General features: G+C 32.0%; 3 protein-coding genes and 2 long non-coding RNA genes across 6 annotated transcripts; 2 read left to right on the forward strand and 3 right to left on the reverse strand.

The window, feature by feature from the left end:
• Positions 1–50,319: 50,319 nt before the first annotated feature.
• LOC127719560 (ubiquitin carboxyl-terminal hydrolase 5-like) lies at positions 50,320–83,542 on the reverse strand. The gene is made up of 21 exons (XM_052225778.1): positions 83,428–83,542; positions 77,564–77,667; positions 76,745–76,870; positions 72,608–72,659; positions 71,732–71,850; positions 71,355–71,461; positions 70,537–70,772; positions 69,682–69,776; positions 64,227–64,420; positions 63,109–63,180; positions 61,672–61,747; positions 59,950–60,072; positions 59,381–59,534; positions 57,708–57,765; positions 56,930–57,052; positions 56,368–56,456; positions 55,381–55,482; positions 54,055–54,198; positions 53,239–53,375; positions 51,814–51,931; positions 50,320–50,924 (listed from the first exon to the last, which is right to left on the reverse strand). The coding sequence occupies exons 2-21, from the start codon at positions 77,660–77,662 to the stop codon at positions 50,752–50,754; spliced, it is 2,397 nt and encodes a 798-aa protein (XP_052081738.1). The 5' UTR covers positions 77,663–77,667; positions 83,428–83,542; the 3' UTR covers positions 50,320–50,751.
• LOC127719577 (uncharacterized) lies at positions 66,771–69,388 on the reverse strand. Its single transcript, XR_007990381.1, has 2 exons — positions 67,464–69,388; positions 66,771–67,066 (listed from the first exon to the last, which is right to left on the reverse strand). It is a non-coding gene; the product is annotated as an uncharacterized LOC127719577 (long non-coding RNA).
• Positions 83,543–83,645: 103 nt separating the features above from the next.
• On the forward strand, positions 83,646–90,785 carry LOC127719580 (cell division cycle-associated protein 3-like). Of its 2 annotated transcripts, none has more exons than XM_052225799.1 (4): positions 83,646–83,680; positions 85,914–86,133; positions 88,474–88,686; positions 89,470–90,785. In XM_052225799.1, exons 2-4 carry the CDS (start codon positions 85,920–85,922, stop codon positions 89,718–89,720), a joined length of 678 nt encoding a protein of 225 aa, XP_052081759.1. In that variant the 5' UTR covers positions 83,646–83,680; positions 85,914–85,919; the 3' UTR covers positions 89,721–90,785. The 2 variants fall into 2 exon arrangements, with proteins under 2 accessions (XP_052081759.1, XP_052081760.1); XM_052225800.1 differs by lacking the exon at positions 83,646–83,680 and adding an exon at positions 83,683–83,744.
• Positions 90,786–93,905: 3,120 nt separating this feature from the next.
• Positions 93,906–104,535, reverse strand: LOC127719579 (N-methyl-L-tryptophan oxidase-like). Its single transcript, XM_052225798.1, has 6 exons — positions 104,205–104,535; positions 102,754–102,898; positions 100,180–100,660; positions 99,606–99,724; positions 98,285–98,431; positions 93,906–95,181 (listed from the first exon to the last, which is right to left on the reverse strand). Exons 1-6 carry the CDS (start codon positions 104,319–104,321, stop codon positions 94,940–94,942), a joined length of 1,251 nt encoding a protein of 416 aa, XP_052081758.1. The 5' UTR covers positions 104,322–104,535; the 3' UTR covers positions 93,906–94,939.
• A 7,239-nt stretch (positions 104,536–111,774) lies between these two features.
• Positions 111,775–116,015, forward strand: LOC127719583 (uncharacterized). The gene is made up of 3 exons (XR_007990384.1): positions 111,775–111,882; positions 112,634–112,702; positions 115,913–116,015. It is a non-coding gene; the product is annotated as an uncharacterized LOC127719583 (long non-coding RNA).
• Positions 116,016–130,869: the final 14,854 nt, after the last annotated feature.

Consider the following 130,869-nt stretch of genomic DNA (forward strand, 5'->3'; position numbering starts at 1 on the left):
CGGCAAATAATTTGCCTACCATTAAATTAAAAGGATCCGTGCCAAGACAGGGATATTTGAAATTTGTTAAAGATATTTTACAGTTTCGTTCTCCAATTTTAAGAGAGAGACGGAAGATACCAAAGGATTATTCAAACTCGTTAGTCGATTACAAACTATCAACGCCATGGCAAAAAAAAGACGATGAAAATACAATAAAGTAAACTTAAGACTGAGCAACACGAACCTCAACAAAAACTGGGGGTGATCGCAATGCTCCAGAAGATAAGCTGTTCTTACTGCACATGTCGCAGCCGTCGTGTCGCTCGTGTAAGTACATATTTTATGAGAAGTTTCAATCGGTTATTTCAGATTCCATGAAAAGAGGACGGGATGTAGAATGGTAACATATCCGTCATTGTGTATCGATTTTTTATGCATCACATAATTTTCCTACATTTGCATTTTATATTTCGTTGAAAGCCAGTTAAGCAAATGTGTTAAAATCAATATGAAGCCATGCACTTCTCATCCTATTAATTTACCGTGTTTTAGGAAGTGGCAGTGTTTATAACTTGTACACTGACGACAGTTCATCCGTTCAGGTACAGACAACCCAAAGAGTCGCCGTTTCCTCATCGACAGCCAAACTACATTACAAGTCAGATCTCATCAACAACTGGGAACATCTCAATATTGAAAAGGTAACGTGACAACTATTGTTTAAGATATCAGTTCATAATCACATCCAGGCATCTGCAAATTTTGCTGAAAACTTTCGTGGCAGTGCATCATTTGTAGGTGTTTTGAGTACTGCTGTTCGTCTTTTGATAGTTTATCGTATTTTACCATGGTATTGTCAGTTTGCTATTCGACTTATGAGTTTGAATATTCCTTTACTTAGTAGAGAGACGAAGGATACCAAAGGAATATTCAAAATCATAAGTCGAAAACAAACTGACAATACCATGGTAAAAAACGAAAAACGATCAAAAGACGAACAACAGTACACAAAACACAACATAGAAAACCAAAACCGGGGGTGCCCTCTAATGCTCTGCAAGGGTAAGCAGATCATGCACCTAATGCGACACACACCATGTTGCTCATGTAACAACAAACCCGGCGGTAAGTCTAATTCGATAGGTCACATTCAAGGAAAAGAGGACAAAATTGTGGTTACGACAATTTGAACCTATGCGTTGTCATCTGTGAAACCAGCCCGTGATGCCGTCCGTAAATTTTTAGAAGAAGAAACCAGACATTAACCATCAATATTTTTTGATCAATAAGTTTTATAAAATCATGTCCGATAATTCATTTATTTTTTATATTAAGTTTCATTATTTGTTTGCTTTTGATTAACGAAATAAGAAGATGCAGACATAGAGTTTAAAGACTGCATATGTTCTCTTTCAAATAACGCGTATAAACCTGAAAATTTGTACCATTACATCTTATTTAAGTAGAAAAATAATAAGTATACGGTTTCCAATGGCAAACTTTTTTTCCTTTTCTGTGAAGGAGGCTAATTACTTACAAAATTGTTTCATCTTTTCATTTGTAAAATGTAAAATGCTCAAAACACCTTTGATAGAAGGTTATACTCCTGGATTTCTTAAAGTAAGTTTTATTTTGATATCAATAGGATATGTTGAATTGTATTATATGGCTTGAACATATCTGATATACCAAACATAACATCTTTCACATCTATCATGTCTTCATATTAACAGGTTAAAGTGTCTATTAATAAAAATAGTACTGAAAGAGAATATATTATATTTAATGGGACCAAGAGTACCAAAACAAACTGGTTTTCTCAAAATAGACTACTGAACACTAGTTACAAGGATTTGAATTCGAAAATGATAACCAATTATTTTCAAATCAAGGGGTAAGTAAATTTACCTTACGATTACAGTTTGGAGGAAGGGTGTTATTTTTTTTTATCATAAAAGTCACTTTCAAAGTATTAGTAAGTCGTTCCATAAAATAATTAGCAGTTATTTAAATTAACACATTAGCGTAGACGTATTAATGTATAATGACATCGTAACTATAGATATACACCAAAAACATTTCTGATATATTAATTTTGCAAAATAAGTAAGTTTACCTAGCCAGTATGTTTGACACATTCCCCTGCCGGCCATACGTTTCTCTTTCCGAAATTTTTTTATTAGGTTTTCAATCTTTAGTAAGCAATTTATTCTTTGCTACAGGTATTAGCTGGGAGGTTTATCAAAAGAAACAAAATTATCCAGCACTTTGCTTTTCATCTTTAGAATTTTAAAGTTTATCACGTATATGATGATTAATTAAAACGCTAAACGTTATTTCAAATTAAAGGGAAACTTCGCAATAAAATGTAAAATATTATATTATGTTATTCCATAAACATATGCATACATTCATTAATATTATCGTTTTATTCTCCTAAATAAGTGATAAATTAGATTTTTTAATTCGACTATCAATTTTCGACATGACACAACTTGACAGCTTCTCGATACAAATGACCACGTGATATCTAAATACCACAAAGTCCCAAAAACAAGCATTGTATACCAAAGTTTCATTCAGTGTCAAAATGATATATTTAAGTTTATGGTAAAACGACGTTTATTCATTATGGGTTCATCCCTAATTTGATAATCAGCATGGCTTAATTAACTTTTGCTTGAGGTCGTGTGAAAATGGCACATTCGGTTATTTTTTAACGACTTACTGACAACCTTACGAACTCAACATAACGCAATGCGGGTATCCACGCATCGCTTCCCTGCTGGTTGAACCAACTGTGCACAGGTAAGAAGTATGCCATACCAAATGCTGTCAGTTGTAATATACACATCCTGTTGACAACTTTCTGTCCCGACTGATAGTAATATACAAGACATGAAACCATACCTATTTCTAATTGATGGGTATACAAATTAAATAACACACTTTTTATGAATGACATGTATGAAGAAAACAACTATTATTATGAATTGACCCATTGAAGATTAAAGTGGAAAAAAATATATTTATAAACTTTTGTACGGTAAAAATTTGGGAAACAAATAATTATAACCTCGATATAAAAAAAAATGGACATTTAGTCCCAGGTAAGGGGGAGGGGTTGCGCGCCTTCAACCTAGTTTAACCCCGCCACATTCTGTATGTGCCGGTTCCAAGTCAGGAGCCTGTTATTCAGTGGTTGTCGTTTGTTGCTGTATGTCATATTTATTTTTCGTTCATTATTTTGTACATAAATCAGGCCGTTAGTTTTCTCGTTTGAATTGTTTTTCATTTGTCATTTTGGGGCCTTTTATAGCTGACTATGCGATATGGGTTTTACTCATTGTTGAAGGCCGTACGGTGACCTATTGTTATTAATTTGGTAAACGGACAGAAAGTCACAAATTTGATAGGACTAAAAGTCACAGGACAAAAAGTCACAAATGATTTTTTGACAATTGTTAAAGTATATAAGAGAACGATTTTGAAATATTTTCTTTTTATTACACATATCCATTTTATAGTTTAGGAAATTGTTCTTTTGCCTTGATAAATGAAAATTTGTTAAATTTTAATCATGCAAAGGATCTATTTCTTGGCGCAATGAAGTCGTTTAAGTACCAAGCCACTTTGACATTTTGTTTTCTTAACAATTATTTGATTATTATTGATATCTATTAGATAAATTTTAATTACAAAGTTGCTTTGTATATAATAGTTTAAGAAAAATACAAACACTTTTTTTTTAGAGAAGTATTTTCTTATTCAAAGAAAAATAATCTCAAAACTGAATAGTGACTTTTTGTCCTGTGACTTTCTGTCCTACATTCGTTAATTTCTGTGTCATTTTGGTCTCTTGTGGAGAGTTTTCTCATTGGCAATCATACCACATCTTTTTTTTTATATTTTGAAAATTTAATGGTAAATTTCGGCCAATTTGATGTATCGATATTGATATTTGACACAAGAGCATAGAAACACATTTTTAATGCAAGCAAATGTCAGAAAGTCGACATTTGGTAAACGGACAGAGAGTCACTGATCAAAACTTCAAAACTAAAAATTATATTGCTTGCAAATATAATAGAAACTTCTTGCAATTTTTAAAAGTATTAACTTTTGCCGTTCATTACCATTCTTCAATGAAGATTTATCAAATTTTAATCGTACGAAGGCACCAGGAAGCCAATTTGACAGCTTGTTTTCTTTGCAATTATCTAAGTTTAACAATTGTTTTTACAAATAAAATTTATTTTTAAAGTGTGATAGTTTGAAATTTACAAACTTGATTCACATTTTTTTGTCAATCACTATCATTACACTAGCTGTATCTCTTGTCAAAACCTTCTTCACTTGAGATACTGGAAACCCTCATTACTTTCACTCTTTGAACTAGATATTTTTAGCTATGACAGTATAAGACAATTCTAGCGACCTTACACAAAACTTCTTATAAAAAATACGCTCTATTTATATGAAACCAAAAAGTGAGTTAATCGGAAGAGTAAAATTGGCACCATTTGATCACGAATTGATTTTGTAAACATTTAGCTATAAATGAAATCTTTATTATCAAATAAGGTTGTATTTATAATCTACTCAATCATTGAGATAACCAACGGCATTCCGTTAAAAAGTAGTTTTTGGGTGACCTATAAAAGACGGACGCGTCACAAGGTCAATACACAAAGAGTCGAAATAATATTTTATATTTGTCTTTTGTTTTCGGTTCCATTTCAATCAGGCAAAGATGACCTTAGACAGCTTCTGAAATTTTTTAACAACCTTAGGTCATATAATTCAATTATTTATACTTGGTGAGATTTTAAACAATTGGATTAGAGCGTTCCCAATGAAGTGAAAAGCTCTTCGGATGCAACAAATTATTAAAATGCTATTTTTTTTTTTAATTTTCTAGACTTTTTAATTTAATACTATGTTCCCGAGATTAATTTAAGTTATTCGATTCATAATGTGTACACGTAACTATTTCATTTTATTTTTAAATTAATCAATCATTTTGATTTAACCATTTCTTATCATTATTATAATTACATTTTTATTCATCGTTCAGGTATGCAACAAACATGTTCAATGTCAATATAAATTGTAACGTAGCCTACTAAAAAATAATGAAATAGTCCACGGCGATCTATGCCACCACCCCTTTCCCCCCAAAAAAGGAGAAAATATTAAAATATTCATGTTATCTTTGTGTAATTAGCTAGCACTTCTGTCTTATAAACCATCCGAGATGTTATTCACACCTGGAACGGTGAACGCTTGAAGGTAAAATTCACTCAGATGAAGATCAAAAGAATAGGTTTACTGACAGTCGATCTTTTAATTACCGCTAATTAACCACGCCTTCACGAGATCTTGTCGGAGAATAATACACATACTGTATTGATTTACTCAATTCAAGATGGGAAATGGTTGTTAGAATTAAAATGTCAGAAAAGGTACATTTATCGTCACCCGAGTATTAGTTATATATGTTTTTTTTCAATAATCCCTTTGAAAAGAATATTTCACAAAAAATATTATTATACGATCCACTTTTAGGACTACTAACTATAATATCAGAAATTTACATCTGCCTTTACCATAGGAATTTTCACTAATAAATGAAAAAAGTTGCATGTCTGTTCGTTCTATTTTCTTATTTTAAGTTGGTTATAAGCTTTGCAAAACGGTTATCGACGCGCTTTAAATTACGTTAAACAATGATAAGAGAACAAAACTTTAAATGAAATGTATTTCACTCCCGACATGCCCCAGTCTAAAAACACGTCACAATAGACTGGTAAATTCCAATCAAAGAAATTAATAATTTTCAATTTTCTTCTTTATTAGTGTTCATATAAAGATAAAACTTGGTGAATATGTTTTTAATGTTATCATAAACATATTAAAATGAGAAGTCAAAAATCGCAAAGTTTTTCCTTTTGAAAAAAAGACCGAAATGATTTTTTAAAATATTACAAACAAAAAGAATTTTAAAAATATTTTATCTTCTATTCTATGCTGGAAAAAAGCTTCATTGAATAAAACAAAAACCATGTCTAGTCTATCATGATAAAACATATTTCTGATTAAAATGTGTAGAAATGTTTGTTCAAATAAAGACCGACATCACAGTTTAATTGAGTTGATATTATTTGTCAAAATGCGTTTCTAGTGCAGTAAAAAGGTATAACATAACAAAAATACCGAACTCCAAGGCAAAGTCAAAAAGGGAAAGTCCATGAAAGCTGACAAAATCAATCGCTATCAATCAACAGAACAAGTGAAAAAAAAACATACACATTAATCTAATGAAGACGCCAACAAAAAAAGTGTAGTAGATAGTAATAAACTCATTATAGATGCAAGGATTACAATTTGGTACGCCAGACGCGCGTTTCGTCTACAAAACACTCATCAGTGACGTAAATTTTACAATTACGTCAACATAAAAAATGCTGTAGTTGAAAGCACATACCGTATATAGTATACACTTTCTCGATAAAGTAAAGATTAAGTAAATATGAATACAAAGTAAACAAAATAGAAACAACACTCTTTCAAAACCCTTTGTGTCCGAATCACCCGTCATGACCCACCTGCACCAGGAATGTCCAAAATTAAATAGTAAAAACCCCGATGGCAGGATGCATAAATACCGATTGGTATCTACAACGCACATGGTCCTCGTGTTTTGTTAGACTTAGAACTGTATCTACTTTTCAAAGGGACCTAAGAGTGTAATATTACAAAAGTGTACGACGATTTCTGCTACCTGATAGATTAACAGTTTGCAGTGGTGCCCCCACATTATGCATGAATCTAAAAACAATAAATTTGGTCGTCTTGCTTGATTTCGATTCTGCATCGCTGGTATTTTATGGAGTTTCGCACATGACGAATGTGCAATGTTTGATGGCCATTTCTTTATTATCCTTACATTGAACTTAAATGTTATGAGAGCCATCAATAAAAAAGGGAAAAAGGTAAAACATAAACTCCAAGATGAATTCAAAAAGGGAAAGTCCATAAAAACTAACAAATTCAAACATTATCAACCAACGGAAAGAGTGAAAACAGGAACATAGAGTTTTGAAAAGATCTTTATGGTAACCTAAAGCAACTTCAGATTGCCCAGCCCTTATTCTTATAATGTGAAAAGTACTCGAATAATTATTCAGATAAGGATACGTTATAAACCAAGGCCAAGGATACGAAAAGATAACAAGGAGAAAACGTTCAGTTACAAATAATCGGTTGTTTACCAGACATTATCGAATTGATATTTCGAATCTTAACAAGTCATTTAACAAGCCTTTCAAACAATACACTGCATTAAGAACTAGACAACAATGATTCAGTTTCATGTACATAAATTGATTGAAATTTTTGCATCAATTGACTGTCAACTACGTAGAAGAAAATAATTATCTATAAGTTACGTACGGCCTAGTGCTTTTCTGGATTTACTTTTATCAGGAACGCTCAAATCTAAACATTTGAAAGCCAGGGAGGAAAACTAATTAGTATACCAAACTGACATTTGCATAAATACAGAGACACAATTTATCAGAAAAGAGTATCTACCTTAAATCTATGACGACAAAAAATGTACTAGTATACGGTATGCAAATTATCACTATCGAACCTAGTTAAACGATAGTTTCAGTTAAACAAAAGCTTATCTTTGTAACAACATAAAACCTATATAAATATAGCTACAAAATATTAAGGAATAGAACTGGGACGACATGTATTGAAATTGTTACAAGACAAACGATGAAAAGAAATAATTCCTTTTAACCCCTGGAAGACAGGTACACAACAAATGTCTACTAAATAATTGGTAGATAGATTTACATAAATCGAACAAAATATGGTATGTCTAGTGTTTCGTAGTGAATGTAGATCATAATCTACGAACATAAAGACGAACATCAATATTAAATGTAATGTCGGTTGATGCATGTATTTTGTAACTTTAAACCAAGGCATGATAAAATCTATGAACAGATCACTTAACATATTTGACAGTTGGAAGATCGTAATATATTCAGCCGTGCTATTAAACATACCAAATAGCTAAGGGGAAGAATTCGAAGATGCCAACAGGAAGATCTAAAAAAAAAAAATCAATCAAAGAAGTGAAAAATATATTGTCAAGAAATTGACCGAAATGCTTCAAAATTTTTTAAAGGACCTAAAGATCAAAGGAAATTCGAGGAGACACTGAGTTGAAATAAGTTTGCAACGAAAAGAAAACCGTAGCCTTAGCACCAATACTGTTATATATTTCTAATAAAACGTACTAATACTTGCTGTAGTCATATGTATAAAGAGAACGGAAACAAACCCTTAAGGATGGCTCTAACTTCGAGATACCTACGACTGGAGTTCGACGAACCCTGATAAGCAATCTATATCATATACACTACTGGAACAATGCCCCGTAGATTGGCCGTGAAAATGTCCGTAAAAATGCTGGTGATTTTTACAGTGTTTGTCACGGTTAATTTACGGTGGGCCGTGAAACTTATCCGTGACAATGCCGTGGAATGACTGTCGTGAAAAGGCTGTGAAAAGTTCATGAAAAGGCCGTGAAGAGGTGCCACCTGAAAACTTGGGTGAAAAGACCGTAGAAACCCTGTGAAAAAAAAAATGTACACCGTGAAAAAGTCGTGATAATGCATTATGTGCCCATTGTGAAAAGACCGTGAAATGTAGATGTAGTACAGTATATGCCATTATTTGTCGTGAAAAGGCCGTGAAAAGGTGCCAACAGAAAACTTGGGTAAAGAGACCGTAGAAACCCTGTGAAAAACAAAAATGTACACCGTGAAAAAGTCGTGATAAATTATGTGCCCATTGTGAAAAGACTGTGAAATATACATGTACTACTGTGATAAACAGCCATTCACTGATTGTGAAAATTCCTGAAAAATGTTAAATGTATTTTTCAGGCCATAATTCAACAAAAAATTTAAATGCTGTTTCAATCAAGTGAAGTGAAATGCCTGAAACCTAGTGTAAACATCTACAGACAACTTATTTAAGTACAATGCAAGTGAGACTATGAAAAACCATATTAAAATGCTGTATTTTTTTAGTAATAATTGTGACAAAGAATAAAAATATTAATTTTAATAGAACTGTAGTAATTATATAAAGAAAACATAAAAGCACACAAATGTCAATGTGATTAAGTGTAAAGCAAAATTATATCCGGGTGAAATTTGATCCGGAGGAAAAAATGTCACAGCAGTTGTTATTTTTTTATCCGGAGGAAAATATTTCCCTGGGATATTTTTTCCTTTGCTGTGAAATTCTATCTGGGTAGTTAACTTATTGAATAGTTATTAGAAAAAAACTTAACCTTTACAAATACTATGAAATAATAATAGTGTATTTGAATTAAAACTAAATTGTTAAAAAATTGAAAAATAATTTTGCAAATTATCATTGAAAAAATTTCCTGAAATATTCAAGTAAATATCATTCTTTTAAAAAGAAAATAATCATGAAACATAAGAAAGAAAACCAGAAGTAATTTCAAATATCGTAATTGTGAAATAATATCATGATTAAATAAGGTAAGTGAAATACATGTAATAGTGAGTTGTTTTCAGATCTCAATACACATATAAATTAAAAAGTAAAGGTCGAAATATAGTTGCATTACTACTGTTAACAGTAATGAGGGGGCAGTAATGGAAGAATTTGAGTATGATGATATTTTTAAGTATATAAATAGTTTTGTCTGGGGACAAAGATGTAGTTGTTGATTATATGGAAATCAGAAAAATCATAGCATAACAATATATTGGAACAAAAGCAATTTCAACAGCTGGATAGTATTTATCTGTGAAATGTTATCTTTCTTATTAAATCATGTTTTCAATCATCTTTTTATATAAATGAATATATTAAAAATAAGATTCAAGGAAAAAATTCACTATGAAACAGATTCAGGAATATATTATATTAATATCTTTAAAATATAAATTGCTCGTAATTACCTCCCTTTGATTGATAAATTATGCATATTTGTTCTACCTTTGTGAAACCTTTTATAATTATAGTCAGATATATATTGATTGCGAGTAACTTATATAGTAGTTAATGGGACTCTATTTCACAAGGTTCTGTGAAATATGGTACGGAAAATATATACATACTATCCGCATAACACAGATAGATTTTCACTCCTCTGGAAAAAATCTACCTGTGAAATACCATGTCTGGAAAAAAATTACTGTGACAAATTATCCCCAGGATAAAATATCACAGAGGAAGAAATAAACCGTTACATAAGTAGCTAAAGTCAGCTGTAACATGTATTGTAGAAATTTTGTACATCTCTTGGGTCTGATTTCACCACTTCAGCAATATTTGTCTAATGTAATCCTTCACTTCACTGCCCTTTTGAATAACTATTCCAGAAAAACATTTATAGAAGTTCCTGTTAATTCCCAGGAAATACTTTTAACTGAAAATCTCTTCTTTCCATCTGGATTCCTGAACTATTTTATATAAAGATTGCTATATCCTTTTGCTCTTCATTCCTAGAATAAATAAAGAAATATTACATATATTATACATGTATATAAAAAAACTATTTATATGTTAAAATTAATTTTTGGCATTTATGTACATATATGTACTTAAAACAGCTACAATATTAGTCCATGCAATACAGGACTTCGCGGTTAATGACCCCATATTGAATAGGGGGCAGATTTGTATACTGGAGGTGAAAATGGTATGAAAAATACTAAAAAAACATCATTGAAACAGAACAGCCACTTGGAAACATGCATAGGTTTTCCCATATTTTCATACCATTTTCCAGAAAATCTGCCCCCTATCCAATATATATGGCATCATAAGTTAACAAAGTTCTGTATTGTCAACTTATATTATTTATTTTAGATTTTTTTAAAGACTAAAGACACTTTTAAGACAGACTTAAATTTAAATGTTTCTTTGAAGTAATAATATGTATGGCTAAAACCAAACTTGTCTAGACTAAGTGGCCGTAATGAGTCACAGCTATTTATATTACAGGGGGCCAGGGGCATAGCAACTTTTACTGCAGGCACATTCGCCATACCAATTATTTTTTAAACACCTCATTGCCATACCAATTATTCTTATGATATGGCACAAACCCTTCTAGAAAGGACATTTTGCCATACAAATATTAAATACTTTCCCTACTACGCCTCTTATTAATCCCTTTTGAACTCTGTGTCCCGACGGCCAAGTCGGAAAATACTTAAATAGCTCCCGACACATTCAAAGGGGGTTACGCCTCTGATTATCAGAGTGAACTCCATTTCAGAGATACTTATTGCTATTATAATCATTTCAAATTATCTATGTCTATGTCTACGTAGTGTACTGTACATAAATGTTACAATTACTCGAACTCGAACCTTACATGTGAAAAAACAGTTAAATTATTAGGCATTGAAATTGACTATCAGTTAAATTTTGATGTTCATATCAGCTCAATCTGTAGGAGGGCATCACATCAATTAAATGTTTTAAAACGTTTGGGCTCAGTTTTGGATAGACTTAGTAAACTTACTATTTTTCATACCTTTATTCTTAGTAATTTTAATTTTTGTCCTTTGGCATGGCATTTTTGCACTGAGAAAAATTCCAAAAAATTAGAAAAGGTGCAGGAAAGAGCACTCCGTTTTGTATATGAGGATTTTACCAGCCCCTACGAGGACCTCTTACTTAAAGCTAAGGTGCCCTCCTTGCAGATTAGACGGATTAGAACAATGGCTCTAGAAACTTTTAAGATTATAAATAATATAGCTCCTGTGTGCTTACAAAATTTGGTGAGTGTCAAAAAATCTAAGTATTCTTTCCGGTATGTAAATATTCTAGATGTTCCACAGGTAAAGTCAACCCGTTACGGTAAAATATCTTTCAAATTTGCTGCTGCTACTTTATGGAACAGCCTTCCAAACCATTTCAGGACTGAAAATAGTTTTTCACATTTTAAAAGTCTTGTTCAGTCCTGGAATGGTTTGGAATGTCGATGTTCTGCTTGCAGATAATTCTTGAGATGTTTATTATTTATGTTGCTTTTGTTTGCTCTGGTCTAGCATGTTTTATTTCATTTTAAATTTGTTGCTAAATTTTTATTGCATGCTATGTAAGTGAGATTTAACTTCGTATAACAGGTTGTTTTATATGTCAAATTAGACTGTTTTTATGTTATGTATATGTTTTTATATTCGGTCAAAAGCTCCTTAGAGCTTGTGTTGTGTCTTTTAACTTATGCCGAATCAAAATAAAGTTTTCTTATATCTTATCTTATTATAAATGTCTTTTTTTTATGTGGCAAGTGTGGGGAAAAGGACCCCCCTTTTTTCCCCAAATACATAAACAAAACAAAACCGTAATCGTATTTAAAGGATCCGGTAAGTCTTAGAAAAACATTAAACCGAAATGATTAAAGGAATCAAGTGCAACAGACTCAAATATAAGTGAATATATCACATGCATGTTTGCGCGGTTTCTGCAAATTCAGTGAAAATCAGTTCAATGGAAATGCTCACAAACGTCATCAACATTTTGGTGATATGATGCATAAAAGAATAAAATATTAATAACTCAAATTACCTCAAACTTGCTGTCACTCGTCTTGCATCTATAAAGTAAATATTAATCGACCTTCGGCGTCTGAAATGTTACAATTACTCTAAAAGAAACACGAATCCGGTTACGGTCTGATATTCCGGGAAGTTCTCGTTTTTACATGTTTCGGTTCCAATTAAAATTAATGTTTACATTGTTTATAATAATGTACAGACGAGAAGCAAAATACTTTTCTTTAAATACAAAATATTTATTGGCACAAAGTCATTAATTATAACAATGAATGATTCCATTTAAAAGTCAGTCCTGTACAGTAGTATTGCATATAATAATATTTAAACAGACATATATTTATAATGAAAAGTTTATAGGATATTTAGAAAAATGTGAGTGGAAATAATTGGACCATATTACAATAATCACATGGGATGTTTTAAATCTGAATTAGGATAAGAAAAAATTGACATGAAAAAATATCACGGACCTTTTCACTGGTTTCAACAACCAGTGAAAAGGCCGTTAACATTTTTATTAAGCATGAAAGGACAAATTATCACGGCCTTTTCACGGGATATTGAAATTTCACGGTCTTTTTCTAACATCAAATATTTTTCACGGCCTTTAGAAATATTTTTTTTACAAAAGTCATGGGGTATTTTCACGGGGTTTTCACGGCCCTGTGATATTTCACAGACATTTCACGGCCTTTTCATGGGCTGTTGTTACAGTAGTGTATAACAAACGGACAAAAAATATAAAATTCAAGCAGTATCCATAAACTTATATTCCGATATGTTCTTTCACATAATAATTCTATGTTTTGTAAGTAACATGCTGATTCACAAATTCATAAAACCAAAATGATTTGAAATAAAGAATACCGTGGATACAAGTTGGTCTGATTTATATTTTTGATTCGATATGATAGTCTGTTGATAACTTAATTTTACGACGAATTTTACAATTTTGATCATACTATTTCTATTAGTTTCTTCGTTGTGTAATGCGTAAACAAATTAATGAATTATACCTGTAATTCTCAATGTCATTGGCATGCATTTTCTGATTAAAAATGTATGTATTTTCTAGAGCCCAAGGAAGCAAAAGACGTTTCTTCATCAACAAATGTTATGGTGGTTGCCAGTCTGACATTGGTTGGCTATTGGTATTGGATATAGAGGCTAGGCGTTCATGTGATTGGGAAAAACATAAGCAACTTGGACCACTCGTGTTGTACTCTCCCTCTCATGTCGCTAGTACTTATAACAAATGTGAGTATCCGTGTTATACAAAAAACTCGATATCAAATGGAAGAAAGGGGAAACTATTGGTAAGGTCAAATAAGTTGAAGTAAGAATTTCGACAATGGCCATTTGAATATATAAAAAAGAACAATAGCATAGCTAAGACATCATTGTGGCAAATTCTGTGCTAAACCGACCGTCACAATACATTCGCAGATGTTCTTCAAAATTTTCAGTTTATAATTTTGAATAGAATACCCAAAAACATCTTGATATTCTTAAAAATATACTTTTACGGCATAAACGTTTGATTGTCGTTCTTTACACCTTGTGTTGACAACATAAACAATAGGTAGATATATGATATAGAAGAGTTTTAGCGTGTGCTTATATTCAAGTTGTTTTGGATTTAATCTCTGAAACGTCTGATACTTTTAGCTTTCCAAACATTTGATCTAAAGTATATTTAAGTTTTTTTCTTCAGTTACACGCGTTATGATCTCATGAGTCAAATGCCCATTTCCTCCTTCAAGTAAGCAAAAACAAAATATGGAAAACCAATTCCCAAAATTTTTTTTTAGAAAATCAAGACCCAAAAGTGCGTAAAATGGATAAAATAAATTCGTCGTAGATAAAATTTGTACCTTTTTTTTTTAGATTTTCAATTTAAAAAGAATGTAAGTTAAATTAAAATTGTCTTAAGGCTTATAATATTGTACGCTAAATGCGCGTTTTACTAACATAAGAGTCCACACTTGTTCTCGAATTGAAATTGTTCAAAAACAAAATCCATTACGAGGTAGAATATCAGATCCAAAAAAGATTAGTGCTTTTTTATTGGCATTATCTACATTATTAATTTTGTCTGTGAATTTTCTGTGCAAACCATTATCTAATTAAGTAAAAATGCTATGGTTGCTTCACCATCTGGCAAAGTTGTCCTAAAACTTGTGTGGTTGTTTAGTGTTTCTTTTTTTTTGTTTTGGTCCTTTTTGGCCTTCTAAACTTTTGCTTTTGTTATCCAAGAAACACGTAGTTTTCGCCCTCATATAAAATCTACGTGTATTATGTCTTCATCTTTGATACTTGTACATGTTATTACAGGTATTCTTTTTTATTCCATTTTGTATCCAAATATATAAAATATCAGAGATCATTTTCTTTCGATGCATATTCAACAGTCTTTTCAAAATATGTGTTATGTAATATGAAAACCCATTTTTGTCTCGCCTTGACGGAGTCAAAAAGCGAAACATAGGTATGCTGTTTCCGGCGTCGGCATCGGCGGCGGCGTCAACAATGTATTAGTTTGTGATTAGGTCTAGTTTATGGTGACCCACCAGTGGTAGGTCAATGATATTTGGTATGCAGTTGTTTTAGCATTGGCACATCTCATTACCATGGAGATTATTTGGCCCCACCCCTTCAGTCATGGTCTATTGATTTTGAAATTTTGCTTAGTTTACATGTATATTAACTCATCAAAGATACAAGGATTGAAATTTTGTATTTTCGCTAGACGCGCGTTTCGTCTACAAAAGACTCATCAGTGACGCTCGAATCAAAAAAGTTAAAAAGGCCAAATAAAGTACGAAGTTGAAGAGCATTGAGGACCAAACATTCCTAAAAGTTTTGCCAAATACAACTAAGGTAATCTATTCCTGAGGTAGAAAAGCCTTAGTATTCCAAAAATACAAAGTTTTGTAAACAGTTAATTTATAATTATGACCTTATCAATGATAATTCATGTCAACACAGAAGTGCTGACTACTGGGCTGGTGATACCCTCGGGGAATAAAAGCTCCACCAGCAGTGGTTTCGGCCCAGTGGTTGTAAATTAACTCATCATAGATACAAGGATTGAAATTTTGTATTTGCTTCAGACGCGCGTGTTGTCTACAAAAGACTCATCAGTGACGCTCGAATAAAAAAAGTATTAGTTTGTGATTAGGTCAGTTTCAGGGAAACCACTAGTGGTAGGTCAATGATATTTAGTATGTAGTTGTATAAGCATCGGCACATCTCATTTCCAAGGAGATTATTAGGCCCCACCCCCTCATTCATGGTCTATTGACTTTGAAACTTTTACTTAGTTTACATGAATTAGTTTGTGATTAGGTCAGTTTCTGGGGAACCACTAGTGGTAGGTCAATGATATTTGGCATGCAGTTGTATAAGCATTGGCACGTTTCATTTCCATAGAAATTATTTGGCCCCGCCCCCTCAGTCATGGTTCATTGACTTTGAATATTTTTCATAACTTACATGTTAAAGTATTGCTATTTTAATTTCAACACTTGCATTTTACTATCAGAATAATAAAAAGGCGAGACATATCTCTGTGTTAACAGTTTATGAAATTATTTTAGCTTTTACTGAATGATCTAAAAAAAAAGACCTTCCAATAAAAGAATGTATGAAATTATAGAAAAGCTGTTTGACAACTCTGATTAAATTATATATAAAATAAGACTCTCCACCAGATAATTAATGATATAGAAGTTAACACCTATATGTCTTCAACAATGGACAAAGCTCATACCGCATAGTCAGCTATGAAAGGCACCGAAATGACAAATGTAAAACAATTCAAAACAAAAACAAAAAACGAGAAAACTAACGGCCTCATTCACAATAAATGAAAAACAAATATGATATAGAACTCAGATGCACATTATAAATTACACTCAATGTTAGAGTAGAGGCAATAAATTTTTCCCGGTATTGAAATGATGCTAGTTTTACTTACAACAATTGATTGTATTTTATAATGTAGTATTAAAGTTTTGTAAATATGGTCAGTTGCAAGTACAGATGAGATGCTGGCTGATAATTTAAAAATATATATCAAATGTAAGTATTAAGCAATAAAACAAAAGTCATGAAAATGACGTTATTTGTATTGTGATGTTCAAACAATGACATTACCCAAAATTAATTGTATTAGACAACAATGACAATAAAATCTGATTTAAATAAGCTCAAAGAAGAAAACGTTTAATATGTAACTTGTATTGCCATAAATATCCTGTCTAGTTATCAGTCAGTGCTTAGGTTCTTACAATATTTATAACATATATGTATTAAATTCTATTCAAAAAATATTTTTTTCATTCTCCGAAATGCATCAGATTTTAAAAATCACGAATTCAGGAATGTGTTACATGAGCTACATTTCTACGTTGCCTGGACTCTGGCATTACAACGTGATCGACTTTAAATCCTTATCAAATCCACACTATCCATTTGCCAAACAAAACTATTTAACATGATCAAGTTCCTGATTTCCATTAATAATCCTTGATCTATATACATGACGCTGTGTATACTAATAGTGGATATTCCGCAAGTACCATAATTATAAATGTTTACATTGAATAAACCTGAGTGCAATAAGAATGTAGGGAAAAGAATTAAATTGGGGGCGAAACGACCCGAGTACGTACGAATTAGATAACAATATATCTTTTTTGGATGAATTCGGATATGAATAAAAGGAGATGTGAGGCGAATGTCAATGAAACAGCATTCTAACGAAAACATAGAAATCAACTTATCTTAAACAATAGACAGGGCTATACATTATTTACTTTATTGAAATATTTAAAACAAACAAAAAAATATTGTCAGTATCATGGTAAGTGTTAGCTACAATTTCTCTTTTTTTTGGGTTATTTGAACTCTTCAATATTTGTAAGTAGATTTTCAAATCTTTTGGGTTACAGCATTGTATTGGTGAGACATGAATTGTGGAATTGCGCATCTGGTGCAGTAAATATGTAATTACTAAAACTTAACTTGAAGGAACGCTGTCAAAAAGGGAGTAAATCATAAAGGAATGACGGCAATCAATATTCGACACGCATTTATAACATATCAACTAGTTTTCTTTTTATTTATCAGCGGCAATCGTATGAAAAGCAATACAACCATAGCATGTCAGGGCATTTATCTCAATAACTAATAATTTAAAATAACAGCATCATGAATTTAAGAATTATTCGTTTTATACGTTTATAACTATTGGCATCACAATATTTCATGAAGATATAATAACATCTAGTGTGACAATTATAACTATATAAAATTAATTTTGTTAAGCAACCCCGATCTTGTGTCCTCTGACGCCACCTACATTTGTACTGACGTCATTAGTTGCCACAATAGAAATATTACAAACTGCACATTCTTGCATGGCAAAATCGTGTTTTAAAATTATAAGTTAAATTCAATACTTCTAAATATAATTTTCTGACATATAGACTGTTGATCGTGGATCTACAGTAAATCTCATTAACGTTCTTTTCTTAAAAATAAAAAACAAAACGGTTAAAAATTATTGGTATGAAAAAAACCCTTGATCGTTTTTTTGATTAATAGCATGTCTCACTTTATCAAACACACTCTTATCATATGTTTAGTTCATTCACTTACGTGTGATTGTCTGTAAAACGGAGTTCACAAAACAGCCGTTCCAATAACGACAGATTCTTCAAAAACAACAATAATACCTCCTTCCTCCTCAGGAGAAATGAAGGATGTCCGAATTAAGATACAAGAACTAAAGAAAGTTTTATACGTCAATCCTAAGTTAACATCGAGTAAGTATAATTTAACAATTAACGATTCTTAAAGACTTAGATTATCACTGGATAAATGAGTACACATGTTTTTGAAGTTACCAAGACAAACTCTTTGTCATGATAAGATGATTTTGTTAAAGCGAATGAGGATTTTCTTAATGCGAAACCTTATATGAAAGGCTTAAATCAAGATCTTTGAATTTTTTTCGACTTGGATCGAAAACATTTATCCAAGTATGTTCAACCTTTTTTAAAAAAGAGTATTCAATGGCAATAGTCCAATTCGGAAAATTGTAGAAAAGAAAGCACAAAAACAATTATTTTTAGCGGTAACAAGACTGCCATTTCAACTTGCATATGTAAGACGACATTGTCAAACCAGATTATTTATAAGAAGTCGTAATATTTCGTGAAGCACGTAAAATGTTTTTCAATAATTTCTGCTGAAGATTTCTTTGCGGAGTTATTTTTGGAAATAGTGTAACACATTTTTTGTCGTTTTCCTTTTAAGTTCAGCTCAGCCTTAAAATGCAATATATCTGCGTTGACCGTTTAAACAAGCTGCTTAGATGAAGTTCTCTGACAATGTTTTCATACAAAAATATGAATCATTACCATATAAGAAAACAATTTTTCGCAATATCAAACCCAGCGTATCTCTTTGGAATCTTTCCTTTTCCTTTGCCTCTTTTTCGTTGTTGATTTTGTGTACTTTGATATTAGACTGGTTCTCCTGTCTAGACAAATGTGCATATTACATACTTATAGAACAAGGTTATTATACATAGCGGGATCCCAGTCTACTTTGATATGGTATAAGAGCATTTAAGGCACAACTAAGAACAACAGCTACCAAATAACACAAAATTCTTAAATACATTTCGAGGTAACATAATTGGCTTACAGTAGTATTAGACAAGTGTGCACACAATATGTAATACACTAAATTGTCCCAAACTTTATAGCTGATTAATCTACTTATCACAGACCATCATTATAATAGCTATTATATATAACTAGAGAATATCAAAGAATAACCATTTTCAACAAATCAAAAAAAAAACATAACTATTGAAATAGAATTATCTCTATGTTCGTATTCACCTCCCCCAAATAAATGTTTCATATTTTTGTAGTTTAAAATTTTTTTATTTATCCTATCTGTAATAAAAATAAGAATTTGTCGTAGAACTATCAACGCGAAAAACTATTCACACAATTTTTTTTCACAATTTTGCCTCGTTGTTTTTCCTGTTTTTGTTCTGTTTGATTGCTGGTTCAACTTTCTTCTTACCGCAAAATTACCCTTTTGCGCTGATGCAGCGTAAAGCAATCATCAATCAATCAATCAACTTTCTATGATTACTATTTGTATGTGAAATTCATTACATAGTTTAAATATTCTTGTGTTACATTGCTTTAGTTGATTATCAAGTGTTTATTCACCATTTTGTGTCGGGGTCCTCCCAATAAATGTTAATCATGAAAAGCCGTTCATATTGACCCTGTGTTATTTTTATTGTTCAATCAAGAAAATAGCTCTATATATTCGATAGCACTATCTTCTTCTTCTTTATAATTCAGCACCCCACGAACATACTGATGATAACGTACTGGGCACTGATTTTACTTTGCCGCGCGTGCGTGGGATCTAATTTCTATTTACTGTTGAATATATACAAAATAAAATAAAAAGATTCCAACATAATTCCTTTTTCTTCTGTTTTTGTACTATACATTTTGGTTAAAACTATATATAGTGTAGATTTTATTTAGATGTTTCGATGTTTGTTTAGAACAGATTCCAATATCAACAAACATCTTAACATCTAAATAAAATCTACAAGTGATTTTAAACAGTCAAGAGTAGTACATTTTACTGCAGCTACAGGTTGAATGTTCCATTGTAATAGTGTTCTTGGGTAAAATGAATATTTGTATGAATCTTTAGTGGGTCTGTACAGGCCTGAAAGAATAAATGTGTGAATGTTGCCTTGTTATTGTGTCGAATTGCGTAAGTAGATCTGTCGGGTATAATATATGGCTACAAGATGGTGTATGATTTTGTAGAAGAAGATGATGCGTGTTCTAATTCGCCTTCTCCCAAGAGTTGTCCAATTTCGTGTTTGAAGCATTTCAGTGACTGAGCTGGTGTTGTGGTATCTATTGCATGTGTACCTACTGCTCTGCGCTGAACCATCTCAAGTTGGTGTGTTTGTGATTTGGTATGTGGGTCACAGACGCAGCTGCTGTATTCTAGCTTTGGTCTCACAAGTGTTATATATGCTTTTTCTTTTGCTGTTTTTGAATTTACCTTTAGATTTCTGTAAATGAAGTTTAGCTTTTGTGTGGCTGCAGCTGTAATGTTATTTACATGTTTGTTCCATTTTAGGTCAGTTTGTATTGTTATGCCAAGATATTTTTTGGATGTTTCTCTTTGCAGTATATGTAAGTGAAGGGTATAGTCGATGTTTAATGGGGTTTTCGTGGTTGTTATCTGAAGGACTGAGCACTTGTCTGGGTGGAATGGTATGAGCAAGTCCTTCTCTCATTTTGCTGCTGATGTAATGTCTTCTTGCAGTTTTTGTGTGTCTTCTTTGTTTCGTATTGTTTTGTAAATTATGCTGTCATCTGCAAATACTCTGCAAGTGCTGTGTTTGATGTATTCATTAAAGTCGTTTATATGCACAAGGAACAGGATAGGGCCAAAAACTGCTCCTTATGGAACACCAGATGTTACGTTAATTTTGTCTGATTGAACACCATCAATAATTACTGTTTGTGTGAGGGATGTGAGGAAATTTTCTATCCATTTTAGGGTGTTGTATTCAATGACATAATATTTTAGTTTGTTGAGGAGTCTTTTGTGAGGTACTTTGTCAAATGCTTTGGCAAAGTCCATCACAATCATGTCAGTTTGGATGTTATTATCGTTATATTTTGCTAGTTCTTGGATGGATGATACTACTTGGGTTTCACATGATCTTTATGATCGGAATCCATGTTGGAGGTCGTACAAAATTTTGTTATTTTCTAGGTCGTCCATCATACTACTGGCTATAATGTGTTCCATGATTTTACATAGTATGCATGTGAGTGATATGGGTCTATAATTTATTGCAATGTGTTTATCGACTTTTTTAAATACAGGAAAAACATTTGCATGTTTCCAATCTTCTGGGCTTTTTTCTGTGTTTAGCGATTTTTGAAATATGTAAGTGATTGCGGTTGAGATGTCACTACTTAGTTCTTTCAGTACTGCTCTGCAAATTTTATCTGGACCAGTTGCTTTATTAGGATTGATCTTGTCCAGACTGAGTAATTTTATGACACCCTTCTTTGAAATTGTGATGTTATCATTTTTTAATAGTTTGATTTCCCTTTATCCGGTATGGGTTCACTATTAATGACATAAACACGAAAGATACCTTTAAGATTTATAACTGTCTCAATATTCTAGTTGTATTAGCTTGAATACTTGACTTAATAACTAATCTCATTAGAAATGTCAACCAAGTAGTAAACACATTATTGGTGAAGACCGTATGATTTTATTTCTTTTTAAATGCTGTATGTCATGATTATTAATACACCGTCTAGATGGTGTCGGGGTAGCATGCTCTACTGTGGTATTTCGATGGTTCAAGCAAGTGAACCAAATAATTGTAAATCTGTATTTGTCTGTTAATCTACGCCATCGAGGAAAACTTGTTTGCTCAGACAGTGTCAAATATTAGTATCTCATATACAAATAACGGTAACATAATAGCAATTGATTCATTAGGTAGATTACCCCTCAAAAGGATGCTGTAAGAGTTCCATAACGTGACACTCTCCCCCGAAGCATCGACTTGGCAGCGAATTTATAACAGTCAAACAGACGCTCTACTTTAGCAAAGACTTTTCTGTGAGAGGAGAAAGGGATCAGTCTATATTTTGTAACGTTGTTAGTCCTAATTAGGAGTTTTAAATATTTGCTGAATTCGTCTTTCTATTCTAAGATACTATAGCTAGCGTTACTTATGAAATACCATCATCACGAATTGATTGGCCAATTATATGTGTTGGTGATTCAACTCGCAAGCGACATGTGATCGTGATCTTAAATAGTTAGATACTAGTATATTAATCTATTCCCGATTGTGACATCATTTTAACTAAGAGTGAATTCGCATGGCGCGTGACACATGCATAGCAGCATACGTTTTTGGAGTTCGTGCGAATCACTCATTTCTTTTTTTTTTCTTTTATTTGTCTCTTCTTAATCGATTTACGAGATTTCAACATAGGTAAACTACTGACGCTTTAACTTATAAGTATGTAATCTAAAAATAATACTACACTAGAGCTTGAAACTCTCGAAAGCAAATCTGAGTTATGCAATCAAAAAGTTTTTATAATGTTCAATTTTTTTCTAGGCGTACCCGATCAAGAATTAAAATTCTGGTTTTCCAAGTTAATGTTCAACTTATGAGTACAGTTATGTTTCTATTAGTTTTGTCGTGTGCTTTATTTTTACAACATGTGTTGACAAAAATCATACTATATATAGACCAAATGTCGCCATCATTTGTGTATATTGGATGTAATATTGTTAATATAAAACTTAATTAAAACCTATATAGATATAGGAAGATGTGGTATGAGTGCCAATAAGACAACTCTCCATCCAAGTTACAATTCATAAAAGTAAACCATTATAGGTCAAGGTACGGCCTTCAACACGGAGCATTGGCTCACACCGAACAGCAAGCTATAAAGGGCCCCAAAAAATTACTAGTGTAAAACCATTCAAACGGAAAAACCAACGGTCTAATCTATATAAAAACGAGAAACGAGAAACAAGTATGAACTACATAAACAGACGACAACTACTGTAATCAGTTTCCTGACTTAGGACAGGTGCAAACATTTGCAGCGGGATTAAACGTTTTAATGGTACCAAACCTTCTCCCTTTTCTGAAACAATAGTATAACATCACAACATAGAAAAACACACTATAAAATATCAATTGGAAGGCTTAACTTAATCAAAAAACGTAAATTAACACACAATGACCGAATAGATTTGACCTGTGACACCTGAATGCAAATAGTATATATAGTATATATGTGATTGATAAAATATTTTGAAAAGTTTTTGAATTATTTTTATTTACTGCAGACGCCTTTGCTGCTGAATAAATATAATTATGATATACGTGGTCTAACAATAATGCAATACAAAAATATTGAAATATATTGTTTTACTTCTCATACAAGAATTCCTCAACACATTTTCTTTTTTTTTTAGAATACAATAGGTCTGTAAATAGTGTATATGAGAGCAGAACATCATCAGTAACAATAGGAGCAGTTGCAATATCATTCATATCAATTATTTTTGGAACTATTATAATCTTAGATTTGATCAAATTGGTCAGACATGTAAAGGATATTATCATTCGAAAATAAAATATATTTGATTAACAAAGAAAAATAACAAATAAGTAAAAAAACAAAAATACCGAACTCCAAGGAAAATTCAAAACGGAGAGTTCCTTATCAAATGGCAAAATTAAAAGCTCAAACACATCAAACGAATGGAAAACAACTGGCTTGGTACAGTGGTGGATTAAACCTGGTTTTATAGCTAGCTAAACTTTTCACTTGTATGACAGTCGCATAGAATTCCATTATATTGACAACAATGTGTGAGTGCAGGTCCGACAGTGTAAAGGATGGATAATCAAGCAGAAAAAAATCGATATTGTCAATAACATTTTGATTAAATACAGGATACAATAACGACATGTAGAACAACATCAACAACAACAATGGTTATAATGACAACAATAGTTCTTATAACTGTACATGACTCAGATAATAAATCTATCATATCTTTAATTCCTATCTGTATTTTTATTTCATGGTGTTACATCTTTTTCTTCGCTAATCAATATGCTATCGTTCGACTATAAAATCTATGTAAATATTCATGATATATCAATAAAAAGTAAAATCACAAAAATACTGAACTCCGAGGAAAATTCAATCGGAAAGTCCCTAATCACATGGCAAAATCAAATGACAAAACACATCAAACGAATGGACAACAACTGTCATATTCCTGACTTGGTACAGGCATTTTCAAATGTAGAAAATGGTCAATATGACACTGTTTAAGTTTTACACATACTTAGCAATTGATCGTAAGCTAAAATAGCCTAATTTTGAAATGCTTCACTTTTGAAGACCGCAAAGGGCCCATAGCGCAAATTCTCCAAACTTAGATGTGACGTGGCCACTTTTCGATTGGAGAGTGACAGGTTTAATAATTTAAATATAGAAGAGGGAGTATGTTGCTTTGTAATAATACTGTCGAAGATTAGACATAATATCCGATTTATCAGGATTTTAGAAACTTCTACTCGAAGAGGTTTAAATATTGCCAATTTTCCAAAATTTGCATTTTTGTTTTTGTATATTTTTTTATTTAATTGATCGGGTTTCTAACTCTAATTTCAAAGATCACTCTCATGCAAACAATTCTTTCTCTGAAACTAACGTTACTCAGATGCTTGATTTATTGGCGACAGCATATTTGTTGTGGAGTACATATTTATCAACAATTACCCTGTATTCCTATGTGTACCAACAAGGAAGTTAAATCTTAAAAAAAAAATGCGCTTTGAACGCATCATTTCATATTGATTCTGTAAAGATATTGATTAATAGTTTTAGTGGGTATGCCTTTGTAACCCAAAACGTTTCCTCTCTTTTAATTTCTTATATATTTACACCATGAAAAGAGTAGAGGTCTATGTATCATCTGCCAATGTCGTGTTGAAATTAACTGTTGCATTTTATCTTATGGTAAATTGAATATGGCCAGTTATGGGGTACCTAAAAAACGGACGAAAACATATGTAGACATATATTATTGTGTGTGTTTGCCCCATCGTATGGTGTTTACATATCTCAGTTTATACGTTATGCTCGTGCATGTTCACACTATACGGACTTCATATACAGGAGTGTGCTCCTTACGCAGAAACTGCTCCAACAAAGTTATGAGGAGGAAAGATTAAAAATGACACTCCGTAAATTTTATGGACACCATCACGAATTGGTTGATCCATACGATGTGTCTGTGTCTAAACTAACTAAGGACATTTTTACCACGTCTAAGATTGTGGTTTACCATTTACGTCGTCTGGTCTTTTAAGTACCGAACATGACCTTTTCCCGAATATGACTGTTTTGCTGAGTGTGAATTCGCATTGCTATATGTTAATCCAACATTCATGTATTTAGTTATGATGTTGAATTTGTAATTCTGATCGGATACTGTTTAATGTCTTATCGTTTGTAGTTGTAATTCTAATTTTTTTATTTTCTATTCTTATGTAAAAGTAAAGATAATTAATCACCCAGTTCATTTATAAGATTTTAGTTTAAAGCAATTATATGTACACGATTTATTTGTTTTACAGTTTGATTTAGAAGAAATACCGACATAGCTAGATAATACAATTAATTATCTAATTACTAACGCAATTCTATATTAATATTCTTGTAATTGTTATAAAATACATCAAATGACATAGTTACAAACCTGATCTTGAACTGTATCAAATTTTTAGAAATTTACCTGTGACGTCACTTTTGTGGCGTTGATCCAGTCGTGTGAAAGACAGTTCGTGGTTCTGTTGTGCTGTTTTTGTGTGATGTCCTATGTTGTTTTGCGTGTTCGTTTTTATTCCGTGGTGAGCATGTCGAAATGTACTATTGTATTGTTTATTTGTGTATATTTCTGTCCTGGATGTTCTTGCATTTATTTGTACTGTATTCCTGTCATGTAATGTTGTCATTTTAGTGTTATATTTAACATTGCCATAAAAGCGCGAGGTTTGGCTAGCCACAAAACCAGGTTCAACCCACCATTTGTTCTTAAAATGTCAGGAAAATGGCGGTTGTTATCTTATAGTTCGTTTCTGTGTGTGTTGCATTGTCGTTTGTTTGTTTGTTCACTTCAGTGTTTCTGTTGTTTCGTTGTTTTCCTCTTATAGTTTATGTGTTTCCCTCGGTTTTAGTTTGTAACCCGGATTTGTTTTCTCTCAATCGATTTATGACTTTCGAACAGCGGTATACTACTGTTGCCTTTATTTTGCACATGTTCTTATAAGAAATATTCTTGAATGTTTAAAAGCGTAGTAGAAACATATTTTAGAGTCAATCTGAAATGTCATGGTAATATTTGTAGTCTGAATGTAAATAAATGATTTACAATTATTGAACAAGTCAAAAATTCTTGCATTCTCAGATAATACGGTAATTTTCAAACTTTGACAGAAAAAAAAAATTCGTTTAATTTCTGCAAACAATTGCTAAAAGAACTATTGTTTATAAAGTAAAACGATCATGTTGGATATTTAAGCACGCAAAATCTACTGCGGGCCATACAATTCGTGGCAAGAGAAGACTGTGTACTTATCGTTCATCAATGAATTCGTACATAACAGTAATTATGGTAGCTGTTTTGTGTACGGTGGGTATAGCTGCACGACGATGTTGCATCAAAAATACACTGCGACGAAATTTAGCCCCAAAAATGTGAAATAGGATCTCCAACATTAAAAAATACTAGGTTTTCAATCTCTAGCTAAAACATAAGCATATGAACCCTCATTTGTTCTTTTGCAATCGACTATGTACTACTTAAGGAATGTTATATCGAAAGTAGAAAAAAATCAACAGTAGATTTTTTTTCTATATACATTTCTATTGGCAAATATATATCTACGGCTCTTAATTTCCAATGATTGTATGATATCACATTTTTTTTAATCATTCACCCTATATATGATGTTCTTATAAAGGTCTATAAATTAAGGAAAACTTTGCAAAAAACCGGGTGAAAATGTCTCTTTTCGTTTCATAGTTTGTTTTTTTTCGAAAAAGGATTGAGAAATTAAATTTTTCGTTTTTATTTGAATCATGCAAATTTCAAACTGAAATATCCTAACGAATAGTAATGAGGGTATATTTTTCCTTGCATAATTCGATTGTGCATATTAAAATGGACTTTATGTCAAAAATCAGGAAAAATCAACGATAGATCATTTTTTTTGGTATGCCCTTAAATATGATTTTTTACAAACTTAAACGTATTAACTATTTCAAAAAGTCCCGCAATGTTTAAATATGATAAGAAATATTTAAACAGATACACGTGACTATCATGTGCACGAAAATGACACTTTGTAAACTCCTTGCTTCCGAAGCGCTTTCCTTGATCTACCTCTATCCGAGATATCGTTTAGCTTTACAACTTTGTATGTAATTTGACTTTCCAACTCTTTTAATTCGAGCATCACTTATGAGCTATATGTCAACAAAACGCGCGTCTGGCGAACGAAATTAAAAGCCTTGAACGCTATTTGTATTTAATGAGTTTTTAGTTTACATGACCATATAGATCTCAATATTGACGACTTCAAGTCTAAACCTCCTGATTGCACCTGGGCTAGTTCCCCATTCATATATAATCCGGCTGGTCACGTTATTACCGGTGACCTTACCATTTTCAACAATACTTCTCTGCGAAATATCGTGAGCCTAAATCCATCAATTGGAAACACAACTTCAAAATACTAATGGATTCAGTCAAGGATTATGCCAGGCAATGGGTTAGACATGAGAAAGCAGACGTAGATACTCTTTCCGAATGGATTAAGGCTGTGAGGTCTATTAATACCCATGCTACATCATTCTTTAAAGACCCAAATTTTGCAAAACACTTATGATACCTCCATGACAAATATGTTGTCGTCCCCGCAGATAAAGTCCCTAACAACATCGTTTTGTGTGTTAATCACATTACATAAACTGCTTGATAAATGAATTAGGTATTGCTAATTCACTTGGAAACTCAACATATACCCCCACGACACTTACTAAAGAGGAAATCCTGGATAACCAAAGATGAAGAACTGGATCTTCCATCACTGTATTGGATACCTAAGCTACATAAGTGTCCTTACAAACAACGGTATATTGCTGGGTCTTCCAAGTGCTCCACGAAACCTCTTTCTAAATTGTTAACATCAGTTTTATCAGCAATCCAAGCCTGGCTTCAAAGTTATTGTGAAATTACCTATTCTAGAGGTGGTGTGAATCAGATGTGGATACTTAAAATTCCAAAGATCTTTTAGAGTACATACAATTTAAGACTCTTTCATCTTGCAATAGTATTAAAACATTTGACTTTTCTACACTTTACACAAGTATTCCCCATTCCAAACTAAAAGACAAATTGAAAGAGTTGGTCCTATTTTCTTTCATAAGAAAAATGGCCAACGTAGATACAAGTATCTTGTCTTAGGGAGGGATAAATCCTACTTTGTAAAAAATCCCTCTGATTCAAACAAAAAATTCTCTGAAACTGACATTATCATTATTGATTTCTTGATTGACAACATATTTGTTACGTTTGGAGGACGTGTTTTTCAACAAACAATCGGCATTCCCTTGGAAACAAACTGTGTCCCCATTCTTGCCGACTTGTTCCTTTATTCATATGAAGCTGACTTCATACAGGAACTTCATGGAAGAAAGAAAAAGAAGTTCGCAGTATCCTTTAACTTTACTTTCCGCTATATAGATGATGTTCTCTCACTAAAAAATTCAACATTTAGTGCTATGTTGAACGCATCTATCCCATCGAACTTGAGATAAAGGATAAAACAGATACAGTTAAGTCTGCCTCATATCTTGACTTACATCTAGAAATTGACAATGAGGGTCGGTTGAAAACAAAACTTTACGACAAAAGAGATGATTTTAGCTTCCTAATTGTGAACTTTCCATTTCTATGTAACAGCATCCCAGCAGCGTCTGCATACACTACAAACTGCTCAGAGTATGAAAATACCAGTTTTTGTGCTCGACCAGTAAAGTCGAGCACAGATTTTACTCGACTTGTCTCGACAGTACTTAACTGTACTCGACTTTGGTCACGACTTTACTTAATAAGTCTGATTCAGTAATTGATGATCTTGGTGTAGTCTGAAATGGTCTCGACTAAAGCTCGACCTATCTTGACCAGTCTCGACCAGTCTTGAACTGTCTCGACCAGTCTCGACTCAGTCTCGACCAGTCTCGACTCAGTCTCGACCAGTCTCGACCTGTCTCGACTAGTCTTGACCTTCAAGTTTAGTCTCAACTGGTCGAAATCAGCCCATCTAACTAAATTAAATATTGATCTTACAAAATTCCAGGTTATTTGGTAGTTGGTTCATTGCTGGGAAATTAAAGAATTAAATTAATAGGTAAAAAAAAAGTAAGAATTTTCAGTTTTGACTAAGTTCATCACTGGGTCGATACCTCTGCTGGTGGACTATCAGTCCCCGAGGGTATCATCAGCTCAGTAGTCAGTACTTCGGTACTGACATGATTTATAACAAACTTTTCTAAAATTGTCCGTTTATAAATTTTGAAATTATAAAGAAACTAAGGTTTCAACTCCCTCAGGCAAAGTTGACCTTATATGAATTTGGCTATTTGTTTTAGGTATTTTTGTCATATAGCTCTTCAACTGTTTCGGTACTTATGCATCCCTCGGATTTCAAATGTTTGGCATTGAGCGTTCCTGATGAAGGTAAATCCAGAAAAGCGCTTCGGACGCATGAAATTATTAAACGTGTTGTTTTCAATTTTTTACATCACTGGGTCGATACCTCTGCTGGTGGACTATCAGTCCCCGAGGGTATCATCAGCTCAGTAGTCAGTACTTCGGTACTGACATGATTTATAACAAACTTTTCTAAAATTGTCCGTTTATAAATTTTGAAATTATAAAGAAACTAAGGTTTCAACTCCCTCAGGCAAAGTTGACCTAGATGAATTTGGCTATTTGTTTTAGGTATTTTTGTCATATAGCTCTTCAACTGTTTCGGTACTTATACATCCCTCGGATTTCAAATGTTTGGCATTGAGCGTTCCTGATGAAGGTAAATCCAGAAAAGCGCTTCGGACGCATGAAATTATTAAACGTGTTGTTTTCAATTTTTTACATCACTGGGTCGATACCTCTGCTGATGGACTATCAGTCCCCGAGGGTATCATCAGCTCAGTAGTCAGTACTTCGGTACTGACATGATTTATAACAAACTTTTCTAAAATTGTCCGTTTATAAATTTTGAAATTATAAAGAAACTAAGGTTTCAACTCCCTCAGGCAAAGTTGACCTTAGATGAATTTGGCTATTTGTTTTAGGTATTTTTGTCATATAGCTCTTCAACTGTTTCGGTACTTATACATCCCTCGGATTTCAAATGTTTGGCATTGAGCGTTCCTGATGAAGGTAAATCCAGAAAAGCGCTTCGGACGCATGAAATTATTAAACGTGTTGTTTTCAATTTTTTACATCACTGGGTCGATACCTCTGCTGATGGACTATCAGTCCCCGAGGGTATCATCAGCTCAGTAGTCAGTACTTCGGTACTGACATGATTTATAACAAACTTTTCTAAAATTGTCCGTTTATAAATTTTGAAATTATAAAGAAACTAAGGTTTCAACTCCCTCAGGCAAAGTTGACCTTAGATGAATTTGGCTATTTGTTTTAGGTATTTTTGTCATATAGCTCTTCAACTGTTTCGGTACGTATGCATCCCTCGGATTTCAAATGTTTGGCATTGAGCGTTCCTGATGAAGGTAAATCCAGAAAAGCGCTTCGGACGCATGAAATTATTAAACATGTTGTTTCAATTTTTTTCAGATAGTCGTCTTTAATTATTTCTATAACATTTTCAAATCAACTTGGATTTTCATAAAACTATACAGCTATCTCAATTATACATTGATCTTACTGAATCCCAGGTCGTTATGTAGTTTGGTGTATTGCTGTCAAATTTAAGGATTTAATTGATAGGTAAAAAAAAAGCTAGAATTTTCAGTCGACTGAATTCAGATAGTCAATTTTAAATTTGTTGATTACTTTTTCAAATTAACATGGATTTTCATAAAACTATACACCTATCTCAGTTGTATTTTGATCTTACTGAATTATAGGTTGTTATGTTGTTTGGTATATTGCTGTCATATTTAAGGATTTAATTAATCAAGGTAAAAAAAGCTAGAATTTTCAGTTTGGACTAAATTCAGATAGTTATCTTTAAATATTTTTATAACTATTTCAAAGCAACTTGGATTTTCATCAAAATCTAAAGCTATCTCCTTTATATATTTATCTTACAAAATACCAGGCTATTTGTTAATTTGGTTTATTGTTGTCAAATTAAAATATTTCAGCCTTTTTTACCTACTACCTAAGTCCTTAAATTTGACAGCAATACACCAACATACAAAACAACTTAGCATTTTGTAAGATAAATATATAATAAAGATAGCTGAAAAGTTTGATGAAAATCCAAGCTGATTTGAAAAAGTTATAAAATTTTAAAAATGCCACCTTTGTTTTGTTAAAACAAGAATTTAATATAATCATGATAATAGAACTTTCATAGGAATCCTTGATAACCTTTTAAAATAATGTTTGTCAAAATTAAAGAAATGGCATACAAGAAGCACTTTAATTAGATTTAATAACATCAGTATATGTGTGTTTTACAGGTAAAAAGAAAGTCCTATTTTTCTTAAACTCATGTATTACTTATCTGGTGAATTCAAAAGGCCTTGCGATTTAAGTTAAACAGGATGTTGCAATTTTGAATGAATGTTATTTAGAATTTAATACTCTCTGACCAGGTTGTGATCTTTTTAATGAGTTTGGCCTAAGCAGGAGGTATTACTTTATACTTCACCACTAATCAGAAGAACAATTTTATTAATTTCTTTAATTTGTTATCCGCTTTTGATATATATTATATATACTATATCCCAAATTATGATAAAAGATATATTTCTAATATAAGGTTACGGGTGCAGGATTTTCTCGCTGCGTTGAAGACCCATTGGTTGCCTTCATGTGTTGTCTGCTCTTTGGTTAGGTTGCTGTCTCTTTGACATATTCCCCATTTCCATTCTCAATTTTATTAAACAATTTCAGTGATTTTGTTGGCTGTTGTTACCTCATTAAAAAGATAATTATATAACTATTGTATAACCATGAAACCTAGGTTTTTTTTAAGAATTTAGGAAAATTAGGTTAAGAAAAAAAAAAACACCTGCCAAACCATATAAGATAATTTGATTTAACTATCTCTATTTGATAAATCTGAGAATCATGTAAGGATGTAAAAATCTGTTTTTATATATATCTTTATCTTATTGTGGCTGTTGCCATGTCAGTTAAAGAGAAATTTATTTTATTATTTAATCGTTAATTTAGTTCGCATTGAATTATTATAGTCACCTTTAATTTTTTTTATAACTTTTTCAAATCAGTATGGATTTTCATCAAACTTTTTAGCTATCTTTATTATATATTTATCTTACAGAATGACAGGTTGTTTTGTATTTTAGTGTATTGCTGTCAAATTTGAGGACTTAGGTAATAGGTTAAAAAGGATGAAATTTTCAGTTTTGACTAAATTCAGACAGATACTTATAATTTAAATATTTTAATTTGACAGTGATAAACCAAATTAACAAATAAACTGGTATTTTTTAAGATAATTATATAATGGAGATAGCTGTAGATTTTGATGAAAACCCAAGTTGCTTTGAAACAGTTATAAAAAAAATTAAAGATAACTATCTGAATTTAGTCCAATCTGAAAATTCTAGCTTTTTTTACCTTGATTAATTAAATCCTTAAATTTGACAGCAATATGCCAAACAACATAACAACCTGGGAGTTAGTAAGATCAATATACAACTGATATAGCTGTATAGTTTTATGAACATTCAAGTTAATTTGAAAAAGTAATAAACACATTTAAAGTTAACTATCTCAATGCAGTCCGACTAAAAATTCTAGCTTTTTTTTACCTATTAATTAAATCCTTAAATCTGACAGCAATAATCCAAACTACATAACGACCTGGGATTCAGTAAGATCAATGTATAATTGAGATAGGTGTAGAGTTTTATGAAAATCCAAGTTGATTTGAAAAAGTTATAGAATAATTAAAGTTGACTATCTGAATTTAACCAAAATGAAAAATCTCTTTTTTTTTACCTATTAATTTAATCCTTAAATTTGACAGCAATACACCAAACTACATAATAACCTGGGATTCAGTAATATCAATGTACAACTGAGATAGCTGTATAGTTATATGAAAATCCAAGTTAATTTGAAATATAATAAACACATTCAAAGTTGACTAGCGGAATTCAGTCCCACTGAAAATTCTAGCTTTTTTGTTTTTACCTATTAATTAAATTCAGAAATTTGACAGCAATACACCAAACTACATAACGACCTGGGATTCAGTAAGATCAATGTATAATTGAGATAGCTGTATAGTTTTATGAAAATCCAAGTTGATTTGAAAAAGTTATAGAAATAATTAAAAATGACTATCTGAATTTAGTCATAACTGAAAAATTCTTGCTTTTTTTTTACCTATTAATTTACTTCTTAAATTTCCCAGCAATGAACCAACTACCAAATAACCTGGAATTTTGTTAGATCAGTATTTAATTTAGTTAGATGGGCTGATTTAGATTAGTCTGGACTAAACTTGAAGGTCAAGACGGGACTGGTCGAGACTGAGTCGAGACTGGTCAAGACTGGTCGAGACTGGTCGAGACCATTTCAGACTATACCAAGATCATCAATTACTGAATCAGACTTATTAAGTAAAGTCGAGACAAGTCGAGTAAAATCTGTGCTCGACTTTACTGGTCGAGCACAAAAACTGGTCTTTTCAGACTCTGAGCAGTTTGTAGTGATACGTAGTATATATCTCCCAGTTGATACGATATTCTAGGGCTTGTATTTCCTATCATTATTTCCTTGATAGAGGGTTGCTGCTTACAAGGAAGCTATTAAACCAAGAGTTCCAAGTGGTGAAGTTGAAATCATCCCTTCGTAAGTTATACGGACACCATCATGAGTTGGTTGACCGTTATGGAATATCCGTTTCACAGATGATAGCGGATATGTTCCTAATGACGTAACTACAATCCCGTCCCCTTTCCTCGAATGTGACCTACCGGATTAGACTCATTACCGGGTTTGTACAAACAGGGGCAACACGACGGGTGCCATATGTGTAGCAGGATCTGCTTACCCTTCCGGAGCACCTGAGATCACCCCAGTTTTTTGTGAGGTTCGTGTTGCTCAGTCTTTAGTTTTCTATGTTGTGCTTTGTGTACTATTGTTTGTTTGTTAATCTTTTTATTTTATAGCCACTACGGTTTTTACAATTTATACATCCATGGCTTTCAAATGTTGAGGTTTGATCGTTTATGGTGAAGATTAATCTTGAGAATCGATTCGGACGAAAGAAGTTTATATGGAGTTATTTTCATTCCCTAACATGTTTGTGAAATTAACGGTGTTCTTGCTCAAAAATGCTTAAAAAGGGAGTATTCTCATGTGCTCCGTTGTGGCAAACAGTTCCTGTTTCACATAAAGCACACTTCATATTGATATGGAAAAGATGTATTTTATTAGCATGTCTTATTTATCCTTTGCACTTTTATTCTATAAGAAAAAATTGAAACACAATCATTATCATTTGCCCATAATTCAAATCGAGATTCACTGAATCGATTTAGATTTCTATCATTTCACAGATAACTTGTAATTGATAGTTACTGCTTACATCATGCCATTGGTACCAATAGGCATCTTCAATTGCTAAGCAATCCCCAGGATTTCCAAAGTTATTTGGTTGAACATTAGCTGAATCAAATATGTCCCAGTTAGTATATTGAAATGGTTTTCCATCTGATTGTAACCAAGTACTACTAGAGAATGAACCACCGATGAATGTACCATTCATGTACTCATCGCGTAAAAACTGTTCTTCGAAGAATAATTGCTTCTCTTGGTTATTGATTTCAATCAGTTTGGCGCCATATTGAGAACATGTATTCATTGCCAACTCACACACCATAGTATCATGAACGACTTTATAACAGGTGTTGATGTGTCGAATGTAAATAAATCCATTGTGAACATTACACCACTTTCTGTATAATAAGTAGTGTACTCCAGAGACAGGCAGTATCATTTCAGGATAAGTTACAAAGGTTTCACATACACCATTCCTGTAAGCAAGTGAGAGACAGTCATTATCTAATGTACACTCCAAATAGCATTGGATCCTTGATCTAACAGTTATATTCTGAAGAAAGTCCTCTTCTAAAAGCTTAGCTACTTGTATGTTGGCAGACCTCTGTACGAATCTGAACTGTTGCGTCATGTCATGAAAGGTTGCGTCGATACAGTGTGGTGAAAATAAATACAATAACACAAACAGTAACAGTAACATTGTAAAATGTAGGATTATCAGCATCCAGTACAATGATTGCGTATATCAATACTGTATCTGTATATAGGATACTTGTTCTTAATTCGAATATTAACTCTCAGTCCTCAATCCGTATCTAAAACTGCAATCCTTATTCTCTATATATGATGTCCGTTCTTAGTTCAATTGTATATAATTTCAAATTTAAATTGGTATTTTAAACGATCATTTCTGAATCCAAATTTAAATTGCAGTTCTTTATCCGTATAGGCAAACTTCTAAATCAGCCTATGATAACAATCTATAATTGTTACATACATGTAATAGGATAATTAGTTTTTAAAGTCCGCAGTAGTCGATCATCTCGCTAATATCTGCAGTAGACATTGAAAAAATTCCAGGTCGAAGGTTTAACCGCGGTATTTCAAGAACTCACAATTGTCTGTATTCGTTTTTTGGGATTGAATAAAACTATAATTTTAATTGATGTTTTTGTCAAATAGAGGCGGTAATTATATGAAAATCAACAATCAAACCATTGAATTGAATACGAAAGTTGCTGCTTGTTTGAAACAATAACCGCCATTTATATATATTACAATCTAAGGCAAATGCTACATCACAATTCTGAAGGTTGACAGATGCCCAGGTGATTCAATTAATCAAACAATCCAATATATAAATATATATTTTTATTCCCGTAGTAAATTTTTGAAGTAGAGTTTCTAGGCGTAAAGAATAAATATATTTTTAGTTTGATTATCTTGGAAAGAAAACAATTATTATTCAATTAGGACATCAATTAACTCACAATGTCGAGTTGTATAAAAACTTTTCGAAACTTAAAGCTTATTCCACAAGGTGTAGAAACACAAAAAGATCAATTGTCAAGACTAGTCATGCTTTCATTTGTGTTTTCATAGCTCTGGAACCAATCTTAATTGAACTGATAAAGTACCAAGCTTAAATAAGTATATAATGGTACTCTTGATTGCAAATCTTATTATTTGAAATATTAATTAATCACTCGTTTTATATTGTCAACGGAATCAATTATGACATCGATATATTTTGATTAGATTTATGTTTGCGTCAACAAGAAATATTTTCCACTTTCAATAGCAAAATATTTACACATACTAATAGTACCCTGTTGTTGTAAATATTCCACTCGCAGAATTATTTGTCATATAGGAGTTAAAAATCAATCATCTCTGACTTAGGCGATATATATTCAGATTCAGATTCAATATTTTATTATAGTCTCACCACATACAAACATGTAATAAGATTCACAGAATAACACATAAAAGAGTTAAAACATTTGCAATGTATGCACCAATCTTAAAAATGATTTATGAGAGACTTTTAAGACACAATATATAAATATATTTTTTTTTACACATTTAAATCTATACTACATGAATGCAAAACATTTTGTTTCTTTTAAAACTAGTGAAATAAAATACTGTTTCATCTCGATAAAATTTTGTGTCATGTTTTGGCAACTACAGTACAGTAGCAACATTCTCATTATTAAATCAAAATATAAATGTGTCACTATCTGATAGTAGGTTAAAACGTTCATTAAAACGTATAGCTTCATGTATAATGATTTGTCTTAAATCTACATATAATGGGCATTTTAAAATGACATGAAGTTCATCTTCAATAGTAGAGCTACGGTTAAAACTTGTACTTTCATGAATATCTTTTCTTTCATACCTTCCAGTTTCAATTTTTAGGGGAGCTACACAACATCTAAATCTTGCAAAAGCACTTCCGTGTTTAATTGACAGAATATTTTTCAAATAAATTTCAGTACAATAATTATTGTTTTAAACAATTTTTAAGTCCTCAATTTACTTCCATTTGCATGTGCAGCAACTGTTGTACACAAGTCTGACTTAAACTTATTAAATACATCTTCCTCAATTTGTTTAATACTATTTCTATTCAATACTTTTAACTCAAAATTACAATATTGCTCATAATTATATACATTTTTAACATCTCTATAACTTTAAAGCTCCAATTCTTAATTCTAATATTACACTTTCGAATGGACCATTTAAAAATTTTATAATTCATTCTATGCCGGTCCATTATGGAACACCTTGCCCAATGTCTCAAGACACTTGACCATTGTTTTGGACTGCATTCATGCAGGAAAAGTCCCTGATTCCCCAAAATACCTGCACCCTAACTAATAACTTACCATACCATAGTATCGTACGGTTTTGAAAATAAATATGCTGGAAACCACCATGCGTTTTACTCTTCACAATTAACAATGCTAATGTTCTACTGGCTGATTTTGCTACTGCTTTAGCCATTAACTGATAATCTAAAAATTCAGTCAGTAACAAGCCTAACTATTGATATTTTTTTACTACACATTCTATAACATTACCACTAATAGAAAAATTAAAATTAGTTTGTAAAACAGATGGATTTCTAAAATGCATGATCTTAGACTTATTAATATTAACTGTCAGCTCATTATTGAGACACCATGTACTTAGCACATTCAACATTTTTTGTAAAACTTCTTTATTCACAGCCATTAAAATAACTTCATCAGCATATAACAATGTAGCTAATTTTTCTTCGTCCATAGTTAATACAAATATTCAAAGCATTAATATCATCAAACAAATTATTTGTATATATATCAAACATTATAGACCATAAAACACAACCTTGTTTTTTTAACACTCAATAAAAGTTAAACCATTCAGTCATATTACCATTTACACGCACACTACATTCTACATTAGAGTATAAAGCTTTTAGAAAGTACATACTCTTTGCGCTTATACCTAACCTTTCCAGTTTATTAAATATAATACTCTATCGATGAACCATATGCCTTCTTAAAGTCTATAAAAGCTACATAGGTTGACAATTTACACTTTTCCGTGTTTTTGTATTGATGTTAGAGTGCTTATATGATCAATTGTACTTCTGCCTTTCATAAAACCATTTTGCTCATCATTAATTATCTCCCTTTCATCTAACCATTTGACTAATCTTTCATTTAAAATACTACAATACATTTTGTATGCAAATGGATCTAGAGTTATATCCCTATTAGATAAAGAATCTCTAGGATCTGATGTAGAACATTTTGGTATTGGATATAACGAGTGATTCCCTCCAACGTTATATGTTGGTATCCCACTTACTAATTTTCTTGTGTGTTTTGACTATTTCAGTAATCTACGGGAAAAAATGTATAGAATTTTGTAGATTTTTTTGAAAATATATATCAAACTAATGTACCAAATGAATATTCTTACAAAAAACTGTTGGTGTTGTCGATAAGTTTTGCTAGATTTACCGTTGTGCCATGTAAAAAAAAAATACAACTTGTGCGCGCAAGTTACTATCTTGTGCGCACAAGTTACATATTTGTGCGCACGAGTTACGCAACTTGTGCGCACGAGTTACTATCTTGTGCGCACGAGTTATTAACTTGTGCGCACGAGTTGTACAACTTGTGCGCACAAGTTACAAGTGTTCTAATTGATATGCCCTCATCTTGCTTTGAAGGCTTATTAATGGAACGCCGTAACTACCTAATGCGAACATATGTTTATATATGCGCATTCTTTTCAATATCTGCACGTACTTTTTCTATATATGCACATACTTTTTCTATATATGCACATAGTTTACTTTATACGCACACATTTATTCTTTATGAACGTAGTCTGGTGCCTTCATCTGTAGTCATGCACTTGTTTTGCAAGCCATAACTTTGTACTAGTCGATTTGTTTGTAACGAATTTTAACACAAGGATTCTTACCACTAATGGCACGTTGGGACTGATTTTAGTGGTTGTTGTCCCAACTGTTCAGTAAGAAAGGGTCAAAAGTTGTAAAAAAAAAAGCATTTTTATAAAACTTAGTTTAAACTGCTTTTTTATGAATTCTAATGGGTTTTTAAAGTCTTCAGTATAGATCTGTAAATGTAAATAGTTTTCTATCATTTTGCTGCAGTAGGAGGGACCGATTAAGAAGGGGGGAATTTAAATTTGTGTTTTAATGCCCTGCCGCTAGGTGAATGGGATAATTAGTTTTACCCTTGACCGTATGTCTTTCCGTCTGTCCTTCCATCCGTCTATTTTATTTCGGCACTCTAACTTAAATTTGCCTTTTCTTAATTTGATGAAGCCCATGCACACAAAAGTAAGAACTAAAACACGCAGACAGAGTGCTAATGTAGGCCGTGGGTCACTTATCGTCCTTGAGTTATGCCCCTTTTCAACTTGAAAAAAATGCTCTTTTATTTTGTTTTCTGCCCTCTGTCTTTAGTTTGCCTTATCCAAATGTAATGAAACTCACAATCAATGTTACGAAAAACAACAGTCAGATTTCGAATTTGGATAGTAATTCATTTTCTTCAATTATGCCCCTTTATAACTTGGAAAATTGAAAAGCTTGAGCGGGGACATTCGCGTTGTCAGACACATTCTTATTTTATTGTAATATTATGGTTTTTGTTGTTGTTAAAAAACCAACAGCAGCAGTATGCAATTTGTCTCTGTGGGAAAAATCTATTCCCAGTGAATGAAAAATGATTTACTTCGTTTATCTCTCGCCTGCGACGAAATCGCATCTAGTAAGACATAGGTACTAATATCCAGCGACGGCGTTAACTATTTAACTATTTGTATAAAGCTTTATATTTCCGAAGATAGAAGACTTGGATGCTTCATACTTTGTATGTAGATACCTTATGTTTCGAAATTTTCGTCTGTCATATGTCCATTGGCCTTGACCTAATTTAATTGGTACAACGACAGCTGGAGCAAAATTATAGGTTTTTTTGGCATGTGAATTTCTCACTTATCATGCGTAATAGGATCATAACTATATGTTGTATATGGGTTCCTTGCAATGTTCGTCAGACATGGTTCACCTGACCATGACCTCATTTAATGGATAAGTGATTAAGGTTAAAATTACGTGATTAGGTCAGTTTATCAGAGTTATAAGACAGTGGGTCAACTATATGTGGTACATGTCAGTCTGGTAGGTTTTATCTTACCTTGACCTCACTTCCATGGTTCATTGGTCAATGTTAAGTTTTCCTTGTAAAATAGAGTTAACATGTTGGTTATAGTATCTAAGAAACGTCCACTCTGTGTTTTTGTTAGATGTATTTCTATTTGTATCCATCTGATGAGATAAGCCTTTTTCAACTGATTTTTATAGTTCGTTCTTATGTTGTACTGTTACACCACTGTCCTAGTATAGGGGAAGGGTTGGGATCCCGCTTACATGTTTAACCCCGCCACATTCTGTATGTATGAGCCTGTCCCAAGTCAGGAGCCATTAATTCAGTGGTTGTCGTTTGTGGATGTGTTACATGTTTGTTTTTCGTTCATTTTTTTTTTACATAAATCAGGCCGTTGGTTTTCTCGTTTGAATTGTTTTACATTTGTCATTTCGGGGCCTTTTATAGCTGACTATGCGGTATGGGCTTTGCTCATTGTTGAAGGCCGTACGGTGACCTATAGTTGTTAATTTCTGTGTCATTTGGTCTCTTGTGGAGAGTTGTCTCATTGGCAACCATACCACATCTTCTTTTTTATATTAACAAGGAAAACTTAAAAAAATCAACTATGTACTGGCTTCCGAAGCTGCACAAAACTCCTTACAAATATAGATGTATGTCGTCTTCAAGCCATTGTTCCACTACTAAACTATCTATTCTACTTACTAGTACACTTGGTAATAAATTGTTCAAATAAGGTCTTTGAAAACAGTTCAATTAATTACTTTTAGAGTGTCAAAAATGGATATTAGTACCTATGTCTTACTCTGCGATTTCGTCGCAGGCGAGAGATAAACGAAGTACTAGAAAATTAGTTTAAACATATTTATTTATAGTGGATTGGGAAACAAGTTATTGCGACTTATATTAATCCCTTTCCACTTTGCGGGTGCGAGTGCTGCCTTGTAGCGGCGTTAGCCTGCTCTTTTTCGAAATCTACAAGGATATATTTTACGTGCAAGAGATATGGCTCTCTCTTAACACGGGTCAACCATTTATTGTCCCCTTCCGACGGACTATCAACGTTTCTCAAGGCCATACTCGCAAATGGTGTCGAGAGAGAGCCGAAAACACGGAATAAATCATTTTCCATTCACTGGGAATAGATTTTTCCCACAGAGACAAATTGTGCTGCTGCTAGTTTTTTAACAACAAAAAAAAAACATAATATTACAATAAAAGAAGAATGTGTCTGACGACGCGAATGTCCCCGCTCAAGCTTTTCAGTTTTCCAAATTATAAAGGGGCATAATTGTAGAAAATGAATTACTATCCAAATTCAAAATCTGACTGTTGTTATTCTTAACATTGATTGTGAGTTTCATTACATTTGGATAAGGCAAATTAAAGACAGAGGGCGGAAACCAAATTAAAGAGCAATTTTCCAAGTTAAAAAGGGGCATAACTCAAGGACAATAAGTGACTCACGGTCCACATTAGCACTCTGTCTTCGTGTTATAGTTCTTACTTTTGTGTACATGGGCTTCATCAAATTAAGAAAAGACAAACTTAAGTTAGAGTGCCGAAAACAAATAGACGGATGATAGGACAGACGGAAAGACATACGGTCAAGGGTAAAACTTAATATCCCATTCACCTAGCGGTAGGGCATTAAAACACAAATTTAAATTTCCCCATCTTTAATCGGTCCTACCTACTACATCATAAGAATAGAAACCTATTTACATTAACAGATCTATACTGAAGACTTTAAAAACCAATTAAAACTGGTAAAGAAATAGGCAATTTAAACTAAGTTTAATAAAACTGCCTCTTTTTTGTACAACTTTTGACCCTTACTTACTGAACAGTTGGGACAACAACCACTAAAATCAGTCCCAACGTGTTATTAGTGGTAAGAATCCTTGTGTTAAAATTTATTACAAACAAATCGGCTATTACAAAGTTATGGTTTGCAAAACAAGTGACTACAGATGAAGGCACCAGACTACGTTCATAAAAAGAAAAAGTATGTGCATATGTAGGAAAAAATATGTGCATATATAGGAAAAGTATGTGCATATATAGAAAAAGTATGTGCAGATATTGAAAAGAATGCGCATATATATAAACATACGTTCGCATTAGGTAGTTACGGCGTTCCATTAATAAGCTTTTAAAGCAAGATGAGCGCATATCAATTAGAACACTTGTAACTTGTGCGCACAAGTTGTACAACTCGTGCGCACAAGTTGTACCACTCGTGCGCACAAGTTAGTAACTCGTGCGCACAAGTTATGTATCTTGTGCGCACAAGATATTAACTTGTGCGCACAAGATAGTAACTTGCGCGCACAAGTTGTATTTTTTTTTACATGGCACTCCAGGGCTTCCGTAGTAAAAAAGCTCAAACTCCCCAGTAGTTCTAGCTCTAATCAGCATACTACTTAAGGAAAATAGTTCCAGAATGGAATCAATCAACGATCGGAGTTTTCTCGAGGTCATTTTATATCATTTACATCGACTTTTGGGACATTCCATGTAAATTCCATTACTTTTGAATGCGAAGTGCATTTTTATAGTCACATTATTCATCTTGAATACGGTGGATTTATGATTTCGCGAGTTTACAAAAGTCTGCATACAAGCAAATTTGTACTTCGTTGAACATTTAAATTGAAGTTCGTGGTTCACCTGTACCCATCAAATCCACGGAAATTGGTATTCCACGAATAGGGATGAATCCACAGTACTTATTCTTTTTTACATTGATTAAATTTTGGTTTTTACCCGTGTTTTTGTTTAGACCAGTTTCATTAAAATCCATGCACTATTTTGTTAAAAACTATATAACGTTTCAATATGTTTTGGCTTCCACTTTTGCAACAAAACGATCAAATAGCGCAAGAAAATCATCAATTTGATGTCAATATCAATTTGTTATAATTGTTAGAAATATAGCTCAATTAAATTTATCGGTAAATATCTTAGTCAAGACTTCACACATCCTTGAGAAATCCTATTAAAATATCATTTTTGCAGCGAAAATAACCGTTTGCACTTCATACAAAAAACTTAAATGATTAACGTCACAGTTATCGTTTTTATGTATTTGAGAGAAACCATGTTTAATAAATAAACAAAAATCTTTCGATACACATTTGGGAGAGATCAACTTTGGTCTACCACACTTAGGAAATAAAATAAACATTATCACAAGATGAGGGTGTACCCAACAATTCTTTGTCGTTAGGTTCATATTGAATAGCATAACATATTACGATAGATTTCTATTGGTTTTTGTCAGAACAGATACAAACAATTTCAGAAAGGAAAGTGACTTCCCTAGTATATTTCTTTTAATTACACAGAATCACGATGATTTGAATAGTCTTTTTTATTCAATCTACTCTCATAGTTGCTCACAGTGAGTAAGTATATACATATATATATATATATATACAAGTCTAAATTGAAAACAACGTTCAAACCTATGATTGCGTTGGGTAAAAACCGCAATTTATATATATATATCATTTGGACAGACATGAATGTTTGACTTCGTTAAACTTTTTAATTTTATATCGCAGACTTCCCATTTATTTATTTTTTTGTATCGTTTGGCAGTTTAGCAAATTTTGTCCTTTCTGTTCATGAGTATTGACACCTGAAATACTGTAAAACATATATGGTATAAGCAAATATTCCTTCTGTTTGCGAGTGATGTACAATATTTCTAATCTGCCGATAGTTGAATTTTAGATTTAAGGTAATTAAAAAACGGAGATGAGGAATGTCTACATAAACTCATCATGGAAACCAGAATTACAAATTTTGCTCGCCAAATGTTTCATCTCCAAAAGACTCATCAGTGACGCTCGAATAAAAAAAGTTGAAAGGGGCAACCAAAGTACGAAGTTGAAGAGCAGTGAGAACCTAAAATTTCCAAAAGGTTTTGCCAAATGCGGCTGAGGTGATCTATTCCTCAGTGTTTCGAAAAATTAAAAAGTTTTGTAAACAGTTACTTTATAAGTATGGTCATATTAATGATAATTCATGTAAACACAGAAGTGCTGACTACTGGGCTGGTAATACACAGGGGGAGTAAACCTCCAACAACAGTTGCATTAAATTTAATTATCGAGTACTTAACTAAAACATCATTTATTAAAGAATCTTGCAAACAATTTATGTCATTTCAAACATCCCTTTCACTGTGCAATTATTTTTTTTGTGTTTGAATGAAAAATGATAAAATTAAGAGTGTTTATATGTTTAATGATTATCTTTAACAATGTTTAATGGTAAAAATATCTTTATTAAGTAAAAGTGTAGATTTTTTTTATATCTAATGCTAGAAGTGTTATTTCACATTAATGCTAGTGGTATAATCTAGATTGCCTGTGCTTTTACTATCTAGGTAGTGAATGCATAAAAAGATGTCATTTTTAAACCCTTCAATACAGAAGATGAAATCTGCCCTTAAACCAAACACACTCTACATTAGTCATGTTTATACAAATGATTAATAATGTTATTTTATACTTCAGCTATAAAACTAAATTCTGTTATCGTTCTTTTGTTATATGTTTTATATTAGCATAATTTAAGAATGAAAATTAAAAGTTTTTTTTTGTGGGATTAATGAATAATGTATCAAAGTAATGCATTATTGTATTACAACAACCACAGTTATTCAATTTCTATAAGAATGTTCATATTGGACGTTTTGTAAAGAATTGCTTTTGTTACAAATATAGATAACGAAAATTCTGAACGATAGTATTATACTTTTATAGATATTTCAGGTGTTCCTAAAATAGCTGTATGCATCTTTGTATGTTCATCATGATAATATCACGTTAAATGGCATCATCCTGCGTTAGGTTAACTGCCATTGTGCTGCGATAACTAAAATGGTGTTGTAATGCGATAAGAAAAAAATCATTACGCTGCGATAAGTTAAGTTTAAGTTCAGGTAAAAAACTAGAGATACCAACACAAAAGGGCCATGCAAGTACAGGACTTTAATGACAGAATGTGAACACCATGGCAGAAAAGAGGTGGAAAAGACAAACAACAATCCACATGAAAGTGTTCGTTACCTGATTTAAGACTGTTAAGGGTGTAAATACCACTTTCAGTTCTCGTGGCTATATTTTATAGGTGAACAAGACAATTCATGGCAATTCTTAATTGAAAAATAAAGTTGGGGAATTTCATCATGAAGATAAAGTTTTAACAACAACAGTATATTCAAACTGCTATCAAACTCAGCCATCGCTGATTCTGAAGAAAGTTTGACAGAAAAATCAATACTCTTTTAATTCTATTAAAGGGGCATTAGCTGTCAAATTTATTTTTACCGATTTGACTCAAATTTTCATATTTGATTTATAACATCTAAAACGTATATCCAAATTACAATAAGTCTGAAATAAACAATGAACAATGCATGGACTCCATAATATATATCAGAATATCTAATTAACCACCGAGATGACCTCCGAAGACTGCCAACGGTCATATAACCCGATATAAACATAAATATAAATATATAGAGATCACGTTAGATTGAATTTTTCTAGGTCTGTTTGATTTCATGTTATAGGTTAAAATAATAAACAGCTGCGCCATGAGCGCATGATACGCCCGTCGTCTTGTATGTGAATTTTTATGCAATAAGCATAAATAGTTTCTGACATATGGCGTGACATGCGAAACCCCCCTTTTTTTTACAAAAAACTCAATATCCCTAAAATAAAATTTTGAATCAAAACCAAAAAGTATACAGATCTTTAGATTAATATAACTAAGAAGTGTGTAAAATTTTAAGCAATAATCATAAATCGTTTTTGAGATACGGCACGACATGTGAAAACCCCCCTTTTAAAAAAAAAAAAATCAATATCTCAAAAATAAAATTTTGAATCAAAACCAAATAGTATACAGATCTTTAGATTAATATAACTAAGAAGTGTGTAAAATTTTAAGCAATAATCATAAATCGTTTTTGAGATACGGCGCGACATGTGAAAACCCCTCCCCCTTTTTTTACAAAATACTCAATAACTCAAAAATAAAATTTTGAATCATCACCAAAAAGTATACAGATCTTAAGGTTAATATAACTAAGAAGTGTGTAAAGTTTTAAGCAATAATCATAAACTGTTTTTGAGATACAGCGCGATATGTGAAAAACCCCTCCCCCTTTTTTAAACAAAATACTCAATATCTCTAAAATAAAATTTTGAATCATCACCAAAAAGTATACAGATCTTAATATTAATATAACCAAGAAGTGTGTAAAGTTTTAAGCAATAATCATAAATTGTTTTTGAGATACGGCGCGACATGTGAAAAAAAACACACACCTGTTTTAGTTACCAAGTCCCGTAACTCAAAAAGTTTTAATCTTATTTTCACCAAAAAGTATACAGATCGTTTGACCATCATAAGAAACAACTATGTTAAGTTTCATGAAATTTGAATAAGTCATTCTCAAGTTACGGTGCGACATGTTTATGCCGGACAGACAGACGGACGGACAGACAGAAGGACAGACAGACGGACAGACAAAGGGACGGACGCCTGACATTTGTATACCATAATACGTCCTGTCAAAAATTTGACGGGCATATAAAAATAAGTTAATCGTCATTTTCACCTGTATAAGACTGATTTTTTTAGGATCCAATCAGTCAATGAAATTGTTCACCCTTGTTTCACTTTCAATGTTGACATTCTTTTCCTTTTAATAGCTGAACATGCCTAGTACACGTGTAACCCATCTCAAGCTAGGTGTTAAATTGAAGTTCACATGAATACGGATTCACTTGAGGTCTAATTATTCACTTTCAAGTCAATAATACATCAACTATATATTTTAGCTTATTTTGAAAAATTTGGGCCAAACAAACAGCTTATAACGAAATATTATTTCAAAATTAAGCTTTTATTAATACTTGAAACAAAGAGATTCGTTTTTAAAATTTTTGTCTAAATCGTAGATTATGCCCCTTTAAGCTCCTACAGTCATTGTGGTACGATAGTCAAAATATTTTCATACTCCAGCAAAAATGATTAAATCAAAGTGACTTTAGAAGAAAGTGAATAACATGATTTAAAACAACCCTATCAAGTATGAAATCTTTCTGTCAAACGGTCTCAGAGGGTTTGCATTCGCAAGGTGTCATTGTGGTACAATAGTTAAAAGAAATGTTAAAATTCCCATAAACTCCCATAAAAATGGTCAAACAACACATGATGACAAACAATCTTTCCAAGTATGAGAGTTGTCAAATGGTCAACGAGGAGTTTCGTTAACAAGGTGTCATTGTTACAATACTCAAAAAGATAGTCATGTCCCAAAAGTCCTATAAAATTGTCAATTCAAAAGGGGGGTAAAATATTGTCAACCAAACATGGTGGCAAAAAATCCTACCAATCATGAAAGATTTGTCGATCATTCTCAGAGGAGTTGCATTCACAAAGCGTGTTACAGTACTGAAAAAAATGGTTAAAGTCCCATAACTCTCCTAAAGTTTGTCGAATCAAAAGGGCAGTACAATATAGCTAACTGCACACGATGGCAACAATCCTATCAAAAATGAGTTTTCTTGCAATCTCAGGGAAGTTGCATTCACAAAGAGTTTTGGGCAGAGGGACAGACAGTAAGATACTATTACCATATCCCCATGATGTGCGACATGACACATTTAAGCCATCCGTAAATACTGAACTTTTTGTCTTTTTCAGATCTATACTTGTAAGTGCACTGGAACATGTAGAAGAAACTTGATGTCAAGGTTGTACTTGAATAATTCTTACTTTGGTACAACACAGAACAAGCCGTTAAATTAAACATAAAACATAAATCTTGAATTGCAGTGCACTTGTACTTAAGTGAAAATAGAAAAATCAGAATTATGTTGTATACATATTGTGCTTTTCATTATTCTATCAATATCATTTTCAAATTTAATCCTTTTTCTCTTTTCTAAGGATTTCCAGTGATTGTCCAATTCATACATACTTACTTATTAAACAATTTTCTGCAAAATTATTAGCATGTTGGTCTAAACTGCATGCAAGATATTGAATATAAAATAAATAGATTTTGGGAGCAAAGGCAAATTCAAGTTTTTAATACATACAAATTTCCTATAGGTTTTTTTAGTCTGGGAAAGCATGGTTTATTATTTTGCCTTGATTAGTTTTGAACAAGCTTTCACTAACAATGAGTACTCTTACATGGGTTCATTGTGTTGTTTGTGTTTTTACAAGTTTTTGTTTATGTGCTACAAGCCAATCTGATGAGTAAAGCCCTTTGCAACTTATTCTTACAGTCTGTCATGTTGTGCTGTTACACCACAGTCCTATGTTAGAGGAACGTTGCACACACCAGGCTCAACCCAGCCACATTCTTCATGTACCTGTTCCAAGTCAGGAGCCTGTAATTCAATGCTGTCGTTAATTGCCGTCTGCAATATTTGTTTCTCATTTCTAACAAATATCACTCAATTTTGTTTTTTTTTTAAATGTTTTACATGTTGTCATGCAAAAGCCTTAAATAGCTTACTATATGGTTCGGGCTTTGCTTATTGTTGAAGGCAGTACATAAAGTTGTTCACATGCTCATCCTTTGGTCACTGGTGGATAGTTGTCTCAGTGGCAATCATACCACATCTCCTTAGTTTTATATTGAATGCAGATCCTTCAAAAACCATGAATATACCTTTTCTCCAATCCATACAATTTGGTACCAAGAAAATAATGAATCCAGTTATTTAAGTATCTGGTGTAACAGAGGTTCATTTCATTCTTTTTTTATTGTTGGTTGTTTAATTAGTCCAAAGTTTTTTTATGTTCTCATTAATTTATAATCAAATATTGACTTTGTGCCTGTTGGAGGTTATCCCAGGTGTTCAAGCATGTGTATCATCATCAATAAGTGTATTTTTGTAGGTGAACATAGCTAATTATTTCAATTTCATCTTCCTGAAACCTTATATATATTTCTACATGGTATGGGTTTTACTGATTGTTAATGACCGGTAACTGTTCACAACTTTTTGCTTTGGTCTTTGTGAATAGTTGTATCATTGGAAAACACTACTTCGCCTTATTTTTATATGGATCAATCTGTTATATGTCAAAGAATTTGCAGTAACATTCAATCAATAATTCTCTGTACAACTATTACATCATGTGTCTTTTGCCATCTTGGATGGCATACTAGCAAAACATCATCAGTTTAGATCTTATGAAATATGCAAATTTTGAAACAGTAATGCAATTTATGTATTTAGAAGTTTTGTCTTATAAAGAAAATTTTGTGTTATATCTCATTATTTCAACTGTTTTCATTAAAAAATTAACATTTTTTGTTTGAATCAATTTTTTTTCAATTTTGCCATGTAAAGGGAGATAAAACAGATATTTAACTTTAAAAAGGAATGTACAGAAATTTTACCTATATTGTTTTGAAGCAAGAAAACAAGTCCTGTGAGCCCAATTTTTATTTCTATTTTTCTGAAAGTACATTATAAGAGCTAATTTTGTTTATTTAATTTTCAAATTCTATCATTTAGTTTTCTTTCTTTGCACACAAAATTGGTTTTCCAATGTATAATGTTTACAAATTGTAACAATTTTGCACCACCTGCAAGCAAGAAAAAAACTAAATTGGCAAAGTATTTAAAAGTGCTATTGTTTTTAATTCAGACCCTCCATCTACCTTAAGTGGATGAATTGTAAATAGAATTTTAGTTGTGCTAGTTCAGCTTTGCTTCATGAAAAGACTACTTATGCTGTAACGTTTTCTCTAATTGCAAAATTTTATTTTGCATACATAAAACATCTGTTGCACAATGACAATGTTTTTGACAATCATTTCAATAAAGCACTAATCAATGGATTTTCTGATCAATGTTTTCTTAAACTCGTTGATATAGATATAAATAAGCCAGATCTTTGGGAGGATGTTCTGACACAGCTACTTTCTCGTCATTAAATATCACCCAGCGTCCATTTTTTATAATATGACACACATAATGGCCGACTAGCGATGATGTTCCCATATGGCTGATGAAGGCAACCAGCTTATATTCTAAAAATAGATAAATATTGCAGTGATAGAAAAATAAAATGACTACATTAGAATGATAAACTACTTCACAGTGTTATTAATATAAATTTGGTTAGTCTAAAACAGGTTTGTTAGAAAAATAAAATAAATATCAATTTTCTAAAACAGCTTTGTCAGAAAAATAAAATAAATATCAATTTTCATTTGTTTGTTTTATTCTTTAGTGGTCAATTTTATTGTCAGTGCAAGTTCTGTATTGGTGGTCAAGGATGTTAAACATATTCCTTTATTAGATTTATTAGTGGTGACCTATAGATCTTCAAGGCACAAATTCTACCACATTATTATATTACAATTGATAAAAGGCACTTTTTAAGTCAGATGACCATATGAATACTATTTAGTTTGGATAAGCTTAATTTATCTATACAGGTAAATGTCTACCAACTGCCTAGACCAATCATTCATTTATGCTGCCTTCATGTTAGAGATCAACAAGTTATTCTATTACTCTTGATTTTTTCACAAGTTTAACTTTTAAAATTAACTTAAATTTTCCAAAACTGTTTACAATGAAATAAATAGGTAAGTCTGAAAAAAGTATTGTATACTACAAAATATTGGAAAACATATGAGTGGATTTGGTCTCTCAAAAATAGGTCATAGTGACTCAAATGTTTGGACTAATTGTACCTAGAAGATGATTGTAATGGTGAATTATTACTGCTCTACCATATCCAAGAAGAATTTGTATCAAAAAAGTACTGTAAAATATTTAAAGGCTTCTGTTTAAAGGGGAAATTAAAAAAAAAATAATTGGAGTAAAGGCAATGTGTCAACAGGTATATATATAAGTAAAATGGGTTCTTATTGAAGACAGGACAAGTATTAGAAACTCAGATGAACTTACTTCCATTTCCATCCCTAGATTCAGGAGTTTGTTGTGGTGTTGATTCCTCAGTTTCCATGGTATCCAGCTGATCAGCATGACTAAATATCCAATCAACCGCTCTCTCTACATTTCCATCCTAAAACAAAAACATAATATAATCAACTTTACAATATCAGTTCTACATACTACATGCCTAATTTCACATAAGTTTACATAATATCTTGAACACTTTAAACTGGCATGACATATGGATATTGTTATGGGACAGTTCCCGATTTAAACACATGGGGGATGGGAGGCACTCAAATTAATAAATTAAGAAGGGTTGCATTTTTTTCAGAATTTTGTTAGAATAGGTAAAATATAAATTTTATATTATGGTTAAAAAAAAGCCTCTCATCCCCCATGTGTTTAAATCTGGAACAGTCTTTATTAAAATTTACTGTTAAAAAAAGATTTTGAAATAATTTTCAATTAGGGACTGTATCTCACTCATGCATAGCTCTGATTGGTGTCAGGGTTTGGCTTTTCTTTTGGTTTTGGATTTTCACATCTCTTGGCCTCCAGCATCACTGAAGAGACATCAATTGTCGAAAATGTGCAGTAAAATTGGTACTGTTATTGATATCATAAAATAAAAGATGGTTAATGGAGTTGAGAACAGCTTTCACAAATAATATACATATTGACCTTTTCAAAATTGTATGGGTGGTTGGTCCAAAATAAAGTGCCTTCCAATCCCTTTTATTTCTGGCATAGCTCTTTGTAAAGTGCTTCAAAGGTGATGAACACAGTATTTTCAATTATGCTGGAGCTATAAATGAGCACTGGCCTATTTCTAGATTAAATTTAAGAGGCACCATTTTTTTTACCAAAGTTTAAAACTTACAAATTCATTTTTAACACACAAACAAAGAAATAAAATTCACATTGTAAAAAAAAATGAGTTTTACTGACTTATAAATTTGTAAATAGATCTTACAATGCTGATGGACAGATATATTTTGGACAATAGTATATCACACCATTCCATGGCGAGGTAGAAGACAAAAACATAGCAACATGATGCTTATAAGTTACAAATAACAAAAAAGGAAAATTATTCTATTTCAAGTCGAACAGTAAGATCTGTGCTAATCTAGACATAACAATGTCTTATCAAATCCTGATCATTAATCGTTTTTTACTTCAGGGTAGTTCTATAAAAACATACATGGAACCCAGGGAAGGCACTTTGATTTCTTAATTATGGGTGGATGACAAGTACAATGAAAATGTAATGAAATTCTGAACTTGCTTCTATAGGTGGTTATCCCAGTTTGAAAGTGCCTTCCTTATATACCATGTATGTTTAAATGGATCTACCCTAAGTATGAGCAATCATATCTTATTTTTAAAATATGATCAAGATGATAGTAAGTGATGTCAAAAAATGGAACTAACTGTAGCTTTCAAAGCTTTGATTGCTTGTTCTCTACTGAACCCCATAGACATTATCATCACCAATGACTCTTCATTTGGTGTAAACGAGTCTTGTTTCTTGTTCTGTTGTCCTGGTAACCTGAATGGTGTGGAGAAATCTGAAAATATAATAATTAAATATGTATATCTAAGGCCAACTATTTACTGTAGTCTATTAAAACTTTCAAGCAATATATGTCAATTCTATTTCATTTCCAGTGCAATTCTGACTGGAGCTCTACCCTCCTAACTTATTATCCATACTGGGATTTTTAAACTATTTTTAATGCTGGCCTGTATAATTTCACTAGTCTGTTCATCTAATGTTATGTAAACGAGATACACAGACTTATCAGACAAACAAAATTAATCAGGCTTAATGATGAATAGCTGTACTTTGGAGTGGTACATAAAGCACAGAAATAAACTGTTTACACAGAGATATGTCTTGACTCTGTATAACCTATTCATAAGATATAAAATTGTTGACACTGCCAATGGTGCCAACAACTGAAACAGCATCTTACAAGATGAGTGCCACATGTGGAGCAGGATCTGTTTACCTTTCTCCAGCACCTGAGATCACCCCTTGTTTTTGGTGAGGTTCATGTTACTCAGTCTTCAGTTTTGTATATTGTGCTTAGTATACTTATGTCTTTTTATCTAGTTGCATTTTCAATTTTCAGTTTCTCTTCAACTTATCAGTTTTGTATGTCCCCTTGGTATCTTCCACCACTTTTTTATGTCTCACTTCTATGACTTTCATAGCAGACAAGACTATCATGATAATGTACTGACCATGATCTTCCATGTGTTCCATCACCCAGTTCATGGCAGATTCTACACCACTGTTGTTAGTATTATACACAGCTTTTTTACAACCTTCTACGTTGAAACCCATATCAGCTAATTGTTGTACTGTTGCCTCATCAATTCGCACTTCTGAAAATAAAGAAGTCTTATGAAAAAGATTACCTAAATTTTTTTCATATTTTTCTTTTTTCTTTTCTCAAATAACCTGAAGTTGTGCATCTTCAACTTTCGCCACTCTCCAACATTATTGGCTAGAAATATATAATTCACCACTAAAATCCCTTTTTTGGTGACTTTTTGTTGCTGAACATTTTATCTGTTTAGTTTCTCTCTATTTGATAGTTTTTGCCTAGAACACAAAAAATTGAAGGAAAAAAATCATGATTCAGAGGCAAAAATTACATTATGAAGTGGACTGACAATTTCAGCTTTGTTAAGGATGTTCGCTCCTCTTGTTTCTGAATTTTTGCCAGATATTCGGAAACCTCTGGTTTTATCGATGTAGTGCCATTAAAGAATTTTGCCCACTAACCCCTACTTTTCTTTCCATAATTTGATTACATATAGTTTAAAATGTCATCTTTGAAAATCTTATAAAATCCTTGTTATTTTTTCATCGTTTTTGAAAGAAAAAAGGCACCAATGTCAAGTGGATGAAAAATCCAGAGAGAATTATTTCCCGCCAAATTTTCAATGGCTTATATTTCGAAAACAAGCACACAGACCCTTCATTTTTTTCTGCTTTTTTAGTTTATTTATATACTATCAATTTATAACAGTCTTTTAAAAAGCTTGTTATTTTGAAACAGAGTAGGAAACATCCTTAACCTATTTGTAGATCTTGTCTTGCATTTATGCTGTTAACAGTTTCTATTTATTATACTTTTTTCCTAAAACATAAAAAAGGGTAAAAATTGTCATTCAAGGGCAATAGTTCCCATATGGAGTCAACTGACAATTTCAGTTATGACGACTATTGTAGATCTTGTTTTGCTTATAATTTTGCTGTTAATAGTTTTTTCCTTATTTACTAAGAATTTTGGCCAAAAATGCAGAAAATAGGTAAAAATCTTTATTTAAGGGCAAAACTCCTATAAGAAGTCGACTGACAAATTCAATTTGTTTCTTTTCTTAAAACAACAATCCTACTTTAAAAAAGAAATTTATCTAGTTTATAAGAAAGACAACAATCAGTTTCTAGTTAAAATGTAAATGACAACAGTCTGTGTTACAAATATTCAAAAGAACAAAATATGCAAGTGGAATGAAGGCGTAAAACAAAAAGAACAACTGAATAAATTTCATTCAAACCTTGTGTCTGTTGTTCACTGGGTAATTCTTCCTCGCCAGGTTGTTTTCCTAACCCACGTAAAGGTGTAAGGTCAAGGTCATCTGGAACATCTACTGAAACATCTGTAATGAAAATCAAATTTATTTCAAATTCTTTCCATATATTTAATGTTTTCATATTATCAGATTAAGGATTCAAGTTAGAAAGGAGCTATCAGAAACTCAATATATTCTCCCAAAACATTCCCACATTATATTATCTCAGATTTTAAAGATAATTGAACACAGGGAGTATAATTAGAAATGTAGTGTGTACTCTTATCTCTGTGTTGAAATAAAACTTAAAATAAAAAAAAATCTAACAAGAACACTAATCATCTCCCTTTTCTGTAAATATTTGTGTGTAAATAAATTATGCTTCACACACATTATCATTTTACAATGTGTGTTTTATTTCCACCAGATGTACTACATTTCAGACAAATAATTAAGTCTAAAATAGTTAAATGTTATTGATCTAAAACTTTTTTTTATTACAGCAGTTATTTGGGGAAAAAAATTAACGTTACTATAGTTCTGATATGTAAAAAAAAATATGAAAACACCACTTTATAAATATCATGCGTCCGATGCACTTCTCTGGATTAACATTCATCAGGAACACTCAAAGCCAAATATTTGAAAGTCAAGGATGTATATTAACCAAAACAGTTGAAGAGCTATATGACCAAAAAGGACCAAAAAATAATAGCCAAATCTATCCAAGGTCTACTTTACTGGAGTATGATGAAGCCATAGTATCTTCATAATTTTTAAATTTATAAACAGACAATTTAAAAAGTTTGTTATAAATCATGTCAGTACCAAAGTATTGACTACTGAGCTGATGATACCCTCAGGGACTTATAGTCCAACAGATGAACTATTTTTTTAGAAATTACAATGTTGTTTTTTGTTTTCTTATTTTTGTGATGAACGTTCATATTATTTTTAACAAACAATACATACCTAGTTTTCTAGGGACCCAATCATCTCCAATTGTAAATTTCTTTAACTGTACCATTAAAAAGTCTGGGAAGGTAGAAAATCTATATCTCCTGAAATAAAAATATTAAAATACTAAAGCCTGATTACAAGCCTTATTGTTTATTATAAAATGGTATGAAGAGCAGGTTTAATGTGTCTGCATGAATAATAAGAAATCAGGGATCAATTTTTTTTCCTTTTGATTTATCTCATCTTTTTGTATTTGTATATCTTTGTATTTATATTTACATTGTAATGATATTCAGGTGAAAAAAGATTAGGTAAACCAGAAAATATTATTTTACTAAAAATTTTTTATTATTCATGGAGCATTATTTTTTGTGGATTTTATGGGTTTCTGTGAACCACACATTTTAGTTTTTAACAAAGTTTAATTTTCTTTGAGCTAGTATACAGAATTTGTCAAAACCTATACATGAAAATTTTATCAATCCCAATTTACAAAATGGATTCATGCTAAAATAAATAAATGAATCAAAATAGTATCAAGTTTAAATTCTTACTGCCATATAATGTTACTTACTTGCTTGCTACAGATTTTCCTTTTATTGCTGAACTGTAAAAATCTTCTATAGTTTCAGATGCAGCAAAACATTCTAAACAGGAAACCAAAGGAATTCTGGGACGAACTAGGTCTTTTGGATCTCTGAAAGTGAATTGGATATTAAATTTGTTTTGTTCTTTTGACTTATGCAGTACAAAAACATCTTAAATTTGTAATTTGAAATTTATGAATACTACAAAATTGCAATATTCAACATCTGTGGTTGAAGAAAACATTTCTGAGCTCAAATGGAAGTTATAAGGAAAGTTTGGTGTTTTGTTTGTTATTCAATCTTATTGTTTAAATTATCTCTGAATTTTAATTATTTTATCATCAACAAAAATCATCTAATGAGAATTATTACCAGATATTAGCATCAATATCAATCTTTAAAAAATATTAATATGTACTCCATTTAAAGAGAGATGGGTTATTTCCCTTCTATGAAAATGATGTCACTCCTGGGGTTTTTCATTGTTAAACTTTGTAATGAAGTTTTGTAATTTGAACTTAATATGCTCTATATGTAGCTGTTAATTAAGAAATATTTGTGATGTTTTTATTATTGTGACCGGATAGGTGTCGCATTTTAAATTTTGATAGCATTGTTTGTATAATGCAGCATTGTCTGAAATTGCAATAATTTGCCTCCCATTTTTGTTCATTGTTCAATTATAAATGCACCCAGAAATTTCTAAATTTACAGTATATGAAAATGCATTTATAATCAAAGAGATCTCTAGACAGCTTAACTTACAATTTTTTTCCTTGTGATTCAGCTGCAGCTTTCCTAGCTTCATATGCAGCAACTTCATCTAAAACATACACACCAAATAAATATCACTAAGAGGCTTAAGCTTATATTCAAGAAGAATTAGTCTTTTTATAATGTTCCACGATATATCTTAGATTTTATTTATATATATATTTTTCCAGTTTGTAAATCTCTAATTATATTGATCACCATGAAAGATCATTCTAACTCAACAACTATCATATCACAGTATGGTGTGAAACGATGGACCTTTGAACACAAATACATTTTTCTGTAATGCTCTAGTAATTTGTAGCAGCCTTCACTGTTACTTGTCAGTGTATTCATCTGTATTTGTGGCAGCTGATACTGGTAGGGAGTTAAACCAGTATTTGTGGCAGCTGACACTGGTAGGGAGTTAAACCAGTATTTGTGGCTGCTGATACTGGTAGGGAGTTAAACCAGTATTTGTGGCAGCTGATACTGGTAGGGAGTTAAACCAGTATTTGTGGCTGCTGATACTGGTAGGGAGTTAAACCAGTGTTTGTGGCAGCTGATACTGGTAGGGCGTTAAACCAGTATTTGTGGCAGCTGATACTGGTAGGGAGTTAAACCAGTATTTGTGGCAGCTGATACTGGTAGGGATTTAAACCAGTATTTGTGGCTGCTGATACTGGTAGGGAGTTAAACCAGTATTTGTGGCAGCTGATACTGGTAGGGAGTTAAACCAGTATTTGTGGCAGCTGATACTGGTAGGGCGTTAAACCAGTTTTGTGGCAGCTGATACTGGTAGGGAGTTAAACCAGTATTTGTGGCAGCTGATACTGGTAGGGCATTAAACCAGTATTTGTGGCAGCTGATACTGGTAGGGAGTTAAACCAGTATTTGTGGCAGCTGATACTGGTAGGGAGTTAAACCAGTATTTGTGGCAGCTGATACCAGTAGGGCATTTAACCAGTATTTGTGGCAGCTGATACTGGTAGGGCGTTAAACCAGTATTTGTGGCAGCTGATACTGGTAGGGAGTTAAACCAGTATTTGTGGCAGCTGATACTGGTAGGGCATTAAACCAGTATTTGTGGCAGCTGATACTGGTAGGGAGTTAAACCAGTATTTGTGGCAGCTGATACTGGTAGGGCGTTAAACCAGTATTTGTGGCAGCTGATACTGGTAGGGAGTTAAACCAGTATTTGTGGCAGCTGATACTGGTAGGGTATTAAACCAGTATTTGTGACAGCTGATACTGGTAGGGTATTAAACCAGTATTTGTGGCAGCTGATACTGGTAGGGTGTTAAACCAGTATTTGTTGCTGCTGTCATTGGTGTCAGTTTCATGTGAATTTTCAGATCTAACAAAAACCTGTAATTGCCGTAGCATAAGTGATTATGGCAGTGCTATTTACCTTCACTCTGGTTGGTTTCAATTGACATTGGTAGGGCTGTTCGCCAGTTTTTGAGGGTTTCCCTGGTATAAGCAATGCTATATATACACCAGTATTTGTAGCCGTTTCCACTTGAGTTTGAAGAATAAACTCATACCTGTTATTGTTGTTGTGTAAATAATTTGAGAAATGCTATTTCTTTTTATTACGGGCAGATTCCCTTGACATGGAGCCTATTAGACATTTTGGTTGATATATTTTATTAGTATGGACACATATGTATGTAAACATTTACCCTTATTTGTGGCAGCTTCCATTGGTATGGGCAGTGATAACATGAAATCATCACGGTTAGTATATTTGACTTTTTTACTTTGTAAACACTCCACTCTGTCTTCTACATTGAATTTAAAACAATCGGCTGGGTTATCTGTCCCTCTTGTATTTCTCTGAAATATAAAATAATTTTGTTAAATAACAAAACATTGTTAATATAAAGTAGTGCCCCTCTATTACTTCTGTATGTCTCCTTCAGAAAGACATATTTTATTTATAGTGATGATGTCAGAAAATAGAAAGAAAGTTTTGTTCTGCTATTTGATCATGTTGATGAAATGACTTGATACAAGTTATAATTCATATTAAAAGAAGACCTAGAGGTCAAAGTTTATAAGAACCTACTTTTTCCATTATTGCAAGTAATGAAATTTCACTTTTTGAAGATACAACATGTATATGAAATTTTACATAAAACCAAGAAAAAGAGTTCAGACATTGAGAGAGAAAAAAATTAACTCAGTATCTAATGCATCATAATATATGTTAACTGACATTTTACCAAAAATGGAGAAGTAACAATATTACCTCTAGTAAGTTTACTAAGTGAAGAAAATATTCCTGGGCATCTTGTTGTCTCTTTGTTGAAAATTCTGGATGTCCTTTACCTATCAAATGTTTGAACATCTGTGGACGGATTCCATTGGGTGGCTGCAAAATATAAAATCCTTTAGTATCTAGTTAAATTTATAAAAGGACAAGAGCTGTTATATTCATCAAACTAAACAAAAAATACTGAAATTCTTCTATATATGTTTTTAAAATTATATGTAATTTTAGGCTATTTTTATAAATTGTCTTTTCATTACACACTTCCATTCATAAAATTGAAAGAAATTGACAATTTGACTATTTCTTAAACATAAGTGATATGTTTTAAATACAACAAGCATTCTGAGAGTATTGCACGGCAATACATAGTCCCCTACCGGTTAAAAATTCATTGTTATGGAACGAAATTCTAACTTGATCTATAACTTGTCATGCAGGTGTATTTGACTACATAAAATATCAAGTCAATATCTTCAATCATGACGAAAAAAACTGTTGAAAACTGATTATTTAAGTGAATTTTTTATGTCCAATGACCATAACTCGTCACAAAATCATCAGACCGGAACAAAAATTCAAACTTGATCTGTAACTTGTCATGATAAAACTATATACTAATTATCAAATCAATATCTTCATGAATGACAAAAAAAAAAGTGTGGAAACCTGATTATTTCAGTGAATTTACACATGGCCTGGGCGATGATATTGGTTAATTTTATCCCTCGCTAACACTCAGGATAAATTTTGATATCATGGCCGAGGCCATGTGTAAATTACCAACAAATCTATAGCTTCCATGAATTATTTCTTATATGAAATATATCCTTTATCAAAAATAGATTATTATCTAAATAAAAGAGTTCACTTCATCCAAAATTTTTTTTAATATATAGCATTCAGAAAATTAGTATATACAGAATTAATAACAAACAAACCTACCACTCAATTCTTCAAACAATTTACCAAAGAACAGGGAACAAATCCAAAATGTCATTTATCATTAATAAAAATATCTTTTAAAGAATGAGTTATTTCCCTTTGAACAGAAATCTAGTAATTAATAAGTATTTTGTCAAAAATTTAATTCTAGGGAAAGGGCTTTAACTGAACAAGGAGAAAGGCTAAAATTGTGAAAATTGAAATTGACCTGTAACTGGTACTGATAAAACAATACACCTAATATCAAATCAATATCTTCAAGCATGAAGAAAAAAAGTCTGGAAAACTGATTTGCCGGACTGACAGATGGACAGACAGAAGGACAGACAGACAGACGGAGTGCAAACCTAAAGTCCCCTTCGACTTCGTCGGTAGGGGACTAAAAAGATTCTTTTATAGGAAACTGGGAATTTCCTGGATACAACAATTGTGATGTAGTTGCAATTGATAAATGGGGTTTGTTCAAAATCTTCCATTTTTTAGTTATTGTACTTTTTGTATGTCATTTGTATGTTCAAAACTTGTATAATGGAATTCAAATTTAGATACTTTCTAGAAACTAAGAAACGGCATAACAGTATTTCCCCCTTAGGTAATTATTGTCTGTAGTATGGGAGAATGGAAATAATACAATGGAAGTGGTATTTTATGATGCTCAATGACCAGTATTCTATTCAATTGTTTTAAAGTAACATGAACAAACTTTGACTTAAATTTTTTACAATTTATGAAAAATATTTAATGTATTTCACATACCAGCCCTTTTTCATCTGCACTTTCTGTTGGAGATTTGGAGTAATTCCCTGATAGCAGTCCTCTACCAAGCTTTGCCCTAAATCATAATTAAAAAGATGTAGTTTGTCATAAAACAATGTTTTACTGCAATATTTGTAGATGAAATTATGAAAAATTTGAAAATCTGATACCTGGTAATATAAAGAACTTGCAGATAATTGACCTTTGTACTCCCTGAACAGAAACCTTTATTATCATAAAAATTTTAGCCCAAAAAGAGTCAGTAACTCTGAAAAATGGCCCTTTTTTAAATTCAATTGTCTGAGTAAATCCTATGTGTATGTATTGCTAGATGTACTAGTTTTGAAAGTATAATAAAAGTTATTGTATTTCTGCTTCATATTTATAAATATATTAATAGTCTGAAATAAGAAAAGATTCCATTTGAGTCCAAATGTCTAAGAAATGTTTCACCTTTTGGGACCCATTTTCATGATTTCATTTGTGGCACCACCCCTCGCCTATTAAAATTTTGAGTGAAAAGTAAAGAATATGGTATATAAAGAATATATATTTCAGCAAAATTTAATTTTAATGTTAATTTTCAAGAAAACTGTCATAAATTTTGCCAAATTATGCAAAAACTCAGGTTTAAAAAAAATTTATATACATTTATGACTTCACAAATACATCAGTTATGACGCAATTGGTGGTAATATTTTTTTACTGAAAGAATTGGACATTTTAACATATATGTTTTCTTCAAATTTTCTAACTTTATTAGAGTTCAAAATTTTTAGATTTTAAGGGCCAAATTTATGAGTTAGTGAACCAGCTCCTTTAGTGAACTCCTTTGTGCATAAACATGATAAAGTGGATTCATTAATTATTGTGGGTAACAATTTTCATGGATTCAGAAAATTTGTGTATTTAAGCAGATATTTGATTTCATGGTTCTGCTAAAGTCTGCATTTAAAGGCTTATTGAAAATTTGAACTTTGTTGAACATTTAAACTATGGTTCTTCTGCACCCATGAAATCCATTAAAATTGGAATCCCACAAATAATAATGAATCCACAGTATCTTTTAACAGAAATGTAATCATGAAAGCTTATGTGGGAGATATTGCAATATTAAACAGTCATCAAGATAAATTCATTTAAATCACCATGATATGCAAAAAGAGTTAGTAAATACTTGGCTAATTGCTTGACTATTGTCTTCAAATCTTACTCCATATAAACTTTTATTTATATCAATCATTATGATAGTTACTAGATCAACCTTAAATAAGGTGATATCCTATTCAATTAAATAAAATGTGAAAAAGACTTAAAAACTTAAATAAAGACATACAAAAAACTCTTTTTCCCAGAATTTTTATTACATTTCATTTTGATCATTCATTCTGCTTTGCATAGAATAATTTGGTGAGTTACCGAATATGATTTACTTACATTTGTACATTAAAGTCAGTGGACGGATCCTCAGGTGCTGAACTGAATATATCTTCTGCTTTGTCCGAATATCTGTAAAATATGAAATCAAAAATATAGATAACTAAGTTTTAAATCCGCTTGGCTTGAAAATCTGAAAACTATAAAGAAGATCAAAATAACTGAGTATCAGGTTAGCCTTAAATGAATACTGTAAAGTCAGAAATTATTGCGTGCATTTATTATTGTGATTTTTGAAGAATGGACAAAAATGCGAGATTAATTATTGCGATGTCAGGAAAATCTGCATACAGATATATGTATAAGATATCAGAATGCGAGTTCTTATTATTGCGATACTAACCTAGTCGCATTATTCGCATTAATAAAAACCTCGCAATAATTTTTGAATTTACAGTAGCTATAAAGAATTAAGACAAATTCTGATCAATACAATACATTCTGTTCTGTTTATATAAGATTAATTGCATGCTATTTGCTTAATGTCCAGTAGCAAATACTTCAAGCAAATTAAAGATGAGTAAATAAGGGCTGTTCCAGATTAAAACACATGGGGGGTTAAAAGGGCTAGAAGGCACTCAAATTAATAAATTGTGGGTGGCTGCATTATCTTCAGAATTTTGTAAGAATTATAAAATGAAAAATGTATATAATGGGTGGTTTGGGTCTGAAAAAAGGGCCTCACATCCCCCCATGCGTTTAAATTTGGAACAGCCCTAGGTTTTTTAAAATTTGCTTGAAGCATTTCCTACTGGACATTAAGCAAACTACATGTCATCAATCAACCTGGTCAATTTTGAATAAGAATCTATAACTATTATGTAACATCTATTTTCACTGACTGCTGTTTACTTTAGAATCAACGACGTTACTGGCATTTTGTAGCAGAAGTTATCCCCAGTATTGAAAGCCTTACCCTCAGAAAGTAAAATTTCCACAATATAATCAAAATATAAAACATCACATACCTCAAAAATCATTTTAATAGATAACAATGACTGAACTAAAGCAGTATAATTATGACTTTTATCAATCAAATTAAGCCAAAATGAAAATTTGTGACTAGTGAATAAAATCCTTTGTTCGATTTACCAATGCAAACCTTCTAGTATTCTCACCTTTTTTGAAAATCTGGTATAGTAAAGACAACCTGCATGACAGAATTCATATAACAACTGTTACCCAGGTTTCTCATACCAGTATAACCAGGTCCATACAGGGGAGTTAACTTGCTGCCAGCTTCCTGTATCACATTCCATTCACCATATTGTTGATTCAAGTCAATATCTAGTTCTACCATTGTCTTTTCAGTCTGCAACAAATATTTTATATAGAATACATTAAATGGGAAAATTTTTACGGGTTAATCATTTTTGCTAATTTTGTAATTTACTAAAAGAAAATCCTGAAAATGTTAGTTTGCATAAATTTGATATCTTAGAAAGTTAGAATCTAGAACAAGAAAAAATGCACAGAATTAATAAAGAGCTGCACCATGAGTGCATGATATGCCCATCACTCTTTTAGCTCGTCTTTATGCTTTAACTCTTTCAACACTACATAACTTTCAATGTATTATACCCTTCAACACTAAGTAACTTTGAGAATTTTCATTTATTTAGGGTAGGTACTTTTAAACTGATGTATATTTGTACTCAGTCGTCCAATTCCATCATATGAAGTATCAAAATAATCGGCATACTTTGTACTTGCTGTACCTGTTTGTCTTATTGTGACTTATGGTGACATACAGGTAAAAATACGGGTAAATCAGGTAATTTTGATAAACTGGTGTTTTAACTATGACATCACTTTTATTTTGTTTGAATTTATATTGATTTAATAGTTTATGACTATTAAAAAAAAAAAATGTGATATTGTCTCAATTGACAAGGTATTTTTACTTCGTTAGCACAGGTAAATGTGTAAACTTTCATGTATGATTTTCGGGTGGCATTCAAATAAGTAAAATTGACGATGGAAGTGAAGACTTCTTCAGTATAAAAACATTGAAATAGTTCAGGGCAGATGCTGAAGTGTCAAAATTTCTAACTGGGCCCAAACCCCTCAAAGTCATCTTCTTCATCACTGTCCCCTACTATATTTCTCCATTGCCTTTCTAAGTCATTTCTGTCAGCTTGATTAACATTTATCAAGTCAAAATGGCCGACATCATCAATAATTTTGTCTCCTGACAGTTTGTTTTCTCTATCGCTATCTGCCATTTTGTGTACAAAATTTCAAAAAATGTTCAACATGAATAATTGACCAATATTTACTTTATTTTCCATTAAAAGTACGGAAAAAGCCAGAGAAACTGGAGTCTGGAATGAATGTATATGACGCTAGTATGTTACTTTAGAGGGGTTTTCCCAACGACTGACCAATGGAAATCTCGGATTAAAAAAAGTAGCATGCCCAGCCCGGTATAGCGGGCTATAGTGTTTACGGAAGTAAAATGGATTTCCCGGTAAACCGGGTCATAGTGCTGAAAGAGTTAAATGAATTTATATATGATCAACAAGAAATGTTGCTAAAATAGACCCCCCCCCTAAAAAAAAAACACAACATGCACACACAGTTGTACCCATTGGCACAAAACATGATTGATTTGGCACGTCCAAAGTGTAAAAATGGACAGTTTTTGTTGATTTTTTCAATGAATAAAGTTCCAAAACTCTGCAATGTCATATCAGAAATTTATAAAAAAAATCAAAAGGGAGCTTATTTCAATAGATATAAACAAGCCACCAAATTTTCATGAAAACTGCTCAAGGTGTTTTTGAATTATTGTCTGAATACTGGAAAATCCCCCATTTTTTATAAATAAAGTCCCAATACTCCAAAACGTAAAATTAGAATTTTTTAAAAATCAAAAGGGATATTTATGTCAATATATATAAACAATTCAACAAATTTTCATGAAAATTGTTCAAAGCATTTTTGAGTTACAGTCAGAAAACTGGAAAATCACCCAATTTTCTTTAAAATAAAATCCCATAACCTCGGAAACGTAGAATCTAAAATTTATGAAATTGAAAGGGAGCTTACATCAATAGATATAAACAATTCACCAAAGTTTAATGGAAACTGGTGAAGTGCTTTTTAGTTATTGCCCGAAGTGTTGACTATGGACAGACAGACGGACAACGGTTTACCATAATACGTCCCGTAAAAGGGCGTATAAAAAAAAATCAAAAACAGTTTTGCAACATTGCGTCATTATAGGGTCACAAGTATCAACCTCTTTACAGAACAACATCAAGTTTTTCTATTACATCAAATTTCCATAAAAAAGGTCTTTTTATATATTTTTCAAAAGATTTGAATAATAGATACCTTTAAGACAGACAGAAAGCTGAATTATATACCAATTCAGCTACAAGTTAAATAAAATGCTTCGCTGGGGCGCAGCTTGATACGACCGCAGAGGTCGAACCCTGAACAGTTGGGGCAAGTATGGACACAACATTCAAGCTTGATACAGCTCTGAATTTGGATTGTTATTAAATATTTGACACAGCATAGGTTTCTGACACAGAAAGAAAGTGGTCTAAGAACTTGAATTTTTTTAATTTACCTATTATGGTCCAATGTCCAAAATCAAAATACATGGTTAGATTCAGCATATCAAAGAACCCCATATATTCAATTTTTGTTAAAATCAAACAAAGTTTAATTTTGGACCCCAACTTGGACAAACTTGAAAACTGGGCCCATAATCAAAAATCTAAACACATGTTTAGATTCAGCATATCAAAGAACCCCAAGAATTCAATTTTTGCTAAAATCAAACTAAGTTTAATTTTGGACCCTTTGGACCTTAATGTAGACCAATTTAAAAAACGGGACTTAAAATTAAAAATCTAAATACACGGTTAGATTTGGAATATCAAAGAACCCCAATAATTCAATTTTTGATGAAATCAAACAAAGTTTAATTTTGGACCCTTTTGACCTCAATATGAACCAATTTGATAGCGGGGCCCACAAATAAAAAATCTAAATTCATGGTTAGATTCAGCATATCAAAGAACCCCATATATTCAATTTTTGTTGAAATCAAAAAAAGTTTAATTTTGGACCCCAACTTGGACCAACTTGAAAACTTGGCCCATAATCAAAAATCTAAACACATGTTTAGATTCAGCATATCAAAGAACCCCAAGAATTCAATTTTTGTTAAAATCAAACTAAGTTTAATTTTGGACCCTTTGGACCTCAATGAAGACCAATTTAAAAAACGGGACCCAAATTAAAAATCTAAAAACACGGTTAGATTTGGCATATCAAGGAACCCCAATAATTCAATTTTCGATGAAATCAAACAAAGTTTAATTTTGGACCCTTTTGACCTCAATATGAACCAATTTGATAGCGGGGCCTACAAATAAAAAATCTAAATACATGGTTAGATTCAGCATATCAAAGAACCTCATATATTCAATTTTTGTTGAAATCAAACAAAGTTTAATTTTGGACCCCAATTTGGACCAACTTGAAAACTGGGCCCATAATCAAAAATCTAAATACATGTTTAGATTCAGCATATCAAAGAACCCCATATATTCAATTTTTGTTGAAATCAAACAAAGTTTAAATACTGGACCCTATCTTGGACCAACTTGAAAACTGGGCCCATAATCAAAAATCTAAACACATGTTTAGATTCAGCAAATCAAAGAACCCCAAGAATTCAATTTTTGTCAAAATCAAACTAAGTTTAATTTTGAACCCTTTGGACCTCAATGTAGACCAATTTAAAAAACAGGACCCAAAATTAAAAACCTAAATACACAGTTAGATTTGGAATATCAAAGAACCCCAATAATTCAATTTTAGATGAAATCAAACAAAGTTTAATTTTGGACCCTTTTGACCTCAATATGAACCAATTAGATATTGGGGTCCACAAATAAAAAATCTAAATACATGGTTAGATTCAGCATATCAAAGAACCCCATATATTCAATTTTTGTTGAAATCAAACAAAGTTTAATTTTGGACCCCAATTTGGACCAACTTGAAAACTGGGCCAAAAATCAAAAATCTAAATACATGTTTAGATTCAGCATATCAAAGAACCTCATATATTCAATTTTTGCTAAAATCAAACAAAGTTTAATTTTGGACCCTTTGGACATTAATGTAGACCAATTTGAAAACTGGACCCAAAATTAAAAATCTAAATACACTGTTAGATTCGGCATAACAAATAAATAAATGTGATCAAAGATTTTACAAATCTAATGCGCCATACTGTGCAATTAAAGATTACTTCTTGAAATTTTTCAATATTTGAAATTTGAAAAAAAAATAATATTTGAAGAATAATTCTTTTTAATTTCTGAAATCTGAAATGAGAAAAAATTGGCCCCCCACAATTTCTTTTTATCCCCCCCCCCCTTTTTCCCCCAAAAAAATTCTTTTCCTCAAGATATGGTCATAATCTCAATTCAAATTTCCAATGGAGTTGGCAACCATAATTACCCATTTAAATTTACCATAGTGCTAACTTAATCTATTTTATAATAGAATTAATAAAAGTATAGTGTCAAATCTTTCATATGGATTTTTTTGTAAAAAAAAAAGATGAAAACATTTGCAGATATTTTTACTGGTCTTCCTTTATAAATATGCATTTCTTTAAACATAATTTAAAAGCAGTGTAAGGGAAGTAACCAAAACGTTGTATTTGGATTACCTCCCTTACACTGTTTTAGATTATCTTTATTGTTCATTAACCATTACTTTATACATAATTTAAAAGCAGTGTAAGGGAGATAATTTCAATGATGTATTTGATTTATCTCCCTTACACTGCTTTAAATTATGTTTTGTACTAAAGTATTTGTCCATTAACCAGGACAACCTTGTTTTTCCCCCTTTTTTGCCCCTAATTCCTAAACGGTTTGAGCCATAACCCCCCAAAGCAAATTCTAACCATCCCTTTGTGGTATGGAAACTTGTAGTATAATTTCAGAGAGATCCATACACTGTTCCACAGTTATTGTCTGGAAACTAGAAAATGCTCATTTTTGGCCCCTTTTTGGCCCCTAATTCCTTAACTGTTGGTACCATAACCCCCAAAATCAATCCCAACCTTCCTTTTGTGGTATTTAACCTTATGGTCAAATTTCAAAAAGATCCATTCACTTAAACTAAAGTTAGAGTGCGAAAACCAATATGTATTCGGACGACGACGCCGGACGACGACGACGACGACGCCAACGTCATACCAATATACGACCACAAAATTTTTTTGCGGTCGTATAACAAAAATACAAACTAAAATATATTATGATTACTGATCAGTTCTTTATACCGAAGCACTGTATATATATATATATACACACACACATAAAGAAAATGTTCTATGTGGAATTTTGTTATTTTAATGTCTAACTCGTTGAAAATCTGAAATCATTTTTTTTCTAAATACTCTCTACTTTTTTGCATGTCTTTTAAACTGTGTAAGAAAGAGTAACAGTATCTTAAATGTCAATCATTTAACAGATTTATCCTTACATTAACTTTCTATCATTAAGTAGAGATGCCCTATTGATTATATACCTTTTCCAAAGCTCTCATATTAATTCCAAAATGTGTCAAGTGTTTATCAAGATAAGGGTCCAATACCATGTCATCTTCTTCATAGGAATATACATCTAATAATAGACATTAAAACATATTTATCTGCAAAAATAAAGATATACTGAGCAATATTAAGGTGCATAAAGTGAATATACGGTTTTACTTTATTTTTGAACACAGAAAAAATAAAGATGATACAGGGTATACACCAATAAGACAGCAACTGAACAATACAAATAACATGATTTTATTTCATTATTCTGGTAAATGCATACTTTGGATACAGAAAATCCTGCAATAGTTTCAGTGCACTTTGAAAATTGCTTAAAAAAAAGTGTCAATTAAGTTTAATTTTTCGGCATGTAATTTGAAAAATCAATATGATTTGGAAACAAAATAATATTGAGGGTACATGAATTCATATGCAAAAATGTCCATCTTTCTTAGCTTTGAACATTAAACTTTGATTAATTATCTTCAAAATAGATTTTGGTACTTTAAACCTGTCACAAAATTATAAAATTCCATATTAAGAGCTACATTTTGTCTTAAACTTACATAATAACTTGTGTTTCTTTTTTGTGACTTTTGAAACAAATCATCTCACTTTTAAAACCATAAAAATTACAGTACAGTGTACTTGACCCCCTTCATTTAAAAAATGAATCATCTAATCAGAATTGGTTGTCTTTTATAGACTTATGACAATAATTATTTACTCCTATGTTCTATATGATATCAACAAAATATCCTTCAAAGTTTCACGATTAATGCATGATCTGTCCATCATGTTTATGATTGTGATTATAATGATTTGTTTACAACAGAACCTACCTGCTCCCTCTGCTGTTATGGTTCCTAATTTCACAGCCAATGGGTGTTTGACCTGATCATAATGTTCCACAGCATGATTGTTTCCACCACTGCCATCAAAGAACTTTCTCCCACACAGAATACTGCCATCAGTAAGATTCAGCCAAAGGTTAGAGGTCAAGTCACATTTTTCACATTTCCATCCTTTGGGTGGAATTTTTATTCCATTGTCTTGCTGCAACAAGTTCTCTGCATGTCTTTTAATGTAAAACAAAATATTATCAATGTACACTTCATTTCACATCAGGCAGGTATAATGACAATAATGCTATTGAAAACAAATAATTCCAATGAAATAGTAATAATATTGGATGTCAAACATTAAAATTCAACCTGAAACAATATTTCTTCATAACAGTAAGAAACAAAGATAATTAAAGCATGCTTTTTTAAATGTCTATGTGAACAAAAGCAGCAATTGGTCTAGACAGGCAAAAATATGTTAAACTGAGGGACAGTGAGTTATCATTCCCCCAGTAACAACAGCTTCAGTATGGACAGAATTAAATGATACATTTAGTTTGTAAAACTTCCATTTAAAATAATTATATTATTCTGTTCAACTTAAGGTTGTAACTTTCTCTGACTATTTGGTATCTTGTACTTTCAGATGAGTGGCTGTTCTGTATAGACCCCTTTTGTTGTTAACATTCTCAAATGTTTTACATTTTTTTCTTTCCAACTTTTGGTCACAGACATACCAGATGAAGGTTATTCTAGAAACATGACGTGTATACACAGACATCAAATTCTTTGGAGTTTTTTATGTATATACTTACTTTGACACTTTTCTTTCCTCTCCCTCCCATGTACCTGCCATTGCAGCAGCCTCAGCCATCTTACTGGCATCCTCAGCAGACAGAATAGACTCAACAGATATTTGTACCTAAAAAAACCAATGATGACAGCTAATAAAACCACTACCAAAGAATGATAACAAATCTTACAGTAAACATTTTTTTTTTAATGATTTTATGACAAATGGGAGAGTAAAATATTTGCTGTGTATTATTTTTTGCTTTTTGGTAAACTACACAGGAAAGAATGACTGTAATGTAATCACATTTAACTTATTCTAATAACCATTTTATTCTTTCTCTACAGTTAAATTTTAAAATATTTATGGTTCTTATTTCATTTTTTGTAGCTTTCTTACCATATCTGGTATATCTTGATTAGGCAAGGGTACTACTGTCCAGTCTGGGAGTACTACTACAGAATGGGTCTCTTCAAACTCATACTGTTTATCATCCACACTGAATCCACCTTCTACTCCTATTTATATAAATTTAAATCACAGGTTTGTTACCAGAAATTATTCAACTAAACTTTTTTAATATCAATACATTAAAGATATGAATAAATGGAGAGGTGGATTAAGTCATTAAAGACAGAAACCGAACAACATCAAAAACATGTTAAGATCAACACTACAAAAGTATGGTTACCTATAGTTGCTAACTTTTATGTCATTTGGTCTCTGATGGAGAGTTGTCCCATTGACAATCAAACCACATCTTCTTATCTTTATACCTATAGTCACACATGACATTACTGATGTTAATTTCCAAACCACATGTTGTACAACACTGTATAGGTTGCATTTCTGTAAATATAGACAATGCAATTTTCCATAGGAACTCCCTTTGCAGCTGAACTGTGCCACTTTTACTATGAAGTTTCGTAAAAAATTATATCCGAGAATGGAAAGTTGATATGCACTACTATTTTATTCAAAGGTCAAAACATAGGGCTGTGCGGCATATTTTCAACATTTATATGCCCCGGACTTTTAAGAGTCTATCCCTATCTTCACTGTGGGTCTACCTCAGAATTCAAGGCGGCTGCTATTAATGTTCATTTATACTGGTAACAATCCCAAGTTATGTCTCTATGAGAAGATACATTGAGATCATATCTGGGAACCAGTACATAAACAAAACGAAATATCTATGAATATTATATATCTCCCCAAAAGAGGTGTGGTTTGAGAAACAGCTGTATTTACAAAGTGCAACCTATAATGCTTTACCTATTGCTAGTTTTGTTACTTTCTTCTCTGGAGGATCCGCTGCCTTCGGTATCTACAATTACATGAATTATAATCAGAGTTAGTATTATTGATTATGTAATCAAACAATAAATGCAAAACTAGAGGCTCAAAGTAATAGAATAACACTATTTTGAAATTAAAGAACCTTAGTGAGCGTGCTCACATACCCGGGTAACCCCACGTCCCCACATTGTCATTGGAGAAATAAAATATGTGTAAGAAAAAAAAATTGTATAAGAAAAAAAAAATGAATCATAATTTCCTGTCAATATGCACATCTACATAGTATGTCCTTATTATCTACAAAGTTTCATGAAATTATGTTGTGTGGTTTCAGAGGAGTTGCGATGACAAACTGTTGCAGAAGTACATTGAAGCAAATAAGTTCAAAGGGGCGTAACTCCTAGGTAACTCCTAGAAAAAAAATTGAATCATAATTTCCTGTCGATATGCACATCTACATAGTATGTCCTTATTATCTACAAAGTTTCATGAAATTCTGTTGTGTGGTTTCAGAGGAGTTGTGATGACAAACTGTTGCAGTAGTACATTGAAGCAAATAAGTTCAAAGGGGCGTAACTCCTAGAAAAAAAATTTGAACTGTAATTTCCTGTCGATATGCACATCTACATAGTATGTCCTTATTATCTAAAAAGGTTTCATGAAATTCTGTTGTGTGGTATCAGAGGAGTTGCGATGACAAACTGTTGCAATAGTACATTGAAGCAAATAAGTTCAAAGGGGCGTAACTCCTAGAAAAAAAATTGAACCGTAATTTCCTGTCGACATGCACATCTACATAGTATGTCCTTATTATCTACAAAGTTTCATGAAATTCTGTTGTGTGGTATCAGAGGAGTTGTGATGACAAACTGTTGCAGTAGTACATTAAAGTAAATAAGTTCAAAGGGGCATAACTCCTAGAAGAAAAAATTGAATCGCAATTTCCTGTCGATATGCACAACTACATAGCATGTCCTTATTATCTAAAAAGGTTTCGTGAAATTCTGTTGTGTGGTTTGAGAGGAGTTGCGATGACAAGAAACAGGACTGATGGACTGACTGACGGACGGACGGACAGACGGGTCAAAAACATTATACCCTCCGCAACCCGTCGCATGGGGTATAATTATGTTCAATGGTGGTAAAAGAATGTACAATTTTGAAAGCAACTATCTTTGGGAGGATGCAGGCGTATTTGTTTTTGATGGAAAAATTGTTGTGTACTATCTCATGAGTTACTTGGATAAAAATGCATTGTTCAACTGGGTGTCTTTATTCAAAGCTAGAAAGCCAGTCATCTACATTGTATGCAACATGCCTGTCTTTAATTATCAAAGCAGAAACATTTCATCAAATATTTTATAACCTGTAATGAATACATCTTTATTGCCATTCTAATATTACGTTCTTCTTTCGCTTTTGAAACAAAGCCATGTTCTACTTGCAACATTATTCATTCTGAAACGGTTATTTCTATGGCCTCACAACACAGTTGTCGGGGCCATATAGTTTTACCCTTGTCTGTCATTCTGTCATTCCGTCATTCCGCTACAAACCATTATACAGACTTTTTTTCTAAATGCCTTCAGATATTGGGCTGATTTTTGGTATGTGAGTTAACCATGATGAGTTAAAGATCAAGCTTAAGTTTGGTTCAGCTCTGCTAATTTTTGCCGAAATTACGGCCTTTGGACTTTGATAAAATTGTTGAAAATCACAGTTATACAGACTTTTTTCCAAATGCCTTTAAATATTGGGATGATTTTTGGTATGTGAGTTAACCATGATGAGTTTCAATTCAAGCTTAAGTTTCGTTCTGCTCTGCTAATTTTTATCGAAATTACGGGCTTTGGACTTTGATAAATTGTTGAAAATCAGTTATACAGATTTTTTTTCTAAACGCCTTCAGATATTGGGTTGATTTTTGGTATGTGAGTTAACCATGATGTGTTACAGATCAAGTTTAAGTTTCGTTCTGCTCTGCTGATTTTTGCCGTAATTATGGGTTTTGGAAATCACAGTTATACGGACTTTTTTCTATACGCCTTCAGATTTTGCACTGATTTTTGATATGCGAGTCTACCATGATGAGTTACAGATCAAGTTTATGTTTTATTCCTATATGCTGATTTTCATGTCGTTTCAACACATCTTCAGTACATCCACTTCCTGTTTGCTGATGGTTTGAAATTTAACTACTCATTGATCAAGGAAATTTTTCATCAAACTTATTATTGGTCTTGAGAGCTGGATACTATCCATGCATGTTTGTGTCCACATGTGTTGTTGAAATTGCAGATTTAAAAACTTTTTGAGACAGGGCCATTCGTGTCGTTCTGACACATCTAGTTCTATAATGTTTTGGCTTCATAAAATAAAAATGGCTGCCTTTCAAACATGTATTATAGGTCCGCTTCGAAGTACAAAAGTTCTAAATTTTCCTATAAGAATCTTTCTAATTCTATTATGCCATGATCTATGCTCATTTTAACATGGGTAGGCATTATATTTGTCAACATTTTACACATCGCTAACGCTCGATATAACATGTATAAAGATATTGACAAATATAATGCCTACCCATCATGCCCATGTTGAAATGAGCATACGGCATGGCACGAAAGAATTATTTTTTAAACATTAATAATCATGTACCTATGTTGTATAAGTCGTTTTTTCAACCATGTGTAACTTGTAAGGTACATAATGCACTCAGCTTTCAAAGTAAACATGAGGCAATGTGAAAACCATTAAATACTAATTAGATTGATCAATTGCCACCGACATAAAAATTGGTTAGAGGTTCCTTTATTTAACTACAATCTATTGATTTTGAATCATGGTGGACAACAAATTAAACATGGCTTAGGGGACGAGCAAAATAATCTCCTTGGAAATGAGATGTGCCAATGCTTATACAACTGCATACCGATTATCATTGACCTACCAAGTTCCCCATAAACCGACCTAATCACAAACTAAAACATTGTTTATGCCGCTGCAGCCATTTGAAACAGAACACCCAAGTCTCACTTTTTTTTACTTTGTCAAAAAGAAATAAAAAACTATGTCCATTTATCAATAAAAATGATTTTTTTCTTTTACATCAGATATTATATCTTAATCAATAAAATGCTTTTGGCAAAGTTTCATAAAAAATCTATAAAGGTTTGATAAAGTTACTGGTGTTTATAAAACTTTAACCCCAGACTGTATCTAAATGTTAACTTCATTAAAAAAACTTGTCCTTTTATCAGAAATAAAAGGAATAACCAACAAAAAAAAAATATTTTCAAAATTTTGCTCTTGATACTGTCAGTCAGGGGTACTACTTGTAAGTAAATTATTTTTTGGCCTAGTTATGTCCATTAGACATTCAGATTTTTTTACTTATACAAGTAAAAAAGTCATCCTATCTTCTTTTCTTGAATTCTTAGGACTTCTTTGCTCTTATAGAATTTTTAATTGTCTGTCCTTTGCAGATGTCTTTACTAATCATTTAAATGTAATTTCATGGACAATGAAAATCTCATTTGTCTGTTATCTTCAGAACACTGCTCATTTACAAGCCCCAAGGGGCAATTTTTGAAGGCCTTGCGCAAATACTTAAGATCTTTGCGCAATCAGTTTCTTTGTTGAATTAATGAGATGAAACATTGAACTCTAATAAAAAATTATGAGCTAACCTGAAAAAAATTGTTAAAGGCATGTTTTTATAACTCAAAACTTGAGAACTTTGTGGGATTGTAAAAAAAAATTACTTATACAAGTAAATTTTTGAGAAAATTAAGGGGAGATTATTCAAACATTATAATTAACTTATATAAGTATATTTTATTTACTTCTTCAAGTAAATAAAGATTACTTGTACAAGTAGTACCCCTGACTGACTGTCATGACTGTCTCTTGATCATTAAAAGTCTTCAGTCAGAGTTTCATAAAAGTCATAAAGGATTGACAAATGTATTGGTGTTCTAAAAACCTAAAACAACAGATATAAATATTGAAACTGCCAACCACGGCTATATGTTACAGGCTCCACAAAAAGGAATCATTATTTATACATATATTACACATTTAAATATCATAATTAATCAAACATAAGGTCTTCACCTCTTTTCTTATTCTTTTTATATGTAGAAATACAGCATTTCCTGTTTTCCTGAAGTATGGTTCTACAAACTGCTTTCCAAGTCCAATAAATCTATTCATACAAACATACAAGCCAGTCTCAGATTCCTGTGAAAAATGGAAAATTATGTAGCAAAATCATTATCTGAAACAATAATGTGATCATGAATCCGGTGTTCTGCCCACCCACAAACTTCATATTGCATCCTGTTAAACAAAGAATTTTGAAATACCATCTTGCTTCTAGAAATGATAGCATCACATTGCTAATACAATCTATAAGAAAGGAATTTTAGATAGCATCACATTCAAGCAATATAGCATCCCATTACAATGATGTTATAAAGCCATGAGGAGAACACTGCATGATGATGATAGAATAGCAATAGTTATGTCAAACAGAAGTTTCCTATGAATTATCCTTAACATTTGGAATGTTTAAATTCAATTTTGTTTTGATATTACCTATTTATAACAATATAGAAATCCATCTACACCCAATAATACGTTAACAAGAGTCACCTAAGTCATGTTAAGTGAAAGCTTAAAATGTCAAGTAGAATGTATAAGGAATTCAATGAATCAACCTGAGCACTGATAATTTTATTTCTTTGTTTAATAATTTGAGTTCCTTTCAAACAATAAGTAAATGATTCAATTATTATTTATGAAAATTTATCTAATTTTGCCATAAAAGTTGTTTATGTTGTATCAGTGTACACATTTAGATTGGTTTTTTGATTGTTGGTTGCTTAATATGAACCAGAGTAAAGAATGTAATGTATTTGTCATATTACTTACTGGATTATCAAAGGAAAATGCACACTCATCTTTGAAAACTTTCTCCCCACCAAATGGAGCTTTTATCTTGGTAAGGTGCTGCCTCAGTAAATCTACCATTTTATCTGAAATAAAAGTAAAACTTTCATTGACTCTGCTAATTCAATAAATGCATAAAACATTACTGATCATTAATTTCTACATTTACTTGAGGATCCAGGACTTTCATGACTTTGGAGATCTACACCACTTTTTGGTGATTTGTCAAACCCACACAAAATGTGATCATGCTGATGCCTAAGGTAAGCTTTAAAAGATTTGTTAATCAACATAAAATATATATGATATAAACAAGGAATAATTTTGAATTCTGGAAAATTGATAAGAACGTAGGATGGAAATGACCAAACTATGGAGTGTTAGCTGCACAAGGCTAAGGTTTAGATTACTTTCACTGATATTTCAGTATGAACTAACTAACACCCCTTAAATCCTCCTTATCAATTTTTCAAAATTATTCCAGATTCATATAATTCCTTGTTTATCATGTTTATAAGTCTTTCATCATCTTCATCAGTTAATTATTAAATTGAACTGCAATGTCACAAACTGTTAAAACATTGACTATATCTACCATGCTCCTTCAACAGACTTTGTGTGAGAACTTTGTATTTTTTTAATTAAAAGTGCTAATTATATTATTCTGTCCACAATACCACTGACTGACTGATAATGAAAGAAATGATGTTATGGTATTTCCACTTTCAGAGGTGAACTTAGGGAGGGCAAGGTTCCCGGGCATTAACACATACATTGTAGTATTTGTACATAAAAATGACATAAGTAAAACTGAGTGGACCATATCAAATGAAACTCCAGTGTTTGTTTATTTTGCTATCTTCTGCAGACTGGAAAAATGCACATCAAAATCCAGGTAAGTTTTTAATTATCTGAAACATATATAATGCATAATACTTTTATATATCTAGGTCCAGCCATGCCTTAAAACTTTCTTAAATGCATCAGTTTGTCTGTACAGAAGTTTTTGTGGTGTAAAGACAGCATTATTCATGATATTTGTCAATTCCTATTGACAAGCTTGATGTACCTTAATAAGCAAGGCTAAAAGAAATAAAAATTGCTCAGAATTTTTTTTTTCTAAAGTGAAGTGGTCAGTATAACATGTTAAATTTGGCAGATTTATCAAGTAATTCATTTAATTTGAAAATAGAGAAGTGCTAGATGTTTTGCTTCGTATATTATTTTCAGTATCATGATGTTCAGGCCCCAAGTCAATCTGACCCAATAATAAAATAATGAATAATTATCTCTGATCAGAGGTATATTTATTAGGAAACAGTATTGATGATCAATGACAACAGGTAACATACAGATTAGGAAACAGGTGATAAAATGAATTTAATATTAACAATTTACATTAAAAAAATTATATATTTAGATGAAATCTTAATATAATGTCTCCTTTAACTGTTTAATGAATATCCGTCAAAGGCACAATTTGTTTATTGTCTATCTTCTTCTTCTTCCGGTAAGTGGCCACCGTCAACTGGTTGACTATTCTGCCACATTTTGGAGTTAGCACATGAAATTTTTGTGAATTTAATAAACAATGATGGGTGCAATTTAATATATCCTATCGTAGTCTATAATCGGTCATAATGTCGGTTCGTTCAGACTTTGTTATTGTAGTTATCACACGGGAAACTCCACATTGACGTCACTACGCTATAACCAGCGTATAAAATTAGTGCAGAATACGTTTTTTCTACACTTCTAAATAAAATGATATTTCTAAAGATATGTTTTCATTATTATTCTTAAGTATTGTACAAAAATGCAGATTTTCTAATGGCCATTTCAACCCTGACTTCCGAATGCCTAAAAACATTTCAGAACTTCAGAAAACCCCTCTTCCGGCCTCCATTGCTTTGTTTACATTCCATCACGCGTCATCATGCTTAATGGCAGACCAAACAGGCCAAGCAAATCGTATTTTTCAAAATGACAAGCACCTTACGTCTTTAAGCGATTTTCCCGCGAAAAAGCATCCAAAATGAAAGGACATCTTTGGGAAACAAATGATGAACACAATTTGTCAGTCAGTCAGGGGTACTACTTGTACAAGAAATCTTTATTTACTTGAAGAAGTAAAAAAATATATACTTATATAAGTTAGTTATAATGTTTGAATAATCTCCCCTTAATTTTCTCAAAAATTCACTTGTATAAGTAAATTTTTTTTACAATCCCACAAAAATTCTCAAGTTTTGAGATGTAAAAACATGCCTTTAATGATTTTTCCCAGGCAGGTTAGCTCATAATTTTTGATTAAAGTTCAATGTTTCATCTCATTAATTCAACAAAGAAACTGATTGCGCAAAGATCTTAAGTATTTGCACAAGGCCTTCAAAAATTGCTCCTTGGGGCTTGTAAATGAGCAGTGTTCTGAAGATAACAGACAAAATTGAAATGAGATTTTCATTGTCCATGAAATTACACTTAAACATGTTAAATGATTAGTTAAGACATCTGCAAAGGACAGACAATTTAAAATTCTATTAGAGCAAAGAAGTCCTAAGAATTCAAGAAAAGAAGATAGGATGACTTTTTCACTTATATAAGTAAAAAAATCTGAATGTCTAAGGGACATAACTAAGCCATTTTTTTTTACCTATACAAGTAATACAAGAGTGCATACGCTGAAATGTCTCGCCTTCTTTACTAATCATTGATATTATGTTGATAGTCCTAAATATAAAGCTTTATTACAACTGTCACATAAACTTAACATTAACCAAGTAAACTAAACATTGACCAATGAACCATGAAAATGAGGTCAAGGTCAGATGAACCATGCTAGGCAAGCAAGTACAGCTAACAATTCTTCCATACAACAAATATAGTTGACCTATTGCTTATAGTTTAAGAAAAACAGACCAAAACACAAAGACTTAACACTGAGCAATGGACCTTGAAAATGAGGTCAAGGTAAAAAAAAACCTGCGTGACTGACAAATATATCATAAAATATTTCCATACACCAAATATAGTTGAACTATTGCATATAGTATTAGAAAAAAAGACCAAAACTCAAAAACTTAACTTTGACCACTGAACCATGAAAATGAGGTCAAGGTCAGATGACACCTGCCAGCTAGACATGTACACCTTACAATCATTCCATACACCAAATATAGTAGACCTATTGCATACAGTATAAGAAAAACAGACCAAAACACAAAAACTTAACTATAACCACTGAACCATGAAAATGAGGTCAAGGTCAGATGACACCTGCCAGTTGGACATGTACACCTTACAGTCCTTCCATACACCGAATATACTAGACCTATTGCTTATAGTATCCGAGATATGGACTTGACCACCAAAACTTAACCTTGTTCACTGATCCATGAAATGAGGTCGAGGTCAAGTGAAAACTGTCTGACCGGCATGAGAACCTTGCAAGGTACCCACATACCAAATATAGTTATCCTATTACTTATAATAAGAGAGAATTTAACATTACAAAAAATGTTAACTTTTTTTTCAAGTAGTCACTGAACCATGAAAATGAGGTCAAGGACATTAGACATGTGACTGACGGAAACTTCGTAACATGAGGCATCCATTTACAAAGTATGAAGCATCTAGACCTTCCACCATCTAAAATATAAAGCTTTTAAGAAGTAAGCTAACGGCGCCGCCGCATCACTATCCCTATGTCGAGCTTTCTGCGACAAAAGTCGCAGGCTCAACAAAAATACACTTGTATAAGTATCCTACAAATTTACTTATATAAGTATATTAATATTACTTCTTCAGGTAAATAAAAATTACTTGTACAAGTAGTACCCCTGACTGTCAGTGGACATGTACATGCCATATTTTTGTTCAGGAAGTATGGAGTAGGTTAAAAAAAACTATTTAATGTTTTTTCTTATATTAATTGAAAAAAAACTGTTTTATACTCTTTTTTTATTTAAATTTAATTCAAAAAAATAAGTTGAGTTGACCCAATTAGAGTGATATATCAAGGCAATAGAAATGAATAAGTATGTAGATCTACATGTATGTAGTGTTATCTCCCTTGTTTAACTCCAAATTTCATAATTGTTAATAAATATTTCATGTAATGGCAGAAAGTTACACAATTTGATAAACTTGATAGATTTTACTATTTTAATTTGTTTATAGAATACTTTTATTCATATTCAGAAATTTATATATTTGATTTGAAACATTAAAATTTTTTGTATCCCTATATACTTCTAAATAAATAGTATGTATTGTCTAATTTTTGCTATTAATTCAAGTCATCTAATTCTTTAAAATAAGAAAGCATGAAAATGTGTAGGATTAACATACTTACATATACCTTATCATTAGCTCTTTAATGCACTTTTCTTTTGAATCCACAACAGAACTGATCCTGCTACATATACTAATAAAATTCTTTTCTTGTTTAGTACCTACTATTGATGTTATGGGTAACACTACTTGATATTTCTGCACCAAGTTCTCTTTTTATGAGTATTGTTTTATTAACATTTATTATTAAGAAGACGAAGGAGCTTAAACATGTTAAAGTAGAGTACCCATGGTAAGTCTAAGAAAGTTTGTTATTCATGAAATTAGACCAAAAAAAATTACATGCAAGATAGATTAAGTAAAAGGCCAGGTAAACAGGAACGGAAAGACAACATAAATAAATTAGAGTAAGAATTTTTGAAAATTGTTGATTTCTGTAAGCCAGAATTGCAACAATGAGAACAAAATAATGGAAAATAATGGGTGAATGATGTGTATGTACATAGTTTATGTCAGAATAGACATGTAATAGTGTGAGTTTGATCTTCACAAAGTGGGCACTCTGTGATAGCATTAGGTACATTTGAGAAATACTTTCTTCTAAAAAAGTTCCATAGGTACATGTACATGTAGTATGCGAGAAGAGGTGCCAACTTGCATAGTGTACATGTACATTAGGAAAGTGTTGATTATTATAGATGCTAATTTGTTTGTTTCTATAATTAATATGTGTAATATACATTTTTTTATGGAAAGAATTTTGGTCTATACTGGTATATCAACATGCTTTCCAATCTCAGTACTTTATATATTTAATAAAAAAAATCTTTTGGTTCAATACAAAGAGATCAATATTCTGACCATAACTGGCATAAGAGAAAATTCATAAAAAAATTCCATTGATGTCAAATTTCATGGTAAATAATGAGGTTTCCTGTTAAATAAACCCCCAATTCATTGCAAACAATTTCAAAGCAATATCATACAAACAAACAATATAATTGCCTTAGACTAAAAAATCACCTTATTGACAATAGAGCAATTTGATTCGTCTGGACGATCCAATGTGTCACGTGGTTTTGACGCCATTAGAATTTGAAGGTAAACAAATGGGGGTAGCTGCTTCAGTTCGTAATAACATCGTACATTCAGTGACTGAGAAACAATTATGAGTAACCAAGCTTGACAATACAAGGTAATAAAAAAACAAAGCTAAGTCTACAGAAAAATAAAATAAAAAATTGTCCTTAAGTGACCGGAGTACCGTAATTACGGGATATATACAGGTGCAATTAAAAACATGTGCATCTTTGCATGTAAAATATATACATACTTTTATCCCTTGTAAATATTTTTTTAGTTGGGGCCGGATCGACTTGGGCTGGATCGACATGAAAGCATATAAATATTTATTTATCATGATGATTCATCAATCTTTATATTGTGAATATGGTAATAGTTCGTACTCGAATGTATTTTGGTTTCTGTGCACGTGTGATTTTACTGTATAGTGTCAGTTTTAAACACTGGGTCGTGAATTTGCATAATCATACCTATAACATGTATAAATGTGATAAAAAGATGCAACCGGCGTTTACAAGAATCCTTCTGGAAAATTGCTGATTTTTATTAGTGCAGCGTCAACTTGAATCTAGAATTTATAATAAACTAAATACGTTCTCAAAAACGTAGAAGCGATCTAATTCTTATTATCCAATCGGAGGACGTTTAACGTAGGTTTTATTTTTTTCCTAAAGTCTGTTATCGTGTTCTTTGATTGGACAGAGCGGGAACTTTAAAAAGCAGGTAAACAGACTTGTAATAATTGCAACGGAAAGAGTTCTCTGCGTTTTGCAACAACACTTTAAAGGTTTAAAACTCGACGTAAACATCTAGCAAACTTAAGTTTTTCTTACACTTACTGCAGGAACGGGAAAAAAAACCCACCGAAATCCAAAAATGATATTATCTTTCTAAATTGTGTTCTGAAACATAAAATGCATTTAATTTTTTAAGCATCTTACTTTATATATCTATCATTTCTAAAGACTACTATTGTGAATGCTAGATCTTCAAACTTTTCCAACTATACAGGTTTTGTCTGTGTTTTTTGATGTGTTAAACACAGCCGTTTTTGTCCGTTTCAGCGTTTGTCAAAAACATGTTTTTTGCCAATGGCAATGAGACAACTCTCCGCAACAGACACGCAAGAGACCAAATGGGAAATGACGTTTCGGCCATGGAGCCAGTTCAGCCTTGGTCATTTCGGGCATGTACCACTTTGGCCATGAAAATTATGAATCCGGGTCCCTTCGCCCTGATTCACGTTCGCCCTAGTACCTGTTCGCCCAAATACCTAATCGCCCTGGGTCCATTTGCCCTGTTTTTTATTTTATTTTGTTGTCTTGTTGTTTAATGTAAAATATTTAAATAAAGTATGTTAAAGTTTGTTGAAAATTTCGCCGAATATTTATGTTGTAATGCTGCTAACAGATAATTATTTTTCTTTGATTTGTACTGAAGTGTACAGGGATTCAAGATATTTTTATATATTAAAACAACTGAAAATCAAGTTACAATGTATCTGTATGTATTTTTTTATACAGTTGAACAATTTTAAAACATTACAATTAACAGTCATTAAAGGTAATTCTAAACAAAAACATATGTACCAATGAAGCCAATAATGCTCCAAAACAAGCCATTAATTCTTAATTATTTCTATGTTTTTATCATGATTTTTCAGAAACATGTATTTTATTTCATATTTAACATATACATATCTGAATAAGTTCATAAAACCTTAATAACATCATTAATATTTATCATGTTATTATAAAAAGTAGGGCCAACAAACCCAGGGCAAACAGACTCTATGGGCGAACGAACTAGGGCGAACGAACTCAGGGCGAACATGTAATCAGGGCGAACGGACCCGATACCGAAATTATAAAAGTCCTTTTGGCCATACTTTTATACTTTTCTTTCATAATAAAAGAGATTTTGTTGTATATACATGTTTCATTTATATACCTGTTATAACTTTATAAAAAATTTTATTACACTTTTAGTCATCATGTTTTATTAAAAAAAAAAAATCTATTTACTATAATAGTCTTCTTTGTAAGTACACAATCTTTAACTTTTAAGTTGTTATTGGTCACATTTTCAAAAGTAATAATGGTCTTAAAGAGTGCTACATGTCCCAAGCTGAACACAAGCTTATGCATATACATTCACTGTTATGAAATAATGCTGAGATCAAACACTCAACTTGACTCATTCCTTTGAAATAACTGACATTAAGAAAATAAATGTAGAAAGGACGAACAAACAAGGTCAAACTGGTCGCACTAGTTCATTGCCTAAACATCTCGAAAGCGACCAAATGACTTAGAAATTAACAATTATTTATTGACCTTGACCACAGGAAGGAAGGTTACCAATTCAACATTATTATTAGATCTTTAAATATAGTTTTTATTGGTATTATTGGTATTAATATTGACTTTGTTATCAGGAAAATAAAATCAACCTAAATATTATTTTCAAATGCACCAATCTCGAGTTTGTTTTTTAATGAATGAGTTACACCGGTTGACATGAGGACAATCACTCAAAAGACGGTCATCAAGTATTCGGTTCTTCTTGGACGTAATAACATAAACATTGTGACGTAGGAAATTTATGGCAAAGGGCATGAATTTGAAAGACGTCTATAAAAATATAAAAAAAACAACAGGAACAAGTTGGTTAGAATTATTGTAATTTGTACTCTAACCATTTCGTACCCTGACCATTTTGTACCTTAACCATTCATACAATGTACCTCACGGAATATTTAAATGTATGCCATTTCAAACCTTATGGAATATTGATACAAAATGGTAATTTGGGGTACGAAATGACTATCTACATTTTGTACTGTTTGTTAACATTGTTTTTTTTTAATCATGTTCAGTATATATCCACTTTATCATGTTTATCATTTCGTAGATATAGACCTAATTGCTTATTTATTTTCGATATTTGATTTTAGTTTGAAATGGGTGGTACACACACAAGGATAGAACAAAATGAAGATGCCCTTACACCACCACGTCAGGGACCACATACCAGAGTGCTGGAGTTTGACCCACGATCTCCTACAACAGAAATAGCAAGGACACCAATTGTAGTAGACAAAACACCAGAGGGTTTGCTAGACCCTAGATCTCCAACACCAGGAGTTCTCAGGACACCAATTCCTGATTATCATGGTAGAAATTAATACAAAATCATTATCAGTCAGGGAAACTTGATTATTCAATAAATAAGTAATTTGAAATCACTTACTTAACATGCTTTTAAAAGGAAATTTCATAATTGGACAATTATTTTCCTTTGTCCATAATTGTAGTTAAACCAATTTATAGTACAGTCAAACCTGCCTTAAACATCAGCTTGTTTCAGCGGTCGCCTGACTCTAACTGTCACTTTCAGACCCTCCCAAACGTTTTCTCTATATAATTTAACTCGTTTCAAGTGGTCACCTAATCTTGACACGAAATCCTAATTTCCTCTTTTAACAATGGTCATTTTCATTTATAATTACCAATATAATCATGACTAAAAATATTTGTCTTCAGTATCCAAGTCAAAATGAGAATTGAAACCCTGTATTCTACTGACAAGGCACAATAGGAGTCTCATTAGTCAGTCACTGAGTCAGGGGACTTACTTAAATGAGTGATTTTCTAAATCACTGATTCAAGTAACATTATGTCCATAAAGGTTGGAAGTAAGAGTTGTCTTTCTTTAATAATCACCTATTTAAGTAGTACACATTAATCACTAGACTAAGTGATTAATTTTATTGTAGCTTTAGATAGAGAATACTAATGATCCAGGGACTAATTATGTTGCTAAAATTATCAGAACCAACATCTGTGTTGATAGGATGACCGGGTCATGTCAGGTGATGACCTTGTACTAAATCTAGGATAATGACATAAAAATCACTTGATTAAGTATCATACCTCAATTTCCTTCCAAAAAATCACTTCTTGAAGTATCATTATTTTAATAACCCCAACTAATTTCAACACCCCGAACAGTGAAATTTTGATCGTGAACAGTAGAATTTTATAACATAATCTATAAGATGAAACCTTGAATTTTACAGGAAAAATACTCCCACTGCTGGGAATAATCTGTTAAGAAAGTATCAGTTCATTATGTAAAGCCATTTTTATAGCATTTTTTCAACTAAAATAGAATTTGCAGCTAAATGATTGCATCAAAGGCATAAACCTTGCTGCTTAAAAGAAGCAAAAAGTTCATTTTTTGTCAATTTTACTAATGAAATGATATTATCTAAACCTATGTGTTTAAAATTTTGGTAAAACTACAAAATCACAATTTGTGACAAAACTTCGAATTTGCTACTTAAATAAGTGATTTAAAAATCACTTATTTCAATAAGTCCCCTGACTGTTAGTAAATTCCTTGTGTAACTGTTCTTCTCCTTTTAGGTTCCATGGAAACAATATCACTGACTTATTTCTCCAAGAATATTAATATATTTCCAAAGTTTTAACTTCTAATTTACACCTCCAGAATCCGCTAATTTTTTTTCATTTCACTGCTTCGATGTGTCCAAGAACACTACATTGTACTTCTTCCTATTGAAAACACTGAAGCAATTTGCCGCGAGCTAAGCCACGGGCATTGTCAGAATCAGAATTTTTCAGTACCTCTTTAAAAAGGTCACCTCTCTTGAGCTGTCACTTTTAATGCTTCCTATGAACTACTGCTTAATACAGATTTGACTGTATCACCTTCCAATGCTTAATTAAGACATCTTCCATTTAAACGTGCACTTGTGTCCGTCAAATAACTAAATGGGTTGGAATCAATTAATGTACAGTTCCAAAACCTCCCTGGCTTGTTTGGGGATTTGTTTGTGAAGTATTTAACAACAAAAAATAAATTTAAAAAGGATATGAGTTATTATTTGCCATTTATTAGATAAATTATGTTGCATTCACAACAAATTTGAAGGACTTTGGCTACCGTAATTTATGGGTCATATTTGTAACCTATTGAATTAACGTCTTTTAAGGGTTATAGTTTATTTCTTCACATGTCAACAAATCAATTACAGTACTTTTTATCAACTGAATGATCATAAATTAAATATATCAGATTTTTAAATTTGAAAATCCCGTCAAGAATTTTGACGTTAGCAATTTTTCAGAAAAACTTATGTAAAGTTGGTTATTTATAGATTACTCTTTCTGCTGATGCATGTTATAAAAATAAACGACCACAAAGACTATATAGGCATTGATTGAAACACATATATATTTTTGTTGGCAGTATGATATTCATCAAGGTAAATAATTTTCATAATTTTGCGATCATCTTTTCTTTCAAAGTTATTGACTGATGTTAGCAATGCTCAACTTTGCCTTTCATGATCATGTCTATGTAGGTTCACAAGTTTGGTTTAAATGGGAAAATTGTTATAAATGAATTATATAAATATATAGTGAGTATTTGTATCTAAGGTTAACCATTTGATTGAATTAAAAAATAACTTTTTAAAATCTTTACAGGGAAATTTGATGATATACAAGAGAAAAATCTGATGCATGACCAAATGGTTGAAGAAGCATTCGCAGATGCCATGGCTGAAATGGAAGATCAAGCTAATGACCAACAACAGCTATTATTGGAACACAACACTGAAAATATACCTCAGTTTCAGAAATTAACCATTAAAGAAGACAAACAGTTAGCTGTAGATGCTAGTAAACGTTTTTATCATGGTAATATCATTAGTTTATTGAATGGTTCCTTAGCAGTTATGAAGCAAAGCTTATAACTCAGCCACTGATCTTTCAAGTAAAGCCTCATTTATTTTCCCAAAGGATGCCCCACTGTAGCAAGGGTTTTATTGCCAGATGGGAGTAGTCCAGGGAAGACAATATTCCTATATCACAGTCTACAAAGATGATTCTGTTTAACTTATTCACCACTGTAAACCTTATCACACAGCCACCACTTTAGATGTTGGTTCACCATATATAATTATTCACAATGGTGTAGACTTGTGCCAATTTATAGCTTGACATATATTGTATAGACATCTGTCTAATGTTGAAGACTGTATGTTGCCCTCAAGATACTAGATGTTTTTATGTAATTTGTGTTGTTAGGTTACTGTCTTATTGATATATACCACACATTTAAGTTCATTATAACCACCATTAGAAGTTCTTATATTACATGCACACTATCATGCTATACAACCTTGTTTGGTCATCAATATACTGTTATCATGGTTATTGACTTTGATAGAAAAACAAGATTGTTGTTTGTTAGGTCATTACAAACTGTTTGGTTGAGGGTCATGATGCTAATAATTTTGGCGTGGTGGTCAAACAGAACAGCTCGGTTTGGTCAATTAAACCACTGACTACACTGATACTACTTCCTACATCTTTTGTTGGTTTTTTTCTAAAAGAAATATTTAAAACAGAGGTGCATTTATAAGCAAAGTGTATTGGTTTGTTTTTTAAAAGCACAGTTATTTTTCTCTTTTTTTCCAGATAAAGATGTAACTATTCTGCCAAAGAAGACAAGAGCACCACAACCTAAACAGCTGTTTTCTAACAAACATATCTCGTCTATAAATAAAGACATTACTCGTTCACCATTGTCTACAAGAAACATTGACATGAACTCACCACTCAACATTGTACAGAAAAAACAATCAAAGAAAGTGGAAAACGCAAGATCTTGTAACTTGGAAGCTATGACAAGATTCAGAGTCGAAGAGAAAGAGAATCTGCACTCGTGATAAGTTATTATATTGGAAAATCCCTATAATATACATTTAGTGTGTGAAAGAAAAAGTGTTGAATAGTCAATATTTTCATTCCTAAAATCATATTTACTTGGCAGTACATTTTTGTTGAAGTATTCTCTGTACAAAGGGTTGTCTTTCTTTTCTTGTATTGATATTTATTCATTTCAGGGTTTTGTTTAATCATGATAGTAGAAATATAATATTCTATTGAAAGTGTTAGTGTAGTAAGTATAATTCTTCATTTATATGCCCTTTCTTAGGATATAGTAGAGGGGCATTATGTTTTCTTGTCTGTGCTTATCAGGTTTAATTTTTTGGTGAAAAGAAATTTGTGTTTACACCAACTTGACACTTCACATATTCATTATGAAGAGTAATGATTAATATATATATTCCAAATTAGGGTTTTGACCTAGATTTCATGGTTCATTGAACATAGAAAAGTGTTAGTGTGTGCCGGGCATGGTGCCCTATAGTAACATATATCATTCTTGTTTTTTTTTATATACAATGTATATAAATAGATAGATTATTTATACTTGCACTTAAACCAGTAATTTCTCTTCCCAGTTGAATTAAAGTCGTGGTACGAACTGTAATAAAGTTTTTCCTTCATCATGATAACTTGTATATAATGTACAAACAGCAAGCTGTCAATAGTATTTTGTAAATATATTTTGATATGGTTGATGTTATAAGTAATTTAATCCTGACAATTAGAATACAAACAATGGGATTCTATCTTAATTAATGTACTTTCTTGTTTGATCGAAAGAAAATTAAAATAAATATAGAAAATTAGAAACTGGTACAGTTGGTTGCAGTGATGTAGAGAGGGATGGATATGTGGGAATATTTGTATTATGAAGTAATGATGACATTTTTGGTAGACTTTTATTATTTTTAAATGTAAAATTATATTGTGTATATGATTAACAAAAGGCACTTGAAAAATAATAGTACTGCTTTGAATGTGTACAAGCTCTGTAGCTTATGGGTTTTATTCAAACAAAAATATTGATCATATGGTATAAGTTAAATGCTTCATACAATGTTTTACATTTTATTCTTTGCACTGTTTTACCTCCTTCTCTAGCTAGTGTTAAGAAGTTTTATATTTTGTTCAGCATGTATATCTGTAATAGCTGTACATAGTCATCCTTGTTCTAAAACTACAGAATAGATTACAAGTAACAATGGATATTGGGAGGGTAAGTAAGGACTTAACCCTCACCACTCAAAATGAATATGGGAGGGAAAGAAAAATCCACCCCTCCCCAATCCCTCTCACATATCATTGATAACTCATCCAGAGATCACATGTTATTGACTATTCATCCATGGATCACATGTCATTTACTTGTCATGAATAGATCACAAGTTATTGATTACTCATCCATAGATCATATATCATTCCTTCCTCATCCATAGATCACATGACATTAATAACTCATCAATGAATTACATGTATGTCATTCATTATTCATCCATAGATCAAATGTCATTGATAACTCATCCATAGACCACATGTCACTCATTACGCACCCAAAGATTGTGTCATTCATTTCTCATCCATAGATCACATGTCACTAATTACTTATCCATAGATCACATGTTATCCATTACTCATCCATATTTCACATGTCATTCATTACTCATCCATAGATCAGCTGTCATTAATAACTCATACAGAGATCACATGTCATTCATTACTCTCATCCAGAAATCATATGTCATTCATTACTCTCATCCATATATCACATGTCATTCATTACTCATCAAATGATCACATGTCATTCTTTACTCATTGAGAGATCATATTTTATTCATTACTCATCCAGAGAACACATATCATTCATTACTCATCGATAGATCGCATGTCATTCATTACTCATCAATAGATCACCTGTCATTCATTACTCATCCATAGACCATATGTCATTCCTTCCTCATCCATAGATCACATGACATTAATAACTCATCAATAAATTACATGTATGTCATTCATTATTCATCAATAGATCACATGTCATTCACTACTCATCAATAGATCACATGTCATTAATAACTCATCCAGAGATCACATGTCATTCATTACTCAATCATAAATCACATGTCATTCATTACTCATCAATAGATCACATGTCATTAATAACTCATCCAGAGATCACATCATTAATTTATCATTAACAGATCATATGTCATTCATTGCTCATCAATTGATCATGTTTCGTTGATAACTTATTGATTATTCAACCATAGATCAAATGACATTCATTACTTATCCATTTTGATCACATGTCATTGTCATTTTTTACTCATTAATAGAACACATGTCATTTATTACTCATTCATAGATCACATGTCATTAATTACTCATTCATGGATCACATGACATTCATTGCTAATCCATAAATCATATATGTCATGCATTACTCGTTCATTGGTCTCATGTCATTCAAATCTTGTTTACAGATCACATAATGCTTTCATGTCATGCTGTATGCTGATTTTGAATTATGGAGGTATTATATATATAGTTATCTTTATACTGAGCATTAGCAAGGTATGAAATAATATCACAAATACAATGCCTTCCCATGTTAAAATGAGTATAATGCATGATAGGGAAAAATTGTTTCCAATAGGTTAATTCAAAACTTTTTTTCATGAGAACCAGACTTACAAGACCAATTTGAACGGGAGTCATTTTGAATTGATGATGCAAAACTGTTAAAGAAAAGCAATGTTTTGTGATTAAAAAGTGAACAAGTATATGTAGACATTTAAAATGATTTTATTATATATCCTAGAGCAACATCAACAGAAATTTCCATTTTGATCTGTGGCATCATTCAAAGTTCAACTAACACATTAAGTTTAATTGTTACATCACACACATGCAACACATTTTTTTATTAACTGGATTTCCATAGGAATATATCAGTTATTAATTTGGTGATGACAGGCGGGCGGGTGGTTGCCAATCAGTGTCATTAATAACTTGAAAACGCTTTGACGAATTCTTTTCAAATTTAGATATGTTGTTTCCTGTGACTAAATCATTATCACGATTTTAGCTTTTATCGTTGTTGAGCTGTAGACCTTTATGTAGCGAAAAGTGGTACTAAAATTGATTTTGGCCTTTCTATTTCTGAACCCTTCAAAAATTCATTTATTTTTTTTACTTGATCCTGTTTGTGGTCCAGATTTGCAAATATCAATTAGAATATGGTTTTGTTCACAAAGCAAAGAAGAGTCGTAGTAGAATAATCAATAGATCTCATGTCATTCATAAATCATCCGTAGATTACATGTCATTCATTACTCATCCATAGATCACATGTCATTCATTAATCATCCAAAGATCACATGTCATTCATTACTCATCCATATATCACATATCATTCATTACTCATCCACATATCACATGTCATTCATTTATCATCAATAGATCACATGTCATTCAGTAATCATCCATAGATTACATGTCATTCATTACTCATTGAGGGATCAAATGTTATTCATTAGCAAGGTTCATCTGACTTTGAATAAATTTTCATGATTCATGGTCAACCTTTTGTGTTTGTGAGTTAAGTCAGTTTTTCATAATCTATAAGCAATAGTTCGACTATGGTGTATGGAATTTTTGTAAGATGTACATTTCAATCTCACAGGGTTTATCTGACGTTGACCAAATTTTCATAGTTAATGGTCAACATTTAGTATTTTTGGTTAAGCCGGTTTTTCTGATACTATAAGCAGAAGGTCAACTATTTATGAGGTATGAAATAATTATAAGGTATATATGTCTGTATGACAAGGTTATCTGATCTTGACCTCACTTTCATGTTTTATTGGTAAACTTTAAGGTTTTTTGCAGTTAGGTCCGTTTCTCAGATACTTAGGCAATAGGTCAACTATATATGGTATATGTAATGATTGAAAGATGTACATGTCTTTCTGGTAGGCTTACTTACCTGTATGTCATAGTCAATGTTAAGGTTTTTTGGTTGTGTCAGTTTCTCAGATAATAAACAACATGTCAACTATTGGTGTATGGAATGATTGTTAGGTGGGAATCATTGATAATGTTAGGTTTGTGTTGTAGGCATAGTAAAACTGTTTTCCCAAAGACTTTCAACATAATATTCTGTCATACACAGTAAAACAGGCTAATAAGCATAAACCTTTATCTGATTTCAAATCTTGATTACATAATGTAATTGTATCCTACTTCTCATTACTTGTGTAATATTTAATCATCAAGACACATATCCAGTCTGTTATTCTTTTTTCTGGAAAAACACAATTCATAGATATCCCGTCTATGAATTTGAAAAAGGATATCAAGGGTAACCAGAATAAACTATTTTTACTTATGGAACAACTCTTTTATCTATTGGTAATGTAAATATTATTTAATAAAAATCTAGCATATGTAATGCTGGGTCTATAACATGCATTAAACTGTTTGTGCTACATTTCAGCGTTGAATAAATGATAGTTGTGTCACACTTTAAAAGTTTTGTCGTCTTTATGCTTTAAAATTTGCCTGGCTTTATTCAGCTTACCAGTAGTGGCGAGGTAATTTTAATTCGAATCATTTTCTTTCTCTCATTTCTTATGACTATATTTAGTGTATGTAATGGTTTGAAGGTATACATGTCCGTCTGAAAGATATAGTGTACACAATAAATCAACTTTAATTGGAGTATTGAATCCCTGTTATGTGTACACGTCAATCCGGCAGTGTTTATCAGAGTTAGACCTCTATGGTCCACTAAGCAACAATAAATATTCCTGGTTAGCTTCATTTCTCCGATACTATAAGCAATATCTTAACTACATTTGGAACACGGAATGATTGTTAGTTGTACAAAGTTCATCTGACCTTGACCTCATTTCAGGAATCCTTTATCAACGTTAATTGTTTGTTATCAGATACTGTCAGCAGTAAGTCTTATACTTGATGCATGGAATAGTTGTGTGGTGGATAAGGTTCAGTGACCTCGTTTTAAGGGATCCCTATTAAGTGTATATGATGCCTATCGTATAGCCTTTACTGACTTCAATATAAAATTCAGTTACAAGTAAAGCAGGCCAGAAATTTCTGCTTGTGTAAGAATACGTAGTATCACTCCCTGCACATCTGGATAATTTGTTTATTTGGCAAACTCTTGGTTCAACTGGTTATCTCAGTTTGTTAATTAGCCTGATGGTTCATTCTTTAGTTTAACATTAAAATCTTCTTTGTTTAAAGACGAGTCCCATTCGTTTTTCATCATCATTACAGCAGCAATCCTTCCTATCTCGTCACTGGATTTTGCTGCATAAGCATTCCCACCGACAGCGACACCTAGCTGAGGATGTATAGTATCTATGTATGGTCGTTTAGTTGGAGTTGTCGTTATAACACAGCTGTCACCATGGTAGGAGATCGGGAAAACATCTGCAAAATAAACACTAAGGAATATTCAAGTTATTACAGTACTCGAGAACTATTGAGTATTGGTCTTTTTTTGTGGAATGCGTGAAGTTAATTTTTACATAATTTCACTGCTGAAAAGGGAATAATTTAATCTTTTTTTCTAAGTATTAAAGGGTCACTAGCTGTCAAATTCATGTTCACCGATTTGACTCAAATTCTCATATTTGATTTATAACAATGTAAAACACTTATCCAAAACTATTAAAAGTCTAAAATAAACAATTAACAGGACATGGGCATGATAACACGTAGCTTCGTTTCGTGTGTATTTTAGTCTAGACGCCATATAATTAACCATCGAGTTGACCTCCAAAGTCATCCGATGACCATATAAGCGACGTAAACATAAATAAAGATATAAATAGATTAAGCGAACTCGTGCTATTGGATTTTTCTGGTTCTGTTTAATTTCATATTATAGATTAAAAATATGTTTATCATCGTGTTTACCTGTATAAGAATGTTTTTTTATGGATCGGATCAGTCAATCAAATGATTTACCTTTGTTTCACTTTCAATGTTGACATTCTTTTCCTTTAAATAGCTTTACACATACAATTCACGTGTTATCCATCTCTAGCTAAGGGGTTAAATTGAAGTTCACATGAATACGGATTCAATGAGGTCGAATTAATTCATCATCAATGTTTCTTAGCTTATTTTGACAAAATTGAACCATACTGGCGGCTAAAAGCGAATAATTATTTCACTATTTCACTTTCATTAATGATTGAACAAAAAAAAATCATACATTAGATTTTTTATATATCTCGCCGCTAGTGCCCCTTTAAAAAGCGAATTAATAATATCCCCTAAACAAATTAGTACTATGTAATGGATGAAAATCAAGCGTATAAATAAATAAGATCCACATCAAAAAGTCTCTTAAACGAAAAGAAAGATTAGATGGACAATTTCTGATGTATTTGTCAGTATAAGTAATATAAAATTCGTAAGGGTTCCGCGGAACCAAGTGTCTCGCCTACTTTTGCTGTTAGTCGCAGGCTCAACAAAAAAGAGGAACAAATTATTAAAAATTTTCCTCTAGATACTATCTTTTGATTGTAAGAAGCTTCTGTCCAAGTTTGGTAAAAATCCAGGATGGTTTATGAATCTAATAAATGTTTTAAAGACTTTTAACTGCAGACTGTGTGTAATGTTAACTGGAAGAAAAACTCAGTCCATTTATAAGTAATATACGGAAAAATTACAAAATTTACTTCCAGATACTAGCTTTTGATCATTAACAAGCTTCTGTCCAAGTCTGGTACAAATCAAGGATAGTTTAAGAAAGTTATTAAAATTTTTAAAACTTTTAATCAGCGAGTGAATGCAATGTTAACTGGCAGAAAAACTTAAGCCCATTTATAAATAAAATACGGATAAACAGTTTTTTTTTTTACAAAAATTACTTCTGGATACTATCTTATGATCATAAACAAGCTTCTGTGCAAGTTTGGTAGAAATCCAGGTGGTTTTTTTTTGTTTTTGTTTTTACAAAATTTACTTCTGGATACTATCTTATGATCATAAACAAGCTTCTGTGCAAGTTTGGTAGAAATCCAGGTGTTTTTTGTTTTTTTTTACAAAATTTACTTCTGGATACTATCTTATGATCATAAATAAGCTTATGTGCAAGTTTGGTAGAAATCCAGGTTTTTTTTTTTTTTTTTTTTTACAAAATTTACTTCTGGATACTATCTTATGATCATAAATAAGCTTCTGTCCAAGTTTGGTAGAAATCCAGGATATTTTAAGAAAGTTATTAAAATTTTAAAAACTTTAACCACAGAGTGAATGTAATGTTAACTGGCAGAAAAACTAAGTCCATTTATAAGTAAAATACGGATAAACAGGAATTTTTTTACAAAATTGACTTTGGATAAAATCTTATGATCATAAATAAAGGCAACAGTAGTTTACCGCTGTTCGAAACTCATTAATCGATAGAGAAACACACGAATAATAGCTAACAAAAGGCACCAGGTTTAAAATCCAATACGCCAGACGTGCGTCTCGTCCACACAAGACTAACCAGTGACGCTCAGATGAAAAAAGTTTGAAAGCCAAAACAAGTACAAAGCTGAAGAGCACCGAGGACCAAAACTTCCAAAAAGTTGCGCCCAACACGGCCAGGGTTTTCTGCCTGGGACAAGAACATCCTTATTATTTAGAATAATTTATATGATTTTGCAAACAGTAAATTTTATAAAATGACTATATAATAGATATACATGATAAAACCGAAGTGGGGACTAACTACAGAATAAAAAAGGATACATTACATAAAACAACTTAATCCAACACATAAAAATACACAGCCGAGTTAGCCAAAGCCTCAACGCACAAAGTGACGTCACATTTGAAATTCTAAAAAAGCACACAAAGTGACGTCACATTTGAATTTGTAAAAATATTTCCCAAAAATAAGATATGATTAGGATTGATACAAGATTAGATAAACAAGCTTCTGTCTAAGTTTGGTAGATATCCAGGAAAGTTTAAGAAAGTTATTAAAATTTCAAAAACTTTAACCACAGAGTGAATATTTGTGGACGCCGCCGACGCCGACGGAAAATTAGGATCGCTATGTCTCGCTTTTGCGACAAAAGTCGCAGGCTCGACAAAAATCTTCATTTACTTTATGGTTATGGTTATGTCTATGATATATATAGAATATGTATACACAGATTAACATTCAATTCAGAATTATTCGACATTAGCATATAAACCAAACTCCAAACAGCTTGAAATACATTTTAACGCAGGCATAGCAACACAAAAAGTCCTAGTGAATTTTGGAATGATGAATGAACTTGTAAAGGACAATGTTTGAATAAACACTGTATTCAAGTAAGAGTATATATATAAAATTATAAAAAAAATATAAAAAAAATCGAAATTAAGCCTGATAAAATTAAGAAATGGGAAATGTGTTTATATTGAAAGTTTTCGACGATATTGAGCTTCAGAAGAGATAAGGCCATAAGGAAATATAACATGAGCATTATTTGACCACATGAAATTGACCATACATTTTTAATGTATACAATAGAAAACTAACCTTGAACGACAGTTTTGAAAAGATCAACTGTTTCATTGACGAGTGTTTTGTCTCCACTACTACAATACCATTCCTTTACTTCACAGCTTTTGGTAAAACGTTTAGTGGTAGCATGCTGTAGATGTCCTAGCTTTATGTAGTACTTCTCTATAATGTGAATTAAATGCATTAAATTTTATTTTGAATTTATCAATTGATGAAGTGGTCAAAGGAATGGGACTCGGATATGTAATAAACTAAAAATGATTCAAATTTAATTTCTGTTGTGATAAAAACATTTTTTTAAGAAGAACAGTGTTTGTACGTCCACCCTTGATCTATACCATTTCTTGTATGATATCATAAATATAAAAGTGGTGATGCTGAGTCAAACTTACTAGGGAAATATTCGGCTTATAAAACTACAGTAACATATATCGCATACCCTATAAACCTACAAACCCTACATTTAAACTATATATTGTACTGTTGTACGCTCGGTAATCATATACATCTTTTGAAAGCACACATTCGGTACAGCTTCTGATTGACTTTTTTGTTGGTGCCATCAGCCAAGTAGCAAGTGCTTTTGTATTGGTATGATTCAAATGATATATTTTGTCTGTAAAGGCTGTTCTGTTTAGGCACTTGTGGTTTTTAGGCTTTCCCACTTTTTTCTTAGGAAGGATATTCCCGAAACATGTGATGCGTGTACTGAACTCATACATAACACAAGTAATGGCGATGGAACTTCAGGAAAATCTGTTTTGTCAACTGCTATAATTTGAAAATTTGTTGCAAGTGACAAAACCATCTGATGGATTTTTGTATCCATCTTGATGATGGAATGATTTTTTTTGACACACGTTATGACGGTTGAACGTTATGGATACTTTTTTTTATCAACAACTATAATTCGAAGTTTTTTTGCAAGTGACAAAACCATCAGATGGATTGTCTTATCCATCTCGATGATGGAATGACAGTGAAAAATCCACACACAAAATGTATATTACAGAAAAAGCGAAGGGCAAATAACCTGAATACTAACACTTTGTGAATGCTACATTCGAAAACAGATAAAATAGTGTAATACTTCTACGAAATCACCAATCAAATTAAGATACAGATCTGTCAACACTCTGTTCTACTTTCAGTTCTGGTTATTACTACAACAGCCAATGAATTTTCTGCTTCAAAAGGTTTGAAGGTGTGAATCATTACGACAAAACCAGAGGATTCCAAAAGGTCTTTAAAACGGAAAGTAGAACGGAGCGTTTTTAGATCATTTTATTCGAAGTGTGGACACAGAATCTGTATTTCAATCAGATTGTTAAATTACCATCAGGATATCTAATTGGTGGAAGCATATACCAACTATAATCACCGTCTTTTGAGCGTGGATATTCCATCTTCCAATTTTCTGTTCCTTTCCCATGATATATCACGGTAGGATATTTTCTAAAATTAATCAAAATATACTGATAAGATATAGATGTTTACAAAAATTCAAAACAAATGGTCTATTCAGAAATTTTTTAATTAAAACACCTGGTACATTTAATGCGTCCGAGTCGCCTTTTTTGGTATAAAAAGTAAAATAACAAAAATACCGAAGTGTCAGGAAAATTCAAAACTGAAAATCCCTTAACAAATGGCAAAATCAAAAGGTTAAACAAATCAAAACGATCGATCACTTCAAAACCATAGAGGGATGAGCTTATAAATCGATTGTGTGGCATCGTATACGGTTAAAAACAGAAAAACCATACATCCTTAAGGTACCAAAACGATGATTACTAGCAAACTGAGCCTCTAACAGGCGATTGGAAATGAAATACAATAAAGATTTGGTGTTTTGTTTCCATAAATTAAAAGAAATATAAACAAATTTATATATATTATCAGAATCAAACCTCATATTTGTGAAAACGTCAGCTGTAACCTCAATCATAGCAGTTGTTAGTGGACATAACCCTACGTCCAATTCTTGATCTACAGGAAGTAAATTTCTGAAAGCTGTAAATGCGCCTGTTGCTAGTAGTACCTTTCTGGATAAGACTTGTTTTCCTGATTCTGTTATTACACACATTTTGTTATTTTCTTTTTTCTCAATCTGGTTAACAATTTCATGGATGCATGCACAACCCTTGGATTTAGCTAGCTTTATTTGAGCACTGACCAAATTTCTTGCACTGATATGTCCGGCTTTTACCTCATATATTCCATGATCTATATCAGAGAAATTTAAAAGTGGAAACTTCTTTTTGAGTGTCTCGTATGAAAGTATCTCGCTTTCTAGCTGTTGTTTCTTTGAAACCGTTTCATTGTCAATCATATATTTTGAATCCTTTCCTCCAGCTACCAATGAGCCAACTTCATTATAAAAACATATACCTGATTAAAAAAGTAAAAGCCACAAGTAATATGATACTAACATGCTCTCAAATCTAACGGAGCATGCAAAGTGACATACTTTAAAAACGTTAGAACTTGCAAAAACTGCTGATGCATTTTATGGTTTGGATCTTTTTTCTTGTTACTGAAGGGTTAAGTGTTTAAATCCTTTTAAAAAAGTCTATGTCTATGTGTATATACATCTTTAATCATAATCTTTATAATTTCGCAGTTATATAAAAGCGGTTTTTTTTATGCTTTACGCTACTATTTGCCATGCTCAATTTAAAGATCGACTACATCATCTCATGAAACAGAGCTTTTTTTGTTTACAAAAATGAAAAACGTAAATATAAATTTCTTGTTTAAGATATGGTATTTGGAGGATTTCAATCTAGAATATATGACAAATGTGATTATTTCAAACTTCTAATTGTCAACCTCTAATATCTCAGCATTAACAAACCCTCTTCTCTATCGTATGGCGTTTACATAGCTCAGTAAATACGTTACACTCGTTAAGTTCTTTCTATACATGAACAGGCCCAGGGTGTGCTCCTTACACATAAACTGCTCCAACTGAGGTAAGAAGAGGAGCATCTGAAATCGACCCAACGTTCATTTAACGGTCGCCATCACAAATTGGTTGACCGATGATACGATGTTAGCGGCATGTTTCTGGGGTTTTATATCTTTAGATAACCAGTAAAGTCGTTCGACATGTAATTTTACCGATTGAGTCTTATTCCTGATTATGACATTTTGAAGGTGAATTTGCATGGCGGGTGATGCATGCATAGCAGGATATGCCTACCCTGTCGAAGCTCATGGTCACCCTGTCGAAGCTCATGGGCTCCCTGTCGAAGCTCATGGTCACCCTGTCGAAGCTCATGGTCACCCTGTCGAAGCTCATGGTCTCCCTGTCGAAGCTCATGGTCACCCTGTCGAAGCTCATGGTCTCCCTGTCGAAGCTCATGGTCACCCTGTCGACGCTCATGATCACCCTGTAGAAGCTCATGGTCTCCCTCCTTTTGGATTTAACGAGTAACATATACTAACTCTCATACAGATCTCAAATGTCAGAATGGAGAAGATTGTAAAGGGAAGCAAAATATCTTTTTAACCATTACCAATTTAACAACATATACGTTTTTGGTATATTTACGGATTAGATTCCTAAACCTGTAGGTGAAATATGAATCGTGTTAAGGAAGATGGATCATTAACAGGAGATGTTAATCCTATAGACGCTTCTGTTATAGCTCAGATGTTGTTATAGGTAAGCCTTTTAAATGTTTTTGTCACAACTCACTAGTGACATGTTTTCGAAGTCTTAGATCTTTATATATCAGAACAGTCGTCTGCTCTGAATATGTTATTGGTCATAACATCAACTCTTCTCCTAAATTGACTTAAATTATACGACTGACCCTTGTTATTTCTTTTATCGCAGTCTCAAAACCAGCTCTTCTGTGTTTGGTATATGTGATAGCGAACATTTAAGTTTGTCACTGACAAGTATTTTATTTCAAGCATTCAATGTGTCAAATTTTCTACTATAAACTATTTTACATTTCAATCAAGAACCTCGTCTGTAGCTGTCTTTTTTATACATATATGCGGGATTGTCATTTTGGATTTAAAGTCTATGGCAATCTTTGGCTAGTTGATAGACAATTTTGCAAATGAAAAAGATGGTATGAACACTCCTCTAATGCTATGTATGTTGTCGCATCATTTTGCAGATTGAAATGATGGTTTGAATACTCCTCTAATGCTATATGTGTCTGTTGTCACGTCATTTTGCAAATTAAAGATAATATGAACACTCCTAGAATGCTATGTGTGTTGTCGTGTCATTTTGCAAATTAAAAAGATGATATGAGCACTCCTCAATGCTATATATGTTGTGGCGTCATTGACGTACAACCCACATCTTTCAAAATATTGCGTTGAATTATCAACGTCCTTTTTTCCCTGCGCAAAAATGCAATGTGACTGCAATTGAATGGGAATGGTTACTGGGGGATATATTCACATATAATTATATACATAAACGGGAAAAGGCTGATGATGTTCCGAATTGTCATTACCTGAATCACTTTCTATTTGTCTGTACCTTGCCATAGAGAAACGAGCCAACTGTGTCCAGATAGGGTCATGAGCTAAACATCTTGCAATTCTTCCTTCATCATAATGACATCCAAATATGTCTCTCGTACAATTAACATCTTTTTCCTATAACGAACAATTTCATATGTTATTTGTTAGCTAATAACCGTGAGTGTTTTCATCTTAAACTAGGCTTATCTCGTTATGGTATATATCATGTTTATCAATTAAATTGAATGTTATATTGAAATGTTCTAATTTCAAAATTTTAGTAATATGTTCAATTGAAACCTCATGAAGTTGTTGATTGTTACGCTATCCTATGCCTCGTTTCAACTTTTTCATTCATTGTTCCGTCGATCTTATTTGGTCATTACTTTATTGCTGCATTTATTATCGGGCCATACTTCCATGCTTCCCTGATCCTTCTTTGACTTAAGATTTATTAACTGAAAGAACATCGGCATACTAACATTATACTTGACATTTCCCTTGACTTTATTCATTTTTCAAACACGAGTTAAATATCGCATTTAAAAAGTTAAATAACAAAATACCTAACTGCAAGGGAAATTCAAAACCGAAAGTCCTTTATCAAATGGCAAAATCAAAAGCTCTAACACATCTAAAGAATGGAATACAATTGTCATATTCTAGACGGGGCCTCGGTGGCCGAGTGTTCTAAGTAGTTACTACTGTAATCACTAGCCAGTCAACACTGAGGTTGTGAGTTCGAACCCCGCTCGTGCGGGTGCACTCGACTCCAATCTTAATTGACTAAGATTGTCAGTTTTCCTATTGAAGGTCGGTGGTTTTCTCCGGGCACTCTGGCTTCCTCCACCAATAAAAACTGGCCGCAACGAAATAGCCAAAAAGCGGTGCTTAAAAGTGGCGTTTAAACACCAAAAATCAAATCAAATCATAATCTAGACTTGATACAGGCATTTCCTTATGTAAAAAATTGGGGATTAAACCTGGATTTATAGCTAGCTAAACCTCACACTTGTATGGCAGTAGTATTGAATTCCATTATATTGACAAAACAGTTAGAGCAAAACAAACAGACATAATAGGTAAAAACGTCAAAAATTAGGATACAGCAGTCAACATTGTAATATAATCTTAATCACTTATAAAATAAATAACTGTTTAAATAAAGAGATGATATCTCTGCTGGCATTGCTTGTCTCAACTTAATGTTTTTACTTCCAACAATATTACCCTTATATTTATCCATTTAATCGGGCGTTTGGCGTACTCAATCATGAACCGGGTATTTGTATGACTCGTGAGATTTGAAATGAGTTCACGGCGTAAAGCAATCAGCTATCAACCAATCATTGAAATGAGTTCGGCATTGTGCCTTTTTGTCCAGTATATTTATTGATTCAAATTTAAACAACAGACATTATTTTTATAGTAGTTCAGTTACCTCTGGTTCTTCTGGTCCAACTAAACAAACACGACCCCATTCTGATGCATATTTAGCTACTGCAGACCCTATCATTCCAGCTCCAACTATACACAAATCATACACATCGTCCTCCATTTTGTATTAATATACTCGTACTTCGTAAACATCAAATTAAACACAATTGGGAATTACACAAGAACAAGATTTTAAACTTCTATTTTTATTTGACCTTAAACTAGTAAGGTCAATATTCAATTTAAGATTCGATGGAAATTTAAACTTATTTTTAGACATACACTGTATATATTTCAATTGTAGTACTTGTCAATGAGGAATATGTACACACTGTTGAGTGCGGTTAGCAATCTTTATACAAATAACTGAAAAATGTATAATTGACGATTTTGTTTTTTATTCAAATATGTCTTTAAATATAAGTATGGTGACGTCTTTGTGTATGAATATTACTGATTATATAAGAATACACAAACAATGATGGATATTGTTTTGATACCCAACTGATTATATCATTGGCAGTTGTATTAATTGTTTGTATTTCATGTCATAACCTTTAATGTAAATGTGTTTGCGAAAATAGATATTGTCTGTTTTTATACGTTTTGTTTCTTTTTTGTCATATTTCTTTTTTCTTTTGCTTTCTTTCTTTTTTGTTTGTTTGTCTGTTTGTCTGTTTGTTTGTTTGGTTAGTTTGGTTATTTTTTATTATTTTCTTTTTGAGGGACAGGGGGTAAATGCTTGATAGCGGATAATAGATATAAGAGTTGAATGCAAGGTCCTGCAACCTTCTATTGTATGATCCATTGACATAACACTATAATAGAGAGTAATGCCACAATGTTGTGCTGACTTTACTGCCAGCATTGGTTCACAGTAGCACATCAATACCAATTGCATGTTTATCAAACTGTTAAAGATGGTTTTTACCTGCTGAGAACGCATACCTCCAAACTATGCTGTATTCTTAATTGATTCTGACCATAACTGCAGAGTAGCGATTAGTTGCAATTAATGAAGTATGGCCAGCTTGCACAGGCGAAGTTGCATTATGATCGTGCAGAAATGCACCTTGTTGACAAGACTCAAATCGAATAAGACACAGTTTTTTGCTGAAAGAACACTGTCTTGCATAACACCACGGTTTATCTTGAACCATTTTGATAATGTTCCACCATACAACTTGTATGCACTTGTGAGATCAGAATACATATCATCAAGTAGTAACTACAATTTTGCAGAATTGCAATAATTATAGAATTCAATGAACATTCTATTACCATCTTGCGAGACTATATCAAACGCTTAAGTACTGTCTTATAGGAAGATTTCGACGAGCCTTTCTTTTCTACATGATGAAATACAATCTCTTGTAAATTAAAGATGCATTTAGGCGACTCAGTTGTTTTTGGTAACCAACTTTGTGACTTTCGTAAGTTCCTCTTTACGATATTTTTCAAAAAATATTTTAAATACTTGGCAGCAGAGATATCATACGGTATGAGTTCGTATGAGTTCATAGTTTATTGTCATCTTTAAATCGAAGGAAAACAATACATTTTCTCAACTCGCCAGATATACAACCACATTGTAACATCAGGTTTAACAAGATACGTTTTAAGAGTAATTTTCCGCCGTATATAATGGGTTCGTATGCAATACGATTATGTCCACACGCCTTGTTGTCCTTCAAGTGGGAACAAATGTCTATGCCGTCAGAGTAACTAAATTGTTTATAACCATCAGTGTTATACCTCTTATTAATTTCTCGAATGGTTGACACATGTAAAATTTACGGTCTGGTTCACTGTATACCGAATGCGAGCAAAACTGTTTGAATATGGTCATAGCAATAGGAGTGACTTGTATTTTTGTTTGGCAGTCTCACCTTTAGTTGAGTTTTATGGCTTCCAATTTCATCAAATAGTGATAAATCAGACAGAATGAATGTACTCCTTCCACGCCAAACTTTTTTTAATGGAAATTCTTTTTTTTTCTTCATTCATTTCAGTGAGAGAAATTATCAATTCTTAACTCATTATAAAGGTATTTTTTCTTGTGGTTTCAGACAGACTTCACGAAAGGTTATGTTCGACATTTAAGAACGCAGTAGTGTTTTAAGTACGACTAGAGAAAATTCATGCATCTCCTTTATGAAATAGCAATTAATATGAATAAACAATTTACTCAGATAATCTTCCGCAATATCAATTTCTTTTTCAACAATTTTGTAAGGAACATGACCATGTTAGATATGTGTTAAAATTGATCCAGATTTAAGCATCGGTAAATATTTTTCAACTGGAAACAATAATACATAATAAGTTTCTAAATTAATTTAAGGACGTCATTCGTAAATATTTCCCGTTAAGTGGGTTTTTATTATATATCAGATTCATAGACAAAAGACACATAAGTTGCTGAACATTTGTTTGAACATAACACTTGCTGTTATGTGTTTTTCATACATCATGTAAAGGTGAGAATAAATATTGATATTTGCAAATGTTTTACATGATTAAAATTGCAATAAGTCATTGAGAAAAAATTATCAAAATTTATCATCATTATTTTCTGTTTATGTAGATACATAAAAAATAACGCTATTTGGTGTACTTTTGCTTTGATTTTTTTGTGTGTGATAATTTTTCATATTACACCCACTCGTGTAAAAAACCATCCATAATCTATAAATATATCCAAAAATATATAATTCGTTTTAGCACAATATTCACAGAAACTTTTACTGGGTCATAGTAAGAAAGCGTTAAATTCATCTCGTTTTTAACTAAAATATTGTATAGTTTTGCTTTATTTTGTGTTTATTGTCTGTAGGTGTTGCGTAAAAGAGTATATATATAAAAAAAAATCGTAAGGGTTCCGCGGAACCCAGTGTCTCGCCTACTTTTGCTGTCAATCGCAGGCTCAACAAAAATGAGGAAAAACATCTATAAAAATATTCCTTTAGATACTATCTTTTGATTGTAAGAAGCTTCTGTCAAAATTTGGTATAAATCCAGGATATTTTATGAATCTAATAAATGTTTTAAAAACTTTAACTGCAGACTGTATTTAATGTTAACTGGAAGGAAAACAAAGTCCATTTATAAGTAAAATATGGATAAACAGGTACAAATTTTAACAAAATTTCCTTCTAGATACTAGCTTTTGATTATAAACAAGCTTCTGTCCAAGTTTGGTACAAATCCAGGACAGTTTAAGAAAGTTATTAAAATTTTAAAAACTATAACCACAGAGTGAATGTATTGTTTCCTGGCAGAAAAACTAAGTCCATTTATAAGTAAAATACTGAAAAAAGGAATTTTTTTTTTAACAAATTTACTTCTGGATACTATCTTATGATCATAAACAAGCTTCTGTCCAAGTTTGGTAGAAATCCAGGATAGTTTAAGAAAGTTATGAAAATTTTAAAAACTTTAACCACAGAGTGAATATTTGTGGACGCCGCCGACGACAACGACGACGACGACGACGACGCCGACGCCGACGGAATGTAGGATCGCTATGTCTCGCTTTTTCGACTAAAGTCGAAGGCTCGACAAAAATGAACTCAAATACAAAAAGGGGAAGTAAAAAAACTGACAAAATCAAACGATATCAACCAACATAACGAGTGAAAGACAACATATTCCTGACTTGGTACAGGCATTTCCCAAAGGAAAATGGTGCGTTTCATCTAGTTTTACAGATAGCTAAACCTCCCATTTGTATAACAGTTGTTTATAGTTCCGTTTTATTGACAAAACTGACTTAGCAAACCAAACAGACATAAAGGTGAATGTGACAATAATTTGGATCCAGCGGCAAAAATGTGATAAACATACATCATAACTAACTGACAAATTCAAGCAAACATACAAATAACTCTAACAAAGACGCTAATAAAAAAGGTGCTGCAGTTGATAGTAAATTTGTTAAAGACGCCAACAAAAACGTTTTTTGCGTTTGCCTACGTATTTTGAAAACGCACATATCAGGTATAAATACTTATCAATAGCTAGATACTATTGTATCGTGATAGTGTAATTTGATGAACTTGTGTTTGATTTATTAATTCTTAATCACAAATAATGGTGTGTTATCAAATTTGTGTTTGTTTACTTGATATTCGTTGACTGACATCTTTTTGTAGATATTAAGGATGGTAAACTGTAAATATTTTTAATTTTTTTTATTAATTGTCCGTTCATTAAGAAATTAAGAATTAAGATTAAGAAAAACTTTAAGGTTCCAAAAACGTCAGGCAAAGTTGGCCTTAGAAGGATTTGGTTATTATATTAATGTACCTTTTGGTCATACAGCCCTTCACGTGCTTATGTACTTATACATCTTTGGCTTTCAAATATTTGTTCCGAATGTTGCTGATGAGGTAAATCCAGGAAAGCTCTTCTTTTGTTTTTTTGGCATATGTTATTTGGTACACGATGGTGAGTTATATACTTATTTGAATGTCAGTGTATTACAACAATGTCTTATTGTTATATTGTTATATAAAATATTTACCCTTGAAATATATCGTACCTTGTGCACTACAGTACATCAGCCTACTCTTTTAAACAAATAAGGAAATTTCATCGAACAGATGTATTGATATTTGGGTCAGACCACAAAGTGATATCGGAAATACTTTTGTAACCATTTAGTTTTTCCGATTTTTTTCAAAATGTTTTATTTCCCTGAATTATTGAACAATTATGATGAATTTAACCTTTATCGTGTCTGTACTCGTTTTCTTTTTCATTTAAACCATCAAATTCTAAAGTATGGAGCTGGTGAATCCACAAGTTTTCTCTTCTCTTTCTCGCCGCGATACACCACCCAGTGTTCACTTCTAAATTATGTACAATGATCGATGGTTCTTTAGCATAATGTTATTTTTTCCATTGTTTCTCCCGCTTATTGAAAGCCACAGATGTTACATGTTAATACATACATTGGGTTTTCCATATTACAGTTCGAATATTGCGTAGATGGGATAGCTTTGCCTTGTACATATTGTAAAGTAGCTGATGAAAGAGCTGCTAGTATTGGCAGTTTTACAAAATAGACAATTCCTTCTCCGTAGTTGTTTAGAACGACCGGGAGGTGTAGGTTGCTTCGTTAACATTCTTTGTGTTTACTTCCTACAAATGTGTTAAAATTACAACGTTAGGCAATCTATAATTTTATTTTTGTAATTTGGTATTTTCACTTTTCCGTGGAAAGACCTTTTGATTTTGTTCTGATTATTTTTTTCCCCGCCTAATGATTTTTCTTGCGCAGTTTTGTTGTTTCCCAAGATGTCGCTTAGATATCTGGTATATGATATCAAACAGTTTATATACTTTTGAAACTGACTCTATTTAACTTAACACTTTTTCTCCTCCAACACTGTTATTTTATCGACTACTCCTTCGCAACCATAAAAGAAACAGACAAATTTATTTTACTAAATTCCTCGTTACAACTTCTTGATATGGAGAATAATTTTGACGAAGGGATCTAGAGACTCCATATGAGATGTAAATCCCCTTATGCATTTGATATAAGTGATATGCATTTGTAACTGGTAAATCATAAGTGATAGAGATTGAGGGTCATTTGATTAGAGGTCATTGGTTCTTCAAAAAGAAAGTTAGGTCAAGGTCAACGGTTAGGAGTATGTTTTAAAGTTTGATCTTGGCTTATTATAGCTTCTTTTTAAAACCCGTATAAGATATCTACAAAAGAATTTTACTAAATTGTTAGTTGCAACATGTCGTAGCACATATATTTTTGTTCAAAGGGTACGTTGACATTTTAAAGGAGTTTTCGTCCCTCTTATATTTAAAATTACGTGTATGGGGATATAACTCATTAGCCATATATGATAAAGACCTGAGGTCTTTTGATTTGAGGTCTTTGCATTATGGCATTGAAATTAAAGTCAAGGTCAAAGGTTAATTTGACATTCTAGATTTTGACCGTTGCTCTAACTGTTTATTAGTACATGTCATAAAGTCATAGGGTCTTTTACATTGGGTTGCTGACATATAACCTAGACCATGGTCAACCGGAAGTAGCCATTTTGCATTATTTTCATGTGAAAAGTACTAGAGCTTTATTTTTTTGGGAAATTTTTGTGAAGTAAGGTTCTAATGAAACCAGAAGTAAAAGACCGGAAATACCTACTTTTCTACCTTTTTTTTAGCAACAGTATAGAGAAATCATAATTTTTTGGAATCAGAGTATATAATTCAATTATCTGACACTAGAATTGACATTTTTAACCAAAAGTGAATATTTACCTATCAAACATTAGCATTTGGGGTGGAAAGACCTTCAGTTGTTCTCTGAACAATTGGTTTTTAATTGCATTAATTTTTGTACTGATTAATCTGCACTCAAATAGATTTGTAAAAGAGATGCAAATATATTTGTAAGCTATGTGTTGCTGTATATAGGCACTTATATATACAAATTTAATGACCGATACTGGTTAAGGCCGTGGTAAGCAATGTTTGCCTAAATTTTTTTCTTGCGTATCCTCGTAGACTTATAATTCACTGGAACTATTTTTCAAATAGTTAGCATTTTAATTTTTCAAAAACGTGCACCCCAAAAATTCTAGTATGAAATTTTACTTTGAATTTATTCGTATACCTTGCACGTTTTTTCTTTCTTTACGACACCTCGTTACCCTCTTTCGAAGCCTTGCCAATATCAAAGTAGGTACATGCATTAGCTTATCGAAGTTTAAAATATTTCTTTAAATGTGTTACTGGGTTGGAGTTATATAATTATTTTAATCGGACATTGAACAAGAAATTCATATGCAATCTACTCTAAATATTGATGGTAGACTAAATACAATGAGAAAATTCTTCAGAATAAGATTAATTATTCATCTACTTTTAAGACAGTACGAGCCACGTAGTATCAAATGGTAAACAGCTACAATGCTCCGTGTTGAAGGCCGTACCTTGACCTATAATGGTTTACTTTTATAAATTGTAACTTGGATGGAGAGTTGTCTCATTGGCACTCATACCACATCTTCCTATATCTACAACTTAAAAACATATTTCAGTTTAAGACCACCTCTGAACATGATAGGTTCCCTACTATATTTTGGCTACCTAAACAACACAACAACCCCGTCAAATATCGTTTCATTTCGGCTGTGTTAGATAAATAACTTGTTTTTATGGTTCTTTCAATTGGATTGATGACCTTTCTACTCTCTACTCTTCAACAGAATCGTATAAAAATGTTTTCCAATTTAATCAAATGGTCGATTGAACTGTCTGATTGGAAATATATACGAGTATTTGCTGAAATTGGTGAAACAGTAAATTTGAAAAAATAAATATAATGAAAATGCAATATATACCTACAAGGATTTTCTCGTTGTGTTGAAGAACCATTGGTGGCCTTCGGCTGTCTTCTGATCTTTGGTCGGGTTGTTGTCTGTTTGACACATTCCCCATTTCCATTCTCAATTTTACAAGAACTGTAATGGGATTACATTGATGACTAATATAAAAAAAAATATGTTGCGTTTTTTTTTTTTTTTATCTTATTACACATATACATTATTGTACACAGTTATCAAAATGTTCAAGAAAATGTAACAAAATGAACAGAGAGTATGATCAACAGTCTGCTTACAGAAGAATACGCCAACCTTTCAAGAAAATTCGTAAGTGCATATTGTCTTTTACGTAAATTCGATTCTCTTAACGGCAGAATTTTATTTCATTACCTTTTTCTGAACATAACTTATATCCTTAAAAGTTATACATATAGTGTGTGTAAATCATTTATATATTATGAAAAAAAAAAATCGTTTAAAAGAATTCAAAGCCGAAGATTAGGACCATATCAAGCAAAAAGGACACACACAGTAAACAGTAAATAGAAACAAACAAGTGAGGTAGTGGTTTACTCAGAGTTTTGAGTTTTTTTTAACGTTTACGAAATAAAAATGAAATATCTTATAAATCATGTAATTGACAAGTAAATAGCCTCGGTCAGAATGTTAACAAAACTCCAGTTGTTATATCTTCCAGAAGTAAATTTATAATTTCGCTGTGTAAAAACTTCGAGAAAACACACAAAAACAATACAAACAAATAAACAAATAGTACAAAAAAGTCTTAAATATAGGTTTAAAACGCCATGAAACCATAGTAAAAGGCCACCACATATTTCATCGGGGATCGCTTCAGCGCTGATCTTAAGATATATCTTACATTTTTTTGCCCTAATAACAGGTATTTAAATGTGTAGGCTTGACACGATAGGAACTTGAAATGTGGTTAAATCACATGTCTATTATTGAAGACTGAAGTTCGACATAAACATGTCTTTTCTGGATATGTTGTCGTAAGTTGGTTCTTTTATTGATGTACACCTACATGTACGTTCTTAATATAGAATGCATATTGCAGCATGTCAACAGCTTATTGCTTCAGATGACACCACAAGTGGCTGGGTTAGAAGGAAGAAAAACAAAAAATGTAAGCGATTATTGTGTTCTTGTAATTTCAAAATTGTGTCAGCCAAAGAGACGAAACGTAACAATTACAAATTGACCGGGTCATTCTTATTCTTCCCAACAAAAAAAAAAAAAAAAACAAAAACAAAAAACTAACTCCAAGGTAAATTCAAAAAGGAGAATCCAGGTAAACTGACAAAATCAAATGTGATCAGAACGAGTGATAAAAAACTGTCATATTCCTGACTTGGTACAGGCTTTTTCCGAAGAAAATGATGAGTTAAACGTAGTTTGATAGAAACTAGAGGTCCGCTTCCAATCTAGATTTTTTTCTCGATATTGACACAGATGGACGATCAACTTCAAACTTGAATCTATGACACACGTGATCGTTTTAAACTTTCCAATCGTCAATGTTCAATTTTTCAGCATTATCATAACCTTTGCCACATCGTATGACGTTTACATATCTCAATTAACGTTAAGCTCGTGCATGTTCGCCTTACATGGGCTTCATTAGCAGATGAGCTCCTTACACAAAAACTGCTCCACTACAGTTTTGAGGAAGAACGACTGAAATCGACACCACATACGTTTTACGACCACCATCAAGAATATGTAGACCAATACGATATGCCTTATTTCAACCCTCAAGCGACATGTTTCAGCAGTCGTGGAAACAGATAGCAGGTGATACACGCATAGCGGGAGACACTTATCCTGTCGATGCACTCAGTTTTGCTCATTTTGTAGTTCATGCGATTCCGACAGTATTTATTTGTTGCGTTGATTTGTCTCCTTTATCGATTTTTGAAATTTGAACATCGTTAGACTACTGTTTTCTTATTACTTGGTGCCGTATGTGACTATTTGGTCGATCATATTTTCATTTGGGATGATATTTCTTTACAAATTTGTTTCAATGTAGATATTTATGTTATGTTATGAATAAATTGACCAGATTCATAAGTTTAAATGCATAATATTATAATGTAAGGATTTCATTTGAGTATAGTTATATGCATATTATTGTTAAAGAGAAGTAGGCATGATATTGATGCTGGATAGGATACATAAATTGAAAAATTAGAATTCGAATTATCTCCATTTCAAACACAATTTTTCACACTATTATACATTAATTATTTTAGTCTTTGTATGAGGTCGACCGGAGGATTTATCGACTTAAAGAAGTATATTGAATGAGAACGAAGTCTGAGGTATATATACTTCTTTTGGTCGATAAATCCTCGTATTGACCTCATACAAATGCTGCAATCGTTATATTATTATTGTCAATATACCCGAAATTTATTTGATTGGCTGTTACAATTTCTCAACAAAGTATTAAGGTTTTTAGATTTCTATCTTTAGAGATTTTAAAAATAATTGTACAATTTCACTTTTCTATCTGCCATTCTCAGTCTGCTTTAAAAATTCAGGTGTACATGCGACTCTTTCTGAACAAAACAAATTAATCAGTTTATGCAAAATGATAATATATTGTTCTATACGATGATCTCTAATTCTGTTAAATTTCAATCGATCTGAACAAAGGACAATCACTAATCTAAACAGAAAAAAAAATCCATTTTGATTTTTGAATATACCATAAAAACAATTAATTAATCTAAAGTAAATGTGTTTTTTTGTTTGTTTTTGACATTATGTTGGGTTTTGTACTTAATCTCGATAGGATAGGTTCTCCTGTACATCACCGTTCCAAGTTAGAAGGGATAAAGTGCGAACGAACATGTTTAACCGTGCCACATTCTCCTTGTGATGGTCCCTTACCAGAAACCTTAATTCAAATGGTTGTCATTAGTTGTCTCTTTTATTGACGCTATCGTACACTAGTCTGATTAATATATATATTTTTTATTTCTTTCATATTTTGTTATTCCCGGAACTTTCTAATTTAACATATGTTATATTTTTCTAAATTATCTAATGTAGTTTATCCTGCCGAAAACCAAATATGTTGATATTGGAGAATTTTTGTTTGTCCGATTTCGACAGGAAATTGTCAACAAATACAATATATAGATACTATAAAGGAGAAGGTATGATTAGAGCAAATACTATTTATCCCGTGAAATAGCAAGAAATATACTAATTATCCAAGACTTTATAAAAAAATAAAGCCAAATTAAAAACAACCACAAGAAATAAGTCCATTTATTTAAAGTCATGCATTGTGTTGTAGTTCTGTTTTACTGGAAGATTTAAGACCGGTTATACTTCATAAAATGATTTCGAAGTACACAAAAGAGAGACAAAAGATATCAAAGGGACATTCAAACTCATAAGTCGATTATAACATATAATGAATTAGAAAGTACCGTGAAAGACAAAATATGAAAAATTAAAAAAATATATAAACCAGAATAATTGATGCTAGCGTCAATGGAAGAGATCAACAAATGACAACCGTTGGAGTTAAGGTTTCTGGTAAAAAGTAAAATAACAATAATACCGAACTCCAAGGAAAAATTAAAACATGGAGAATGTGGCACGGTTAAACATGTTCAACCCGTTTTTGACCAAACACTACATTATCACAGCATTATTTGAGACGTATCTGTCATTTATGAACTCATCATAGATACCAGGATTACAAGTTTGTACTTCAGACGCGCTCTATGTATACAAACGACTCATCAGTGACGCTCGTATAAAAAAGGCCAAATAAAGTACGAAGTTAAAAAGAATTATGGACCCCATATTTCGAAAGGTTTTGCTAAATACAGTTAAGGTGATATATTCCTAGAGTAGGACATCCTTAGTTATTTCGAAAATTCAATGTTTTGTAACCGTCAATGTATATTTATGACCATATCAATGATAAATCGTGTTAACACAGAAGTACTTAGTAAAAGAACGAGAGAACCTCTAAACACTTTGGTCAATGTTATTATATTTAAAAACAAATTAATTATCGGTTTAGAGTTTTATGTTTTTTTCTCTTTGGTCGGGTAATTGTCTCTTTGAAACATTCCCCGTTTCCATTCTCAATTTTATGGCTGTATTGAAATTTTCCGTAGTTTTTGGTAGTTTTGGAGTTTTTATTTTTATATCCTCTTCTTTTTAGATGTCCATTCGGATACGTGCGTTGGCGGTTTGGCGATTTTAATTGTCTCTTGTATGTTGGTTGTTTGTTGTACCAGTTTCATTTAATTCATACAAAAAACAAATCTTAAGTGACTAATTTATAATAACTACTTCATTTTAGGGATTCATATATATATGGCTCTTCATAAGGGTTGTGTATACTATTACGAAAATGAACTCAGCAGAACTGAAATTGAAGGTGTTTCACTATTTGGTTTCAAAAGGTAAGTATACAGCTAAAATATACATCATGCGTGTACATCAATGACAACTAACTGATTCAAGCGAAAAGCATGTATAGAAAGAAGGTGAACATTATGATTTCTGGTTAATTTTTACATATTTCGAACACACACACACAAACACACACACACGAACACACTTATGAAGCCATCATCATATTGAAATTAGAAATATTTAAGTGCATAAAATCCAACACACAAGTTCTAAACATAGCCAACAGTCTAAGATACCTTAATGGGTCAACACTAATGCTTCGGTCTTGCACTCAGAAGTGAAATGTCGTTCGGGAAATATTTCCAAAACATGTGATACAAGTGGAAAATATGAATGAATTTAAAAAACATCATAATTAAACTTAACTCTGTGAAAAAAAATCTGTACTTACAATAAGTAGTTTCGGAGTAATAAAATTTTCAAATTTTATAACCAATCCGGTCAGTGTCATCAGCCAAAATATTGAGAAAATCGGTGAGGGGTACGAAGAAATGATTTTTGTTGGTTTCAAAATTCTTAGATATGTATTTTTTCAATCATTTATAACAAAGAAGTTGAACTAACATGCTTTTTGTTCTTTAAAAAAGAGAAATAATCAATTTACAAAATTGACAACACGGTCAATTTGACACGAAAAAGCAACAAATTTTTATAAAACTGTCTTATATCAACACCAACCTATAGTTTTTTTTAAGTGAAGTGTATAACGATTGGTCCACGTCATCTGTAGTGAGAGTATGAAAACAAGTTTAATTGAAAACTGTGATTTTTTTTCATGATAATAGCCTAAAAGTGGGTTAAAACTAATGAAAAATAGGAAAATCATTAAAAACGGGTACCTTCAAATGGCTGTAGCAATAAAAGAAGTGCACCACCATATGATTTTTTCTTCAAAAATTACTTTCTCACAGTCTTATAAACCCAAAAATCAGGTTAAGAAAAAAGTTTAATTTTAGAAATTTTTGGCTCCTCAGAGGTGTACATCCTTAACATCAAAATGGAGGGTAAACATCACCCGTCGTTATTCTGGATATCTAAATGCACAAAAATCCTAAAAAAGAACGAAATATAACCGGGTTGTCTAGCAGTCATTATCTTGAAAATATTGTAATAAGGTATATTAAACCATAAGTGTTAGTCAGCTGTAGATTCTTAAAAAGTCTAGAAATGAACTCCAAATATTTTATTCCAATCATTTTAATCTGAAGTTATTTCTATGCCCTACACTACTATTCCGCATTCATGCTCAATTGAAAGATCGAGTTTATCGAGAATTGGTGGCCTTCGGCTGTTTTCTGCGCTTTGGTCGGGTTGTTGTCTCTTTGACATATTCCCCGTTTCCATTCTCAATTTTATCTTAAAAAGTCAAAAGATGAATTCCAAATCTTCAATTTACAAACATTTCAGTTTTTCAGTGATATAACGCTCTACAGTACTTTTCTGTATGTTCAATTGAAATATTATCTAACCTTGCTCACTAAACAGTGCTTTGTCTACAACAATGAGATTCGAAGATACATATTCCTCCTTGATTTCATAAAGAACCACATGGTACCAACAACAAACACCCCGCGAATAACATGGAAAAAATGACTTTTTGATTGACAACATAATTTTGAGATAAGTGGATATATATTTTAACGAACAGTCGGTATACGAATGGGTATTAATTGTTTTACCCTTCTTGACTTGATTCTGTTCTTATATTTATTAAAATTCCTGTCATTTGGTAACTAATATTTCAGTTAGGCATTGAATCTCATATGTCACAGTGAACCGGAAATTAAGGAATAAAACAAAACAAAAAAAGGTCGGATTCATATCTTTTCTTTGATGCTGACACAGATAGACGTCTCAAAACTAGAATCTACGTAGTAATATACCCTCTTCTACATCGTATGGCATTTGCATATCTCAATTGATACGTTATCCTCCTGCAAGTTCACATGATACGGACCTCCTTTACAGAGTTTAGTTTCTGACATAAAATTTTCTCTAGTAGAATATTGAGGATGAATGACTCTACAAAAGTTAAATCATTACAGATTGGTTGACTGATACGTTAAGTTGGTGTCTCAAGTCACTTGCAGTCTGAGATCTTAGGTACTAGAACAGTTTTGTGCTCTGTAAATTTACAGACAGATTGTTTCATATTCCAGATTATGAATTTTTGAGTGAGTTTGATTTGAATGGCTGGTGATGCATGCATAAGCGCACCCAGCTTTTGCTTCTTTTTAGGGTGATGCGAATCCCACAGGTTTTTTTTACTATGATTTGTATTTTTGCAAGGATTTAGGATATTTGAACATCTAGTTACAACTGTTAGGGAGATGCAAAAATAAGATAATTTTATGAAATGGACATTTTAATCAACTTTAATTCCATGGCAGTTTCCTTATTTCTGTCCGTTGCCATATTCCTATTTCATGATAAGCTATTCAATGCAATGCACCATAGATATTTCATCTTTTTCTGAAGAAAATGTGTATCTTGTAAATAGTATATATAACATATTTTTTTCTTCTTTCTCTTTTGAATTTTAACATTGACGGATATTTAAATTTATAATAGAATGATTATTTGAGATTTGGTACATGCGTCAAGACTTGAACATCCCATACAGTTGTTTATTGGTGATTGTTTATTTCAAGGTTATCCTAAAATGTCTGATATCCACTGCATGTCTGCATGATTTTCTTAAACATCAACAGCTGTACAACAAGTTATATTGTTCCAATATAGAAAGAAGAAATAAAATAGAAAAATTAGAAAAAAGAAAAAGAAAGAAAAAAAGGTTGCTATCATTATGTTGACAAGAAATAGCAATTCATCAATAAAATAAACTGTTTTATTCTTAATTGTAATGAAAAGGAATACACCCACTTATTTTCTATTCTAATTATATGTATAAAAATATCGTTTATATGAGAGATAACTATATCAAATTGAAACGTAACATGATTATCCCCTTTATCATATGTCAATCAAATACCTGTGTCAATTTTATCAATAACTCTGATTTGATAAATTCAATAAAACATCAAATGCTCCAGTTCATTTAAGTGATTTTTTGTTTTACTTGATTTCGAAATCGTCAAACTAAAGAAAAATGGATTGTTTTCATTAATCATATGTATATAAATATATTTTCATACCGTTCACTATATGTGTTTCAGTGAATAAAGTGTTCCTTCAGTTATTGTTTCTTTTAACTTAGTATGTATGTAATGTAATATTTCAAACATTCTGATGGGGTGTTTTGCACAAGAAATAAATATATACTTTATATATTTCGCATCAAAATGAAAAATAGACATAATCAAGAATAAAATCAGCTATTTTAAAAAGTCTTTGTCATACACAAATCAGATATTAAGCAAAGCAAAAACAACAACCAAACCACTCAACGTTGATAAATTAGCAAACAAGAAAAACATTTTTAAAAGCATATAAGGCATAAAAACAAATTGTATTCAACAAATAAGAGCTACACATTAATTTGAATTATTTAACTAAATATTAAAGAAAACATATACATTGCACATAAATGATTTCTATAATTAGGTAGAACGATATGCTGACTTTTACGGGTCTATGCCTTTATAACATTAGATTTAAATTTTTGAATTAGATAGCAATATTTAGCTAATATTTATATTTTCCCACAATTCAGATTAAACATGTTAAAACTTTTCAAAACTTTCAATTTGTTTAAGAGTTCAAATTCATTTTTATTAAATCAATATTTGTGTTTATCAAAATAACGACTCGTTTCAACACAAAAAAACCTTACCTTCGCGCTTTTATTGGTAGTGTGTGTTCAACCACTCGGTCATCCAGAAATTTCAGATTTTCTCTTCTCAGTAGGTCAAAATTTCGTCAAAATCCATGACTAATTGAGAAGCAGCTTAATTGATTCTGCGCATTATGTTTTCCAGTCTAATAGTTCGTCCGTTGGTCCATTTGTCAGTCCCGTATCACATCAATTTTATGGGTTTATGTGGTTTACCTTTCAGTGATTGTAACATCAAGCTGAACCTTTAAAGAATACATGTCAAACTATGGTTTTGACCCAGATTTTGTGGTTCACCCAAATTGAAGAACATTGTGTTCTATATATATCTTTGGATACATATTCTTGTTTATCAATTTTCCAAGGTATCTACGAGTGTAATAAAATGTATAGAATGATATCTTTAAGTTATAACATTTGTTCTTCTAATTTCAGTGTCGACGTGGCAACAGAATGCGCGGATAACAAAGCATTATGGGTATTTAAACTGGTTCATCATCACCCTTCTGTATTCTGGTCTCAGTATTTTTCTGCTGCAAGTGCAAATGATTTGAAGGTATAAACGTTTTACAAAGCTGTTTTACATTATTGTTAAATACAGTATATTTTTCAAAGTTGTTTTAGAATGTTGTTTAAAAGAAAACAGTACATTTTACAAAGTTTGTTAAAAAATATAAATACAGTAACTTCACAATTATTTTATTTAAGCATTTGCCAAAAAGTGTACTATACTTCATATCATATTTTTGTAGTTTTGGATAAGCGCGTTTAAAAAGGAATTAACAAATGCAAACGGAGAAGACGTACCCAGTGAAGACCTACAGTGAGTATATGTACAGTGAGTTTGTCATACTGACAGGTCGTTAGAGGAAACTCCGTCTGCACTGTATCTAGTGTTATATGCTTTACAATATCATCTAATGAGGACTACACAATAATGGAAACTGATATGGGAACTATTATATCTATTCCGCAAATAGAACTTTGCGTAAAATAACCTATCGAAGGGAAACATGTATACTATCAGAGTTGTTGCCTACATATGAACTTTATTTGAAGCTTAGCGGTAGACTTTGTTTAAAATTGTATCATAATTTGAAAAATTTATACTTCCCTTATGTAAATCTCTAGAATGTTCTAAACGTCCCTATACGCATAAAGTGTAAATGGATATTGCAAACTCTTTAACTGTGCATTTGGGAGTGGTGTATGGTGCTTTGGGAACCGTGAAATAGGAAATAAGATATTGTGCGTTGAGGAACTGTTTAAAAACCAAGAAACTGCAATTATGAACTGTTTTTGTGAAAGTTATGTTTAAAAAACTCAATTTGTGTGTATGTATTTTAAGTTAAAGAAAAATTGAAAAAGAATATAGAAAAAATAACTGTACCAGATCTGCTAGCTTAAGGTCGGAAGTTCTGACATTTTGACATTTACATTTTATGTATTTCAATAATGACAATATTATTTAATACAGATATATACACCATGAAAGTGATTGCAACCAAGAGATAGAACATGAACCGCTCTATGTTGATATGAGAGATTATGATACAAAGGGAAAGACATCAACCCAAGGAGGAAGTATGTACAATATATTGCTTTATAATCGATTAATGATACAAATTTCTGTTTCTCATTATATTACAATCTGTGGATGGGCGGGGATGATCATTCATGTTTCTAAGTTGATTGTATTTCATTTATTTCTGGGAAAATTACATACGCGACATATGGGAGACGAATAAAGGCAACAGTAGTATACCGCTGTTCGAAATTCATAAATCGATTGAGAAAAAAAACACAAATCCGGCTTACAAACTAAAACTCAGAACTTAAAAATTAAAGTGAAAAAAATCTGGATCTTACTTGGGCCTGGAACGGTCATAGTCACAAAATTTGAAATAAAAGATGTAAATAACCTTTGCGGTAACCGCGAGTACTCTTAAATTGGTACTTTCTGTTAATTATTTGTTGAACTTAGTGCCGATCTAATGTGTCTCGCCCCTTCCTACTTAACGCCGCCGCATTCTTTATGTGGCGGAGACACACTTGGTGGGCTTCGTGTTGCTTAGTCTTTAGTTTTCTATGTTGTGTCATCTGTACTATTATTTGTCTGTTTGTCTTTTTATTTTTGGCCATGGCGTTGTCAGTTTGTTTTCGATCTATGAGTTTGACTGTCCCTCTGGTATCTTTCGTCCTTCTCTTAAATATTATGTATATGTTTCATTTATCTTAAACTTATTATTATGTACAGCATAAAGTGTAATAAAAATACGATATTGTAAAAACTCAGTGCATAGGGCGTCACAAAAAAGTGAAACTAAAAATTTAATAAAATGAAATGAGTTTGAGAGTTGACACTGTAACGAACTCTGTTTCCTGAGTCTCTTTATACATGCTGATATAATGAAACGTTGTAAAACTATAAGAAAATCAATTAACGCACTATCGAAAGAACAAAATTTTCCTAGCCTAGGATATCTCTCAATTTTCATTTTACTTTTTGATAGAGTAAACTTCTATTTGAATTTCAAATATGTAGCAGTTGTATATATACGAAATGTTGCAAAAACAGTAAAAATGCTTAACCTTCTTTCCAACACGTAGAATATTTCTCTGATAATTCGCCAATTTTAAAAGAAATAACAAACAGTAATTGCAAAACCATGCTGAAGCAATGAATACAACTCTTGCATTACGTTTGAATTGTATATTTTAGTCAGGTGCAACTAGAACAGGTGAGGAAATTAAGATGTCTTTGATTTTGTTAATGTACTCTTATATTGAACAGGCTATGTGAATTTCACCATTTTTCAAATTAATTGAGTCAAAGGTTCTAAAAGGTGAGAAATATGGATAAAATTGTCGCTAATATCCAACCATTCACAAATCTTGTCAGTTCTGTTTTGTTCATGGAGACTTGAAATCAGCAATCCTCCTACTTTTGACATAATTGGTTTAATTTGTCCTTCACCCATGCATTTATCAACGGAGAAGTTAAAAAAGGTATGTAACAAATCTTGTCAGTATCGAAGCACTGACTACTGAGCTGATGATAATCTCGGGGACTTATGGTCAACAAGCAGGGGTGACAGCATTGGTTAAAATCTTCCGGTGTATTTCTTTTTTGGAAATGTATTTAAGCCGCAATTTTAGGTCCAAATATCCGATATGTCGTAATATGTCCAATGATTATAGTGTTTGCATGGGCCTAATTAGATTCAGCGCTGTAGCATGCAATAAACATTGTTGATTATATACGCATTATGTTGTGAAAAGCTCTTGTCCTTGCCATTTGATTCAAATCTTAGTACGCAAAACAAAAAAAAATTCTTACATTATGACTGTATTGTTTAAGGTTTGCCTATCTGATTACAAAATGTCTTATCAAAACCAAATTTGGTTGCGACCGAAAGTATATTTTGTACCAATTCATTAAATAAGTGAAAAAGTATACAATAGCGAAAAAACCGTCACGGACACCATATTTCATATAATTTGGGTAACTGACCGTTACTTATATAGAAACATATATACGATATTTGTCCAACAGATGACCATATATGTTCCGTTCTATTTTTATTCTTATGATAGCAGCGATAGCTAATACAACATCTTTTTTGCCATAAACAAAATAACGGGAACTGCTAGTAATGCAGAAAAAGTAAAAAAACAAAAATAGCGAGCTCCAAGGAAAATTCAAAACGGAAAGTCCTTTATCAAATGGCAAAATCAAAAGCTCAAACACATCAAACGAACGGAAAAACAACTGTCATATTCCTGACTTGGTACAGACATTTCATTTATGAAGAAAATGGTGGTTTAAACCTGGTTTTATAGCTAGCTAAACCTCTCACTTGTATGACAGTCGCATAAAATTTCATTATATTGACAACAATGTGTGAACAAAACAAACAGACATAATAGGTAAAAATGTCAAAAATAGGGGTACAGCAGTCAACATTGTGTTATTATCCCAATCACTATAAAACGAACAAATATGTCAACCAAGAAAAACAAAATGGCATTAAGACAAATCACATAAGTACCGAGCAACGCCAAGAGGATATTACCAAATATGGACTAAGCAGTAAAGGTTATTAAATGACAAAGACAAATAAAAGAACATTATAACACGTAATTAAGATGATAAACAACGTCAGTACCTAGAATCTAGAAACAGAGTACTCTTATGAAGTGCATGAGACAACCCGTACTTCAAAACAAAAAGATTAATTTTGCTTTTGCTAGCAATTTTCATTTTTGCATTTGTGTATAAGTTGAGAATGGAAACGGGAAATGTGTCAAAGAGACAACAGTTTAGTTATTTTATTTTTAGACCAGTCTAGTTTCTTGTATGCATTACTGTTCCTTTTAAAGTACTGTTCCAGCTAAGCGTCAGGCAAAACATGGTACACTGATATCACAAAATTGCAACTTAAGTTCTCTTTTAATAACACTTCACCTATATTATCATTTTTCATTGTCCAAATGTTTTGGATTTTCCCCCCTTTCCATGGTAACGCAAGATAAGGTAATACTGCTTGAAAGGTCATTGAAAACACCAAAATACACTAATTTGACTAAATTTTTAATGCAAAATAATCAAATCCAGGTAAGAAATGCCAACAACAACGAAAGTTATTGTTAAAAAGTTACACTCAAGAATGCATTTCTATACATAAACATCCCCTATTTTATTTTCTATGTAAACCCTTATGTTTCTTGTTGAACATATAAACAGAAAAATCGAAATTGTCAAAAAATGCTGTTTTTTGACATTTTGGAACGATGGTTTCAAGAAAAAACACATTTACAGGAACATTTCATCTATTGACGCGAAAAAAGGCGTTTTTTTAACATTCTAATGAAAAAAAAAATGTGCTTTTTTTTATTTTTTACCGGAAAAAAAGTTTATTGAAAAAAACTTCAAATCACACGGTACAACAAATAGCCATTTTGACCCTTGAAATTGCTAATTAAAAAAATATTTACTGGAGTAAACTGAATCATAACATTTGTCAATTAATGACTTTAGTTTTCAAGTCTGTTAATCTTTTTCAACTCTTGATGACCTTGACCTTGATATAATGACCTTCACCATATTGGCTTACTGCTAAAATTTCAGGAAAATTGGATTATCGGAACCCTTTTTGCTTCTTAACAATGCTTCAAACAATGAAGACCAGCAAAATAACATGAATTTGGTTAAAAAAAGGGGATTGCAACTTGAAAAATCAGTTGTCTTCAAGATTGGGTATATTTAAAAGATTTTAAAAACTAGAGGCTCCCTAGAGACCGAATTGCTCACCTGGAGGCAGAAATTTGAAAAACATCTTAAAATGACATTTCAAAGGCCATAAATCCAAAAGATAGTCAGCTTGTTATGAAATCTAGAGGTTTGTGTAGATCTCATCTATTTACTCTTTTCATCAAGTTACTACAGCTTTCGAGGCAAAAGCAAAAATTGGAAAAAATCACAAAAATATTGACATTTTAAAACAGTACTGAATATTTGTCAAATTTCAGATCTTAAGTAAAGGGGACCATCTATGATGGTTGGTGCATTCAACAAACATAGTTTTGTCTAAACATGCTTTTAAGATTCCAAGAAGAAAACAGTTGAAGATCTTTAAATAGGCTTCAATGTAAAACCAAGACCTAAGACTGCAATATGACCATCTTGGATTTCCTATCAGAGCAAAAATAAACATGAACTTTATAGATGACATTTGAATGAACTTTCTAACATTTGGTTGCAGTGAAATAAAACATCCGCAAGGTTCAGTAGTTACTAACAGAGTGATTGACTATAAATGTAAGTTTTAATGGATTTCTTGATTCTCTAATTCATTGAGCACGGCCAATAAATCACTTTCATCAGCATCTAAATCACAGCTGTCTATATACATTACTGTTTACCTGCATTCATAGCAAGTCTTCAAAAAAAAAGATGCAATTTGGCTAGGTTGTAACCATTCATTGGGGAAAAATTTTCTATTTTCTGAAATGTTACGCATGTTCATGGCAACAGCTGCTAGATTTTCCTTCTTGACAGTAACCTCTCTCATCCTAAATAAGTCTGTAAGATATGATTTCACATTCTGTGAAAATCTGACATACTTTTTTCTTTAATGCCCAACCCATTACAGGTATATGTAGATTGTTACTGCTAGAGGTTCCAGGATCGGATTCAATAGTGACATGAGTTGAAGCATGAGGATTTACACATTTTGCAGCCCATATCTTCTTAGATCTGTCATAAGTTGAGTCATTTGAGAGTTGTTTTGAGTGTTTTCCAAAGAGGATGTGCTCTTGCATTTTTTAAATGACTGGTATGACTTATGCAACCATACTCTGGGCAAATTGTCACCATTATTGCCTTCATATAAGAATAAGAAGATGTGGTATGAATACCAATGAGACAACTCTCCACAAGAGACCAAATGACACAGAAATTAACAACTATAGGTCACTGTACGGCCTTCAACAATGAATAAAACCCATACCGCATTGTCAGCTATAAAAAGGCCCGAAAGGACAAATGTATCACAATTCAAACGAGAAAACTAACGGCATGCTGTTGTAATGAAGTATCCAGTTCCTCTTAGACCACAGTATCATTGGATGATACAGGACTTTGTTCTTCTATGATGGTAGTTTGGTTTGATGATGAAAAACTTTGTTTTTTGTAATGGCGGTTTTGTTTGATGATGCATGTTGTTGATGGATTTCCTCTAGGGTTACTTGTTTCAGATTTATATGTCCTGTTGACTCATGATCTTGAAAGTCACCACTGATGATCTGTAAACAAGTAGCTGGTTGTTCATCGCGATACATTTGCTTTACTTTGATGTTCTCGATAAAGCAACCATCTCCTATTCTGTATGCTTTCCATGTTTTTATACCAGAACTTGTATACTCTACATTTGTAATAAAGCTTACACCTTTCCAGGAATGGGTTTTTAGCTAATGCTTTGTTGTATCAACATCAACAACTGATGTATAAACTCCTTTAACTCCAGCTCAACCATCAATCGCTTCTTTCATCTGCATAGCTGTAGTTATGTTATGGCCTTCTGCATAGAAAAATCTCATTTTTTGTCTCATATTGGCAATGCAAGCATCACAGTAGCTTTTGCCACTTTGGGGCTGGTTATAATCATAACGTTTGATTTGTATCCCTAAAAAAGAAAAAAAATGCTTAGGTTTTTTTTTCATATTTCTAAATATACAACCTACAAACATTGACGAGAGTAAATATATATATTCAAGTACATTTCACTTATTCCTTTTATTATCTTTATGTTGGAGTAGAATTATAAAATTTCAAATGTGAAGCAGAATATGCTTACCCTTCAAGAACATCTGATATCACCAAATCCATTCATCGTGTAACTGTTTTGCTTGTTTATTGTGTATTGTGTTAGTTTGTTATCTGTGATATGTCATCCTTGGATATTGCACTTATGATGATAAATTAATATCATGGTATCTTCCTATTTATTTTTTAATCAATATACTGGTATTCAATTTGATTAACTTCCAATTTCCAATGGGAGAGAATACATAATTGACAGTTACTCCCCATAATATTGAACGGTTTAATGAAAGGGAGAAAAATAATTGCAAGTAATATCAATACAATCATTAATGACCAAAAAAATACACAATAAAATATTCCTTTGAAAAAAACATTTAAAATGAATACATTATAAGCATTTATATCCACCTTAAAGATTCTTTTCTCTAAATTACTGATAAGAGGAATAAATGGCATTTTGTTTTTGACATTGACTTTATCATAATTCATTTCAGGTTTACAATTCAGGCTCGTCTGACATGTCACATTAATAAAGTCATTAAAACCTTTGATAAAAATCTTAGAAAAATGAAGGCTTAAGAGCAAATGCAATGCATAACTCTTTTAAACATTGTTGATCGGCACTGATTTTCGAATTTGTCCAAATCAGTGCTTATATAAACATAAAATATAAGTTTTATAAAAATATTGCCAGAATGGTACATATGGGAGCGCTTACAATGCAATGTTTTATAATGTTACCTATTCTTTCTGACAAACTTGGTATTGCTAGCCACAGCTGACCACAATGGTAACAACCAGCATTGTCAGATCTAAGGTAGGCCTCTGTGATGTGTGGTAACTGTTTCCTAATTGTAGAGAGTGTGTTCTCCAACAGGGATAAAACAGTAAAGAAGTCCTGCTTCACATGATTCATTATATGAGTAAAGGTCTTGTGATGTTATAAAATAAAAATCAGTTTTTATTGTATACCGTTAAAGTATTGATGGGGTTTATTGTGATTTTCTTCAAATTAGCATAATTTAATTATCTATTGGTCACCAAATGGTTGAGGAAACTAGAGTACCCAGAGGAAATTGCAGACCTTTCCGGAATAACTGACAAACTTAATAATCTTTCAAATATCATTTCTATAAAGTTTGGTTCAGATTGGTGAAAGCATACTTTAAGAGAAAAATATTTTCCCATAGGGTTTCTTTGGTTTCCTAGCTATGTTCCATGTAGCCACCAGGTTTGTTGTCCAATCAGCACTAAACGAGGATTTGTTTTAACATGGATTCCAAGTCATCATTTGTTTTTCTTTAATTTTATAACAGTGGTGGCCATGTTTGATGAATCATTTTATGAAGTTCAGTAGCAATTGTTTGTTTACAGATTTAAAAAAAATTTTTTTTTATTGTTATTGTTTGTAATCAAGGGGGCCATGGTTAGCTGTTGGGGTCATTAAAAATGATTTTGAAAGAGAATCAAATACCAGTATGTATCATTTCAATGAAGTTTCGTGTTTTTGTTTACAGGAGTTTTAAGGATTTTAGTTGCATATTTTTTAATTTTCAGTAATTATGGCTGCCATGTTTGATGTCATTTGGATTCATCAACCATAGTTGTAAAAGAGGATCATAATTTTAATAAAGTTACTCTTACCTTTGAACTGCAGTCTTAATCTTTGATAATGGCAACACACACATGCCAGTGCATTCCTTTTTGACCAAAGAAATCTTTCATTCTTTCCCTAAACATCTGTGGAAGGCATTTCATCGCCAAGTCCATAATAATAATGACTTCATTGCCTTTTATGCTGTTCAGAAGATCAAACCTGGCATCATCTTGAGTGATTGTTCTCTAGATGTAAGATTTCCAGTCCTCAATCTGCCTTGTTGATATTGCTAGGTCTTGGAGGAAGGCTTCTTGATCCTCTGGACAGCTGGATAAAATGGCCAACCGAACTTCTTCAACGACATCTCCAAGCAGCAGACATCTGTTGCATGACTTTAGATGTAAATGTTCACATCCAAAACTTAGAGCACCAACTTTTGGATCACTTAATGAATTCTGCAGGCAATGGAAAGCACATTCATCTTCTCTTTTTATGTGCAATTTGTAGTCTGTTTTCAAGTAAAGTCTGCTACTTAAAACTTTGCTCTTAACTTTACTCTTCCAGTCCTCTTTTTTGTTCACCTTGGAAATTAATGACAAAATATTATCAAATGCAGTTGTGCCATCTACAGCAATGATGTCTAAACCTTAAAGACACTTCCTTTTGGATGCCTCACATGCATTCAAAACTTGATACATAGTTGAGTCACTGAGATGAGAAAAATCATTGTCTGCACAGTATAGTTTATATAATTTGAATGGATGACTATTCTAACAACATCTGGGATTACAAGAACATCTGAGTCCAATTTTAGGTCATGTGTGGTGTAGGATGATATTTGGTTGAAAGATGGGTCTCTGACGAGTTCTACAGCATGCTGTAACATGGCATAGTTTATTTTCTGTTTAAGTTGTTGTGTTTTTGATGATTGTATACATGAGCCTGGACCATTGACAAATGCATGTTTTCTGGCTTTATCTATTTGATACTTCGTGATTTCAGGAATAAATGTAAACAAATCAGTCTTTGAAAACTGGTTCACATCAAGAGACAAAAGTTGACACTTTAAATCTGCATCCTTTACATATTTAAACATCTGGGAGACAACATGAAGAAGGTCATCATCACCTTTTGTTAGTGGAAGCTGATCAGTCATTCTCTTTAGTTTGGTTCCTTGATTTTGTGCAATAGCATCATAAAGAGCTTCAGATGATTCCTCTGCCTTTCTTTTATAGTATCTGATTGTTCTGTCTTTTGTTTCATCTAAATTTGTTTTGATCGTAAAGGACTAATTTCTTTATGAGGCAATGCTTCATCTCCTTGGCTCCAGCTGGAATCTAGACTGCACACTGTACTGACTTGTTCCTTGAGAATTGAGACTTGAGAATATGTGTATAAATTCTGTAAATAGAAAATCATGCAGATAACAATTGGCGTTCAAATAGAACTTAACAATCACATATGTAAGGATGTTATTAAAGGTTAGAATAAAATGCTCTGCAGAGCGCAGTTTGATACGACCACAGAGGTCGAACCCTGAATAGTTGGGACAAGTATGCACACAATATTCAAGCTTGATACAGCGTTGAATTTTGATTGTGATTAAATATTTGACACAGCATAAGTTTCTGACACAGAATGAATGTGGTCTAAGAACTTAAACATTTGAAATTAGACATTTACCTATTATGGTTCAATATCCAAAATCTAAATACTGTAAATTGAAAATTATTGCTAGGTTTTTATTATTGCGAATATTGCGACTGGGTTAGTATCGCAATGAAAAGATCTCATATTCTGATAACCGATACATAATCTGTATGCAGATTATCATGAAATATATCGTAATAATTAACCTTGCATTCTTTAAAAATCGCAATAATAAATGCATCCAATAATTTATGAATTTACACTACATGCATGGTTAGATTCAGCAGAATTCAATTTTTGATGAAATCAAACAAGTTTTAATTTTGGACCCTTTGGACCTCAATGTGGACAATTTAATAACAGGGCCCAAAATCAAAAATTTAATACACAGTTAGATTCAGCATATTAAAGAACTCCATATGTTCAATTTTTGTTGATATAAAACAAACTTAAATTTTGGATCCCGATATGGAC

The sequence above is a fragment of the Mytilus californianus genome, unplaced genomic scaffold (assembly GCF_021869535.1).
Source record: "Mytilus californianus isolate M0D057914Y unplaced genomic scaffold, xbMytCali1.0.p SCAF_11, whole genome shotgun sequence".
Taxonomy (NCBI): domain Eukaryota; kingdom Metazoa; phylum Mollusca; class Bivalvia; order Mytilida; family Mytilidae; genus Mytilus; species Mytilus californianus.

Excerpts from the sequence above, each read along its gene's own strand:
- LOC127719560 (XM_052225778.1), bottom strand. The coding sequence starts at position 77,662 with ATGGTAGATTTACTGAGGCAGCACCTTACCAAGATAAAAGCTCCATTT. Across the intron at positions 70,773-71,354 it reads GAGGAAAGAAAAGTGTCAAA|ACATGCAGAGAACTTGTTGC; the intron begins GTAAGTATATAC and ends TTACATTAAAAG. Across the intron at positions 53,376-54,054 it reads GGAACACATGGAAGATCATG|ATTTCTCCACACCATTCAGG; the intron begins GTCAGTACATTA and ends TTATATTTTCAG.
- LOC127719580 (XM_052225799.1), top strand. The coding sequence starts at position 85,920 with ATGGGTGGTACACACACAAGGATAGAACAAAATGAAGATGCCCTTACA. Across the intron at positions 86,134-88,473 it reads ACCAATTCCTGATTATCATG|GGAAATTTGATGATATACAA; the intron begins GTAGAAATTAAT and ends AAATCTTTACAG. Across the intron at positions 88,687-89,469 it reads TAGTAAACGTTTTTATCATG|ATAAAGATGTAACTATTCTG; the intron begins GTAATATCATTA and ends CTTTTTTTCCAG.
- LOC127719579 (XM_052225798.1), bottom strand. The coding sequence starts at position 104,321 with ATGGAGGACGATGTGTATGATTTGTGTATAGTTGGAGCTGGAATGATA. Across the intron at positions 100,661-102,753 it reads ACAAATAGAAAGTGATTCAG|GTATATGTTTTTATAATGAA; the intron begins GTAATGACAATT and ends TTTTTTAATCAG. Across the intron at positions 95,182-98,284 it reads TTTCAAAACTGTCGTTCAAG|ATGTTTTCCCGATCTCCTAC; the intron begins GTTAGTTTTCTA and ends TTTATTTTGCAG.